Source organism: Musca vetustissima, unplaced genomic scaffold, assembly GCF_032173495.1.
Source record: "Musca vetustissima isolate MV318-11 ecotype Yass unplaced genomic scaffold, APGP_CSIRO_Mvet_v1 utg8404, whole genome shotgun sequence".
Lineage (NCBI taxonomy): Eukaryota > Metazoa > Arthropoda > Insecta > Diptera > Muscidae > Musca > Musca vetustissima.
The window spans coordinates 85,075-229,253 of NW_026878018.1; the positions used below are offsets into that span (position 1 = coordinate 85,075).

General features: G+C 33.6%; 2 protein-coding genes across 2 annotated transcripts; both read left to right on the forward strand.

The window, feature by feature from the left end:
• Positions 1-26,164: 26,164 nt before the first annotated feature.
• Positions 26,165-104,698, forward strand: LOC133322805 (P protein-like). Its single transcript, XM_061531761.1, has 11 exons — positions 26,165-26,320; positions 96,606-96,709; positions 99,539-99,795; positions 99,859-99,997; positions 100,061-100,713; positions 100,780-101,034; positions 101,098-101,427; positions 101,511-101,858; positions 101,935-102,082; positions 104,428-104,521; positions 104,592-104,698. Exons 1-11 carry the CDS (start codon positions 26,244-26,246, stop codon positions 104,674-104,676), a joined length of 2,490 nt encoding a protein of 829 aa, XP_061387745.1. The 5' UTR covers positions 26,165-26,243; the 3' UTR covers positions 104,677-104,698.
• Positions 104,699-126,654: 21,956 nt separating this feature from the next.
• Positions 126,655-136,914, forward strand: LOC133322807 (uncharacterized). The gene is made up of 3 exons (XM_061531763.1): positions 126,655-126,847; positions 136,122-136,208; positions 136,286-136,914. The coding sequence occupies exons 1-3, from the start codon at positions 126,655-126,657 to the stop codon at positions 136,912-136,914; spliced, it is 909 nt and encodes a 302-aa protein (XP_061387747.1).
• The last annotated feature ends 7,265 nt before the right edge of the window (positions 136,915-144,179 follow it).

Genomic DNA, 144,179 nt, shown 5'->3' on the forward strand with positions numbered 1-144,179 from the left:
ACTTTACCGTGATTATTATAATATATTCATATTCTTATTTTACGGAGGAAGATATATATCAACGTTTTTGGTCAATATAATAAACGGCGTAATTTTAAGATTTTTTTCTTATGCCCAAATTTAAAACCTCGATAACTTTTGCGCGCATCAACCAAAAATTTGATCGCGAACGGTTTCGGAGTCAGAACATTTTTCTCTATATATGTACCAAAAATCATTGATGTGCCACAAAAACACAAAAGCTGATTTTTTGAAAATGGAATATTAAAAAATTGGCAATATTGCCCATATACGATATTGTGTCCTAAGCCCTAGTTAGCGTTGTCCGCATTACCCCTAATATATTTTGGCAGCTGGTTCATTGGACTTATAGATCCAGTGTATTATCTTTGGTTTGAAATACCAGCATCGATACAGAAATACCAGCATCGGTGTTTTCATTAAGATGTTTAACATTTTTAGGAGTGAACTGATAGATTGGATTTGTCGAAATCGTGCGCCCAAGCCAGACATACATTTCTGATGCGAACTTAAAAATGGATATAATCCAAAGACGCTTGGGGTTTTAAAATCGAAAATTGATGAGATTAATTTTGGTGGGTTCCAACCCTTTGACAGGTGCACGACTTTGCTGCAATAAAAGAAAGCTGAATCGCTAGAGCATTGTTGAACTAAAATTTAAGAGTTGTCCCGATTCGACAAAAAATTTCGGCTTTGTTTGTTTATCCAAATCTCCACTTTGGTCGCTTTTTTATTTCTGAAAATGCCTATAATTATAAGAATGCGTCTTTCGCCGTTTAAAGCTCACAATACAACCCGTTTATTCACAGTAATTAATTGTCTTAGTAAGATGAGGTAATTATCTTCAACTTTGCACTTCATTTTAAACACAATAAATTGCAACAAGAACAAATAAGAAATCCATATTCTTTTGTCGTCGCAACCCTGACAGGGGACAATAGTTGATGCATTCGTATATTCTTTCATTCCTGTCGTTGTTTGTTGCTCACAACCAGCGCATATTGTATTTCCTTGACTATGTCGTATGTCAAAGGACATAGCACAAACTAACTGCATGCCACACTCACACATACATTGAGTAATTGCCACACGCGCCAGCAGTTGCCAGGCAATTAAGGTCGAGGAATATTTATTTGCCATCTAAAAAGATAAGAATAAGAATGGAATAAAATTAAACACTTGTTGCGTCAGCTTGATCATGTGTTAGATTTAATGATAGTGTGTTAGTTAGTAGGAGTCCTTGAGAAGGGATGTTCTGTATGTTTTCTTTGTGTATTTAAAATTAAGTCAACTTTGAGGAGGAGGGGGAGAAGATACTTTACTTTTGTTGCTGATAATGTCTAGAGGAAATGGAACATACATAAACATAAATAGAAACATTTTTTTAAGAGAAAACTTTGTAATATCAAAACATTTTTTGTAGGAAATGGGGATTTCTGCAACTGAGAAATAATTCCTTTTGGAAGTTTTATGTTTATATTATACTAAATTACTGCTAAATATATTGTTAAGGTGTATACAAACTTAAAGACAATTTTAAATAAGTTTGGGGTCATGCATATCTATATTCACCATATGTTTAAAAATATGTTCAAATTGTATAAAAAATTAATTTTATTCTGTGCTTAAATTTAAATAAACTACACAACCAACACATTAAGAGCCGTGGAGCTTTAATTATTTTATTTTCCGATAATCAACCAAACTTTAATATATTTAGTATGATATTAAATTGTATAATATGTATATAACAATATCTTAAGCCCAAAATATCCAAAGATGTCATATGGAGTATTTAAATATATTTCTAATTGAAATAAAACAGTTGTTCTACCATATGACACAAATTTATTTTTGGTTTACATTCATGTTATTTTTAACCTCTAAAGTAATGTACAATTAATTATTTATTTGAACGTGTGTGCTTGATTAGTTGGTAAAAAAGTTTTTTTTTGAAAAAGTTTGGAAAGCAAATGGATGGGATAAAAGAAGGTCGACCAAACATGAACTTGAATATTTTAGTTAGTGTAGGAAAAAACAGAAACATTTTTAATTACAAACAAATTCTAACAAACTTTGGTTGAATAATTTGATGAAAACCCCCATCCTCAGTTTCAAAAAATGTAAAGGGTCAAGAATGACCCTTTAAAATTTGAAGTAAAAACCTCGACAAATCTTGAAAATATAGCCGATTTATTGAGTCAGCTTGAAGCGACTGCAGAAGTGCTTTTCAAACTTTAAACGTTTTCTTCTCCAAATGGCGGAGAGGATAACTCAAAAACAAATAATCCACTCCGTTGCAAATTTTAACGCGTTTTTCTGCACATATAACATGTATGAACTAGAATAAATGCAATCGGTCAAGATCTTCCTTATGTTCTTACTTAGTACAAGGATGTCAATTCGATTGAAAAAAAAACGTGTTCAAAATCCCCAAAATACAGAATATGTGGAGGTACCGTTATATGAGGGCTACTCTGCAACTTGTTTAGTAGAAATGTATCATATAATGTGAACCCAAATACCAAATTATAGCCAATTCGGATGAAAAATGTATCCAAAATCTCCTAAATACCGAATATTGGGGGTACCATTGTGTGGGGACTACCCTGAAACTTGGGTCAATATTTTTGGCACGGACATGTGCTATACAATGAGAACCCAAAATACTAAATTACATCCATTCGGTTGAAATACGTGTCTGAAATCCTCAAAATACCGAATATTGGTACTGTTATACGGGGGCTACACCAAAACTTGGATCGTTATATCCCATTTGCAACACCAAACATCCTAAGAGCACTAGCAATGTTTGTGCTGAAATTTTAGAGCTCTATTTTAAATATTTTGCTATCTTTACCTTGATTTCAACAGACGGACACTTATAAATCGACACTGAATTTTATTCTGATCGAGAATATATGGGAAAATACACAAAAAAAATAAAATTTTTCTTGCGAGCACATTCATGATTTTTGGTACATAGGTTAAGGAAAATATGCTGATTCAAAATCTGTTCGCGTTCACAAATTCGGATGCTGCGCACAAAAGTTATAGCGGTTTTTAATCTTGTATTTCAAATATAAATTAATTCCTATTTTTTTGTAATTCGCGAATTTCTTCACAAATGGTTAAACACATTTGTTTTCTTCGCAGTACTTGTCAAATCACATTGAATTACGGTTTAATAGTCGCAAAAAACAAATAAAATCTTGAAAATATCTGGAAATAAAAATAATTAATGTTTTAATTGCCACAAAATGTTTTTTTTTTTCAATTTTGGATTTTTTTGGTATGGTTAAGATAATACGGTTTAGTCTAGATCTTCTACAACAAGTGATGATTTCTTCTACAAACTCTTTTAGAAGATTGTTAAATATCGGTAGATTCCTCAGTTAAGAGTTTTGAAATTGAAAATGACCAAATATATTGCATTTACAGTATATGAAAATAATCAACATTAAAAAGCATACAGTTCGCGTATTAGTTTAAATCAGTTGATGCGCATGCGGTTTTCGTATAAACCGAATCAATATCTTCCAATAATTATGCATTTTTCGAGGTTTTGTTAAGCGGCCAAAGTGTGTCGCTCGATGCATTTTACTATGCAAAAACCCTAAAAATTACTAAAATGGTGCAACCTGCATACGATTTTTATGCGCATTCGATCTCCTATAAAAATACACAAAAGGACACCAATTTTAAAAGGATTGGTTAAGAACCGCGAATGTGCCTCCACAATCGATTTTGGATAAAATACGCATATTATTAGCGTATCGATATATTTTTGGCCTATTTTCATACAGATTCGCGAATATGATAACACAAAAATGAATGCTTAATCCGTATAGAAATCAATTATCCGTGGAAAGAAGGAAACCGCGATTATATACGCGAATTTGTTTTCTTTTTTCTTTCTTTTTTCTTGAGATATTAATAAGTTTTTGCGATGTATTTTTTCCTTTTAAAACATTCAAGGTACCTATATCCGCCGTTCTATTGGGCGGAATTGATCCGGCAAAAAATATTTTTTTATAAAAGTTTACGCACATTCATGAAATATACGCAATTTCATAGAAGCTACGGTGAGCACATTCATGAGATATACACTAAACGAAGCAAAATCACTAGTTCTACAATCCTATAATTAGTTCAGTCCATTATCTGGATGCGCATCCTAATTATAAGAAAAATAAAAAAAACACCGAAAATTCGACTTCAAAATGTCAGCATCCATTTTGGGTGGATGCAGTGATTATATCGAAAAATCATACATTAGAACCATATTGTCCATGGGGTATTCTGCAAATTAGTCACTGATCATATGTGCGTGCTTTGTGTAGTTAAGCCACAAATCAGGAAGGAACACAAAAAAACTCGTTAGCTTCAACACATTTTCATCCATTTTTTTTACATTACCACCATCACAGCTTCCACACAACTTATTATTTATTACCAATATTTTACTATTTTGACAAGAACACTTCATTTTATAGAAATGAATTGAAATTATATGCAATATGTTTATATTTCGCGAGTTATAACCTTGCAAATCTCAGTTTCAAGGATTTAAAAGATTTTTGTAATTTCCCATATACTTTATGGAATTTCTGGTGAATTTTTTAATGCATTGCAAACGGAATGACAAATTTAATATACATTCCACTTTATGATGGAGGGTGTAATTATGCCAATTCATTTTCTTATCCATTAAGTATTGAAGGGCTTATTTACAATGTTACAAGTCTTCAATGTAATGCAGGTCCATTTGCGGGCCGGTTGAAAATCATAAAAATTTTAAAGCCCTTTACAACGGGCAGGAAAATTTGTTAAATTCAGTTCGTTGATATGGTGGGCCTAGAGGTAATATTTCGTATTGCTCTCGTCTCGATTCCTATCAAAATTAATTGTGTAGGTCATACAAAATAATTTTTCTGAAATGTTTAATATATAAACTACTTTGTTTTTATGAATGAAATATTAATCACTTTTTAGCTAATCCCAGAATTTGTGGTTTGTGTTATAATCTCCGTAACATAAGCATTATGTGAAAATTACATTTCCTTTGTCAAGATGTTGTTGTGGTTTTGATTGTGACTGATTGATACCGAACACCCGTCTACACGGTGGTTTATTGTAATTATGTACCATCGAATGTGTGTGTGTGTACCACGGTTGCTATATGACTTATCTTTTTACATTAATCTTTCTTAGATTTTATTAATTAATTCAAACTCGTGTACTGTTTATTTAGAAGCGCACAAAAGAAAATTGTGGTTTCTTTGAAACAGGCAACAATTAATGTAAGTCGCTTTCCTGTTTTGTCGGAAGACGCCTGGAAAATGGTCTGGAGTCGGAAAATGATAAATGTCGGGTATTTACATATTTACTATAAGAATAAAGTTAGTGATGTCAATAAAAAATTTTTAAGGTTCAATTTTAAATTGTACAGAAATTTTAATCGTTTTCCAGTATATTGAATCCCTCATGTTCTGCTCACAAAAGATTAATCCTCTTTAACCACTACACTTAACACATTGTGAAGGACATGTGTATTTCTACAGATTTACTATTGACATTAAATGCAATTCATCGCCTTCAACTTGCAAACAACAACAAACTCTATTACATATTTTATAAATCAATTTATCAAAAATTTCGAAGATAAACTTTTGACATTTAACACTTAATTATGGCTCTTTATTTATTAAATCACAACATTCCAAGCCACCGCCTTGTCTTGTGTGTCCGAAATTCTCAAACACACTAAAAACCCGACAACAACAAAAAACACTTAACGTTAACGAATTCCATTAAAAATTTACAACGTCATCAAACAATTCAATTGAAATGTTGTGAACAAAACTCGATAATATACGAAAATTAACTGCAACCCCGGCAACCAGCCGACCATAAACCATAACCGGCAACTGTTTAGCAAATAAACAACTTTAAGTTTTGCTGTTTATTTATTTATGTGAAACCAACGCTGCAGCAACAACTATAAAAACTTAGTCTGCAAATGTTTTAGTTTATTTTTTTCTTTTACAAAAATAAACAGTTCTTTGTGTACAATTTTATTGATGAAAAATACAAAAATGGATAACTAACAAAATCAATTAATATAATTTATCTATATATAGAAATATCTTGTTGTCGAGAACTAATTATTTTACATAGTATATTACTTACTTCCTGTGGCTATTTTACTGAGTACAGTCGATTCTGCGTAAATGTAAACAAATATTTTTTCCGGATATAAGTTTAATTTTAGTCTATTATTGTTGGCATTGTGGTTCAAGTTCTATTACTAGTTTCAATGTTAGTGTAATCCATTTCCACACTGGTAGTCCAGCTGTGTGGTTACTAAATTTGTATCTAATTCTAGCATTCTGCCTTTATTTAAATTTTGTAAAATATGATTCTCATTAAAAATTCGGCAATTCCGGCAGACACTTAATAACACATATTAAAGACATTCTGATCGCTGGGATCATTTTAGTTCATAAAACTGAAATTGCCTACGTGTCGAAACACACGTGTTTTATTTGTTTATAAAATCATTTTTTTTATAAAAAGCAGTTGTCGCTCCCCCCAATATGGGTTTTTTTTCTTCACATGCACATTTAGCCAAGCCAAATATTAACTGATATCGAATTCCTTCGAACACTTCAAGCAAATATTTTATTCCACAAAAAAACTTTCGATTGATTTGGCTCGCCTTCGAAGAACTACAAGGACGATTGCAATTTCATATCTGCTAATAAGTATAGATCTATTATTCATCACCAGTGGAGATCTTAACAAGATAAAACGATGTTAAATTTTCGATACCCTGCACAATGTGGATGACATTCAAAATATGTAAAATTAAAGGGGTCTTCTAGGAGAAAACTCATGTTAGGATAGAACCCATAATATATCGAAAAATACGTGAGAAAAAGATGATTACCTAATAGGGGGCTAGGGTTATATGGGGCTATACAAAAACGGTGATAAATCTTAATCATTAATTTGGGTAGTGAAATAATTGTTAGTACAGAGATGTGGAGCTACACTCAAACATAATTCAATATTAATGTATTAATAATATTAATTACAAGGATGTATAGCACATAGCAATGAGAATCCAAAATACAAAATTACAGCCAATTTGATAAAAGGGAGTCCTACATCGCAAAAATACTGAATATATTGGGGATACTTTTATATGGAGCTACCCTGATTTTTCGAGGTGCTGCAAAGGTAATGACAAATTTAATATACTCTCTTTTAAATTCCTTAAAACTGAAGTTTGCAAGGTTATAACTCGCGAAATATGAACATATTGCATAAAATTTAAATTCATCACTATAAAATGAAGTGTTCTTGTCAAAATCTTAAAATATTGGTAATAAATAATAAGTTGCGTGGAAGCTGTGATGAAAATGTGTTGAAGCCAACGAGTTTTTATGTGTTCCTTCCCGATTTGTGGCTAAACTACACAACGCACGCACATGTGATCAGCATGGACAATATGGTTCTAATGTATGATTTTTCGATGCAATCACTGCATCCACCCAAAATGGATGCTGGCATTTTGAAGCCGAATTTTCGGTGTTTTTTGAATTTTTCTTATAATTAGGACGTGCATCCAGATAATGGACTAAACTAATTATAGGATTGTAGAACTCGTATATCTCATGAATGTGCTCACCGTAGCTTCTTTGCAATTGGGTTCCAAAGACGAAAATTTGGTGCGTAAATTTTTATAAGAAAGTCCATTCAAATTCCGTGAAACCCAGCGTGATTTTAGTTTTTTACGTGCCGGATCTAATGAGCCCATCCATGTTCAATTCCGCCCAATAGAACGGCGGATATAGGTACTTTGAATGTGGGAAAAACTGCAAAAAACCAATTTTGTCTAATTCGCGTATATAATCGCGTTTTTCTTCGAATTGATTTCACATACATTCATTATTATGTTATCATATTCGCGAATCTGTGTAAAAATAGGTCTAAAATATATCGATACGCGATTAATATGAGTATTTTATCCAAAATCGATTGTGGAGGCACATCCGCGGTTCTTAACCGATCCTTTTAAAATAGATGTCCTTTTGTGTATTTTCATAGGAGATTACTGAAATCGGATGCGCATAAAAATCGTATGCACGTTGCGCCATTTTTAGTCATTTTTAGTGTCGCTCGATGCATTTTACTATGCATTTTACTTTGGCCGCTTAACAAAACCTCGAAAAATGCATAATTATTGGAAGATATTGATTCGGTTTATACGAAAACCGCATGCGCAACAAATGATTTCCACGAATGCGCGAATTGCATGCTTTTTAATATTGATCATTTTTATGTATTGTAATTGCAATATATTTAGTCATTTTTAACGTCGAAACTCTTATTAGATGAATCTACCGATATTTAAAAATCACCTAAAAGAATTTGCAAAAGAAATCGTCGTATATTTTATAAGATTAAGGCAAAGCCGCATTATCTTATCCATACTAAAAAAAATCGAAAACTCAAAAAAATTTTGTTTTAATTCAAAAATTAATTTATTTTATTTTCCGATATCTTCAGGCTTCTATTTGCTTTTCGCGACTATTATACCATATTTCAATGTGATTTGACTAGTATGCAAAGAAAACAATGGTGTTTAACCATTTGTGAATTACAACGAATTTAATTTATATTTGAAATTCAAGATTTAGAAAATCTATAGCTTTTGTGCGCAGCATCCGAAATTGTGAACGCGAACAGATTTTTCTTAACCTATGTACCAAAAATCATAAATGTGCTCGCAAAATTTTTTTTTCAAATTTACTTTAATGGAATTTTGAAAGAATGTTGCAATTTCCCATATATTTCAGATATCCTTAGCTTGTTGTGTTAATACCTATTTTTAGCTGTGGTAAGTCCTCTACCAATGGAGAATCCTACTGCCCGATTTATCTTCTCAATTTTGTTCATTACTGATAAAGCGTTATTTTTTTTAAGAAATCCCATATGTCACATTTTAGAATCTGAGAAATTATTACTTATAAATAGATGTCTCTTCAACCTTCAATTATTTTCAAATTGGTAAATTTTGACTCAAAAAAAGTCTGATCGAATGTATAGGTTTTGGTTTTCTACATACATTATACGTTTAAGTACATCAAATCGAAATACGCAATTTTTTGTTTCCAGCTGTCTAAATCCATCGTACGTTTTAATGCCCTTGCAGATTTCAAATAGATATTTTAAGGGGAATAGAATTTCCGTTTCACCAGAATTATTATTTGTTAAAAATTCTGTTTTATGTGTTTTTGTTGAATATCAACTATCCATGAAAGCATTGCTCTTATTATGTCCGATGAAATTCGTTTGACGAAAAAGAATAAGCTTATTATTTTTTTTTGTAATCCATTTGGCTAATTAAGGGTATTATGTGACTGTTTGTGTAACTCTGTTATTCACAAAAAAGCAACCATTTTTATGAATAAACTTTTATTTTAATAGGAATATGAATATCCTACATTTATAATAGGTTTAAATATTACACATTCACATGTGTAGCAGTTGTTGAAACTATTACAACTATCTCCAGATTTTACTTTAACTAAACTTCGTCTTCATGAAGACCAGATTCTTTAAGGCGTATTTTCTCATTATTGATTGGGGACCTTCAACCAAAGTTCAGTATGCTTATTTACTGTTTGGATTTCATTAAATATTACACTTAAGCAGAACCGCCTGTTATACACTTTGCTGACTTTTTTTATCTAAAACGTAACATATATTAATTAAAAAATACTTTTGGATTCAACATAATTTGTTTGTTATCGCTTCGGTATGTTTATGTACTTAATTATAAATGGGGAGATTTATTAGAACAGAAAATTAATAAAAAAATAACACAATCGTTCAACAGTCATGGCAATCTTGTTTTATGCAGACGTTATGCAAATATAAATAAACATACGTACGTTTAACATTTTAATGATTTGCATGGAAATTAATTATATTGAAAATAAAGTCAATTTTATTAATATGCATACACACATCCGTACATGTGTGTATTTAAATTTTAATAAGTCATTGAGCTCGAAATTTAACATGCTACAACGCAATGAAATTATTTTTTGATATTTGATGCATTTTCCCTATGAATTAAATAAAACACCTTAAATTGAATTATATTTCTTGCGCAAATTTTTTATATTAGGAAATATCAAATTCAAAATTTCTGGGGTATATTTGTTCTGCTATCTACATTACATCAATTAATTGTACAATTGCAGCGTAACAAATTATTACAGTATTACTGTTACCAATGTAATGTCAAACCGAATATATTCGCAATTTTGGTGGGTATATAAAACAAAAAAACACATACATTCATTATTACCTAGCAACAATTTAAATGAGAGAACAAAAATAATAAACAAAAAATTACATCCGCCAATAATTAACCACAAAGAACGAGTGGTTTTCCATGTAACTTAGAATTTTCCACACAACACACACACACACACGTTCACTCTTATTTGTGTCTACCAACCAATATATCCGCATTAGCGTAGCTATAACATCGGTTCGTATACACTTACATACATTCCGAGGAAGCTACATAGGACGCTTGCTAAGCCATCAAAGAAAGCCTGAACATAACGAAGGCAAACCACCACGTTGCCATCCGGATTAACTGTGCGTGTGTTTGTATTAGCGTACACTAATTCCGGTTTATAAAACGTACAAAATGCGCTGTTCAGGTGTAGATTTTTTTTCAAGAGTTTTTAATTTACCAGCAGTATCCTATGATATTGTTATTGTTGTATGTATATCGTAAAATGAGTTATGATTATTTTCATATTCACTTTAATGCCAATGTATATGCATTTGGGAAAATGCAGTGACACACGGAATATATACGAGCATACCATAATTGTTTAGATTCTCAATTGTTCAAAAGTATATTTTTTTTAATATATGTTTTATAATTCACTCCTATGTTACAGAAAAGAAGCACGCCTTGTGATAGCCTCTGAATTTTTTTTAAATCCTCGCCTTTTGATAGTCTCCAATAAAATATTTTTTAAAAAAAACCACGTCTTATGATAGTTTCCCAAAAATATATATATATATATATACACGCCTTGTGATAGCCTGCATAAAATATTTTTTAAACTTGTGACAAAAAATATTTTTTGTAGGCTATCACATTGCCTCCGAAAAATATTTTTTAAAAATCCACGCCTTGTGAAATTGTGAAAATTTTAAGCTACAAAAAATATTTTTAAAAAACCCATGCCTTGTGAAAATTTCAAAAAATATTTTTAAAAAATCCATGCCTGGTGCAAATTTCAAAATATATTTAAAAAAAACATGCCTTGTTCAAATTTCAAAATATATTTTTAAAAAATCCATACCTCGTGAAGATTTCAAGAAATATGTTTTAAAAATTCACGTTTGATAGCGTCAAAAAAGTATTTTTAAAAGATCCACTCCTATTTTAGGCTACAAAAAATATTTTTAAAAAATCCATGCCTTGTGAAAATTTTAAAAAATATTTTTTTAAACCCACTCCTTGTTCAAATTAAAAAAAAATATTTTTTAAAAATCCACACCTATGTTAGGCTACAAAAAATATTTTTTCTAAATCAACGTCTTGTGAAAATATCAAAAAATATTTTTTAAAAATCCACACCTATGCTAAGCTACAAAAAATACTTTTTTTTTTAAAAAAATCCACGCCTTGTGATAGTCTCCGAAAATCCATACCTATGTTAAATCCATACCTTTGTTAGGCTACAAAAATATTTTTAACCAGTATAGTCGGACGAGGCCGACCATATGATACCCTACACAACTTTAACGAAAAACTAACATTCTGTGGTTTTATATTCTGAGCTTGGGCAATATTTCGTGATATTTGAACCATATGGGACAATTATTACTCATGTTCAGTACAGCCCTTCTAATTATTTGTCCAGATTCCCTTTCCTTGTGTTGTGATGTTCTTATTCCCATTGAAGCCTATAGATCGACTCGAAAAACACTAAAAATTAAGTTTTCCGTCACTTTATCACAATATTATTATCTGTTTATCACAGAAAATTGTAGGCGTTATCCTTGACCATAACTGGAACCTCATTGAAAATTTTAAAGCTATCAGCGCGATATTTCATCACAGAAAATTGTAGGAGTTATCCTTGACCATAACTGGAACCTCATTTAAAGGACAACCACTCCTCTTGGATATAATATAAACTTTTCGGGTCCAGGTCCCTCAGGGGTAAATATATACGCTGCAGAATACAAATTTTGTAATTTTTCACACAAAAGTCAGGGCCCATTTGAACCGCTAAATATTGACCGATCTTTATCAAAACATGCATGCTTATTCTCTGGCCCGATCATCTTCTCCATGCAAAAATTCGCGACCAGAAAAACCGACAAAAATAAAGTTTTTGGTCCATTTCATCCCCTAAATATTAACCGATTTTTTCCAAAAACAATAGGGGTCTTCATTGGCCAAAACCCATCCTACATTTCGTGAAGATTGGTCCATAACTGTGGCCTGTATCGTGTTTACAAATTATAATGGGCAGACGGACGGACACACATGTCTAGATCGACTCAGCTTGTCGAGATATGACGATCGGTATACTTAAAAGTGGGTCTAGGACCAATATTTCGCGGCGTTACAAACTTTCGGGGCTGCACAAAGCTATAATACCCTGACAACATAGTTGTGTAGGATATAAAAATCCTCGCCTTGCTTATCCTTTGAAAATATTAAAATAATATTAAGAAATCCACTTGAATATTTTTTTTTAAAGTGGAGCGACCATATATACTATGCCTAGCAGTAATGTAGTATGTGCCAAAATTCAAAACCCTTACATAAATATTTACAGCTCTATCGCGAGGCCCTGCCAAAGAACTTTCGTTTAACAAATGATTTAAGAATGTTCGTCATTTTAGAGTCTGTCATTTACATTCAAATTAATAGTTTTCAATTATTTTTTCCGTTCCATAAGCTTATTGAAAACCACTGTTCATTGTCATTAACCATGGTGAACATCACAAACCTCTCAAGAACAAAGTGCAAATTTAAATTTTAACTTTCTTATGAACTTGAAATCGTGTTCTACCGCTTTTTATGTACCATTTCGCGGAAAATGCTAAAACTTTATTCCCTGCCGATAATGGTACACAAAAAATCCCCAACTAATTGCAAAGCATTACGTATTTATGAATTGGCCTGAAATTCATCGCCAGAGAAAAAACGCGACGTCGAACAATGAATAAATGAAGAATTTCATTGTAAAAGGAAGAAAAAAAATAACAAACAAGGATATGAAAATACAAGTGCTGCTGTCGCTATGGAAAAACAAAAACAACAGCGAAAGAATTTTAAAATTAAATTGTTGTTATTTTTGGCCTAAAACAACAACGACAGAAGAAAACAATGAAAATCATTGACGACGGGGCGTCCTTTCATTTTTCTCCCTGTGCCTTAGGCCAAATTTCAAATTACTTTATTGCTTTGAGACAATACGGTATGGAAATGTTTACGATATTGTTTGCGGTAGTTGGTGGAGGTTGTGGTGCTGGTAAATTGTGTTGCCATTTTATTTATTTGCCTTCGCTGGTCATTTTCCTATTCCACACACCTGTGGAGCATCACCCCTCTTATGCTCTACAAATTAGATTTTGACCCATATTATTTTTGGCTTTACTTCCGCAAAGGATGTGGAAAGTATAAAAGTGGCATGTCGCCATTTATAGTAGAATTTATATCTGCAGATGACACGGATCTTTGTTTATATCAATAAAAATAGCAAGCAGTTTTTAGGTAGGAACATATGTATATATATCACCAAGGCAAAAAAAAAATGTCAATGGTCTTTTATGTTCTACTCTTTATTATTAAATATAGGAAATGCTTAAAAACCTCGTTTTGTCCGGAAATTGGGTACACACAATAAATTTCCTTGCATGTTTTTTAGAGAAAAACGAAGGCAAATGTGACATTGTGCTAAACTTCAAGTTCAATGTTTTACCGGCAAAAGTATGTTGGTCATTAAGTCTAGTGGACTGTCCAGCAACTTAAATAAATACGTTGCATTATACGAGTTATACTATATATTATAGTTATACTATATATATATATATATATATATTTATATATGTATATATATTAGCTCGGGCCAATTTTTTTTGTCGATTAAATCCAACATCTATGATGATTTTATGAACAATTCTAAGCAACTTTAGTGAAGGAACCATAGGTCTATCTCGATTTTCGAGTCTCCCACTTGTCAAAAAATGATTTTTACCTATAACATGATTTTGATTAAAAATTTGATTTCGGCAAGGGCAACGCCTATCTGGCCAACTAACAAAATGTCTGTTTTGATAATGACCAGTCAGTATTCTGTGGATCATATAAACCAAAACTACAATAACAAAATGTGCATTTTACCGTGTAAATATTCACCCCGGGATTGCAAGATTCGGAAAATATGCCTGGGTAAGAAAGATTATCTGTTGACCTCCAATTCAAATTTGCCCAGCATTGGAATATAAATCCGCAGAAAATTGGAATTCCGTGGTATGGTCCGACAAAACTGCTCCCCTCATTGGGTTTTATATTAAAATAGTTCACATGACTATTTGGTCCACTTTTTTTGTGTTGTTCCCACAATGTTATGGGGATATATAAAGTTTTTTTTTATACCGTGTCCGAAATAGTCACATTAGTTTCTACAAAGTATATTTATTCTTGAACACGAAATGTTTCTTCCAATGAATTAGCTGTAATTTGCCTTTGTGTGTCCACTTTGTTTGCAAATATTCCCAACATATTTGGAAATTTAAAAAAAATTGCTATTAAAAGGGGTGCAATTTAGTATTCCTTGTGTCCAGGGATAGCCTCGAAAAACATTGCTTGCATATGTTGCTTTATTTTTTACATCCCCTAATAAATCCCGAACACGTTGAAGGTGCTAATATTTTGCCTTTTGTAATTTATTCCATAGAAAAATACCTCTCTCGCTTATTTTTACAACACATACTCCAACATAACCTGTTTATTTTTCGCAGATATCATATAAAATAAAACTAATGTATTGATGCCCAAACGAAATTGTGTTTCCATTTTATAAAAATTAAATTAACATTTGCTCATCAGGGCATACATGTTTATTTAATTTTCATACAATATTTCAACGAACACAATTTAAATTGACTGACATTCAGGTATGTAGTACCTGTAAAAAAGGAACATGACAAGCATTTCCCTTTTACATATAACATATTTATAAGAAATTCCACACAATTATATGTGTGTTGTGCGTGAATATTGGTTGTTAGTAGCCTTCCGGCAGGGTATAACAAAATTGTTATAAAATATATTTATAACATGTTCAGCGTTCTCATTTCCGTATCCTGTGAACTTGTTTTACATATACACACAATGTGTGTTTGTGTGGCTTTCCACTTCCTCCTCATCACGTTACAATGTTTTGGAAAATGAAGTTATTTTTGGCAAAAAAAAAAAAAAAACAATATATATATATATTGATGGCATCGATAACTCCTCGAGCCGAGAACCAAAAACAACGACAACACCAATAAATTCAATTAAACTAAATAAATAATGAAAAATATACTAAGAATCATGAACGAAATACAATTTGATGGAATGGAACACACACACAAACGCTACATTGGAGACATCGGCAAACGAGTTGACTTCAATGGAAAAGTGAATAAGGTCACCCGAATCAAAAGAAAAACATTTTGAGGAGTGTGGGTAATAAATGTCATTTGAAGTTTTGGAGATGATTACTCAAACTTTAGCTTCAATTATTGAAGCATTTGTTATTGTTGTTGTTTTTGTCTTCGTTTTGCCTTGTGGCATCAATTCATCAGTAAAACAAACAAAATGACTGACTGACATTTAGATGTAGGATTAGCAGTGGCGGTGAAAATATTTCTCAACTAGGAAATGTTTACTATTATTGCAGGCACTTTACTACATAGTAGGGCATTTACAGTTTTGTCCGCCACTGTATTGTAAATATCAAACCCCTTTATCGAAATTAAACCCATGTTATCGAACAAATGCTGATGTTTGAATAATTTATGAACACAAAATAATTAATGAAGACTGCGTCACAGTTATTGAATGTAATTGTTAATTTTTGAAGGGAAATAAAATATTGAGCACAATAAGAACATTATGTTTGTTTAATTTCGGATATAACAAATAAATACTTGAATTAAATGAAAGAACAATATAAAATAAACAAGTTATTAATACCATACTCCATTCCAATACAACTGTTTTGTAAGACATAAGCCAATTTTTTCAACCTGATGAGTCAAAGCCACCTTAAAGTAAAAAGGTCGCTAAATTGGGCTGGACTGACAAATTTCGGACCGGAAAAATGAAATGACAGGTGGAAAAACTGTGCCTTGTAAAAACATAAAAATTTAGGGAGAAAGTTTATTATTCCCTTGTAAACCGGAATGCCAAATTACAGTCACATACCTGATGTGACTGTAATTTGGCATTCCTGGTCCTTTATATGGGAGCTATATCAAAAATGTTCAGTGACAAATATGAATAAGAACTTCAAAACACAGCTGATGTGGCGGAACAGCCGCTTTAGTGGGAAAAAAATATATGTGTTTATATATTTATATTTTTGGGTAGGAAGAGCTAATAACCCTCTTGCTTTCCAATAAAATCTTAAATCCGAATTGAAGCCAATTCGGTTAAGGGAGGTGTTTCCTAATGAGAAGCGCAAACAGAAATTACATCTGTTGAAAAAAGTGATCAAAATTCTCGAAAAGGTCTATGCCTATACGTGGAATTTGACCTGCATGCATACAACAGAAAAATCTATGCAATGTTTTGGACATTTATCTCAATTCGCTAGAGACCAGCGTGATTACAACAGACCGACATGTATATATCAACATTGAACGTTACGCTTTATAGGGTCGGAAATTATTATTTCGATGAGTTATAAACGGAACAATAAAGCTTGTATAACCTTCATACTATGGTGGAGGGAATAAAATGTTCTAAAAATTTAAATTGGCATAAAATAGGTCGACACTTATATAGAGGTTATGTCAAAACATGAATCTGCATAGAAGAAATTGTCCTCTGAGAAACCGAAATAACAAATTGCAGACACTTGTTTGAAGTGAGAAGTGTTTTATATTAATTTCCTTTATAATAATTTCGGTTTGTACTGTTATTTTCATTTGAAAACAATGTGTGTACAAACAATTTATTCGCCATTTCCTAACACCTAAAGATTGTGATAGATAATTACCAATAGTGAGACATAAATATTATTATATAGGGCTTGACATGGTCGTCCTTGTCGATTATATTAGTTATCTTCTTTGTTTTTCCCACTAATCGTTTTCTCTTATATAACTCTTCGAACACAGAATAAAACGATGTCGCACTCAACCCCAATACCAAATTGTCATTAGAATATCGCATGGGAAAAATTTCGTACAAGATACACAAAGATAAATATTATTTCAATATTAACAACAACAGTTCTCAAACTACCACAACTCTATGTTACATACACACTTACGATTTAGCAAAAGGATACAAATTCATTTGAATTACTTTTGGCGAAAAGGGAATAGAAAATGTGTCCGCTAGTCAATTAGTGTTATTTTTTCTCATGTTGTTGTTGTTGTTTTTCTTAATATTGCTTTTTTTTGCATTGATGACATCAAAAAAATGTTCGGCAGTATAACGATAGTTGGTCGGGGAAGTTGTTTACTCTCTTATGTCATACAACTTTCTATACAAATTTGTTGAAATAGGATTTCGATGGGGGTTTTTTTGGGAAATGCCAAATAATGAAGGAAAATTTCAAAAGAAAATAATTTCGGTTTAATCTGTGTAAACTTTCCAAGGCATTATAGTTGTTTGGAATGGAATTAGTAGTATGTGTGGTACAAAATCCATGATTGGATTTTCCACAATTCTGAACTTGACTTGTTTTTTCGATCATCTTCTTATTAATAATTTTAATAGACTCATAAAAATTTGTGTCAGAGTTTATTTTTATGGCTATAGCATCAATCGACGCCCTAATATGTTTTCTGTCCAGAATTTTGCGACCGTTCATAAACGTAAGAGCAATTAACATTAGCATAAGTTTCGTTCAAAAACGTAGCACACATCATTCAAGACTTAGTTCAGTACGCTATGCCAAATTACATTAAATCGGACGAAAAAAAAATGTGGGAGCTATATCGAAATCTGAACCGATTTTTCCCAATTTCAATAGGGTTCGTCCTTGGACCAAAAAATGAGCTGTGGCAAATTTCATCCAATTTTTTACAATTTAACATGGACAGACAGACGGGCATGCATAAATCGACTCAGAAAGTGATTCTATGCATATTCTCAAAACGAACCATGTCGATCTCGTTTTCTTTGACTATTATAAACGTATCCACACGGACATAATACCCTGTACCACAGTGTGGTGAAAATTGACCGCCATTTTCGATGCGCCCTATTGATTATTCAAATTTTTCTTGAAGAATCGTAGTTAGCGTCACCGAAACCTTTATATGTGATATTTATTTATTTAATAAACTCACTTTTTCTCCTAATATGGAGGTGTATAGTGAAGAAAACGCATCGAAATCGTGAAAAGGTGTATAAATCATGCTGTAGACATTTTTGAAAACCCAATTTTTAACGATAAATATTCACAGTTGCACTTTCAGGTCAGAAATATACAGGCATATCGTTTGAAAAATGTGGCTAGGACCTCATCAATCTTATACGATGAATTCAAGCTCACTTTCATATAATCATAATTTTGTTGAACCCTGTTTAGGCCTATAAAAATGTAATTACGTCAACCACTGCAACATTGGGCAACAATGACCTAGGGTATATAAACTTAGTTACATGCTTATAACCAATTCACACGATCAGCCTAAAAGTATGTAATAGTAACTGATTTTACAAGTTGATCTATTTTTTTCAAATATGTGCATGTATTGTAATTTTTCCCATTCAAATTTGGCTATGCCATGTTTTCACATACAACATAACGATATTCATGAAACATCCAATTGCAATGATAATGACATTTCTCTTGATATTGAACTCAAATTACCCACCAACTAACGGAAAAATAAATGTAAATGACGGATAAAAAACGAAAAATAAATAAAAAGACAAATCTGTCAAATTTCCATGATACAATGGAAATATAAGAAAAAGAAAAAAAAAACGCCGCAGCCGGCCCAGAATGGAAATAAAGCCTCAAAGTCAATAACGACGTAATCACTGAGAATCAAACCACGAAAGCTTTCAAATGAAATTGAACGTTAACGTCACCGTCACAACCGAATAAAATCAAATAAAAATAAATGGACGACGCACGCAGTCATATTCCATTCCGCTGGCAGTCAGACCATCACCATAACACAGTAAAGAAACAAAAACAAACGGACGGACATACAGACAGGAATGGAGGAAGAATGGGCGCAAAACTATGAAATGTCTTTAATGGAATTGTCAAGACATTCACATTGTAACACTCGCTCGATTAAGACCACCAACTAAACGGTTTCACAATGTCGGACAATATTTACAAAAGGAAATAATCGAAAAAAAAAACACTTTATAAATTCAAATTAATTTTTTCGCTTTCCGTTTTTCCGGACATCATAACAAAAAATACAATAACAACAAGTGAACAAATTTGAGATTTACTTTTATTTTGCTTTAAAGAAAATTGAACATTTTCTAGCATGAAATTTAATCGTTTGCAAAGAAGTCATCGTCTACCACAACAAACCCTTAGTAAAATTCACAAACATGAATTTTTAATGAATTGACTTTTCCTCCAGTATACATATTTACATATGTACGTGCATGTGTTTGTCTTCAAATTGATCAATCAATTGTAAGGTTTATGAAGTGTTAAGTAATCGACATGAATAAAAAAAGTGCTCATGGAAAACAAAGAGAAGGCAAATAAAAATGTTTGGAATATTATGTTTTTATTGGTTTCTATCCCGGTTGTAATTGAGCAATGAATTTGACATTATAGTAAATCAGCGAGAATGAATATAAACATTTCGGGGTATATTCTTTAGCGGGATACTTAATGAAGCGGATAATAGTGAAATAAAATTGAGTACACCTTTTATTTGTTTGATTTTTTGATTTTATTCGAAACGAAGGCAATTGTTTACGTCAATAGTAAAATCAAGCGATGACATATAATTACATCAAAAGGAAATTAATAAAATAAAAATTTTTAGCTGACAATGGGAAAATTCGAAAATGTTTGTGCTCCAAATATTTAAAATTATGTCAGGGTTGGAAAAGATTTTCAAATATAAAAATTAAAACTGATATATATTTGTATTCTTGTTTATGTGGAATTAAGTTAATTGCGTATTTTAGTTAATAAATATTCGGTGTAATATAGCAATTTTTAAAATAATATATACCAATACCGATTCTATTTGTTGTGTTCCTGCAATTGCACATAATCCGAAATGTCAAGTTACGCAAATTTCGTATTCAAAATGTATGTTAACCATTTAAGCAACAGCTATTATCCAAGTCAACAATCAATTTCTTCTATCTCAGTGATCGTTTTAGTAGTTCTGTATAAAGAAAATAGTTGTATGGCGAATTTTCGGCATGGAGTCCCACTGAAAATCGTTAAACGAATTCATGTGAAAATGCTTTCAAAATTTGGAGGTTTTCAACTAGCGGAAAAGCCCAATACCATATTAAAGACTCTGTATATGATATGTAACAGAAAGATTTTTTGTGAAAAGAATCTTCATATTAATGATTCGTCTTTGATAGGGTCCGTATGTGTGTGTGTGTAAATTTTCTTTTATAAAATTATGTAATATACCGGTTTTGAAATATTTTCTAATAAGTACCTTTTTATTTGACCTATTGATAATATATACCCTAAAAAACATTCTTCAAATATTGAAATCATTGGGTTTTTGAAAAATAGTTAATTTTTTATAAAATATTCTTTAGAAAATTCGCGAATGTTCAGGATTATTGATTTGATAAGTTTCCTCTAAAAAATCCATGTTTATTGATCTGAATATTATTTAAAAATCCATGTTAACTGATTTGAATGTCCTTCAAGAATATTCTTGAAAAATCAATTTATATTAATGTCAGTGTTCTTCAGAAAATATTTTAAAAAAGTTCAAATTTATTGATTAAGAATATATACACCTTTTTCCCGAATTGTTTACACTGTGAGACAAAATCGAGGTGATGGTCTGGGGGTAAAGATTTCCTATTGGCAATGAAAGACCTGTGTGAGTGTATGAAAACCCGAAAAAATCGCCATAGGTTCGGGGATATAGCGTAATAATTTTTTGGGTCCTTGGGTCTAATTTTATTTTATTAACCGGATTCCAATTATGAGATGAGATTTTTCATCCTCGCAATATTCTACAAAAATCTTGCTCAAAGATTTTAACAGAAATTTTCTGAAAACAATCTGCACATTTATGATCGATAATTTAACGTTTTAATGTTTTTTTTTTCTCAAATTTACTTAGTTACTAAAACCCTATATATATGGACACTTCCACAGTCACTTACACTACTTTCAGAGGCAAAATCAAACATTAAATGTTATATAAATAAAAAACAAATTACGCTTTTTAAAATTTTTCCTAAATACTTTTTGAGGTCAAATATTTCTGCAGTGTCTGCATTTATAGTCATTAAATTAGTATTTATGTTAAGAACAAGAAGAAACCAGTAAAGTCGGACTGGGCCGACTATATGATACCCTTCACCACTTTGGGTGTATTGAACATAAGTATGTATTCTCACAATTGCATGTTAATGTTCCCTCGAAGAAACATACTCATGTCCTTCTCCAACCTATGATAAATTTAATTTCATTCAGGCAGATTTAGAGTCGTCTGCGTACCATGGTACTAATTTATGAAAAACGAGTTATAGTAAAATTGATACACGCTATTAAAAATTTAATTTCAATCAGAATGCATCTGTACCAATTTCAACAAAACACAGTAATGTCATTCAAGTCTCAATTATATACTTTGGGCAAAATTTCGTGTTAATCGGACAAACATTAGGAGTTTGGTGTGCCATTTAGGTAAAATCGGACGAATATATGTATATGTATCTGTGGGAGCTATATCGAAATCCGAACCGATTTTCACAAAACTTAACGCAGATCAGTTTAGACTCAATTTAGTACGCCATGTTAAATTTCGTGCAAATCCAAGGATATATAGGGACTTTGGTGCACTATTTACGTAAAATCGGACGAAAATATATATGGGAGCTATGTCTAAATCTGAAATGATTTTCCCAAAACTTACTACTCATAATTCTAGATTCAATTCATTGGACTATACCAAATTTCGTGCAAATCGAATGATATATAGGGACTATTATATCACTATTTACATAAAATCGGACAAAAATATATGTGGGAGATATAGGTAAATCTGAACCGATTTTCACGAAACTTAGCACACATCGTTCTAGACTTAATTTGTTACGTTATGCCAAATTTCGTGCAAATCGAAGGATATATAGGGACTTTGGTGCACCATTTACATAAAATCGGACGAAAATATATATGGAAACTATATCTAAATCTGAACCAATTTTCCCAATTTCAATAGGGTTCGTCCTTGGGCCAAATAAATGAGCTGTGCCAAATTTCATCAAATTCGAATCAAATATGCGACCTGTACTTTGTTTACAATTTAACATAGATAGACGGACGGACATACATAAATCAACTTAAAAAGTGATTCTATGCATATTCTCAAAAGGGGCCATGTGTCTATCTGGTTTCCTTTTTGTCTGTTACAAACATATGTACAAAGACATAATACCCTGTACCACAGTGTATTGAAGGGTATAAAAATAAAAAGTGGTCTTTCTTTCTTTTTATTTTTTGCCGTTACTTCACTTTTTTAAGCACAATTAAAGAAACAAATTCTTCGATTATCATTTTCCGGAAATGCCCATATATGTATTTCAATAAATTCAGTATTAATTCTTTTCAAAATTTTTGGACCGTATATTCAAAATTTCAAAAATTTTGAACCAATAATAAAATGTTATCACAAAAAAAAAACATTTAATTTCAAAACAAAAAATGTTCACGCTACATCTCCAAGCTTTGGCCAATGGCGAATTTGCCCTTTAGGGGTTTTCATTCACTCATCAAGGTCTTTCATCTCCAATAGAATTTCGTCATATGAATTTCGTATATGAAATTGAAAGAACCCATGGAAGTTATATTTTAACATTTTAGTATTTTTAACATCAAAAATTCCTGAACGGAATCTACGAAACCAAAATTGCACAAAATTGTTACAGTATCGGAACCATAAACACCATTCACAATTTTAGACGCTTGGCCTGCATTTTCGATTTTGCCAAAAAAAAAAAAAAAAGAAAAAAACTATAAAATGTACCAAATTTTCTCTTTGTTCACTTCCATTTTAACACCCTGTAACTCACAACTGAATGCACCAAACAAAAAACAGCTAAATATTTTTTTGCTGCGAAATTTCATCCTTCCAACGACCATAAATTTGAAATTGTGTAGCCATATGTCGAAAAAATAATGGATTATTCCACAACCTAATATTTGTGGAAATTAAAATAAATATTTTTACACAATAATCTATATTTAATGAATTTTTCTTTTCTATTTAAACAACTTTCCATGCAAAATATTTTCTAATCGATTTTCCCTATTTTTAGGAAAGTATCTATCCGGTACATCGAGTGATATGTGTAACTCAAAATCCACAATTAACGATCTGAGAATTAATCAAACAATATTTATTGATCTGAAAGTCCTTAGAATATAATTATTAAAAATCCTGGTTAATATTAACAATAAAACACGCTTATTGATCCGAGTTAGCGTCCTTTAAATCCACCGTTATTTATATAATGTTCTTCAATAAGGCCTTTTAAAAGTCCAAGTTTTTATCTTAATGTCCTTCAAAATTCAAATGTATCTTAATGTTTTTGAAAAATCCAAATTTATAAATGTTCTCAATTTTTTTGAGAAATATAGGATTATTGATCTTAATTTTCTTTAAATAAAATCCCCATCCACCAATCTCATTCGTATTTTTTTCTTTAAAAATCCACGTCTATTATCACCTAAAAATGTCCTTCACGTCCATTGAACTACATTGATATTTATTTACGTATTAATTAAATTTTCACATTTATTGTATATTTTATTTATTTTTTTTTACAAATCCATTTGAGAATCCCTAAATATTAACGTTTATTGATCTGATAAAAACCTTGAAAATCCGTGTTTATTATCATTAAAGTTCAATCTTTATTCATCTGACATTTCGGAACATAATTAGGGAAGTGATCGTTGGCTAGTTCTTCTTAAATCTTTCTGATTTAGAACATATAGAAAAATTAGTCTACGCAATTTTACAACACACAAATTTTTTCTCTGTAGTTTTTACTAGTACAAAACACAGTTTTGTAATAAAGAGAGGCTAACAATTTCCATTAAATTACAATGTAAATCCTTTGAGCGCCAATTTGTTTATATGAAATTTCGAAATGGTATATGTTTTGAAACTAGGCAACTTTAAAAGTTTATACATTTTAATTTTTGTTTTGCTACTCTTTCGAATAAAATACCTTCCACAAATTCTTATATAACTTCTAGATATTTTGCTATAAGAATTAATAATAATAACTATTAATGTTAATAATGATCATACTCTGTGAATATTTAAAAAAAAGTAGACCAATTTCACAATATCCTAATATTTTTGCAATTTATACCACAAAAATATGCTGATATTGTACAATTTGGTCTAATAATGAAAAAAAAAATATTTTTTTTTCTAATAGTAATATTCAACAGCAAATCCTAAGGAGAATAGACAATAACCCAAATAAAATACAAATATAAAAAAACGAGGACGTCTAACCACCACCAAGGGTGCTACATACTACGACATATTTTTAACAATAAGAAAAGTGGAAGTGAGAAAAAAACGAAAATGTACAAAAGAAAGGCTTTAATGGAAATAAATTAACAATTAAATAAAATAAAGTAAAAAGTGAACGAGTAAAAATATGCCACTAAAAAGCCATTTAGGTGATTCATACAAAAAGGAAGAATAACGACAACAACAAAAACTAAAAAACGGCGTAATAACAATAAAATTAATAAAGTTAACTAAACACCGCACAAAATGCCATAACATTTTTGTTAAATGTGGTAGAAAAATAATAATAATTTTAACAACAAGAACAACAAAATATACATTTTACAAAACACCCACACCAAATCAACAACAACAACAGTTATAACTTGGGAAAACACAGCTCATTACAACAGATGTTGTTGCAGTTCAATGGAAATTTAAGTACCTGTCTGGCATTACTATTTCTAACTTGTGAAATCAGCAATTCAAAATTGAATTTGAAACAAATTCACTCCAAAACGACAACAAAACGACCAGTAAATCCAACAACTGAAATTAACAAACAGCAGCGTTTGCATAGCTAATGGAAAAAATAGAGTGAATTTTCCCCCGAAACCATAGGTCTGGGAACAAAGCAACAAAGCAAAACCAAACATTCAACACAATTGAATTTAAATTTCAAATCAAATTGAAAAAATAAACCGCGAGAGTAACGACCAGTTGTTGCAACACCGAAACAAACAGTTTTTCGCAGAAGTATTGCAACAACAACAAAAATACACATATATTCTAAAAATTTGCAACGAAGCATATCTTAAAAAAATTGTTAATAAGAAAAGAAGAAAAAAAAAATCACATACACAACAAAACAGTATTTAGTGAAATTGTTTTTTACATTTTTTACATTCCATTAGTTTAAACAAAAACGACAACAACAACAACAAAACTACATTTCTCAGTCAGTGAATGTCGCATTGAATGTATTTTCATTTTTCAATCTGTGATCCGGTTTCAATAGAGTATTGAAACCATTATTTGCCGTTAATCCGACAACTACTCCCAGTACCTTGCAGTACGCTTATTCGTAGGCGTGTGCACATCCACAACAGTTTTTTTGCATTTGCCAGTTTTCCTTTCAAACGGTAAAAATTGCTCCCATCACCATTAACCACATCACCGATAATATCCCTTTCAAAATGCGCGTTAAAGTTGGCAAACGGTTATGGCTGCGCAAAAGGCGTTCAAAAAGGCCGGATAATTATCCACTACCAAGGTAAGTTGGATGGTTTTGTTTTTGTCATATAAAACCATAGATTTTTCAAAAAAAATATCTAATCTTTTATTTTTGATCTTATTTAATTTATAAATAATTTCAATTTGGTGAATGATATTTTGTTTTATCAGAACCTCAAGAAAGTTAGAAGAAAACACAACATAGACCATAAAGAATAGAACGAGGACAAGTCTATTTGATGATACCCTACATGTCATTTAGTATAAACCAAAAGTGTGGCGTATTATTGTAATATTTAATAAAATACACGAGAGGGCTACTATATATATTTCTGGCCTATATAACACATAGTTTTGTCTGACATTTCCATTGGAAAATTTTACATTTTTTAACACAAACTTACTCACTTCGGTTTTATGTACGACCATCTATGACTTGAAAAATCATAGTCTCTTGGCCGCAAAAAAAGGTTTGTTCTCGTTGGATCCTGTACGATTTGCCAATTGCTCAAAAAATGATCGTGCCAATTGTTGCAACGAAATCTTGAAAATGAGAATCGCGGTGTGACAAAAACTGTTTATACGATGCTCGTATGATACGAATCAGGATTTCATCAGGAATCTTTGGAGACAAGTCAAATCCAAGGAAATTTGATCACTGTAATCATAACGCCGTAATTTTCTTAACCATTGGAGAGCCAATTGGCAGGAGTTCAGAGATCGCCGTTTCAGAGAGCTCTAAAGCAGAAAGGAATATCCTCGCAATTGCAACCGCTTCATATATACCTGCGGATCAAATGCCGGAATTAAGGCCAAACATCCCAGCAGAGACATCGGGTTTATGTTTCTTTTTATTTTAATCCGAAAATCATAGAACATGTTGCGAACGTAGAGAAGAGTATTGGGTCATATATGATTTCTTCAGGCCGAGAAAATCCCTAGAAAATAACCAGGGCGATCCCGTTACTGCCGCCGGGTAATGATGCCTGCAAAGTTGTATTATACATGCTGATTTAATTTGGTCGCCAGTAGCTAAGACTCCCGAAGCATTGACAACAAACATTCGTAAATGCTACACTGTTGCTAATCATTAATACGGATTCCGGATGCACCTAATTAGGATAGCCTTTTGGAAGACGTTGAAGGAACTACCCTCCAGCTATATTTGAAACGTCAACTATGTTGAACTGTAGAGTGGAATAGAAATTGTCTCAGGATCTTTTCTTGTCTGCCACGCTCTCCGGATTAATACGTATGATATCGATTGTGTGATCGTCTGACCTAAAAATTGATAGCATCTGTAATATGTTGAACACATCTCGTGGACATATCAGAGTTTTTCATACGAGGAATATGAAAACATCCTCCACACTGTTTACCACATGGATAGCAGAAACGTGTGTGAATTTGCAGGTCGATTGGCCATAATATCGACCACAAATTGCTCCATGGCTTTAGGGGTCACATTTGATAGACTCTATAAGTTGTCCGCGCACGCCACATCTGTACTTTGGATGCTAATGAAAATACATACAGTGCGAAACTATTCGGTTTTAGTGATCTCCGCTTACATAAGTGCAACAAATGGAGAAACATTGAATCCTGCAAGAATACAGTCCTAAGGATTGTAACAGGGTGTCTCCTCATGACTCCGATGGAGACGAAGATTCTTCAACACCACAAAATGCTGTCGAAAGTATATGATTGGATGATGATAGAAGAAGCCATCTAATGGGTAGATTTCCACCGCCAAGGGATGTTAGGAAGAATCATTATGGTATAGCAGCAGCTACGGAGACAAACCAGATTGGTCTTGGCTCTACTTACATCAATTTGTGTTGGGAGCGAATTGGTGGCATGGAGCAGAATATCTGTCCCCATTTATAATTTATTTTTATATTAATCTATAGCCAGTGCATTCTAAACAATTTCCCCAAAAATATGATTAAATATTTAAAGAAATTCCATTTGTAATCAATGGTCCTTTAAATTTAAGAAGAAACACCAAATTACACACCACCCAAAAGAAAAACGGTCTAGATACTTGATAATAATACTAATGGAAATTTAATACATATGGTCTGGCAAAGGCCAATTTTGATTTATTGACTATATTTACTACCATTCGCTGTGATTATCAGGACCACAATGACATTTTAGGACATTGGAGGTCACTACATTGGAAGCCAAATAAAAAAAGAAGAAATCTCTCAATCTTTAGGACAAATACACACAAGTAATAATAACAAAGTAAATGCAAGGAGGATAAAATGAAAATAAGAACACCGTGTAGGTGGGCACGAACAATCCACAGAAGAAGAAGAAAATCCTATTAATATGATATTTATTAACCAAATACCAACACAGCAAATTGAGTTCTTATCAAGGCTGAACCAATAAAAATTATAGGTGCGACCCTTTATACATATGTATGTAGGTATATTTGCAAAACACATGTGAACGTGTTTGTGTTAATAGATTTGAGATACTATTTGTTAAGGCAGAACAAGCAGATTGTCCAAGTCCACTAATTACTTGTGTAGTTAAAGTCGTATTTATTAAATATATATTTGGAATTTATTGTTCAAATTAACATTTTTGAAGAAGGAGAAGGATTAATAATTGCAATCAGTAATAATAGTAAAACATTTAAACATCTTAACCCATAATAAACATAGGCTCCCAATACTAATATTTTTTGAGGTGAACTGTAAAAATTTCTTTACCGAACTTGTTCTGAAATTCGCTTCCGGCATATCGACCAGCTTAGTTTGGCGATGTTACAAATGTGATGGTAATATATATATATATAGTATCATTTGACTTCAAACAGTTTTTTTATTACTCTGTGATAGGCATTTATGATATCATAACATCACAATATTTATTTTAGCTTACGCCGCCATAACCTTATTAACCTCAAACTATAACAAACGAAAAGAGAATATCGATCATAGCCATCACAAAAGAATTTTTGTACCTTTGACCTATTTCATAGTCACTATTAATAATAGTTAAATATTAGTGACAAAAAAGTTGCGTGCAACGATTTGAATTTATCATATTTTCGCATGTCACACATTTGTCTTCCTCGTGAATACACAAACTGCCAACCAACCCGCTCGCTCACACTATATCAAAATGCAGAATTTTTGACAGATAACAAATTATTTGCACTGTCACTTGAAATTTAAACTATAATAATGATAACATAAAAGTAGATGGGTTATGACGTTAAGGTTTCCCTGTGGCAACATACATTTATGGTAGAATATGTCACTTACTGGATTTAAAATAAAATTATTTTTGGTTTTTCAATCGCTCATAAATTTAATGCGGGAAAGGGGATCTGGCCAACTAATTAGAATTGTTGTCTGTTAACAGAGACATTTTTGTGAAAAATAAGAACATTTTTAATTAACAGTAGATTTACGGCTGGATGGTATAGTTCCTAGTTTTACGGAAGTGAGCTAATTTGGCTCATGTAAGAAAATTTAATTTTTTTTTTGCGAAGAAAACTGTTCCAAATTAATTTATATGAAATATTTATTATCAAAGTACTCATAGAAAACATATTTTACATATAAACTCTATGTTTATATGTAAAATAAAGGCTGATGGTATAGCCTTAAGGCTATAATGTCTGTCCGACACGATAACTCTCGAAAGGAGTTACAGATTTAATCCAAATTTTGAACATCGTAATATTTCTTCCGAACCTAAATCATGTTCGATGATAAAGAATATCAGACTACTCCTTCCAGTAAAATTGATGCTGAATTTGTGCGGTTTATCCGACATGTACTGCGCAAATCGCATCTAGCTTTAGTAGGGAATAATTCTTCATCGATAGTTATGTTTACGCCAGGTTTGTAACATGCCTGACTTCACTTCAAAATTATCAGTCTTTTGTCTTTGAGTGCGTTCGTTTTTTTTATCAAAACGTATGAACCGAAGTATTTCTAAAAAATTTTGTCCCTAGGCATTGTCTGGGCGAAAAAGGGCGGAACCCACTTTGCAGACCATAAATATGAACACTTCAAATTTTTAGCCTCATATGTTCCTCTAGCAAATAAAATTGCTATAAATGCAACAATTGTGATTTTGCAACCATCCACTCTTAGTTATTCAATACCTTACGAGCTTCGAGCTCGGTACATGATTTTATATACGCCATCATACCTTCGTCAAATATCAACATGAATGCGCTATTTGCTCAACCATGCATAATATGCCTTTTTGCATAGGATGTTGGACCTTGAACGTCTTTGAATATGGTATAACTCGGTGATCTACCTACGTTTTTGCCTTCGTTGGATGTGTTCCATCAGCTGATATTTCGTTATCAAGAGATGTATCAATTACTTCAAAGTCATCTTCGATTTCAGAAGATATAATCTCCTCCTTCACTGCTTGCAGATTCCACTTCATTTTCAAGTTGGTCGATATCAATTATATCCGACTCATTATTTGATTGGTCTTTCTTTATTTGTATTAGTTTATTCCACAAAAGATAATTTTTCTGATTTCGTTTCATGATAAAAAATCGATTTAATCCGAAATTGCAAACTATATATTACTTCAATGCAATGCAAACACCAAATAACTGGTAAAACATTGCATGAGCCAATTTGGCTCTCTACCGTAAAAGTAGGAATACCACATTCGAATCTTCAAAATGAAGGGCTCTGCGGGTAAGATGATGGAACGTTTTATATATTCTATCAATTAACTAAAAACCAAAACAATTTTTTAAAAATAATTATTTACGTGAAAAGATATACAGTGGTCAAATTTGAAATAAGCCAAATTGGCTCACTCCGTAAATCTAGTGTTAACTCGAAAATATAATTCGGAATAGATGCCAGGGTAGACAGAGGAGCTGTTGACCTCTAATCGGTTAACAGGTTGTAAATATGACAGGTTCGGAATATAAGTTCACAGAAAGTTAAAGTTCAGTGGTAGTTGTGTATGGTCGACCCCGTTTGACTATACTGCCCCGCTCAGTGTTTTTTTGATAACTACCTGGAAATGTCATTTCTCGAAGTCCTTGCACTGGTATATGGTGTCTTTGGCAATATCGCTGACATAAATATGAGGAACATTTTTGTCTAATACGTTGACACGCAGTCGACTCTGTAGGCGTCTTTTCGGTACCCTTTTCCAGAAATAATTGAAAATTTGTTTAAAATTGGTTTATAACAGGTCAGATTATTCTGTAAAATGTTCGTCATAAAGTTTTACTATAAGTCTCAGAATAGACCAACCCTCGAAAATCAGCCTAAACTTAAGAAACCGATCTTATTCCGAATTTGTGTCAATTTTTCCCACTGGATGTCGTTTTAGGAGAATGGTATAAAGGACAAACAAATCTTTATCAAATTATTATAAGTCACTGAAACAGAGCGATCGGTATATACAATATATACCGAATATATAGACGTTAATTTAGGACAAAAATATTAACAATTTTTTCATAGAAATTTCCCATTATATTTAAATTCAATAGTTTTTTTAGAAATTTACAGTATGAATATAACAATATTAGTGACAAATTTGTTGTTAATTTCAGTAAGTGTTAACACCTTGCAGAAATGTGTTAACATCTTCAATAAGACTGCATCTTAGCCAAAGACAAAATCATAAAAGTATTAAAATAAATGTAATAAGTCTAACATAAATTAAAATGTTCAGTTTTTTTCGCTGTCCATCTTTACGCTTTAAAAATAAACCAGTAAGGAAAGAAGTAAAGTCGGACTGGGCCGACAATATGATACCCTTCACCACTTTGGGTATATTCTATCCAAAAAGACGTCGCCTTTCTGAAGGAATTTTGACATTAAATTGAACGAACTGAAATATGTGCTTTTTATGTCTTTCTGGCTAGATTAGAGTCGTTTGCGCACTGTGTAAATCGTTTTAAAGCAAACTTGACACACGCTATTCGGTATGCTGCATTGTTTGAAATTAATCTCAATCAACATAAGTAAGTCGAAATTATACATGGAAGCTACGATATATCTATATCTGAACCGATTTGAAGCAAACTTGCCAGAGATTAATTTATATTAATTTCAGTGCGTTGTGTCAATCGGCCTAGCTGTGGATCTTTAGTGCACAATTTACTTAAAATCGGACGAAAATATATAGGAGGTGTACACATCATTCTAGACTTAATGTAGTACGCTATGCCAAAATTCATGCCAATCAAAAGAAAGCAGGGACTGTGGTGCACCATTTACCTAAAATCGGGCGAAACTATATATGGAAGCTATATCCAAATCAAAACCAAAATCAATCACGAAACTTAGCACACATCATTCTAGACCTAATTCAGTAGGCTGTACCAAATTTCGTGCAAATCAAATCGGGCGAAACTATATGGGAGCTATATCTAAATCTTAACCGATTTTCACGAAACTTAACACACATCATTCTAGACTTAATTCAATACGATATGCCAAAATTCGTGTAAATCAAATGATTTGCAGGGACTTTTGTGCACCATTTACCTAAAATCGGGCGAAGCTATATATGGGAGATATATCTAAATCGGAACCGATTTTCACGAAACTTAGCACACATCGTTCTAGACCTAATTCAATAGGCTGTACCAAATTTCATGCTAATCGAGAGGTATATAGGGTCTTTGGTACCCCATTTACATTAAATCGGACGAAACAATATATGGGAGCTATATCTAAATCTGAACCGATTTTCTCCAATTTTAATAGGGTTCGTCCTTGGGCCAAATAAGTGACATGTGCCAAATTTCATCCAAATCGGATCATAAATGCGACCTGTACTTTGTTAACAAAAATACAAGGACGGACAGACGTACGGACAGATGGACATGCATAAATCGACTCAGAAAGTGATTTTATGCATATTCTCAAATCTCGATTATTTTTGCCTGTTACAAACATATGCACAAAGACATAATACCCTGTACCACAGTGTGGTAAAGGTTATAATAAGAAATTAAGTTTTGTAGATCCGTTTGACGTCTGTGGCCTAGAAGTTTCACATGTTTGACGTTTGTGCCCGCTTGACCTTCGAAAGGACTAAATGATTTCATTATCAACTCTCTAGTAGAATGTCTATATCTTTCAATATTAGCATAAAAGATCAATTTCTTTTGTTGTTTGGATTAACATTTATGAGTTATGTTGTACAGAACAGATCTTCTGAGTTGGAAAAATAAAAATGCCATTGAGCGGTACCATTTTCGTTCAAAATCTATATTTAGTATAAATATTTATAGTGAAGAAATTACTTTATATTTTTCTTTAAGGAGACGCTCCCCCATTCACAGTTTAATTTGTTTTCTTCTTTTTCGATACCGTGCATCATTGTCTATCATCCGAATCTCCAAATTCCAACGCAATTATAAAAGAGTCTGTTTATGCTTCTGCAAAATGAATCAAAGAGAACACCATACGTTTGCAAATACATGGTATATGGTATATGTACTTGAATACACCTTCCCTATTGTCAAGCTTATTTAATCATGTCCTACTTTTATCATTTTTACATGTATGTATATTGAAGTGAATAGAGAAAAACAATACTAATGTACATTAAACCAAAATAACTTTCTTCAGACATTATATACAATTTATTAATTTATTAATTACAAATAAAGATGGGGATTCCAAAGTTTGTCTTTATCTTATTGTGAAATTTAATATCTTTCCGTAATAAGTCCTCGTTATTTTGTAAATCCCCACATGTGTTTATCAAATGGGATGGGATGAGTCTTTAAATAAATATTATCACATTAATTGTCATTTATGAATAAATATGAATAACAACAACAGAAACAGTGAATATGTGTGTGTATACATGTAAACACCAAACAGAATGTGTGTGCGTTTAAGTAACAATTAGACGCTGTTGCAGAGACCCATCACAATACTGACCTAAAATGCTAAAAAGGCCCACCAAGGTCACTCGAATGTCTGTAGCAATTTTGTATATCACAATATACACATACATATATTTGTAGATGTATATGGTAGGTAGACATTGCTTGCCAGTTGGATTGGCTATCGTATTCGTAACTTATAATACACTGGTGTGCATAATAAAATTAACTACTTAAGGAATTATGTGAAATTATAGCTTCTACACATGGAATTGCAACTATATATAAAACAAAACAGTCATATACTATCCTCAAATGTCAATTATTGGTCATATCTTGCACCCGTGACTCCATTATGTGCATCGGTAGTGGTAAAATATTCTCTAAGCAGATCTAAATCAAGAGAGATTATGTGTATGGTTTGTTATAATGAAAGCGTAAACGTCTGAGCACTCCTGATCTAATGGTTCTGTCTTCTAAAAAGACAATTGTCCGGCATTTATTACTATCCTTAGCTTTCAGGCGCCTGAAAGTATGCACATAACATACTCAGCTCAATACGCGCACGTAAATGCCAACTGTACACTTAAAATACAAATTAAGCGCCAAAAGCGTTTTTATATCATTAACGAATTTTGAATATCTAGGGGATACATTTGTATTTTAATGCAATTTTTTTTTAATTATAAACTCTTCCGTAAATTGATCAGCAAATGTTATCTAGTATGTTCTATTCTCATTCTATGTCTCAATAATAAGAGCTAAATGTTATTTTGGGTCAACCTATTAATGCCGTCCCAACTATGTGCCTTCAATTGATATGCTTTTCACTTGACATCTACTTGACTATTAACTTTAAAACTTAATTTCTAGCAAAACTTTTTTGACATTTGATGAGAAGGAAAACAATTTCAATGTCAATGTTTATGTTTTTGTATGCATTTGCATGTGAGAACATCTTGTGCTGGCGCACGTGTTTTTAATTTATGTCCATATTAATTTTTATACCCTCCACCATAGTATGGAGGGTATATTAATTTTGTCATTCCGTTTGTAACTCATCGAAATATTCATTTCCGACCCTATAAAGTATATATATTCTTGATCAGGGTAAAATTCTAAGACGATCTAGCCATGTCCGTCCGTCCGTCTGTCCGTCCGTCCGTCCGTCTGTTGTAATCACGCTATCTTCTGAAGGAATTGAGATAGGATGCTGAAATTTTGCATAGGGTTGTCTTTTGTCTGCAGGCAGGTCAAGAAGATAGGATATATCGGTCCACGTTTAGACATAGCTCCCATATAACAGTACCCCCCAATTTTCGGTATTTTGAGGTTCTTGGGCGCGTTTTTCAACCGAATACGCTGAAATTTGGTACATTGGGTTCTTATTGGGTACTTAATGTCCCCACAAAAAATTATAAATATAGGTCCACTTTTTCTGGTAGCCCCCATATAACGGTACCTCCTAATTTTCAGTATTTTGGGGGTTTTGATTGTATTTTTCCACCGAATTGGCTATAATTTAGTATTTCGAGTTCTTAATATGTACCAAATCTCTCCACAAAAAATTATAAACATATGTGAATTTTTTCGGATATCCCCCATATAAGGGTACCCCCCAATTTTCGGAATTTTGGGGTTCTTGAGCGCGTTTTTCAACCGAATACGCTGAAATTTGGTACATTGGGTTCCTAATAGGTTCCAAATCTCTCCACCAAAAATTATGAATATTGGTCCATTTTTTCGGATAGCCCCCATATAAGGGTACCCCCAATTTTCGGTATTTGGGGGTTCTTGAGCGCATTTTTCAACCGAATTTGCTGCAATTTGGTAATTTGTAGTCGTATATGGTAACAAATCTCTCTACCAAAAATTTTTAATATTCACCCCCTTTTTGGGGTAGTCCCCATATAACCCCCTTTTTATACCCTTCACCACACTGTGGTACAGGGTATTATGTCTTTGTGCATATGTTTGTAACAGGCAAAAGGAAACGAGATAGACACATGGTTCCTTTTGAGAATATGCATAGAATCACTTTCTAAGTCGATTTATGCATGTCCGTCCGTCCGTCCGTCTGTCCGTCTGTCTGTCTGTCTGTCTGTCCATGTTAAATTGTAAACAAAGTACAGGTCGCATTTATGATCCGAATTGAATGAAATTTGGTATAGGTCACTTATTCGGCCCAAGGACGAACCCTATTGAAATTGGGAAAAATCGGTTCAGATTTAGATATAGCTCCCATATATATATTTAACCGATTTAATGTAAACGGCCCCTATATATCTTTCGATTTGCACGAAATTTGGTACAGCTTAATCATTTAGGTCTAGAATGATGTCTGCCAAGTTTCGTGAAAATCGGTCCAGATTTAGATATAGCCCCCATATATAGTTTCGTCCGATTTCATGTATATGGTGCCCCAAAGTTCCTATATATCTTTTGATTTGCACGAAATTTGGTATAACGTACTGAATTAAGCCTAGAGTGATGTCTGCCAAGTTTGGAGAAAATCGGTCCAGATTTAGATATAACTCCCATATATAGTTTCGTCCGATTTCATGTAAAAGGTGCCCCAAAGTCCCTATATACCTTTCGATTTGCGCGAAATTTGGCATAACGTACTGAATTGAGCTTAGAATGATGTCTAACAAGTTTGGGGAAAATCGGTCCAGATTTAGATTTAGCTCCCATATATAGTTTCGTACGATTTCATGTAAATGGTGCCCCAAAGTCCCTATATAACTTTCGATTTGCACGAAATTTGTCATAACGTACTGAATTGAGCCTAAAATGATGCTAAGTTTCGTGAAAATCGGTCCAGATTTAGATATAGCTCCCTTTTATTATAGATTGATTTTAAGTAATTGACGTACTAAGGAACCAATAGAAACAAAACGTTCTGAAATTAGTATAACCTAACCTGTGACAAGTTTGTTTGAAATCGCTTAATATTTGGATAGAGCTTCCATATATATTTTCGACCGATTTCAAGTAAATTGGGCATCAGACTCCTCATGTTAGTCAGATTGACATCAAATTGTGCACAACGCACAAAATTGAGCATACAATTACGTAGTTGCGTTTTCTAGAAGTACAGGCATAGCCCAACGGACTTATTTATATTTGTTTGAAGTCGATTAACATACTTTATGGATAGATCTAGGTAGATTCACATTTAGATAAATATTACTTTTTTTCATCCAATTACATGTTAATAGTCCTGTTTAATATACCCATAGTGGTGAAGGGTATCATATAGTCGGTCCCGTCCGACTTTACTACTTTCCTTACTGGTTTATATTAAAATAGTTATCTGATTTGTTCCGCGTTTTGAGTTTGGTTCTAAGTCTCTTTTGTAATCATTTCACCTGCGGAGGATAGAGAGATAAACAATTAGAACGTAAGGTTCGATAATTAACTATAGCCGCATTTAGACCTAGCCCCTGATTGGAAGTTCGAGAATTTGAACTAAGCTTGGAAGAAATAATAAGAGGGGCAAAGTTTGGATGAAATCTAAATTTTCTGAAACGGATTTGGTCCAAAGAAACATGGGGTCTAGAACCAATATTTCGATGAGACACATTTTCACCGTGTTAAAGTCTATACACCCTCATTAGCCATAAGGCTGAGAGTATAATTATCCTTTAAAATTTTCTAAAATTTTTAATTATGGTTTACATAATCCGTTTTTAGAAATGTCGGTATAGGTCCACTTTTTGGTATGTTCCCTATATTTTCATTTCTAGTACCTGTCAATATATCTATGGTGGAGGGTATCCAAAGTTCGGCCCGGCCAAACTTACCGCTTTTTCACTTGTTTCTACTTATTTCAATATCAAATATTTGCATATTATGCAAATATAAACACGCTCAATTATTTTCGACATGCATTGCACATCCTAACTTAATAAACATAAATGGAAGAAGAGTTTTGAAAATGTTTGCCATTTCAATAATATTAAGTTGGTACATTTCATGTGTGGCAGCTATGTGTTGTATTTGCATTGAATCTGAAACATGTTCCTTTTTTTATAACCAACGTTACTGTACGTAATGACATGAACAATATTATTTAAACAGTTTAATTAATGTTGCTGATTATATGAATAATTTTATTAGTAATAGCTGATAATGTATATTTACATGTATGTAAGAATATGTAATAAACTCAATCATATAATTTATAAATGTTTAATAATATTCATCTAATATTTTATCCGTAACAACATAAATACCTTGAATATGTCACACATCAATAAAATTGAATACTAATTGAATTTAGTATACAATTTTGTATAAAAAAGTACTTATTTCAAATATGTTTAGCTCAATTTCGAAACTAACATTTTTGCATCACAATAACCAAAAATATAGGCGCTAGACCTAGGGGGCCGATACATTTCATTCTAGAACCTCACGTTCTAGTTATACCCTTTACCACACTGTGGTACAGGGTATTATGTCTTTGTACATATGTTTGTAACAGGCAAAATGAAACGAGATAGATACATGGTTCCTTTTAAGAATATGCATAGAATCACTTTTTAAGTCGATTTATGCATGTCCGTCCGTCTGTCTGTCCGTCCGTCTGTCCGTCCGTCTGTCCATGTTAAATTGTAAACAAAGTACAGGTCGCATTTTAGATTCGAATTGGATGTCAAAGTCCCTATATATCATTCGATTTGCACGAATTTTGGCATAGCGTATTAAATTAAGTCTAGAGTGATGTGTGTAAAGTTTCAGGAAAATCGGTTCAGTTTTTGATATAGCTCCCATATATATTTTCGTCCGATTTTATGTAAAAGGAGCATCAAAGTCCCTATATATCCTTGGATTTGTACGAAATTTGGCATAGAGTACTGTATGAAGTTTAGAGTGATGAAATTTGGTATAGCGTACTGAATTGAGTTTAGAATGATGTGTGGTAAGTTTCGGAAAAATCGGTTCAGATTTCGATGTAGTTCCCATATATATATATATATATATATATATTCGTTAAGATCGGCCGGGTCGAACTATGGATTCTTAGTTGAAAACTTTAACCACCTCCACCAAAGATATACTGACAGGTACTTGAAATAAAAATACAGGGGACACCCTAAAAAGTGTACCTATACCGACATTTCTATAAACCGATTATGGTTCTAAATATTGGTCCTAGAACCTATGTTTCTTTGGACCAAATTTGTTTCAAATGCGGTCAAAACCCCGAAAACTGAAAATCGGGTGTTCCCTTGTATGGGGGCTATCAGAAATAGTGGACCTTTATTTATAATTTTTAGTGGAGAAATTTTGTACCCGATAGAACCGAATGTACCAAATCTCAACGAATTCGGTAGAAAAACGCGCTCATGAAACCCAAAATGCCGAAAAATTGGGGTATCCTTATATGGGATTTTTCTTTGGAACAATTGTCAAAAAAAAAAAAAAATAATAATAAATAAATAACTAAAATGATTTGGAGCCGAAATTGGTGAATGGATTTACTCCTGGTATTTCAATATCAGATTTATTGAACCAAACTCATCGAACTTCGACCATTATGTGGGGACTATATCTGAGTATGGACCGATATGGAAAACTTTTATTAAAAAATATGTATCTCTCCCCATTAGAACCAAAACGTAGGCATAAAATTAAGGTTATCGTTATAACCGGGCTATTTCCAAACTCGCCAAAATACGGCGAGACAATCATGACCAAATTCCAAAATAAATTTATAGACCTTTATATGGGGTTACCCCGAAATAAATCATCATTATTGACAGTTTCTAGTATAACGATTTACTTCCTAATGGGAATTCAAATAAATTTATAATTTCGTTTCATACGAAATTACAAATTTATGGTAGATACTGTATAGTAATTGGATACTGTACAAATACATGTTGTATCAATTATTTTATTCAAACTAAATTATAATTTTTATATTTTCAGGTATGTAAACATTAAGTATTCATCCTATGATTTATAAACGTAAGTCTTAAATTTTATTATTAATTCCAAGCAAATCAGCACTAAATACAGTCTGTAAAATATATAAACATTCAAATAAATCATTACAACAAATACCAATGTTTGTTAAGGTTTGTAAGTTTGCACATATGTATTTGAAGATTTAAAAAGGAAGAAAATAATTTACCAAAATTTGTTGTTGTTGTTTTTTGTGTTCAAAGAAAAGTCCTTATTTTCGATGGCGGGCATGATAACTCCTCCCTGGAACATCGGAATCCGAAAATTCCAACGGTGTTAGAAGGAGGACATGTCCGGCTCTCGTATGAACTAGGATTATTGACTGCGCTCTAAAATTAACAAAATTGCGGACCTTTGAAAAAATATTTTTGAAAAATCGCCGAATTTTGACCAAAAACCAAGTTAAAAATAAGGAAGATCTTCACCGATTGGCTTTATCCTAGTTCATACGATAGCTATACACTCACAGAGAAACGTGTAAAAATTTGAAATCGATTGGGTTATTAGTTTTTGAGTTATCGTGCCCGCCATTCGCAAAAGAGAAAAACGCGATTGAAGTTTGAGAAGCCCTTTAGCCGTCACTCGTGTTGACACAATAAATCGGCTATATCATCAAGAGTTCTTGAGATTTTCACTTGAAATTTTGTAAGGACATTCTTGAATGTAGTTTCAAATTATATCAAAAAAGTTTTTGGCACCGAGAATGGGGGTGTCCCCTTAAGTCTAGGAGCTATTTTAAAAACTAATTAACTTTTTATAATTATGCCCTGATAATTCCAAATAAATCTATTTTAATCACAACAATAATTCATTATTTTTGAGTGCTACTGTTGAAAAAGTTTATTTTTATCAAAAATAAGCTTTTGCCAAAAATTAGTCTTTAGCTCCACTCATTGTAACCTAAAAAAGACAATACATTAATAAAATTGCCACAAAAATTCCAAACAAAAAACACAAGTCTGCTGAACCCAAAATTAATTACGATATTAATGTTTAATTCGAAAGCTTTGCCATTGTAATGTTCAAAGAACAAGAAGAAGAATACACCTTTGTCGAAAAACTTTGTTCGTTTTGGGACTCTAATATAAATTTATCTCAAATTATAAAAGTTCAGTGAACATATAACGCCTTTTTTATTAATGAAATGATTCCATGGAAATTCCACATCGAAAGGAGAGAATTATTTAAATTTCCAATTCCCAGGAATGTTGAATAGAATTTGTGTGGGCTTCTCGTGTTTCGTTCGCCCACATTGTCATATCAGAAATTCATCGAATTCATCACATTACAAATATAACAAACAAAAAGTATCCTTTTGTACAATTGTCATTGTAAAAAATTTCACAAACATGATAAAATATTAATATTTGGCGAAGCGACACGAAAATTGCAAATAAAGTTCACCCACACAGTTAGTAACTTTATCAACGAATTTAAAACAATTTGTGAGAAATCGAAGCAATATTAATTTAATTTTAAGAGATGTTTGTCCAGTGAATTGTATCAAATAATTTTGCTAAGATTGCGTAAGGTGTGAAATTTTTAAAATAAGGTTTCTAAGATTTTTAATACTTTTAGGGATATTTAACGATATTAAAAAAATATATTTCCAAGATGAGGATTTGTAAAAAAATTAATATTTTTCAGGGCGTGAACACCCTTATATATATACTAATAAAAGAGTAAAGTGATTGACTGACTGATTTAACGATTCATCAACGCCCAGACGAAACGGCTGAAGCTAGAAGGGTACGAAAAGTACTAAAAAGTACTAAATATGATATCATTTGTATTTGGCGAACCAGTAGAGCTAGAACTCTGAAATTTGGATTGAGGGTCACTGATGGAGTGTAGGATAGATGTACCAAAGGGTTTTTGGAAATTCGAACTACAACTATCTGAAATGTACGAAAATGTACTAAATTTGGTACAATTTTGTAGCACGGATAGAGCTAAAAACTTGAAATTTGGAATGCGAATTAGGGTTGGGAAGTAGGGTCGATATAAGGAGATGGTTTTGAAACCGTGTACTCATGTGTACGAAAAGTACTATATGGTACTATATTTGGTACAAATTTGATTTGGAGGTACAAATGGAGCTAGAATCCTGAAAATAGAAAGAAACATTACCGTCGGAGTATAGGATTGTGATATGTACGTAGTTTTGGAAATTTGTTACTTATGTGTACGAAAAGTACTATAATTGGTACAATTTGGATTTGGGTGAACCGATAGAGCTGAAACAATGAAATTTGGAGTTAGGATCATTTTAGGGGTGTAGGATTGAGGTCAGGACTCAGTTTAAGACATTATTACTTATGGGTACTAAATGGTACTAAATTTGGTGCAATTTGAATTTTAGTTGAACCAATTGAGCTAGAATCATAAAATTTGGAGTCAGGATCACTGTCGAGGTGTAAGATTGAGATATGCAGGAAGTTTTAAAATTTTGTACTTATGTGTACTAAATTTGGTACAATTTGAATTGTGGTTGAACCGATACAGTTGGAATCCTGAAATTTAGATTTTGGAGCACTGGGGGGGTGTTGGTTTGGGTTCAGTTGGAAGTTTTTGAAATTCGTACTAAATGGTACTAAATTTGGTACAATTTGAATTTTGGGTGAACCAATAGAGCTAGAATCATGAAATTTGGAGTCAGGATCATTGTTGAGGTGTAAGATTGAGATATGTAGGGAGTTTTAAATTTGGTACAATTTAAATTGTGGGTGAACCGATAGAGTTGGAATCCTGAAACTTGGATTTAGGATCAGTGTTGGGGGTAGGATTGGGGTATGCAAGAAGTTTGGGAATTAGTACTACTTTGTACTGAATTTTGTACAGTTTGAATTGTGAGTGAACTGATAGAGTTTGAATCCTAAAACATGGATTTAACATCACTGTGGGGGTGTAGGATCGGGGTATGTAGGAAGTGTTGAAATTTTGTACTACTGTGTACTAAATTTTGTACAGTTTGAATTGTGGGCGAACCGATAGAATTGGTATCTTGAAACTTGGATTTAGGATCATTGTGGGGGTGTAGGATTGGGGTATGTAGGAAGTTTTTAAAATTCGTACAAATGTGTACTAAATTTTGTACAATTTAAATTTTTGGTGAACCAATACAGCTGGAATCCTCAAATTTGGAGTTAGGGTTACGGTTTGGTTTACAGTTTCAAAATAGTACCAAATGTGGATTTGAGTAAACCGATAGAGCTAGAATCTTGAAATTAGAAGTTAGGATCACTGTCGGGGAGTAGGATTTTGCTATGTAGAAAGTTTTGGACATTCGTAATAATGTTTACTAAATGGTACCAAATGGTGGTTAGGATCACTGTTGTGGGGTTCGAATGGGGTGTGTAGGAAGTTTTGGAAATGTCTACTAATGTTTACTAAATGACACTAGATTTGGCACAGTTTGGATTAAAAGCTAACCGATAGAGCTGAAATCTTGACATTGAGTAATAATATTTTCTTTGGATTGCATGATGTAGGTAGTAATGGAAATTTGTACCTATGTGTATTAAATGTCACTAAATTTGAAACAAATTGGATTTAGGTGAACCGATAGAATCTTGAAATTTTAAATTAAGATTGGGGTATGTGGGAAGTGTTGGAAATTCGTATGTTAATGTAGGAAGTTATGGCAATTTATATATTTATGTTTACTAACTGGTACTTAATTTGGATTTGGGTGAAGCTATATATATTTTGTATAGAGCTTGATTTCTTTTGCGGTCAGAATTTGTGTGTAACATAATATTTTTGTGGGGGCGTAAATATTTATCAAAATATTTTTTCAGAAGCTGTTTTTAAAAAGTAATTTTTCAGAGACTGAATATTTAATAAAAATTTCAGGGACTGTTATAGGCGTTGTTTTTTTAAAAAAAAATATTTTTTCAGGAACTGTTTTAACCGTGAATATATATTATAGGAGAGAATTTTTCAAAATTATTTTTTCAGGCGCTGTTATAGCCCTGAATATTTATAAAAAATATTTTTTGGGGACTGCTATAGCCGAAAATATTAAAAAATAGGGACTGTTACTGGCGTTATTTTTTTCAATTTTTAAAAAATATTTTTTTTAGGAATTGTTTTAGCCCTGAATATTACAAAAGATTTTTCAGGGACTGTTATAGAAGTAGATTTTTAAACAATATATTTCCAGGAGCTGTTATAGTCGTCAATATGTAAAAAAATATTTTTTGGGACTGTCAGAGGCTTGGGTTTTTACAAAATATGTTTTCATTTTTCGGGGACTGATAATATTAAAAATATGTTTTCAGTTGTGCATTTTTAAAAAATATTTTGCAGAAACAGTTATTAAATATATTTTTTTAGTTATAGGCATAGATTTTGTTTTGTGACGAAGTTCTATTCATTAAAACAGATTTTCTCATTGTTGTAGAATGGTACTTTATCGCCAGACAAAGATTTATGTTCATCGCTGCACTCTTTTCTGGATAATTCATGTCGAAAGTTATATATTTTTTGTCACTAAGATTTATGATGACACTGAAAACGAAAAAAACACATGCTAATACATTAAACCGTATTGAGTACGTTTATGCAAGAAATAAAAACAAACTTTCCAATGCATGCTTAATATGGTGTTTGTCTATTGTTTCAAAACCCCACGGAAAATCCATTATCCGCTGAAAATGTCAAGAATTCCTTTAAATCAGCCTTTAATCGAAATTTTACATTTCAAATTGTCTATTCTATGTAATGTTATGTATAATGACAACATTTTTACAAAAGAACCCAAAACTCCATATTAAAATCAAATTGAACTGAAAACTTAATGAATTAAATTTTATACTCAATTAATGTTTTTTCGCCAAATACTTTTTTCGCCTACCCAAATATTTTCTTTTTGCAAATAGATAAATGAAAATAGTAAGACACACAACACAAAGCGAAAGCTTAGTCTAGCACATCACTTTTATTTAAGAGCTAAGAAGTAAATTCCAACAGCTGTACTAATTAACTAAACACAATTACACAGCGAAATGTTAACATGTGTGTGTATATGTATATGTGTATATTCAACGCCCAAGCATAATGAAAAGGATTTTGTTTAGAGGCTGACCCTTTAAATGGCCGGAGCACATTATAGTTTACTCATCACAATGGAACAAAATGTTAACATGAAAGCCATGTGCATGAGAGCATGTTCGCTTGTAATAAAAAAAAAACCGCAACAACTCCTTAGGGCCTTGTATTAAAATAAAAATACAACCCAAAATGTGTATCCCTTTAACGTTAGGTATAACACCCCAATAAAACACAAAACATTATATTTGCGAAACTTGGAACAAGTTAATTTAAGTATTGGTTCGAATGAATACTATGCATAATCATAGCTTTATTTATGCCGCAACCGCAAAGGGGGCCTTTTTCAAAGAGACAAATATTTTCCCTTTCATCACATAATCGCTGTGTTGTGTCTCATGATCCAACTGCCTATGTAAAACTTTTCAAATTCAGTGCAAACACATTGCCATCCTCCAAGACCGACGGACGACGTTTCTCACTAACACATTTACTGACACGAAAAAAAAAACACAAACCCAAATACAATTGCGTAAATATGGAGGAACAGCATTCGGTGCGATGAAAGAATGTGGAAGTGAAAGTAAAATACAAAAACAAAATTCTGAAAATGAAAGTAGGTCAATTACTTTGACATCCGTGCAAGAACAAGTAATTGCGCTCGGTACTGAACGACGAGGAGGCATCACTTTTCTTGTATCACAACATAACATACAAACTTAGTTATCTTTAAATGTTTAGTTCTAACATCATCTTCATTTATGCTTTGTATGTAGTAGGTATGTAGTAGGTACAAGTAAATACATAAATAACACAAACGTTTTGTACACAAATACCCTGTCTAGAGCAGCGACGTATTAAAGGTTGCGTTTTTTGCCGCAATAGAATGCCCAAATTATAGCGAATCAAACGTTAATGAGAAACACGAGCAAACATAAGGTCATGTTTGAGACATACATATCTATGTATATACTATGCAGCATGTTGTACAAATTCAATTTTTCTCGACTTTTGTGAATATTTTCATTAATGATTGGTATGTGGGAGAGCTTTAAAATCGGAACTCCCCAAAAGTTATTGCACAATAATGTCTTCGTTTAACACTTTTTTGATGGAAGAATCCGTAGGTGGCATATAACATCCAAAAATGATTCTGTTTAATCGACACGGTTTTAAGCATGATTGATTTATTTAGAAGAGGTGATAACGATCTACTTATATTTCATTGGACGTTCTCATATGACGTTAAGGATTGTCTCTCTAAAATCAAAGATGAGTATTCCATAAGGTCAATCGGGAGAACTAATTTAATATTTGTTGACTCAGTGAGGATGGTGAAACAGTCAAACAGGTTTGGCTTAACCCCGGTTTCAAAAAATTAAATTGTGGTTTTCTTTTTAATTGGATACTACACAAATTCAAGAAGGCACCTTTAAAATTAAATAAGTGAAAATCTTAACAACAAATGGCGCGCACGATAACTCAAAAACTAAAAATCTAATCGGTTTCAAATTTCAGGACGTTATTTTGTACGTACATAGATTTTATACGTACAAGTATAAAAGAAATTGTTTAAGATCTTCCTTAGTTTTTAACTCGTTTTTAGTCGAAAATAGGGAATTTTTCAAAAATTAAATTTCATATGTCCGCCATTTGGTTCATTTTTGTGTGATGTTAATAACCCTAGTTCCTACCAGAGCCTAGTTCATACCAGGAATCGTACGTACCGTTGATCAAAATGAAGCCCGTCACAGAAAAGAATGACTTTTCGTTAATTACAAAAATAAACAAGTGTAAAAGCGTTAAGTTCGGCCGGGCCGAACTTTGGATACCCTCCACCATATATATACTGACAGGTACTTGAAATAAAAATATTGGGAACATACCAAAAAGTGTACCTATACCAACATTTGTACAAACCGATTATAATCCTAATTATTTGTCCTAGGCCCATGTGTCTTTGGAACAAATTTGTTTCAAAAATTTTTGATTTCATCTAAACTTTGCCCATCTTATTATTTCATCCAATATTAGTTCAAGTTTGAACATGGGGAATATCGTTCCACTCCTTCTGCTACTCCCTCGCAGGGGCTGGGCCTAAATGCGGGTTACAGTTCATATATATGAATATAACTAAGGTTAATTATCGAACCTTATGTTCTAGTTTTTTCGTATCTACCGCAGATGGAATGATTACAACAGAGTCTTAGAACCAAACCCAAACACGGAACAAATCATATAACTACTTTAATATAAAAATGGGGTTATAAGGGGGCGAATATTAAAAATTTTTGGTAGGGAGTTTTGTTACCATATACGACTACAAAATACCAAATTCCAACGCATTCGGTAGAACAATGCGCACAAGAACCCCAAAATACCGAAAATTAGGGCTACTCTTATATGGGGGCTATCCAAAAAAATGGACCTATATTTATAATTTTTTGTGGAGAGATTTGGTACCTAATAAGAAAACAAAATACTAAATTACAGCCAATTCGGTGGAAAAGTACGATCAAAACCCCCAAAAGACTGAAAATTATGAGGTACCGTTATATGGGGGCTATTAGAAAAAGAGGATCTATATTTATAATTTTTTGTGGAGACATTTAGTACCCAATAAGAACTTAATGTACTAAATTTCAGCGTATTCGGTTGATAAACGCGCTCAAGAACCCAAAAATACCGAAAATTGGGGGGTACTGTTATATGGGAGCCGATATCTCCCATTGATATATCCCATCTTCGAACTTGACCTGCCTGCAGACAAAAGACAAACCTATGCAAAATTTCAGCTCCCTATCTCCCTACAAGAGGCGGACGGACGGACGGACATGGCTAGATTTTCTTAGAATTTTACACTGATCAAGAATATATATACTTTATAGGATCGGAAATGAATATTTCGATGAGTTACAAACGGAATGACAAAATTAATATACCCTCCATACTATGGTGGAGGGTATAAAAAACCAACTACAAAACAACAACATCAAAATAATGTAATTTCATTTTCTTATCCTCTAAATCTTTAAGAACTTATATACAGAGTTACAAGTCTTCATTGATCGCAAAAATTTTAAATCGAGAAATTTTACATCACTTGATTTCCTTATAAGTAGCGGCCTCAGCCGTCCTATTTCATTTTCTAAGATTTAAATCGCTATGGATTTCGCTTAGTCGAAAAGGTGGCTCGATAGTAGCATTATTTCATGCAAGGCATTTTCATAGCCGATCTGTACCCTAGCATTTAGAGCATTAGTGCACTACTTCGCAATCTGAAATGACTTTCTAACAACCATTTGAAAATGCCACCAGAAAAGTTTTGAGACATAAATTTCGCCCTATATGAGACATAATTTAAAAACCCCCATCCCCCATATAAAGATGCCACTCTGAGAAAAAATACAAAATTACAGTCAAGGGCGGTCAAAACATTGACCTGTATTGAAAATCTTCTGCAGTTTTATTTATCGCTACCCGGAATGCCAAATTACATCCATCGAAAGGAGGTGGGACCTTTTCAATACAAGTTTTTATCAAATTATCCCGAAATGCCAAATTGCAATCTCTACGATTAAAAATGCGTCTAAACCTTAAACTACAATAATGATGACGGTACCTTTATTTGAGTGCAAAATCTCCAATGAAATGTTAACTTCTGAAGCTATGTCATAACTAAAACCCTGATTATGCACAAACCATATCCTTAGCTACCACGTGACAATTTCAATAGCTATCTGAACAGGTTTCACAAAATACAAGAAGCTATGTGAGAAAATAGCAGGTCTGTGAATAGAAGTGAGATGGACTGAATGAAAAGTTTGAAGACATTGTACGAATTCCAACCATTTGCTAAATCAAGCATCAGCTTCGATTGTCACTTCTAATATAAAAGGTTTGGGGCGAAGAATGCATAACGAGCTCAGAAAATGGCAACACTTCCAGACCCTCCACATCAACGTTTCGTCCTTCCATTAGACCTGAAATATTTACTCCTATCATGATTCGATCCAGTTATATTCGTCATATATTTTCGCTGCAAAACCCTTTTTTTTTGCTCAAGATGGTGCCATTCTTCAAGAAACTGAGGCAGAAGTATGGAATTTGTGAGAAGGTTATCGTTGGATATAACCTCAAGAACAGAGCGTGAACGAGCTGGTAGCAAGCCTGCATGCCCGGAATCTATCAAGAAAGTTCTTTGATTTCTGCAATGAATCGGAAAGCCAGATTGCCGCTCATATTAATTGGAATTAGACTCAGTGGAGATGTATTAAAGATAAATATTAAAGACTCAGACATGAAAAATTACCGTGAGAGATTGGTTGCGGGAGTCAAAAATCAGGGTTTTATAATGGCCAACACAATCATCAGATCTTTACCCTATAGAAATCTTTGGAGTATCATAGATAGCAAAATCGAAAGGGTTTCACAAACAGACATTTCGTCTTCCCAAAGGTTCAGGATGTTATGAATAGTATACCCAAGGATCAAATTAAGTCGATTACGTGAAATGTGTTTATTTATAAAAAAAATTAAAAAGCTGATTTAGTTTTGACCAAGCGAAAATTGCGTCAATTCAGTTTTCCATAGAATATTTTTTAGTTCAAAATATTTTTGTTTTATTTCTGTAAAAACGTCCACTATAATTTAATTTTTAAAAATATTACATGTCATTTATTCAGTTTGCTATTTCGTCCCGTCCGACTTTTGAACTTTCCTTACTAGTTTGTTATACCCTACACAACTATGTTGTCAGGGTATTATAGCTGTATGCAGCCCCAAGAGTTTGTAATGCCGCGAAATATTGGTCCTAGACCCATTTTAAGTATACCGATCGTCATATCTCGACTAGCTGAGTCGATCTAGACATGTGTGTCCGTCTGTCCGTCGTCTGTCCATTATAATTTGTAAACACGATACAGGCCACAGTTTTGGACCAATCTTCACAAAATTTTGCATGTAGGGTTCTGGCCAATAAAGACCCCTACATTTTTTGGTAAAGATGAGTTAATATTTAGGACATAAAAGGGACCAAAAACTTTATTTTTGTCTGATTTTCTGGTTACTCCAAAGGCCGAAGGAGATCGGGCCAAAGAATAAGCATGTCTGTTTTGATAAAGATCGGTCAATATTTAGCGGGTCAAATAGATCCTGACTTTTGTGTGAAAAATTACAATTTTTTTTTTTTTATTTTATAGGGTATGTATTCACCTCTGAAGAACATAGACCCGAGAAGTTGATAATATATCCAAGAGGAGTGATTGACCTTTGAATTGATATCAATCATATTATCTTATGTACTCGGATGTGGGAGTTACACTTAAAAATTTACAAGTGGTTACGTGCTGAGATATAATTTAGTAACCCGTTACCACACTGGAGGGCGAAAATATAGTGCTGATCGCTTTGCAATTTTCCATGAGGGTCCATATCCATAAATATGACTTTTCACCGAAACATGTTTCATTACACACATTGTATTATTGCAAATGGTTATTTATTCAATATCATATTTGGATATATATGATTTTCAATTGTTTATTATCAAATACATACAAACATGTGTATGTATGCAACTCACAAATATAAGCACCCATTTAGAGCATCGGCGAAAACAGATTTGACTCTATTCAATAAATTGGTTCATTAATTTCAGTAATTTAATGAATTGAAAGAAAGATGAATAGACAAAGAATGAATGGAGCGAAAATAATGAATGGGATGCTCGTTTTCCAAAACAAATAAACTTTCGGCCTGCCTGTCTGTCTATCCGTCCGTCCGTCCATCCAATGAATAGATATGTATAACTTTTTAATGTTTTTGGGGATTTTTGTTTACTTGTTATTTTCATATTAACATTTCCATTTGTATAAATACAAATATAACATTTAAATAATTGCTTTTATACACTCCTCTAACGTGCGATGGCGAAGGAAGTAATAAAAGGAAGAGCTAAGTTGAAAATAACCATTCATTGCTTGCTGTGATTTTTAAGGAGCTTTCATAAATCTCCAAAAAACGAAAACATGTTCTATTTTTCTATTGAATATTTCATTTGACATCTTCTGTTGAAAACATTTCACTTAATATTCAATTTGCCATCATCTTTAAAAGGGAATTATAAATTATTCTTTGGATCCTTTGACTATTTTCAGTTCTTTGCAACTGTAATTGTCCTTGCATATCCTTAAAATATATGTATTTACAGTTGTTTGGCATAGAGCAGACATTCCATGGCATGGCATTACGTACATGGCAGCAAGGCCAATGCCAGTGTCTGTAAGTTTTTCTCGCTTGAATGGCTCCAGCGGGTTGTTACCATGACAGCGGGTTGTCAACCAGGACCACATTTGTTGACAACTGTAACAGCACTCATAAATAACACATCTCCCCTTGTTTCGCATCACATTCAACAAGAGCTGTCTTTGGCTAAACTTGGAGGACAAGACACGTCCAATAGTTGTGATTTAAGCGTAACGGGAATATGAACTTCAAAAATCAAATGTGACAATATGAAGCTTCTTGAGCTTGGCAAGGATTTCCTTGTCATGGAGAGATGTCGTTAATGTTAAATGGAAGTGTTGTTATGAAATAAAGAACTCAGAATAAGTTGTAAAACAATTTCCCCTTAAACTATCAATCCTTATTTATTTTGGAATTTATTTCGTTTTAAATTGAAATATCGTCATGGTGAGAGAATCATTTGATTTTTGAAGGGGAATTGTTTTAATATTTGAACATATTTTCCATAAATTGACCACCAGGCATTTTTGTGAAATATTATGCCCTGTTTACCCTAAGGCTCCTATATAAATTTGACAAATTGAACGTATTGCGTATCACGCATATCATTCTGCTGGTGCACGAAATTTAAACCAAGGCACCGATTTTAGAGGCATAACATATTTCCCGACAAACTAGTTTGGGGTGTTGAATTTAGAAAAACTGATTTGTGAACAAATAATGGGCAGGCCACGACCCCTGCATTTTTGATATTTTTATACCCTTCACCACACTGTAGTACAGGGTATTATGTCTTTGTGCATATGTTTGTAACAGGGAGAAGGAAACGAGATAGACCCATGGTTCCTTTTGACAATATGTATAGAATCACTTTCTGAGTCGATTAATGCGCCAAAGTCCCTAAATGTCTTTCGATTTGCACGAAATTCGGCATAGCGTACTAAATTTAGTTTAAAATAATTTGCGCTAGGTTTCGTAGAAATCGTATTGTGCACCAAACTCCTAATGTTTGTCCGATTGATCGGAAATTTTGCACAATGTATCCAATTGAGACTAGAATGATTGCATTTTGTTGTGAAATGGGTACACATAGCTTCCATATATATTTCGAACTGGTGTCTGATTGATCCTTACTGGTTGGGATATTGGGTTCGATTTTCAACCAAATTGGTTATAATTCGGTATTTTGGGTTCTAATTGTATAGAAAATCTCCCTACTAAAAACGATCAATATAGGACTAGTTTTGGGGTATACCCCATTATTTGAAATTTTGTGCACTTTTTGTTAAACCAATCCTTATGTATTATAACGCTACCTCAGATATTTCGGTATTAAGAGAAGTTTGGGTACGTTTTTCAACCAAGTCGGCTGTAATTATATATTTTGGATTCCTATTTATTGGAATGACCGATGTCACAAGTATTTTTCCAAAATGTTTTTTTTAACTACACTGTGCCCGGTTGAACCATCAGACCCGTAGCTCAAAACTATGATAAATTCTTCAACATCCATTGTACACAATACTTCACACAAAAACATCAACATACATATGTAAGAAATAGAAACATTTAGCAAAATATATTTATACCCTTCACCACACTGTGGTACAGGGTATTATGTCTTTGTGCATATGTTTGTAACAGGCAAAAATAATCGAGATAGACCCATGGTTCCTTTTGAGAATATGCATAGAATCGCTTTCTGAGTCGATCTATGCATGTCCGTCTGTCCGTACGTCCATGTATTTTTGTGAGCAACATACAGGTCGCATTTATGATCCGAATTGGATGAAATTTGGCACAGCCCATTAGTTTGGCCCAAGGACGAACCCTATTGAAATTGCAGAAAATCGGTTCAGATTTTGATATAGCTCCCATATATATTTTCGTCCGATTTTAGGTAAATGGTGCATCAAAGTCCCTGAAAATCATTAGATTTGCACGAATTTTGGCATAGCGTACTGAATTAAGTCGACAATGATGTGTGCTAGATTTCGCGAAAATCGGTTCAGATTTAGATATAGCTCCCATATATAGTTTCGCCCGATTTTAGGTAAATGGTGTACCAAAGTCCCTATATATCTCTATACGGTATACGGTACTGAACTAAGTCTAGAATGATGTGTACACCTCCTATATATATCTTCGTCCGATTTTAAGTTAATGTTGCACTAAAAATCCATAGCTAGGGCGATTGAAACAACGTACTGAAGTTAATATAAATTAATCTCTGGCATGTTTCCTTGATATCTGTTTAGATATAGGATAGCTTCCATATATAATTTCGACTTATTCATGTTAATTGTACACCAAATAATCAATGGGTGTCTGATTGCGATTAAATTTTAAACAGTGCAGCTTACCGAATAGCGTGTGCCAAGTTTGCTTAAAATCGATTTACCATAGGTTGAAGAATGACATGTGTAGTGATTGGTGCTAGGCGGTTTAGATATAGATAAAAATCAAAGTGGTGAAGGGTATCATATAGTCGGCCCAGTCCGACTTTACTACTTTCCTTACTGGTTTTATATAGTAAAAGTACACAACTTGAGTAATGGAATTCATATTTACCAATTTTTTTTCCAAGAATATATTATTAAAAAACTGGTTTTAATTTTACGAAAATATTGCTAATCAATTGTAATAACGCGTTCTGAAAGTAAGGCAAACTTTAACAGCTGTTTGTATATACAAAGGGTTGCCATCTGTAAAAACATTTTTTTTTTTTTGATTTTTTCTTTTCAATATGTTGTGTATATGTTAATTTAAAAATTTAAAGTTGAAAAATTGACTTTTTGCCACAAATAAAATTGATTTCAGCCAAAGTGCAAGGATGGAATATTAAAGAAACCTACTATTTCCTATTTTGTATAAAACTTTCATATTATAAAATGTCGACAGCAATGATGTGATGTGTTTCCAACTTTGTTGCTTATTCAAATTTATTATAATCTTTCAGATAAGTTTAAATTCTATAGAATATTCTTACGAAGTTAAGTTGGTTTTTAATATACATACTCTCCTTCTCGTTTACTAATTAATATTGGGTACCAAATATTGTATAACAATGTTTGGTACCAAATATTGTATAACAATTTTTGGTATTGTAATCAATTTACAAAAATAGTGGATTATTGCCATGATTTTAGCGGATTATTGTCGTGATGACAGAAGTATAGAAATTGTGTTCACTTGTTACCTGTATATTCATTGTATTCTTCGATTGCCATCTTGAGCAATATTTCTGGCCGACATAAGCTGGGTTCGTCGATTCTTTAAGTATGACCCTGACATGCTCGTAATATTTTACAATTGTGAACACGTTTACAACCCCATAAAGAATATAATTTTGATCAGAATAGAATTCTATATCAATTTAGTCATGTCCATCTGTTTGCCAGACTGAGGAAAACCACAATAGAGCTCATAGTAAAAAATTTTGCACATTGCTACTACTTCTGAAATATTTGGTAATGAAAGTGGGATATATAAAGGTCCCTAACAAATTTTGATGCTTCAGAAAGTTTGAATACGTTTTCAAACTAATGATGTCGGCCCTACATAACAATTATACATTCGAATCGCTTATACGACACTCAAGGGACCTACAAAATAGCTTGCTATAAGTGATATGTCGTTATAAAAGATATCAAATAAAGGACAAAACATTTCTCAGGACTTTTGAATAAGTTGTATAACCGATATGCCATTATTAACTATTTCGATTGTATCTAATGCCATCTTGAGTGTCAAATTTTCCTACCAAAATTTATAGATATCGGTCTACGTTTTGATAAATCTCTCATATGAGATATCGCGGTATTTCGGAATATTTAATATTTTAGACTCGTTTTCCCATAAATTGACTTAATTTGACATTTCGAGTTCATGGAGAAAAATTTGCAGTCCAACTTCTTTATAGGTTCATGTTTTAAGATAGCGATATTTCTTAACTGTTATATATATATATATATATATTCCACCCGAAGTGACTGTAATTTGATATTCCGGGGTTTTGAACGGTGATGAATATATAGTGTCCATACAAAAGGTTCCACCCATTGCACCGTGATCGAAATCACCGATATAGCGACGCTAAATTAATAACTTGTAAACCAATCGTGATATGTTGTTGAAATTTTGCACAAATTCAGCCTATACCTGTGGGAATTAGTGGATCGATCTATTGCTCCCATATAACGATACCCCAAATTTTCGGTATTTTGAAGATTTTCGACACGTTTTTAAACCGAATTACATGATATTTTGGATTCACACTGGCTACCAAATCTCCCTACCAAAAGAATTATAAATGTTGGTAATGTTTTTAGGTTTTTATCTTGAGGATTTTGAACACGTTTTCGATCGAAATGGCTGTGATTGGATATGTTTGATTCTAATTGGATACCAAATCTCCCGGCTAATGATTATAAATATTGGTTGAATATTTTGGGTAGCCCTCCATATTACGGTGCCCCCAAATTGTTTTAACCACTTTTGACACTTTTTAACACCAGAAAGACTGGAATTTTGTATATACCAATACAAAATGACCTCATTCTGAAAGAGTTTTTATTGTGTAAAGAAAATTTTTTAAACTTGTTTTTTAATATTTTTTACATTATTTACAATCATACAAAACGTTGTTATTATTTGTTTTCGGTGGGAGGGCTCTCGAGTTTCCCTTTTTGAAAAATAAGAGCGCGGACAAAATGTTCGGAAAAGAGTAAGAGTTTACTTTAAAAAAGAAATCGACTGGAAATATAAAATTTATATTTCCCGATTTGTGTGTTCGTTTGTGTTTCTAGAGTAGCAAACGGTTTTCGATGTTGTTGTACTGATATGGTCATATAAGAAATGTACTTTATCTTAATATATAAAAGAGCTTAGTGTTAAATGAGTGAGTGACTGACAGATCATCGCCCAGACGAAACGGCTAAAGCTAGATGCTTGAAATGTTGAGTGTAGGTTGTTGTTGGTGTGTAGGCGTGAGATAAGGCTGGGTTTTTGGAAATTCGAACTAGAAGGGTACGAAAAGTACTAAAATTTACCAAATACGGTACCCTTTGTATTAGGCGAAAGGGAAGAGCTAGAATTCTGAAATTTGGAATGTGGGTCACTAATGGAAAGTTAGAAAGATGTACAAAACGGTTTTGGAAAATTCGACACAAAGTACTAAACTTTGCTAAATTTAGTTCAAATTGTATATATATTGAACTTATATAGCCAGAATCTTGAAATTTTATACGGAATATCGGTTTGGAAGTGGTGTTGATGTATGAAAATAGTTTAAAAAATTCGTACATATGTGTACAAAAAGTACAAAATGGTACTAAATTTGGTACTATTTGCATTTAGTTGAGTGTATAGAGATGGAATCCTGAAAATATGAACTAGGACTACTACTGGAGTACAAGATTGAGGCAGCTTTAACAAATGGTACTAAATATGGTGCAATTCGTTTTGTGTGAGCGGTAATCCTAAAATTTGGAATTAAAATTAAAGTTGGAGTGTAGGATTGAGACATAGATGTAGTTTTGAAAATACGTAATTACGTGTACTAAATGGTACTAAGTTTAGTACAATTTAAGTTGAAGGATAGAGATGGAAAACTTATATTTGAAAATAAAATTACTGTTAAAGTACCGGATTGAGACATTGTTGGAAATTCAAACTCATAAGTACGAAAAGTACTAAATCGTACTAAATATGGTATAATTTGGATCTATGTGAACGGATAGGTCTGGGATCCTGAAATTCATGATTAAAACTATTGTTGGATTGTGGAATTGAGGAAGTCTTAGAAACTCGTGCTTACATCTACGAAAAGTAATAAATGGTACTAATTTGGATTGGATTACTGTTGAAGTGTTGTATTGATCTATGGAGATAACTTTGGAAACTCGAATTTATGTGTACGAATAGTAAATAGAATAGCAAATGAAGTAAATTTGGATTTGGGTAACGGAGAGAGCTGGAAATTTGGAATGTGGGTCACTGACGGAGAGTTAGGAAGAAGTATCAAAGGGTTTTTGGTACTAACTGGTACTAAATTTAGTGGTGGTATTCGAAAAGTGCTAAATGGAACTTAATGTGGAATCTGTACATATTTGATAAAATATATTACCTTTCCGCATACGAAGTAGCGGGCATTTTGCTAGTACAATAATAAAAGTAGTGTGATTATTTAATATTTCACAAAAGGTCAAAATGGCCGATTTTAGGCTGTTAAATACCATAATCAGCCAGAGACGCAGGTATTGGCAACGATTTTTTTTAAGAATTCATATTAAATAGCCAAAAAGAATTGGAGTTTACAATGCGTCCCATAGGTTGTGCAAATTTTGGTTCAAATCGAATAGTCAGTACGCAAGATATTATAAAATTAATTTTCAGCAAAATTTTGACCATTTTGTGGGTGAGATACCAGAAGGAGTGGAACGAACTTGAATTAAGTTTGGTTGAAGTATTACTATGTGCAATATTGGGATGAAATCGTACATTTGTAAACGGACTCCAAATTGTCTGAAACGGAATTGGTCCAAAGAAACATATTTCGATGAGGCACATTTTTGCCGTATCGAAGTGTATAAAGTTCGTCCCTGATTAACGATTTTTTTTCTCATTCTATCTAACCTAACGTATTGATTACTCAATCCTGCAGCTTTGTAAATATACACACAAACTATCTACATACAAAATATATATCTCGTAATAGACTGACAACACATTGTTTACAAACATAGCGACATAACGATATCGTCAAACGAAATGCAATTAAAACAACGTGTGAATAATCATTAATTGACCATTGGGAGCCACCACAGCCAATATGGACAACAGTGCGATGTCAGTGCTGCTGCTGATGATGACGACGATGATGTCAATGATGAAGACGTTCACCATTCAATCCAATTTTAATTTTTTAACAGCCACCACCACCATCATCACCGCCACCAGCCGAGAGATAGGTCATAAATAATAGAATAAAAATTCGGACATAACAACAAATATAACCGACAAACAAGAACAACAACAACGACGCTGAATTGGCAAAACACTAATTGTAAATCGAACAAGAACAACGGGACATCGACAAAATGTTTTTGTTGTTGTTGTATTTTGTTTAATGTAAATTGTTCTTAACAAAATGAATGTTGATATATCAATTTATTACAAAGAAAACAATAAACATCATCAACGTTTAATAGCGAGAGATAGACAGGCAGACAGACAGAAAGTCAAACGAAATTTTTGAACGATATTGAATGAAATTGTTGCTTGTTACCGTTGTCAATAACGAACAGAATCAACAACAACACAAAGAACGTTTGTTATTCAATCTATTGATTATACATCAATTTTCGGAGGAATGAAAGTGTCATGTTGAGTTAAACAGAGTGAATTGTAATTGTAACAGTAGTTTTGAGAGATGTTAGCGGTTCGGCTGAAAATTGTGTTGAAAGAACAAATAGAAAATTTAACTTCAAAAGGTCAGTTGAAGAACTAAAATACATACAAATACATACTAACTAAAATATCAAAAGATCAACTTGAAGAGGACTTGGTACCACCAGAAGATATTTTTACTTCTTCAGCTTTACGACTAATGATGGTATGTCAAAATGTGTCTCATCAAAATATAGGTTTTAGACCCCATGTTTTATTGAACCAAATACAAATATCTACCTGTATATCCTAATATTTGTACCAAACATAGTTCAAGTTCGAAGATGAAGAATGTAGCTGCACTCCTTCTGGTACCTCCCGCCCAAAATTGAAGCTCTAGCTTTGCTTCTAGAATATAACTTTTCAAAAGGGCGGTATAATGTAAACAAGTGGTTTAAGTTGAAATAGGATAGAAGATATATCTAATCAGATACGATTTGAATCTTTCTGAGTTTCGTTATGATCAGGTGTATATTGTGATTTTGGCGTATTTTAAACGTGAAATCGGATGGATCATATATATGGATGTTATATCTAAATCTGACCCGATCTGAACCAAATGTTTCTGAGTTGTTTTTAGCCTATAAAAAATAAGCAAACTAAATTTTACGATGATCGGATGTATTTTGTGAGTTTGGAGTTACTTAGACGTGAAATCGGATAGAACATACATATTGGAGCTATATCTAAATCTGAACCGCTTTGAACCAAATTCGACACACTTATTTTCAGACTCAATAAAATCGTACAAACCAAATTTCATCGTCATCCGTTGTATATTACCGATTTGGTGCATCTTAAACCTGAAATCGGATGAGATATATATGGGAGCTATATCCAAATCTGAACCGATTTCTTCCAAATTTGACCCAAATATTTGCAGAGTCAAAAAAATCATACAAACCAAATTTCATCGCAATCCGTTGTATATTACCGATTTTGTGCATCAGAAAAAGTGGTCATTTGACCTATAGTGCATAAGCTGAGGGTATATATCTGTCGGAATGGAATGTCCTATTTCAACCAAACTTTACACATGCTCTTATCTTTATCAACCCTATATCAAGACCGAAGATGGAACTCATTGGGCCACTCCTTCTGGTATCTCCCCCGACAAATGCCAAAAAAATTTTCAATATTTATAAATCCAATATCAGACAAATGGATTGCCTGATTTGAACTAAACTTCGAAAAACATATTATCTTCACCAAGCCTAGATGAAGTGCGATGGTAGGATCCGTCGTAGGTACCAACCTCCCCCACAAAGGGCTAATAGTTTATATACTTGTAAATTTAATTTGAAGAGAATTGAATAAATCCGAAACCTCTTAGATTGAAACATAGATTGATTATTTAAACTGTGTGTAACTCGGAAAACCTCCACAAATCATAGGCTGAGGGTATACATCTGTCGGCAACACCGACTGACATTTTTTTACTTGTTCTATCGAAGAACAATAGAGGGCGAGAAGTATATGAGAGGCAGACTAGATCAGTTGTGTTGACGGGTTATTTGGGAAGAAAATCCCCAACCAAAAACTAAGGGAACTCATGAAGATCAGTGGCGAGATCCGAAACTATAGTCTTCCCTGCCTCACACCTTGGTGAACAATGCAATACTTTTCCCACTAATAAATACATGTTTTTATAAAAACAACAAACTGGGATTAAGCTTGACTATTTTGCAAAAAATTGAAAACTAAATGATTCTTTCTATAAAAGCCAATGCCTTTTTATTTTTTCATATAGAAGATAATAAGTTATTCTCCCTCACGTGACCGGAAGTTATTTTTCTACTTCTAAAGAAGGTAGCTTTTCATAGAATATCATCGAATACCATTTTCTATAGATTACTACTTTTATAGAAGTTTGACCCAGGTTTTCTTCTGTAGATTATCAATGGAATGCAATATTCGTAGATTATTCTTCTAAAGGTCACAAATGAGGAATGATTGTATAAGGTACCAGAAGTTGTAGAGGGTATATTAACTCCGTTTGTAACTCATCGAAGTAATCAGAGTAAAATACGATGTCAATTTACCATGTCCATCTCTTTGTCTGTCGTAATTCATCTAGGCTCTTAAGGTAGGCTATATAGGTATTTGTCTTCGTTTCTGTGTTTGTCATCTTGATTACAACACATTGAAATATTGGTAATATGAGTTTGAACATGCAATGCCACTACTTCTAAGACGTTTGGTATTGAAAATGATATATGGGTTCAAGTTTTGGTATAGATCCCTTATATAAAACGATATATAATTTTGTTGACCAAGTTTTTCAACAGAATTGGATGTAATGTGATATTTCCTAATAATGTGATGTTCATGCGGTTGCAAATCTCCCTATAAAAATTATAAATATTGGCCCTAGATTAGGTGTACCCTCAATACTCGATACCTTCTTTCAAAATCTTCTCATATGTGTGTATGTATAGATATAATAAATATATAGAGGTGTATAGTTCTAGATGCACTTTCACCCCGAAGTAACCACATATTAGCATTACGAAGGAACTGTCATTTTGCATTCCAGAAGCTTGTTGGGTAAATAATTCTTAACAGAACATTTTCAATGTAAGCCAATTTTTCTATATAGTCCCCCAGACGACAGTTATGGTGCTTTTAAGGGCCAAGAATAATAGTCCCACTTAAGTGTCTGTAGTTCGGTATCTCGTTTTCTACTGGTAGGAAATTTCCATGGCATAGCCTTCATAAAAAAAGTTATAATCCTTATATAAGGATCCCGCCAGTTTTTCGTTACATTGCATGTTTTAGCCGCACTTTCCAATATTATTCATGCCAAGTGTAACTACCACAAAACTGAATTTAATACCATTGTAGATTAATTACGATTGTAGATTATACGATTGTGCTCATGTATATATGCGCACAACACATGTAATGTTCACAATAATTGATAATTGTAACTACTGTGCAACATGTGTCTTAACATCTTCTTCAATTATCATTCATTTTATTTCCCTGTCATCTTTCTAAACAAAAGCAAACTAAGCGAGACGAAGAAGCACAGAACAACTACAACGTCAACAATTGTGAAGAATCGATGATGATTGATATTATACGAAAAGGTCGGACAAACAAACATGAATACGAGTATGTATATGAGCGCCAGCCATGGACAGTCAATGTCATTAACATGCCACCGGCATCACCACATGAACAAACAAGAGAAAAAAACGAACGCAGGGGGAGGCTTCATTCTATGTCACTGAAACTCGGTCATGTTAATGTGAGGATGGTGGTAAGCTTTTTTTTGTGGGGGTTCAGTGGTGTAATATATGGAACCAACATCACTCATACATGTACATACATATTCATTGTGACATTTCCAATTGTCAGTGGTTTAGTTTTGGATCCGACTGGAAGGGAGAACAAATAGGTTTGTGAGAATCGTGTTAACATGAATATTATTTCCTTTTCATTTATATTTCCAGTCTGAACTAGACTAGAAATTGGCACAAAACGAAAAAGAAATTCAATAACTGCTGGTCAACGCAACAAGTAATTGTTTTTAGTTGTTCAGCTTGACATTTGCAACAAATTGTTAATGATTCATTTCACTCAATCAATTAGTGAACAATTCCCCAATGGACAAGAGGTATTTTTTATGATTGTATTATTGGGAAAGCTGGTTCGATATTGAGAAAAATTTGGCATAACACGACTTAGGGGTTCAATCTTGCCATTAATGGCTACTATGTCAAAATAACGGGAAAAATTAAATCTTGACATTTTATATTCGACCAATTTCTTTAATTCATATATAGTCTGTAGTGACATAATTATGTTGGGGGTGCTCTTTATAGTAGTCCCAATGTAGTGAAGAACATTAAATCTTGTCTGAAATCTTATAAACGGAATTTTTGTAGAATATGTATTAGGATGCCAAAAAATGTCAACGACATGTTTTATAACATGTCGTTTATTTAATTTGTCTGAATATATGTCATCTCAAAAAATACCTACAAACACGCATGCGTATCGTGAAGAGGCAATTAGTCCACTTTTGGCAGAAATTGCGATTTTGGATACAGACAAGTTTTCCAGTTGGGGAAAAAAATCCATTATTTTTTTCGGCAGATGGATGTACTGATAGATTTCTCGTACAGTATCGATCAAACAGATTTGTGGAAGGGTGACATTTTGTAGTAAAAAATATGGAAGTGATAAAAATGGAAGTGAACAAAGCGAAAATTCGGTACATTTTTCAGTTTTTTTTTTTTTTTTTTTTTTTTTTTGACAAAAGCGAAAATGCAAGACAAGCGGCTAAAATTGTGAATGGTGTTTATGGTTCCGATACTGTAACAGCCGATTATGTGCAATTTTGGTTTTGTAGATTCTGTTCAGGAATTTTTGATGTTAAAGATACACCTCGCAAAGATAAACCGGTCGTCGAAAATGTCGATAAAATCGGAGACTGCTAACATGCCGGTCAACCTCGACCGGCATGTTAGCAGTCTTAACATCGCCCAGGAGCTAAAATCAACCATAAAACTGTCTTAAACCCTTTACAATTGACCAGAAACGGTCAGAACTGACCAACAGGAAACGTGTCGTGTTCCACCAGGACAACGCTAGGTCATACACATATAAAGTGACTGCCAGAAACTACCAAGCGATTATCATATTTTTTTTTTTTTGCTTTGCAAAATTTCTTTAATGATAAAAAATTGGTATCTAGGGAGTTTTTTTGCAAATAGAGAGAAGCATTATGCAGTTACCTTTAAAATGGCAACTAATCATACAACAAAACGGTGCATATTTGGCCCAAATCGGACATTCCGAAGCACGTTAAATAAAGTCCTATAGTTCATATAAAAACAGGGATTTCTTTTCCCTTAACTTAATTTAGATACCCTTTAGATATAACAGACATAGCATATGGACACTTCCGCAGACACAAGACTTTCACAGGCAAAATCAAACTTTAAATGTTAAATAAATCGAAAACAATTTACTCTTGCATTTCATTTACATGTCTCTCTTAATATTTTTTGTAGAACTTTAGGAGTACTAGCAGTGGTAAATGAGAGAGCCTCTGATTTTTTAACTTTTGAGATAAAAGAGCGGTCAATCACAAATTGAATGAACTAGGCCGATTTCAACAAATTTCGATTAAAATCCAACACTCTCAATGTAAAGCGATGAAACATAGGCTCCTCTGTGCAGCATTTGCATGAAATTGGATGAAAATAGATATGGGAGCTATACCTAAATCTTAACCAAATTAGGCCAACCTTAACACACGTCATTTTAGTCCCGATTCAATAAGCTAAAAATAATAACGTGCAAATGGAACAGGATCTATGGTGCACCAGCAAAATAAAATGGTACTAAAGTATATATGGAAGCTATGTCTATCTCAATCGTTTATCTGGATCTAACATAGTACGCTGTGCAATATTTAGTCTCAATCGGACAAATCTTGGATATTTGGTCCATCAATTACCTAAAATCTAAAGACTAAGTCTAAACCAACCTAATTCAGTACACTGTGCAAAATTTAGTTTCAATTGCACAAGTATTGGGATTTTGGTGCACCATTTAGGTAAACTCGGACGAAAATATATATGGGAGCTATATCTAGATCTGAACCGATTTTCCGATTCGGCCAAATACGTGACTTGTGTCAAATTTCATCCTAATCGGATCATAAATGCGACCTGTACTTTCTTCACAAGAATACGTGGGCAGACGGACATGTATAAATCAACTCAGAAAGTGATTCTATGCCTATTCTCAAAAGGAACCATGTGTCCAACTCGTTTCCTTTTGCCTGTTACAAACATATGCACATCGACATAATACCCTAAATTCCAACGCAAGTAGAAAGACTACTCTGTCTGACTCCGGTATGAACTAGGAAAATTATTTTTTGGACAGTTGCCTATTTTGCGGCCAAAAACCAAGCTGGATAATAAGTAAGATCTTCACCGATTGGATTTATCCTAGTTCATTCACTAGCAAAGTAGGTCCAGAATAACATGTTGAAATTTGGAACCAATTGGATTAATAGTTCTTGAGTTTTCGCTTCCGTCAATCGTAACACTGTTTCGAGAAAAACGTGTTTGAAAATTACTCTTGCCTTCCCTTGATGCTAACACAATTGTTGTGTCTATTGAGATTTTCACTTAACATTTTAATGACACATTCATGAGAGGTTTCATTAAAAAACGATTTTTTAAAACCAATTTTTTGTATTTATATGATTTTCACCGTGCAAATTTTGTTTTGGTAATTCGGGCTATATTAGAATATATTCCATACAGTTCTACAATATTTCTTCCAATTTGCTTACGTAGCACTATGTCGCGAGTTCATATAAACAGCGGCCAAAAATATAAGGAGTTATCATAAGTTAATGAAATTTGGTACATGTGCTTATTATTGGCCTAAAGAGCAACTGACAAAAAATTGGATGGATCGGACCAAGATTTGATATACCTCCCATACAAAGGGTCTTGAAAAATCCGATTTTTTTACCTATAGAATTGTTTTTATTAATATAAATCCCACGAAAATTTTCAAAATTTGAAAGTAATTTGGACGAATAGGTGTTGCAATTTAGTTGTTGGTCCATGTTACAGGCACCTATCATACCAAAAGTTCCTAAAAAGTAACTTCTGTACTATAAAATCGTTATATGCAGCTAAATTAAGTATAGTAGTGTTATTTTTGTTATTTTTATTATAATAAAATATTTGATATACTTTAGTTAATAATAAATTATTTTTTTATCATTCAAAACACACATCAGAGATATACTAAGTTGCCCATATTCGACGGACCCACGTTTTTTTTTTTTAATCAAAGCAAAAAAAAAATAAAAATTTGGCGGTTGGCAATATTAATCATTTAATTTGTTCCAAGTAGATTTGTTTACATCAATTTTTGAATATGATATCTCTCAAATGGCCGCCTCTGGCGTTGATGACGTATTGTGCCCTTTTTGCAGTATTTTCCATCGTTTTTGCCAACATTTCGGCCAGAATAGCGGTCCTTGGCCTTTTAACATAAACCTTTGACTTCAAATATCCCCACAAGAAGAAGTCAGGCGGCGTCAAATCGGGCGAAAGCGGTGGCCAGTCCAAATCACTACTTTTCGACATCAAACGGCCCGGAAACAAATTCTTCAGAAAATCAATTGTTATGCGACGTGTGTGTGATAAGCGCCGTCTTGTTGAAACCAGAACGCTTCCCAAATTGCTCGTCATCTTCGGCCATTTCGATGACTCTTTGGGCACATTCCAATCGACGAGGCTTGTCCGCAGCCAACACTCTTTGCGTCAATTGAATTTTGTACGGGAACAAATGCAAATCAATGCGAATAATCCGTTGTAAAGTGGACCGAGCCATGTCCAACTGCTGAGAACGGCGTTTTTGGGATGTTCTTGGGGACCTCTCAATACTGGCTCGTACGGCAGCGATATTCTCGGCCGATCGCCTTGGTCGACTTTTATATGGCCTCTTCGGATTAGAAAGAGCCTTACCAGTCGAAAATTTTTCGTATAAACGCTTAATGGTGTTCTTAGAAGGCGCACTTCTCACATTTTTTAATGTTTTAAAAGCACGTTGAGTTTTCACAATTGACTTCTTCTGTTAAATGTAAATTTCAACTATTTCAGAGCGCTCGCGTGGCTTGTATTAGTTCATGGTAAAAATCTGGACTGACGCATCAAACGCGGTATGTCATTAAGCGATGTGACATCTCTGTCAAATGTTATGGCGTTGACAGATGGGTTCGTCGAATATGGGCAACCCGTATATACAATATTGTCTTCCCAAATGTACGATTTAGTATCATCAATGTGATAATTTCGGGCCTTAACTTTATGGCTGTTTAAGGATATTACAAGGTCGGATTGTAATATAAAATATTAAATAAAATCCTTATTTGACTCGGCTTTAACAAAAGTTCGGGCTGCTACTAATTATTTTTTGGCATGACTTGTTTGCATCTTGTAAAAGTCGCTCAAAAGGTATTGTGCTGCACGTTGCATATCCCATGCCAAAAAATTATATTTTTCTGTTTGAGCTTTCCACAAAGGTAATTCATGTGTGACCTCTAAATTTAGATTATAAGATTATGTCTCAAATAATCTGATAAATGAGTATAATATTCAAATTGACTGAAAATTTGTTTAAAAGCTTTATTTTAAAACCAATTATCCCATATCTCCGCATCGAATAACGTTTTTACCACGTAATTGCAAATTGTATGCAAAATATTGTATTATTACTATGTTTTGAATCCATCGTGTCCTTCCTGTTTGGCCTTCAATAACTTATTTAATTTTATACATAACATATTGGACCATTCGCTTCTAACCATTTCATGAATATGCCATATTTTTTATAAGGTGTGCCATATTTTTTATTTCATATTTATTGGAGTGTTTTCTATCAATCCTCATCAAAAAATTTGTCCTCCGAGGTACTTGGTTTTACCTATTTTTGGCCGCGGTCGTGACACTGTGCGTAGTCCAAACATACCACATACCAATTCAATACAATTTATAATTTAATGGCACTAATGAAGAACTCATCCAATCAAGCGGTGTACCTTATTATCATGTTTAATTTGTGCAAACCATTATCATCGATTAACGATTTCACAACTACACACTAAATTGTTTATCTTATTGAACACCGAGTGTCTTGTTGCGAAAAAAAACAACATCATTGGTTTCCTGTTGCCGCAAATTTCATCGTTGATTATCAACCGGATATCACATTACCTGTAGACGATGCATAGTTTCCGTTTCTGTTTTTTCTTTTTTCTCGACTTTTTTGTTTTGTTTGTTCAAGGATAAACATGACCAGCCGATCATCAAACACACTCATTCTCATCGTTGTGTTCGTCGTCAGCGTTGTTGTCGTCGTCGCATTGCACCAATAAAACAACAACTAATAATAATAAATCTAATCAAAGAAAATTGCCCATTGTGAAAATTGATTCGCGACTGATGCAATCAACACACAATACGGCAACAACAACAACAACAACGCCAGCAGCAACAATACAAAATCGATGTATATCCATATCAAATTGTAATGTAAACAATTTTAAATTTCAATTCATTTAATGACATCACAAGAACACAAACTGCTGTATCGTTTAACCAATCCGTTTAAATGACCAGCTGATTGGCAGTGCAATCACTTTGCTGATCGAATAAGAAATTATATTACGGTTGTTGTTGGCCATAAATTCAAGTTCATGGACCCAGTTGCACAGTGTGGGCGGCAAAATTTAATTAAAAGTTAGAAACTGTAAGCTGGGGGCTGTGGGATTAATTGACGACAAAACAAATTCTATATAGACTCGTTCACGAATAACATATCGGCGAAAATTTACATAATTTAACAAAGTCGAAGAGTTTTGAATGTGTGTGCCTTGTTCAAAGAGTTTCGCAAGTTTTGCATGAAAATGTGTTTATTTTGTAATCATAATTTGTAGGACATATCGTTCGGCTCATGACATGTAATTCGCGAGGATGTTTTAGACATGAAACTCATGTTATGATAGGACCTTGAATATACCGAAAAAGACGTTAGGACCGAAACATTATTGAGGCTAGCGTTTTATGGGGTTATACCAAAACGGGGATAAATACTGATAAATTTCATAGTCGATGAGAATGCAAAATACAGCCAATTCGGCTGAAAACGCGCCGGAAATTCTCAAAATATCGACTATTAATAATTACACTGTGTAACACTAAAATCTTGAACTAATCGGTATTGCCAAAGTCTGAAAGCTTAAGTTGGTAGAAGAAAACCCCTATCTGGGTTTTGAATTATTAGCTAAGGTTTTTGTTTAAACCCGGTTTTCGACATTGATTTTTCAATCAAAAACCGTACTTATTATCACGTGAACTACAGGAAATATTGGTTATCACATAAAGTAAAAAAAACAGTGATAGTGAAGATGACTCATCTGTTAAAAAAACAATATACATTTTCGATTTTTTTTTTTTTTTTTTTTTTTGATTGTTCGCTCTTTGTTTAGAACTTGCCATTAACACGGCCAGCAATATATGACAGGAAGATATTCAAAGGAAAACAAACAACTGTTCTCAAAACCCCGTTTGTATTGGATACCTTTTCCACATGGTTATAGTCTCAAAAAGTCTATGTCACAAAAATGAACCAGATGTTTCACTTTTTAAAGATATTCCATTTTCACTGAGATGTTGTTATTGTTGTTGTTATTGTTATTATTGCAAAACATCGCTGAAGAGTGAAAATCAATCAATCGAAATCAAATCAATAATTTTTAGTAAAATGATGTACTAAATAATGAGATTTTCATTGGAAAACGTGTCCAAAATCACAAAAATACTATATAATGAGAACCAAAATACTAAATTACAGCTAGTTCGGTTGAAAAACGTGTCCAATATACTGAGCTACGCCAAAACGTGGGCCGATATATCCAATATATGTATAAAATTTCAGAACTCCGGAAGGAAGGACAGACATGCATAAATCGACCTACAATTTTATTATGGTCAAAAATACATATACTTTGTGGGGTCTCCGGTGCATATTTTGAGGTGTTGTAAACGGAATGACAAATTCAATATACACTCCAACTTATAACAGAAATTAAGGTGGTAAATTAAGCAAGAAACTTTAAAATACCAAACGAAAAGGGATTTTTGTATGTATTTACAAATTTTACCTATATTAAATATTTTCTAGGGAGAAATATTTTCTTTACCAAAAACCCGGAATATCAATTTACAGTCCTTTCGGCTAAACCCATTTAAAATATTGGAAATTGGGCAGGCGATTATGTGGGGATGAAGAATATGACACTTTATGGGTCTACGACAAATCTTACGATGTGTTGCAAACGGAATGACACATTTAATGCACACTTCTCCTCATGGTGGAGGGTATAAACATCGAAACAGGAAGGTCGTTGGATTCCACCTTCGTCCTAGATCTCAGTTTGATAAATCTATAACGATGTGAAAACTTTTGGATCAACATTTTTTAGTTGAAGAAGACTGACTTACAGATCCCATATGGCCACTTCCGCAGTCACTTACACGACTTTCAGAGGCAAAATGTTAAATAAATCAAAAACAATTACATTTTTTACAATTCTCCCTTAATACTTTTCTGTAAAACTTTAAGAGTACTATCAGTGGTAAAAAATTTGCCTCCGGTTTTTATCTTTCGAGATAAAAGCCACAAATCATTGCTAATAATGGGAAAAGTCTGTGTGAATTGTGTGAATATTTTGAACTTTTAATACTCTACATTAATAAAAGATATCAAGCATTATTATTGCACTTTTAAAATTTGACATATCCTTTATTTGCGAAGAATTTTTATCGGTTACTCACGCGACGTAACTCACGCAACATTTTTGATTTTTCTTATTTTTATTTCCGCTAAGAATAAGATGAATAAATGACAAATGTGATCTTTCTTTGTATTTTTATCTTTTTCCGAAAATGCCCATATTTGTATTTATACCTAGTATAAATGTGGGAATTTTAAATTCTGGCCGTTAGTGGAGGAGGTGTCACAAAAATGAACCTATATTCCCTATTAATGAACATGATTTATATTTAATATAAATAAGTGAATCAAATCAATTAATGTCTTTGCGAATTATCGTGAGCAGCTGTCAGCCTCAATCTTCTCAAAACTGTGTGGAACGGAATTTAAACAAGCACTCTATAGGTCTAAATATATATATATATGAATCACTCACCTCACTACCCATGCACAGTAGGGTATAAAAAATGCCGATCTTAAGAGCACTTACTCTACAACAAATTGCCACTACTAAAAAAGTATTACTGTATTCAAAAAATGTGCACCTACGTGATCGTTCTCATGCTACATGAACAATCGAAATATGCATAGAAAATTTAAAAATAAATATGATGATGATTGCATAAACGAAGTTACAGGTAAATCCATATAACAATAAAAACATAAATTAATCATGTAAAAACGTCTCATACATCCTTAAAACTTTCCATTTTCTCTCAATCCATGATGATGTTGAACATATTAGAAAATATGGTTAAACTCTTTAAAAACTCTATAATTATGCCCTTCAGGGTATTATGTCTTTGTGCCTATGTTTGTACAAGGCAAAAGAAAACGAGATAGACACATTGTTTCTTTTGAGAATATGCATAGAATCACTGTCGGAGTCAATTTATGCATGTCCGTCCGTCTGTCCATGTTAAATACTAAACAAGTACAGATCGCATTTATGATCCGAATTGGATGAAATTTGACACAGCTAATTTAATTGGCCCAAGGCTATTGAAATTGTGAAAAATCGGTTCAGATTTAGATGTAGCTTCCATATATATATTTTCGTCCGATTTAATTTTAATGGTGTACCAAAGTCCCTATATATCTCTCGATTTGCACGAAATTTGGCATAGCAGATGCTGAAATACCGAAACCGATATCTATATGTATAATCCTTTTATTTTTGATAACTGTAACGATTCGACTGTAATCGGAAAGGCCAATACAACAATGCGATATACGTACATACACGATTTCAAACAACAACAATTTCACCCCACTCCTCCATTCATTTCCCTTTTTACATTAAATTCATGGCTTCTGCAAATTTGTAGATTAAACGAAAAATTATCGTTCATGAGTAGATCAGACGCCAAGACGTAGCTTGAGTTGAGCTCATATAACAAATGACCGCTAAAACTGACTCAGCATGAAGACAGCGTTAACGCCACATGATGATGCCGAGACCGACAGACCAACTATTCAAAATTGTCCCACTCACGGACTGTCGGAAATAACAGGCAGACTGACTGACGTTTATCACGGCATTGTCAAATTATAATTTGACACTTGTTGACGTTTCTGCGGTAGCTGCTACAAAAGACTGATGTCGTTTTGTCATTTGTCCAAAAACCAAAGATGATCTTCACACTGTCGATGGTCGTGTCCATAAGTGTAGAGCTTAATAAAAGCCAGAGAGTAAATATCCAAACACACAACAACAACATATAGAGATCAATTGAAATTAAGTTAATGAGAACTGTACATAAAACAAATGAAGAAATAACGAGAATAATGTCAACACTGGCGTCTACGCTGTCGTCTCCGCCATCGCCGCCGTTGTCATCTTCATCGCAATGAGACAATGGTGATAATACGGCATGGGGGTACACAAACTAAGCAAGAATAAAGCCGTGAAAAATAATACCAGGAAATTTGTTCATCGTCGTTTTAATTTTCAATTACTGTGATTTTCACATTGAATTGACACCAAAGTGACCAATCTTGGGCGCCATCATAAATTATATCGTTAGAGAAATTTTTGCACGTGTTGCAAAAAATTATTGTCGCTATTAGTGGTAATTGAGTGTTATTATAAATATGTTGGTATGCACGGCAATGACGTATATGATGTGTATAATTCTATTTATCATTTCCGTATACGAAATTTAGATTCTCAGTGCTTCGAGGGCCAATAAAGGGCATTATTATAAGAAAAATTTTCTTATTGGTTAAAATATATCGAAATATTTAATTTCTTTGAAAACATTGAAAGTTACTCACAAGTATTTTAAGCCACCACAAAACGTCGTTAGATCCGAAATTTAATTTGGTACTTGTAGGATGATTTGACACCAATGAGAACGAAATTTCCGAATAATGACCGGTTATGTAATATGGGGACAAACCTACAAAGTACGACAAAATTGATAATCCCAATGATGATTCAAAATAACAACCTACAGTGAACTCGATTAAAAAAGTGCAAAAAATAGCGAACATTTGGAGATTCCTAAACAGTGTACCAATATGAATCATTTTTATACCCTCCACCATAAGGTGGCTATGTTGGACATGTTTTTCAACCATATTGGTTGTAGTTTGGTAATTTGGGTTCCTAATCTTTAACAAAACTCCCAATAAACATTATTTATATTAACTCATGTTTCATATAACTGTACTCCCCAACATTCCGTATTTTTGGGTTGTTAAGCACATTTTTTAGTCGAATTGGCTGTAATTTGGTATTTTGGGTTTTTAATGTATAGTGAACCTTAGGATTATTAATGTCGTTAGCTAAAATGCAAAAAGGCGTAACTAACAAAAAGTCGAAAATTGACTTTTTGAATGAATATTGTGAATGTCAATAAACTACATGTGTTGGCAAAGTTTTACACGTCTGCGGTCAAAAAAGGAGCTTCCATTAACAAAAAACAAAAAGACGTAACTACAAGTGGGTTTATTTGATAAATGCAAAAAGGCGTAAGTAACAAAAAATTCACGTTTTTACTTAATTGTTATGACTGCCATTAAACTAAATAACTAAATTTGTTAAAAAAATATAGTCTATTATTCGTCATATGCAAAATCACCCTGCCGGACATATTTTTTTTTTTTTTTTTGACATGTTTATAGTTTTCATTCAAACAGTTTTTTGCTTCTCTTACACAATTATGCTTTTGTTAGTTACGCCTTTTTGCATTTTAGCTGACGATATTGACTAATGTTTCGAGGTAGCCCTCATAAAATGGTACCCCCAATATTCGGGATTTTGGAGATGTTAGGCTCATTTTTCAACCAAATTGGCTATAAATATATATTTCGAATTCTTATTGGCTACCAAATCTGACAAACAAAAATTATCAATATCGATCCCCGCTTTGGTATAACCCCTATATGACAGCAACCCCACTGTTCGGAATTTTGATCATTGCTGACATCTTTTTCAACCGTAAAGGGTCAGTTTTGGTATGTTCAATGTGTTAGGACATTCTGAATTTATGTAGTTTGGTGTTTCGTTTTCTTTTTTGGTGTTACGTATTTTGAATTACCATATCCAAAGTTGCATAAGATTCTGTGTGGGTTCCTGGTTCGTTAATTTCCACAGATGTTGGAATCTTGTTAGAAAAAAAGATAGAATCAACCGCACAAACTTCGAGTTGTTGTCAGATTCTTCTCTTCCTTGAAAGCAGACTTCATTAATTAATTCCTTCAGTACAATTGCAAACAGTAAGATTGACAGAGGGCATCATTGATTTACTCCCACATTTGGTGAGTAACGGATGGCTTATGTTCCCGTTGTGAACAACTGAAAGTTCTGCATGCTCGTACATTGCACCTATTATTGAGATTATTTTCTGGGGTGCTTCCTTTTTTCCAAAACGCTATATACATACTATTCATATTATGTGGATCATATATATTTTTATATTATTTATCCTCTTACCTTTTATATTAATGTGTTTTTTCCCCTTTTTTATAGGTATGTACATTTTAAGAATGGAACCATTATTTGTTCATGTAAGTCTTATCAGTTTTAAATTAACTAGAAAACTAACTGTAAAATATTATTTCGAAAAATATAAACACCTGAACTAATTTATTTTGTGCGAGTAACTTATTTTCGCGTTTAATATTCTCTTCATCTATGGGTTAATTGCTATTCGGAATGTTTTCGACTTCCAGACGTTCATATCCACATTAACGTACAGAGTATATACGAATAATTTCTCCCTATTAGCGTTATTTTTTATTGAAATTCTCTCCCTTGATCTATATCCAAAACATACGTGATAAATTGTTAAAAGTTGATCGATTTTCAAAAATGCCTCAAAATCACGTTCACTTACAAACAGGACAGGCCTCATTAAAACTAAAGCTACGTCATATTTCAACTAATTAAATAAAATTATAAAAATTTTCGTTATAAAATTCAATAACAAATTTGTATTTTTTTATAATTAAATGGCCCTCATGTTCCGAAACACATTGCCCATACCTGCTTCAATGCAACAAAAAAAAAAAAACAAATCAGAACGATTGCTGTCATTGTTTTACAAATAATAACGTTACAAATTTGGTTGGTTTATTTTGTGGTTGTTGTTATTGTTGTTACTGTTTGATCGCCAAATCCAAAATAACCGCTGTCAGGGCTGAGAGTAATAATCGCCAATGTGAGGGCGTCTAATGTACATTGTCGTGTGAGTACACGCTCATCATCATGGAGAAATAAAATGTCCAAATATGAACAGTGGCTCCAAATGAGTAATTTGTAATTTAAAAATCGTATGTAAGTAATCAATGTTATATGATATAGGAATACTTTGTTTTTAAGATGTCCAAAAACATTTTTTTCTTTCAAAATTTTACGAATTTCGAACAAAATACAACATTTGTTGAAGATAGTCTCGATTTGGGTATTTTTACTTTTTTGTTCTCAATGTCAACTCTTAAGATCAAGCTGTAGTTTTGTATCTATGATGAGGTTTGGTCTTGACACATGGTAAGACTGGATTTTTGGAAATTTAAACTAAGAGCGATTAAATTTTGCACTTGAGTGCAACCCTTTAAACGAGAATTCTGAAATTTATCATATATAATACTACTTTCTCAAACTTCTTACCTGATCGAAAAATATTTCTGTTTCATTTTTATTTTTAATTCGAGAGTTCGATTTGTAATTCAAAACTTTATGGGTGATTGCTTCATTGTAGTAAGTAAGTAGTCAAACCATATAGCAATCTTACTACAACGAAAACCACTGTGTGTCATCCCCTTTTTGAAGCCACATTTCGTCTAGATCCATATCATTCAATCCAGGCTAAAAATAATCAATGAATGGAAACCATCATTAAGGGAACCCCACCCATTGTCGATTTCAAATTCCGACAATTTTCAACCGGTTGGCAAATGAGCATACATTATGTTAAAGACTTGTAACTTTGCATACATGTATTTGAGACTTGAATAAGAACATAAATAGATAACATGTTGTTTTTTTTTTTATAATTAGAGAAAGATCCTTCTTTTCGACGGCGGACATGACTGCCGATCACAGGAACATCTGAATATCCAATTCCAACGCAATCAGAAAGAGTGCATATCAGACTCTTGTATGACTAAGGATTATCAACTTCGCTCGAAAATTCCAAAAATTGCGAACATAGGAAAATCGCATATCTTCGGCCAAAAGCCAAGCTGGAAAATAAGGAACGAATTGGATTATTAATTTTTTAATAAAAACATTGTTTTAAGTAAAACACTTTTAAAGATTGGGAAACACTCATGCCGTCTCTTGGCGCTGACACAATAAATCGGCTGTATCTTCAAGAGTAGTTAAGATTTTCACTTGACATTTTAAGAAGACATTCTTGAGATATCATAGTTCAAATTAAATCAAAAAAAATCAATTTTTTCTGAAACCGAGAATGGCAGGGCCCCTTATCTGTTAAGCAGACAATTTATTTCATGTAATTAGCAATGTTTTTAACTTTCAACCGGTACAAAACCGGATTTATTGTCTGAAAATCCTGTACATTAATTTACAGATCCGAATCTTTCTACGACGAATACATGTTACAATCGTGTTGGGAATAATGAATGGCAAACACGATATAGTGCAGAAGCAAAAATCGGGCAAAAGCAGAAAAGGACGATAAACATAGAAATATCGAATACTTGTCTTTGAGGACCCTATCTAAAATGTTATGAGCAGCAACATACATCGCTACATCCTTACATTTGGGAGATACAGTACATACTTTCGGAAAAAATAAAGTCCAATATAGAGAAAAACAAATGCAAAATCGACCCAAAAATAATTCTGATGGCAGAATTTGTACAATGTGAATACGAAGCGATTTTAATAATTTGGACTGTATACACAAATTAGTACTGTACACAAATTTAACCTCTTCTCTATAATAAGAAGCTCATAACTTTACCAAAATTTTGAATTTTTCTGATTTTTTTTACATGTGTCGTCCATAATCTGGTCTTGGAATTTGGTCTATGAAATCCAAGTAATATATATCTACAAGCTGCATATTAAATATAAGCTCTAAAACATTTTGTTGTTTGTGGGCAACATTGGACCACAAAGTGTTAAAGGCAAATCGTCTGTGGTGTTTAAAATATGGCGTACAAGCACTCGAAATACTGTTCATACAAAATATTCCTTACACGATTTGAATGAAAACATGTCACCTAAGAAATATCCGCAAACAAAGGTATATAACATTTTTTCGTGAAGTTTATTGTTGCCAACAAAAAATCATCACGCTATACCTCAAATACTTGATTCTGGGTACTTAATAAACTCGCCAAGGCCATTCATTCCCATGAGGAATTTTCTACCCTCTAAAATCTTGCTACAAAGTGTTATTGAGCAAACAAATAAGGTTGGTTTTAACGCTCTTAAAATAGCAAGTATTTGTTCGTGTATGTTTTCGTGTATTTGATGTTAGGATTTGATAGGTGACAATAGTAGCAATTTCGACATTTTATCGAAAATGTATTCAAAAATATCGTAAAAGAAACATTTCTATTGTGAACTAAACTTCCCACAAAGAAATATTTTAAGCAATCCAGGAGCTAATCAGTCCACTACTTCTAGTACCTCTGTCGAATGGGGTTAAAATTTCGAAAATATATAAGTGTCATATTACGCGAAGGTTTAATCCAATTTTTTCCAATGGCAGCATTTTTACCAAACCTAGATCAAAACCGAAGCTGGAACCCATCAATCTACTTCTTTTCCCACACAAAGCGTTGTAAATTGGATATGAAATCAATTGAAAATAGCATACCTAAATCATGTTATATTGTAGTGTTGACAAGTTTTTTTTTTTTTTGCTCTTAAACTGCACTGAGCCACTGTTAATTTAGGGGACACCATGTCATAGAGCGTATATGCATACATGTTTTGAGCGATTTTATTATTATTTTTTTTTCAATACAGAAATTCTAGTAGCATTTTTTCAGCTCAATTTCCATTGAAAATATTTTATAAAAGATTATGCCAAACGACGGACGTCTTTATGCAGTTCACTTTTCGGTTGAGAGGCAACAGTCGACCGCTGCCGCGGGCAGAAGGTATTAGTAGGGTCAAAGCGGGAGAGAAGGGATACATACACCATCTACATCCATACCTATGTACATATGTATGTACTTGATGTGTACTATCACTCTGCTTCTTCTTCTTATTATTATTGTCAATAAACAGTTGTCGGTGGCGTTTTGTTTTTGTACCGTGTATTATTATTATTCTTTCAAACGTTGTCCGTTCTGGACGTAATCGTCGTAGTTACGACGCCGCTGCCGTTATAAAAACGCCAACGTTCCCCAAAATAAGACAAGACAATTTTCGTGAATAGAAAAAATCAACTGTCCCAGCTTCAGTCGAATTTACAATCATTGTCGAGAAAGTGTTGAAAATAAATACATTTTTGTGGGGGAATTTGTCAATGGTTGTTACTTTTTTTGTTTTTGTAAAATTGTGTGTAATGTAAAATATCCTTTGTGGAAATTGTAATTTAGAAAATAGTAATAAATAAAATAAACGGACGTGGTGAAAGAATAAAGAAAATAATACGAACTCATATCTCGACAACATCGACACTTTAATGCGTAAAAAAAAATTAATTAATAAAAGAATAATTAAAGTGACAAATTAAACGACACTTAATGGTATTTTAAGCCGAATTAGACTACAACAACACGAACAGCTATGAGCCATCGTTTCAGTATCAGCAGTCCCGTCAGTGCCCAACTGGATTTGGATGATGAGTATGTATTCAGCAAAGTAATGATTTAAAAAATTGTGACTAAATAAAAGCAATGGAATTTGAAAATATATTGAATTTTAATAAATATTTAAGTTAATCTTATTTTAAATTTTGCATTAAAACTAGTTTAGTTAAATGGCATTTGTTTCATTCGTAAAAATTCCATACATGATTTTATTAGAAAACACACCAAGTGCACAATAGTCACGTCCTCTCCATATTAAAATTGTGAAAACACAACAGTAGTAAATGCAAAAAATATGAAAGTGAAGGCTCACATTTTGCTGACATTTAAAAGGAATGAGAGTTTCAAACACGTGATGTGAGTAATAGTAAAAAAAGCAATCGAATGTCTCAGAAGTCACAAGAGACAAAAATATATATATATATACGCAACTGGATAATGGTTACAACAACAGATGTGGTTCAATGAATATTAAGACATGTATTTTGAAAAATACATATTAGAATGAAACAGAACATATTTGCTACAATAAAACTAGTCTTAATCATAAAAAATAATAAAAATAGTTGTGAAAAAAATCTTCATTAAGATAAGAACGTTTACTGTAATAAAAATATTCTAATAAACAATAAATCACAATCTTGGGAATTGGAAATATGAGGGATTACTAAAACGATATTGGATTTCAGGAAAATGTAAAAGGTTAGAAATGAATTTTATGGAAAGTAAATTTTCCCACAATTTTCTCATCACAATTTGAATTAGGGCGAATGGACAAGACATATGGAAAAATATATCAGGCGACATAATTACCATATAATTCCTAAAGAATCAGTGTTTTATCTAAAAATAAATAAATACTATATTTATATCCTCCTTTAGTAGGGACTTCAAATCAAAAATTATGACGGCTGAGCCCTTTAAATTTCTTAAAATATATGAAGTCTATGTCCAATTGTGAATCAATATTCTGCGGGGAGTATTTTGCCTTTTGAGAACGACATGCTGGAGGCCTTCTTATAGAAGAGCTGGAGGTCTTCTTATAGAAGAGCTGGAGGTTTTCTTATAGAAGAGGGTCTTTAAAGAGGGTGTTTAAAACGGGAATACATTTTCAACATTATTAATTAGGGAAGAGGTTTTTACCCTCTGTACAATATAGTGAAGCTATAAGATTTGCATAACCACAAAATATTGGTCATATATCGACTAACTGAACCGATCAATCGATTTTTTGCATGAAGATTTTGTTCTGGCCAGTTTACGTTTATGACCGGTTAAATTTTTTTCTTTTGTAATTCTCGAAATGCCTTCCTTTCCGATCACAGGAACGTCCAAGAGAGAGTACATATCTGGCTCTGGTATGAACTAGGATTATTAAAATCCCACAAAAATTAACAAAATGACGGATATATGAAATTTAATTTTTGAAAAATTCCCTATTTTCCACCACAAATTTATTTAGAAAATAATGAAGATTTTGATCCTAGTTCATACTAGCTACTGTCGCCGCTTGATGCTAACACGATAAATCGGCTATATATCCTAAAGTTATTAAGATTTTTACTTGAATTTTTAAAGAGGCATCCTTGAGTTAGTGTAGGTTCTAATTATTTTTTTCAAAGGTCCGCCATTTTGTTAATTTTTGAGCGAAGTCAATAATCCTAGTTCATATGATATGATATGTAGTCTTTCTAACACCCTTGGAATTTCCGGATTCCGATGTTCTAGTGAGGACTACTTTTATTTAATCACCAAAAACAACAACAACCAAAGATCCCCTTAAGAGTTTGCATTGGTTCTACGATTTTTTCTTTAGACTTCAGGCAAACACATTGTCAATCACACAGAATTGACCTCTTGCGCTGCCCAAGCGGAGTAGCCTCCACCTGACAGTTTTTGCCGAAGGATTAGGCGACCATTTGCTTCAAAGTGCTTCTTCCACGGCAAATTTCGTTGAATCGACTTTGAAGACCCGGTAGTATGCTATGGGGGCTATCCTGAAACTTGGGATAATATTAATAAGTTTTGGTACAGGCATGCGCTATACAATTAGAACTTGAAATACTTAATTGCAGGCAATTCGGTTAAAGAACATGTGCAAACTTCCCAAAATACAGAATATTTGGGGGTACCGTTATATGCACCAGAACGTGGACCATGCAATACCAAACTTCTGTGCAAAATTTCCGAGCTCAATATTGCGATCTCTTTCGTAATTTCAACAGACGGACAGGCATAAATCGAAATAGAATTTTGTTCGGATCAAAATTAATAATAATTAATGGGGTCTCCGGTGAATATTTCGAGGTGGCAAACGGAATGACGAATTTAATATACACTCCTCAGGAATATGGAATAACATTTTTAGATTCTAGAAATATTAACATAAAAAATTATTTAATATATATTTATATATTATATATACTTTAAATATTTAATTATCTATATATATAAAATAGTTTGTTGTATGTTACCGATAGACGTAAAAACCGCTGAACAGATGTTAATGAGATTTACACAGTATGTCATGTCATGCCCTGAAAGTAACATAGGCTAGATACACTTCAAAAATTCCGCATGGATGCATCAATAGTAAACATACCTCAAAATTTCGGAACATATAATATGCGTATATCTTAAGAACGGCTAGAGATACCGTCTTCAAAATTTGTCTGAATAACGTAGGTGTAAATACACATCATCTATATGAAAATGAGCATGGTACGATCAAAGGAAAATGCACTTTCCATTGCATTTTAAATATCTGAATATTGAAAATAGAAAACATTTTGATTGTAGACTTAAAAATCGCTGAACAAATTTTACAGAGGCTTTCACAGAACGTCATGGCAAGCCCTGGGAAAAACATAGGTTATATAAACTTCTAAGACTCCGCGTGGATCCGGAGTTATAACATCAAATGTAATCATACCTCAAAGATTATGAACATGTAATTTGCGTATATCTTAAGAACGGTTACATATACCGACTTCAAAATATGTCTGGGTAATGTGGGAGTAAATACACATCATCGGTACCACATAAGGGTGGCACGATCAAGGGAAAATGCCCTCCTCATTGCATTTAAATCTATACGTAGAAAATAGAAAACATATTGTTTGTGGAATCGAGAACCATTGAACAGATTTTACTAAAATATTCGCAGGTCATCAAGCGATCACATGGAAGTAACATAGGTTAGTTAAACTTTTAAAATCCGACTGGATCTGGAGTTATAGAAATAAATGATTGACATTATAATTTTCTTTTTTTGTCAGTCAGAAAATATACATATTTATGTATGTATAAAAAAAATGTTACTTGGATTACAAAAAATATATGGATTATAATAAATACCATTTTGGGGGGAAGTAACAGATGTATGTGATCGATAATAAGATGTGCAAAGTAGTACTTTTAATTATTAAGTGTCATTATCTGTACTAACAATAACAACTAGTTCAGTAATTCCGCTAACCTCCCTTTCTTCCTTTTGATGGACATACATATTTATGGTGGAGGGTATAAAAACTCAAAGTCGTGTATGTGGTTCACTATAAAAAAGCGGGACCTTTTCATGAGGACTAGTTCAAAACATGGATCAATATTCTGTCAGGTGGACTCAATATGCGAATTGAAAACTGGATATGAGAAATTACAGCTTCTTCGGTTGGCCGGCAACCTTAAATCGGGTCTGACCCATATTTTTTTGCATTAAAATAAATAGAAAAATTTCCAAGTATAGTGAATTAATCTCTTTTATTTTTTAATTTTTCTTGTGATAAACAGGGTTTGAACTTATCGAGAAAAACTTTTCTGTATGTCTATCGATACAATAAAAACCAGTGAGCGGAGCAGTATAGTCGGACGGGGCCGACCATACGATACCCTACACAACTACCACGTAACTCGAACATTCTGCGGAGTTTTATTCCGAGCCTGGGCAATATTTCGTGATAGTTGCACTCTCTTGCCGGATTAGAGGTCAACAGCATCTCTTCCTTACACTGACATATTTTCCGAATATTTCCAATATTTAGTACAGCCATTCTAATTACTTATCCAGGTTCCCTTCACAGTGGGTTGTGTTGTGATGTTCGGCTTTGGGCAATTGATCGACTCGAAAAACACACAAAAAATTAAATTTTCGGTCCACTTCATCCCAAAATTATTATTTGATCATCGCCGAAAATTATAGGCGTTGGCCTTGACCATAAGTGGAACCTCAGCGCTATATTTGCGCCCTCCAGTGTGGTAATGGGTTACTAAATAATATCTGAATAAGTAAGCACCTGTAAATATTTACGTGTAACTCCCACATCTTAGTACATACGGCAATATAATTGGTATCAATTTAAAGGCCAACCACTCCTCTTGGATATACTATCAACTCCTCGCGCCTATGTCCTTCAGGAGTAAATATATACGCTATAGAATACAAATTTAGTCATTTTTCACACAAAAGTTAGGGTTCATTTGACCCGCTAAATATTGACCGATCCTTATCAAAACAGGCATGCTTATTCTTTGGCCCGATCCCCTTCTCCACGCAAAAATTCGCGGTGTTTGGGCCATAATTGCGGCCTCTGGAGCGACCAGAAAAACCGACAAAAATAAAGATTTTGGTCCATTTCATCCCCTAAATATTAACCAATCTTTTCCAAAAACAATAGGGGTCTTCATTGGCCAGAACCCATCCTACATGCAAAATTTCGTGAAGATTGGTCCATAACTGTGGCCTGTAGCGTGTTTACAAATTATAATGGACAGACGGACGGACGGACGGACACACATGTCTAGATCGACTCAGCTAGTCGAGATATGACGATCGGTATACTTAAAGGTGGGTCTAGGACCAATATTTCGCGGCGTTACAAACTTTCGGGGCTGCACAAACCTATAATACCCTGACAACATAGTTGTGTAGGGTATAAATAGGCCAAGGACCAATAATCAAAGCTCTAGCATATTTTCTGGCAAAACTATTTTTATAGCAAATTGTCAAACCAATTCAAGAATTCTCTTACATTCTCATACATATGTATGTATGTACATAAATGTATGTAGGTATGTATTACAAATTTTCCAAGTACATCAATTTCACACCCATTTGCCATCAACGTTTTGTCACGCTCAACATAACACTGACATTGTGACCTACAACAGGCCGAAACCGAGCAAATAAATTTTATATGTTGAGGTTTATTTTGTGGTGTGTGTGTACACAATTTAAATGTACACACATACATTAGTGTACATATACTATGTATTTACATTGCATATGAATATTTGTTGGAGATACATACATTGGGAGCCGTTGAAGGATACGGTTAACATTGAATAAGTCAAGTCAAATTCTATTAAAACATAAAATGAGTATGATTTTGTATATCTTACACTCTAATGTACGAGTATATATAAAAAACGTATGGTCCCATAATAATCAGAGAATTATCATCATCATGACTATACGTCCAGTTAACGAAACAATCGCCTTTGTTGTTTTATGAGGAATGTTGAATATTTGATATTGACTGTTTTATGATGATTTTTGATTCTAATGTACAATTTAATTAATTAAATCATAGACTAATAGAATTGTCCCTTATATATATATATATATATATCATTTAACTGATCGTAACATAAATTTAAATTAAAAGCTGGTTTAGTATTTAAATAGTTTCGAAAAACTTTTATTGGGTAAGACTAAAAATGTGATCTTTATTGTATTGTATTTTTTGATGTATGTTTTGTGTATATGATTTAATAATAAATCTAGTTTTCAAAATTGCAAAAGAATTTACATTATATTTGCGAAAAATGCTGATTATTTGGCTACAACTGTGTAGTTTCATTTAAGGTTGATCCATAGTGGAAAGTAGTTACATCCTTTTTTAAATTAATGTTACGATAATATCAATTTAAAAATTATGACTAACTATCCCGCCTAAATACTTAGTTAATTTGGCAACACATTGTTTTCTTAATTAAAGAGACATTTAATGTTTTATTTTTCTTTTAATTTATTACAGTACTATTAAGTGTTGAAATTAAATATAATAATGGGTCATAAATTAGCAAAAAGTCTTCATAGTCACACATGACATATATGGTCATATATATTTAATATCCACCACCTCATATGTATGTATCTCAACGGTGTTATTAAAACAATAATAATTAAAGTAATAATGTAATAAAATGACAGACTATTTGGGGTACCCTACATCACTACATTTATAATTGTATAATAATATTAACATAATTATGAAGTCATAAACATATGCACTAAAAATAAAATATTACGATGTGCGAATTTCGTACTAAATAGTTTAACCTATTTGATCCCAGACATGTCGAAATAGAAAATTAAATTTTATTAATCGTGGTCGTTGGGTCACAAACGAAACCATGTGTAACATATCGGAACCATTACTAAAACTATTCAAAATTTTTCTCCAGAGTCTAAATGTTTTAAATCTAAATAAATTACCTAACACTGTGTAGTCGTTGGTCACAAATGGAAGCATGTGCAAACTTTCGGAATCATAACTTAATATTCAAATATTCAACATTTTTCTCCAGAATCTAAATAAAATAGTATTAAATCTATATAGCAGATATGATTGACCTATATTTTCGATAGTTGCAATAAATCTATTATTAATATAATTTTTAGGGTCTGTCAAGTTTAAATCACACAGGAGGGAGTCATCATTGGATATGTTTGTAACAGGCAAAAGCAAACGATATAGACACATGGTTCCTTTTGAGAATATGCATAGAATCCTTTTTTAAGTCGGTTTATGCATGTCCGTCCGTCTGTCCATGTTAAATTGTAAACGAAGTACAGGTCACATTTTTGATTCGAATTGAATGGAATTTGGCACAGCTCAATTATTTGGCCCACGAATGAACCCTCTTTAAATTGGGGAAAATCGGTTCTGATTTAGATATAGCTCCCATATTTCGTCCGATTTTATGTAAATGGTGCATTAAAGTCCCTATATATCCTTCGATTTGCACGGCGTACTGAAATAAGTCTACAAAGATGTGTGTTAAATTTTGTAAAAATCGGTTCAGGTTTAGATATAGCTCCCATATATATTTGCGACCGATTTTAAACAAACGGTGCACGGAATTAAGTCTAGAACGATGTGTGTTAAATTTCGTGTAAATCGGTTCAGATTTAGATATAGCTCCCATATATATATTCGTCCGATTTTAGGTTAATGGTGCACAAAGTCCCTATATATTCTTCAATTTGCACGAAATTTAGCATAGCGTACTGAATTAAGTCTTTAAAGATGTGTGTTAAATTTCGTAAAAATCGGTTTAGATTTCAATATTTTGCTTTAAATTTATTTACATAATTGTGTCCCATTGTAAGAAGCAACTCTATATCTGACCAAAATTGTATATATATATACTAGCATACACACCGATATTGACCATAATTAAAATGTTAGTACCGTTTAGTTCCTTTGTTATCGTATCGCAACACAAATATAGCTCTATACTAATAATAATTTTGGTACAACTTATTACCATTCGTCTTGTTGTAAATATTTCCAAATCTAATTCCAAATTTTATGATTCCAGCTCTATAGGTTTACCTTAATCTTAATTTTACTAAATTTATAACGATTTAGAACACATTAATACAAATGCAATACAAACCATTTTTCCTAATTTTAAGATTCCAGCCCGATCCATCACTAAATTTTATACCAATTAGAACACATTACTATGAATTTCCCAAACTTCTTAGATCGGTTCAAATCCACATTTGGTACCATTTCCAAAACTTCTTGCAACTTTCCATGATTTTTTCAAAATCACCTATATCATACAACCAATAAAAATGTTGTTTCTCAATTTCAAGGTTTCCAATTCTATCGCTTCACTCACAATTTAAGTTGTACCAAATTTAGTACTTCCTACATAGCCCAATCCTACTTCCCAACAATGATCCTAACTCTACATTTCAGGATCTCAGCACTATAGGTTCATCCAAAATTAAATTGTGCCATTGTTAGTACCATTTAGTACCCCAATCGGTAAAAATGCGCCAATCCTACATTCCAGCAAAAACCGTACTTCCAAATTACAGTGTTCTAGCTCTATCGGTTTACCCAAATACACATTTTCTACTATTTAGTACAAATTTCCAAAACTTTAGCCTAATCATACACCTTAGCAGTGACCCCAACTTAAAATTCCAATTTGTCATGGCATGGCACATAAAAACTCCGATCGATTTTAGACCTTTTAATTCCCACTTCATTGTGAAGGCCCATAGGATTTCCGTATAAAAAGATCGGACCTATCGACCTTAACGTTTTAACTTGACATAATATCAAAATTAGTCAAAATTGTTTTGTATCAATGTTTTCATATACCGAAACAATTTTGTAAGTAACCTAAAACCGAATAGACCGAATAAATCACCATGTGCTATCATCATAGGGTATAAGCAATGTTCGTTCGTGAAAATACTAAGATAAATTAAGAAACGGCCCTGGACACTAAAATATAATTATAAATGAAAAAACTTTGTTGAACAATTCTTGCAACATTTTATTTAATGTCAAGTGTTTTCAATTTTAGTTTTGAGTTCATTTCTAAGAACACAAAACAGCAACAACTACAACAGAAAAATAAATAAAAAAACTTTGCTGTCAGCGACAAACGTATCTATTTGTTTCGTCTTCTTCGGGTGATTATCTTATTTTTTGTGTGCAGTTTTGTATAATAAATACATAGATAACTTACAGCGACGAAAGCGAGGGAGACGAAGAAAAAATAATAATCATAGTTCCGGCAATCATGAGGGCCACTTACGCTTTACTTAGTATTGGAGAAATGCAAAATATTCTGAATGTGATTATAATTTTGAATCTTGAAGTACACAACAAAAACAACAACAAGTACAAATATTCACGGGTTGTGTTTACACGCTTGAATAACAACAAACGAGCGAGTGAGCGGGCTGGAGAATGGCACAAAACCACATGTATTGCTACTGCAACAAGATCCATTTACAATCCGGTGATAAACGACACCGATTCATTTCAAGTCTTTACTGTGTCGTGTGCTTTAGTTAAGTTACGTTTATTGTGATTTATGTGATGCATATCTTACAGACAAAAAAATAGACAATTTTCTTGGTAATTTGATCTCTGACCCTGATACCGCTGTAAAGAGTGAATTTTTTGGGTTTAAGGTATTGCTATGGAAACAAAAATAATCACAGATTTTTAACTAATATAATATAAAAGTTCCAATCTTTCAAAAATTATTATTTTTATGGACAATATAGGATTTATATAAGAAAAGGGAGAATTTTTAGCCATTATATTTTTGGCGCACAGGTTTAAATAACGTAAGCAACAGTTATTCAACAAAGTGGACAATTTTGTGGAAGTATTAGGTGTAAAGCCTTTCAAATATCAGCAAGCCGAATAGCCTCTTGTAAAATGCAATGAAATAATCTTCAAACGCTAAATTATATTTCATGTATTTTTTCTGAACTTTAGATGATGTTTGTAACAGGCAAAAGGAATCGAGATAGACCCATGGTTTCTTTTGAGAATATGCATAGAATCACTTCCAGAGTCGATTTATACAAGTCCGTCTGTCCGTCCGTCCATGTATTTTTGTTAAGAAAGTACAGGTCCGATTTGGATGGAATTTGGCACTTATTTGGCCCAAGGACGAACCCTATTGAAATTGGAAAAAAATCGGTTTAAATTTAGATATATCCCCCATATATAGTTTCGTCCGATTTTATGTGAATGAAGCACCAAACTCCCAATATTTATCCGATTGGCACAAAATTTTGCACAGAGTTCTGAATTAGGCCAAAATTGATGTTTGCGAAGTTTTGTTGAAATCGGTTCTGATTTAGATATATCTCCTATATATAGTTTCGTCCGATTTTTGGTGAATGATACACCAAACTCCCAATATTTGTCCGATTGGAACAACATATTGCACAGAGTACTGATTTAGGTCCAGACTGATGTCTGCGAAGTTTCATTAAAATTAGTCAGATTTAGATATATCTCCCATATATAGTTTCGTCCGATTTTATGTGAATGATGCACCAAACTCCCAATATTTGTCCGATTTGCACAAAATTTTACACAGAGTACTGAATTAGGTCCAGAATAATGTATGCGAAGTTTTGTTGAAATCGGTTCTGATTTAGATATACCTCCTATATATAGTTTCATCAGATTTTTTTTAATGATACACAAAACTCCCAATATTTGTCCGATTGGGGCAAATAGGTGCAATAGGTGAATTAGGTGCAGACTGTTGTATGCGAAGTTTGGTTAAAATCGGTTCAGATTTAGACACAGCTCTCATATATAGTTTCTTCCGATTTTTTGTGAATGATACATCATACTCCCAATATTTGTATGATTGAGTAAAATTTTGCATAGCGAATGCTATTGATAAGGTTTGTTGAAATCGGTTGAGATTTTGATATATGTCTTATATATATTTTCGTTCGATTTTATGTAAATGGTGCACGATAAATAGTGTTCGATTTACACGAAATTTGGCGGTGTTGGTGTATGCAACGGTTACTCAATTAGGCCCATGTTTATATATAGCTCCCATACATAATTTGAGTCGATTTCATACAAATGGTACACCAAATAATCCAAGTTTGACCGTTTGACATGCAATTTTTCATTGATTTCAGAATGGTATGTGTATGGGGTTTTTCAATTTCTTCAAATAACTATCTAGATAGCACATTTAATTTCGCCCGATTCCATCTCAATGGTCCTCTAAAGATTCTATGACCGTTCTATCTACAGGATATTGTAGATATTAACATGTCTTGCATGTACCCAAAGTGGTGAAGGGTCCGACTTTTGAACTTACCTTACTGGATTAAATTGTTGTAGCTCTTAAAATGTCACCCTTTACTTTTTGAGAACAATAAACATGTTATAATGTATTGGCGGACCCGGCGAACTTCGTATCGCCCCAATTAAACACAATCACTCCGAATTTTCTACAAAAAATTTAAAAATTTCCCATTCCAAAAGTCATTACAGATGAATCCTCTTTCTTTCATAAACTTCTGAAGGTCTGGGAAAGAAAGGAAAGAAAGTTATATATTTCTAGGAATTCTGAGATTTTAGTGAAGTCCTTAAATCCTACAGTACAATATATAGGAATTAGGTTCGAATGCTTGCAAAAACTGGGAAGTTGCATGGGAAATGTATCAACGTTTCGCAGTTTTCCCCACACCCTCTACTGCTGCTGCTTCCCGCGCAACAAATCTTGTGTGAATGAGATTGCATACTAAGATGGCCTGTGAGAATACCTGTCAGTCAGCTGAGTTCCTTTATGTTAAATGCTATTAATCTCATATTAATTTTTATGTCTCCATAAAATTTGTGTTTGTTTTCATTGTGTAACGAGGTGACTGTCCATGACTTCATTAAAGGACTTTTTGTGATAATTTTTTTTGGCGCTGTGCCCATCTATAGTTTTTAGGTCGGTATGATTCTTGATTGACTCGGTACCCATATGATTCGTGGAAGTCTGTCTATATGTATTCTGGTACAGTTTTAGATTTAACTGGTTTGGAGGTTATTACTTTAATAGCTTGTTTTCTATATATCATGATGTTTGTTGTAGCTTGTCCCTAGTTTGAACTTAAGCAGTTTAGACACTCCATTATTATTTGAAACTACACCTGTAGAATCGTATTGTGATCTGGAAAGCGAAAAGAAATATCTGTTCCTGGTTCTTTAATGAAAAGTCCCAATCTTCTTACATTTTTACAATTCACCCTTAATACTGAATGACAATTACTATTTTCATAATTTCATAGTATGGAGGGTATATTAATTTTGTCATTCCGTTTGTAACTCACCGAAATATTCATTTCCGACCCTATAAAGTATATATATATTCTTGATCAGGGTAAAATTCTAAGACGATCTAGGGTGCTGAAATTTTGCACAGGGTTGTCTTTTGTCTGCAGGCAGGTCAAGTTCGAAGATGGGATATATCGGTCCACGTTTAGGCATAGCTCCCATATAAGGGTACCCCCAAATTTTCGGTTCTTGAGCGCGTTTTTCAACCGAATTCGCTGAAATTTGGTATATTGGGTTCTTATTGGGTACTAAATGTCGCCACAAAAAGTTATAAATATAGGCCCACTTTTTCCAGTAGTCCCCATATAACGGTACCTCCTAATTTTCAGTATTTTGGGGGTTTTGGTCGGATTTTTCCACCGAATTGGCTGTAATTTAGTACTTTGAGTTCTAAATAAGTTCCAAATCACTCCACAAAAAATTATGAATATAGGTCCTTTTTTTCTGGTAGCCCCCCATATAAGGGTACCCCCAATTTTCGGTATTTTGGGGTTCTTGAGTGCGTTTTTCAACCGAATTCGCTGAAATTTGGTACAATGGGTTCTTATTGGGTACAAATATCTCCACTAAAAATTAGAAATATAAGTCAATTTTTTCTGGTAGCTCCCATCTTATTGGGTACCAAATATCTCCACTAAAAACTATAAATATAAGTCAATTTTTTTCTGGTAGCCCCCATATAAAGGTACCCCCAAATTTCGGCATTTGGATGTTCTTGAACGCGTTTTTCAACCGAAATCACGGGAAACAAATCCGTATATGGAAACAAATCTCCCTACCAAAAATTATTAATAGTCAACCCTTTTTAGGCGTAGTCCTCATATAACCCCATTTTTTATATTAATATAATTATCTGATTTTTCCGCGTTTTGGGTTTGGTTCTAACACTCTGTTGTAATCATTTCACATGCGAAGGATATCGAGATAAAAAACTAGAACGTACGGTTCGATAATGAACTATATGTGAACTATAGCCTGCATTTAGGCTTAGCCGTAGCCCCTGTGTGGGAGGTACCAGAAGGCATGGACCGATATTCCCCAAATTCGGACTTAAACTATGTTTGGAAGACATAATAAGATGGGATGAAATCAAATTTTTTTGAAAGGGATTTGGTCCCAAGAAACATGGGGTCTAGAACCAATATTTCGATGAGGCACATTTTCACCGTGTGAAAGTGTATACACACTAATTAGCCATAAGGCTGAGGTTATAATTTTCTATTAAAATTATTGTTTACATAATCGGATTGTAGAAATGTCCGTATAGGTCCATTTTTTGGTATGTTCCCTATATTTTCATTTCAAGTACCTGTCAGTATATCTATGGTGGAGGGTATCCAAAGTTCGGCCCGGTCGAACTTAGCGCTTTTTCACTTGTTCATTTTGTACATGCACCTCGCTGTGCACTATTTTTCCGAAAAATGTAAAAATTTCATTTATATTATAATTGCGCTTATTTGTACTCTATTTTTTGACAAAAACAAATATATTCCTTCCAAAAATACCACCACAACCACCATTCATTGTACGGTTGCATCGTTCTTCGTCTATCCCCTTACCTGATATTTGTTATGTTTGCAAATACTTATTTTACTACTGTTTCTGTTGCTAACAACCGCCGGTTTTCCACTCATCGATTGTGACTAGTTATGCATTCTGTTGTTTTATACATCAGACACTCTTACAGACCTCTACATTGGTGTTACAAAATTCGCATATGTATTTTCAAAAGTATTTCGATATAAAAAATTGTGAAAAAATACAGTCGCGGCGATTTAAATGACGGGCGAATATTAAAAAACGATAAGGCCATTTTTGATAATTCATAATATGCATTTTCATTATTAGGCCAGAAATATATACATTAGGATGGGGTTATTTAACATGTTTCGGATTTTGGTAGAAAATCACTCAAACTGTAAATTTTTTTGTTTACGTTTTCACACGATTGAGTAAAATTTTGACAGGGTGAAATCATTTCGTCTCTTACATGACCTGTTAATTGGACCATTATCAATTATGAGTGATACACCACCACTTGTTTGCTACGGAGTCTACGGAGAAATTAGCAAAATGAAGAACAGAAAATGACGTATTTTTATTCCCGCACATCAAGATGCCTTCAAAACCATAACAATTAGGTTGAGCACATGAAAAAGTATACATCATGCTAAAGAAAAAACATTTTTTATAAAAAATAATAAATTTGGGTGTTGAAATTCTTTAGACCATGACAATAATATTTAATCTCTGCTGTTTTTGTCCTTCTTGGCTATTTATAAACATCTAACAGACCTTCACACTCAAGAAGAATCTCGCACCCCTCAAAATTCTGTTGCTCATTATTTTTTAATATGTGTCAAAATTATTTTGATTCGAGAAGATTTGAGTGCTTATCTTACTTTGTTTAGTTGTATTACTAATTGTTTTTGTATACATCAAATAATTGACAAAGATACATACGTCAAAAGCCTTTATACCGAAATACACATTTTCTCAAAAAGTTCATTGTCTGATAGCTTAAAAATTAGCATCTATCAATAATAATAAATTGTTTTCATATTCATTATAAAATTTTTGATAATTTTCCATTTTACTTTTTTCCACATAATTCCCGTCTATGCTAATATTTTATATTTCACCAATTATGTATAAGTTATTTCTAATAGTTGATATACCCCCATATATACGTCATTGTCCCACATTCATACATACCTAATTCCAGGTGTCTGCCACTGTATGTCTGTCTTCTTCAAAACAGCATGATAGTGTTATTGTTGCAGTGTTAGCACTTTTAAGTGCAAATTTTTGATAGCCCCAAAATTCTTGTCATTTGCCTAAGTAATTATCACAGAGACAGAAACGCCACAAAAATTGTTGTTATATAAAAGTGACAGATAAAAGCGACAACAACAAAAGTAAATAATGTCAGTCATTTCATCAGCGTCACAGCGACAAACATAATCGACAAATACTAACTAACAGTAGGTTTTCGCTTCAATTGAATTCGTTTCAAGCGGAAAAAAGGAAAATTCCACAGATAACAATACGCGAAAGAAGGCACGGCACTGCAGAGCACAGCGAGTAATGATCATCGACCAAGCAATGGACCATCATCCGTCCATCCAGAAAACTTAACCGCCACCAATCAAATGACCATCATAGAGGCAAAGAAGGGGCAGATTGAAAAACATATTATGAATGAAATATAATGAAAATTACACTAACTTTTATCAACGCTTGCCAATAAATGATAAACGATGCCGGTGGGACAGTGGGGAAATATTTTTTTATTTTGATATTATTATTTTTCATAGCACAATTGTTAATTTGCGGATTTAAAGCAGACTGTGAAATTATTCAAATCGCTAAAATTTTGGGCTTATTTTCTTCGCCATACGATTGAGCTTTTATAATTTTTTTGCACTCATAGGCTGACAATTTTTATAATATAAGCATGTGTTGCAGACAGGTTTGTTGTTCGCCATTTTAGAACTAATGAGGTTGTATACACTTTGCTATGTAAAATGTGTCACATCGAAATATTAGCTTTAGACCCTAAAACTGTCTTGTATTAAATCCGTTTCAGACATTTTGGAGTCGATATAAAAATGTTTGAGCACGAAAGGAGTAATGGTTACATTGAACTTTGCACATCGTAATATTTTTTTCAATCTACAATTACGTTTGAAGAATATAGGCCTCCCTGCCGGTACCTCCTCCACAAAATGATCCAAATGGATTTTGTAATATCATATGAACGGGTTTAATTTTTTAATCAAGACTTTATAACATTTGAAAACGTTATCGACCAACTCCTTCTAGAAAGCTAATGGTGAATTCAGTGTGGTCTAAACTTGGCAGGCCTTAATATTTAGGCTGGGAATAGATTTATTGCAACTATCGGCTTATTGTAACTATTGGCTATAAACTGTCACAATTTTTATAAATTACAAATTTAGTCGGGCCGTAGATCCTTCGGAAAATTGTTCTCTCAAACACTCCAAGAGCTGCTTCATCTGCTTGCGGAAGTACCCATGCACCAGCACGGGTAGTATCAGCGTCTTGTAGAGGGTGTGTTTAGTCTGGCGTTCTTGAATCGCTTACTCAGACCATAGTATCATCTGTTGGCAATACTATTCTTCTCGGAATTGCAAAACTGATATCATTAGTTTTATTTATGGCGGTACCGAGGTATATAAAATAGTTGCTGTAGTTTCACAGTTGGTCCTAGTCTACTGGACGTCTTGCACATTGATACCATCAGAAATTTACTCGTCATTTACTTCCAGTCCCACTTTGACTCCTTCTCATTTCGTTCAAAGGTGGCTTTTACCGCTGGTAATGTTCGACCCATTATGTCGATGTCATGGGCGAGTAACATGTGCTGTTTGGTGTACTGAACTTTTACGGCAGGATGTCACACGACCAACTGTCACCTTGTCTGAATCATTGTTCTGAGTGGATTGGGTTGTCGAATGCGTCTTTATAGTCGACGAATAGGTGGAATGTGTCGATGTGTATTTCGTGGGCCTTTTCCAGGCGCAGTGTGAACATCTGGTTTATAGTAGAATTGCAGGTCTGAAGCCGCTTTCCAATAATATCATTGACAATTGGCTTCAGTGGTTCACACAGCACGCTGGATAGCACTTTACATGCAATGGAAGATGACGTCGTGTCTCTTTTTTTTGCACGGGACGTGGGATTCTGAGGTTCCAACATCATTCCTCTAGCCAAGTTGTTCCAGTTGGTGCATGCTCCTGATTACCATCTGACCACCGGTCCTCCCGATTATTCTCTCTCGCTGTGTTGATTACCTCAGCAGCATTACGACACTCCTAATCGTACCATGGGTTTCTAAATGGTTGTCTGTGGTACCAAAGTGTTGCTTTTGTTGCAATTTGTAGGACGTGGGCAATTCATTGCCACAGTGCTTCTATGTTATTATCGGGACAAGGAGTGCTTTCGACTAGCAAGTGGGTAAGTTGAGCGAAGTATTATTCTGCTACCTGTTGTTTTTGCAGTTTTTCGACGTCACCACATGAGAACATTTGCTTCGAACTTCGAAGACCGACTGTCGTTAGCTATTTTGTTTGTGGCTCATACGCCACTCTAACCAACACAAAATATGGTCGTAGATCGACCCGTACTGAGTACGTTAATCTTAAAAAATGTAAATCATTTTCGTGGAAATGTCGGCAACAATTATATCCGCCTTTATATCCACTATGGAGATATGTACTCCTTGATTTTTTCGGATTTGTTGCTTTTGGTTTACTCAATAAATTTGAACGTCGTACCTAACTCTCTGACTATGTTCAATTTTAAATTTGACAAGAAATCCCATCGGCATGTACAGACCAGTATGGAAATGAAAAGAAACGTATGAAGGCTTCCTTCGAAACTATTTTTCCGAAAACAAATTTAATTTTGCAACAGAAAACATATCCTATCAGTCTCTAAGCCTATCCGATACTAACGCGACAGACTTATGTACTTTGTTAAACCATTTACTTTAAATCAAAGAATGTTATATATATATGACAGTTGTATGTAAATCTGAGTTGACAAACGTCATTCGATGTGCAAAATTACATGAAATCGGCCGAGAATATAAATGGGCGTTATATTTTAATCTGAACCGGTACCCAAATTGGGTTCTTCCCTGGGTCAAATAAATAAGTCGTGCCAAATTTCATCTCATTGTGATCCATACACTGTATATTGTCAAAAGTAACGATGGGTCTATGTCGTTTCCCTATGTATGTCAAAAATATATGCTCGAATACCCAACAAAACATTGTGATGTAGGGTTTATTTCATAGTAAAAAAAATATAACGTCTTACTTTCAACACATTTAATCTAACCTAAAAAACCGCCTAGACATTATGAATGAATTAATAACACAAATTCATATTCACATAATACAAAAATAATAAAAAACGCAACGTGATAACATTCACCAGTAGTCATAACATAACCAACCAGCTGACAGCTTCACATTTTTTCTTTTTGATAATTTCTGTTTAAAGGCAACGACTTTTTTCTTGGTGTAGGTCGGTCATGTTGATAAAAAAAAAAGAAACAGAAACAAGAAAGTGTTTTATATTTATTACGAATTTTTCATATATATTTTTTTATTCCACCGAAAGTGTGTCAGTAACCTCAATCGGTGTTTTTTTTATCATCATATCCCTGTTTAGTGCTGTTTATTGATTTTCTTTTTGGATTTGTGTTTCTTTTTCTCTATTTACAGCGAAGTTACAGAAGGTGCCTTACAAGTCTGGCGTGCACTGCCAGAACGTATCAGACAGGATCCAAGTTTAGCATCATTTCGCCAGGAGCATGAACGATTACATGGTAAGACAAGTGAATGAAATACTTCGATATATTATAAAAATTAAGAACAAAACAAAAGCAACTGTTTTGATATATATGGATAATAACTTCCAAGGTATTGATATGTGTATTAACGCTTACACTGGTGGCCAAAACTAAAACAACTAAAACTACTTGTAATTTTTTATAAATAAACTTATTGTGAATGTTTATTTCAGAAATAAATAGTTAATTTAATCACTTATAAAAAACAAAAATTAAAAACGCAAATCTGCGAAGCATCCTTCGATAAACTATTCCCTGCAACCTAAACCTTTGGGAAGAGGTTATGTTTTGATGTTTGACTACCGCAAAAATATTTGGCATGTTTTGTTGTTTGTTTGACACGTTTATTTTTAAAAAAAACTATACGACATTTATTATCTTTACAATTTCAGTTTGGCCACCAGTGCCTGTATGATCGTAAAATGTGAATGTAAGAAAGTTAAATCTTGATTACTGTATGTATAGCCTAGGCAAAATTTTAGTCCGATTCCCACTTCGGAGTAGATGATGGAATTAAATTTTTCGAATTAGAATTTTTCCTACTTTCCAGGCATCAAAGGGGGGAGTGGTGCAATAAGAACGCAGTCCCCATTTTTTGTTATATGTATATATATATATATATATATATGGCCAAAACTAAAGCAACTGAATAAATGACTGTGAATGTTTTTTCTTTCAGAAATAAATAGGAAATTTATACATTTAAAAAATATATAAACTACTACAGCACACATACGAGGTATTGCATCAATAAAATTCTCGAATTGATCCAATGAATGTTTGCCACAGAAGTGAATTGTGATTTAATAGTAGTCTACACTCCATTATAATTGACTGACATGTTAGACGCGCCGTCATATCCTTGACCTCTCAAAATATTGTATCCAAACCTAAACTGATTACTGTGTTTATTATGACGGTCGAAAATTATTTTCCTGTCAATCCTTCTTATCCCATCTTTGACATTTTTCGATACCTTGTCCAAAAATCTTGTACATATTGATAGCTGCTCCTGTATCCGCAGTTTCGTCCGCTAAAACAGAAAAGAATGCAACATTTGACCAAATTTTAACTAAAACTATATCATGTTTGAATGTGGGAATTATTGGTCTTCTACTTCTGGTACATCCCCCACAAAGAGTCCATGTTTTGAAAATGTCTTATAATGCGAACGGGGTATTCGATTTGTTAAAAACTCTGCACATCGTAATATATTTTTCAAACTTTGTTGGAATATAAAAATGGGATTTATACATCCACTCTCTGTAGTACCTCCCCTATAAAGGGTCAACAATTTTGAACATATGTACATCCAATAAGAAGTTTTTTAATTTTACCCCAACTTCTCACAAATAAATATTTTTTACCATTTCATTCCGAAAATGAGTTCTATTCCCATTTCCCCAAATATCTCTTTCACAAATTGTCAACGACTCGACTTTTTTTCAATTTTTACTTCTTAGTTTCATAACCCATATGCTACTTCATTGTTGCCTAGGCCTGATAGGACCAATAAATTTCAAGAATTTTGAAAAATTAAATGAGTAACTTTAAACAATTATATGAGCCAAACATTTATAACATTCAATACTTCGAAATGTGTATGTACCTTTACAACTAAAAACAAATGTTTGATTTTTTAAATTTATATTAAAGTTTTAAATATATTAGGTTGGAGAAAAAGAAATCCATTATTTTTATATGAATTATAGGACTTTATTTAAGATGCTTCGGATTGTCCGGTTTAAGCCAAATATGCAACGTTTTGTTGTATAATTTTTTGCAATTTTAAAGGTAACTTCATAATACCTCTCTCATAGAAGTCCTGCTCTCTATTTGCAAAAAACTCTAGTAGTCGATTTACTCAATCCTCCCTAGATACCAATAAATTCCCAACCAAGCTCCCGAAGTTTCTGGCGAGTACCTGTAGATGTGTGTGACCTAGCGTTGTTCTGGTGGAACATGACACCTCTCCTGTTGGGTAATTCTGACCGTTTCAGGTCAATTGTGAATGATTTAAAACAGTCGATTTTTAGTTATGAAATTTGAATTAGTCACTCCGTAAATCTAGTGTCAAACGGCCGAAATGTCGTGTATTCCAACGCAGCTAAAATGACAGCTCATCCTTGTTGTATGCAAGACTTCTGTATGTGCATCAATCCGTAACTATATCAATAATGTAATTATGGCCAATATTCGATGGTGGTGGCAGTCCCACCCTAAACAGCAACCACTTTGAAAAGCCATAATTATTTTCTGAAGGAAATCTATTTTTCTATTTTAATTTATAGTTGATATTTTATATATTTATAAAAATTGAACTTTAATTTTCACTTTAAAGCAGAATAACTCAAATATAATATGAATAATCCACCACCACTATTTCGAGCTGTATTTGCTAACGAATTTAATTTTGTCTTCTTTAAATGTTTGTCCATCCGTTGCCATATAACCGGCTTGTTATGCAAACTTCCGGCCAAAGAAGAAATTCAATATCCGCTAAAAATAAACGGCAGATAATTTTTCATGAAAAAAATAGCTTCCAGTATGGTGTGAGTGAATCATAACTCAGCAAATAAAATCTATTCATAAATTTAAAGGAGAATTTAAAGCTAAGTAAAGGGATGTGAAGAAGAGACTAAATCAATAAGTCGTTAGAGTAAATATAAAAATGTTAATGTAAAAATCCAAAGAACCACTAACAATCCAAATTTCGATTATCATGAACCCATTTAACGATCTATCAAAAAAGTACCCACAAAATTTTATATTTAATTAATAGATTTTCATTTTTATTTCTCCTAGGCTATGAACCTGCCGATGTTGATCCATTGCCCAACGATGATGCCGATGATCATGACCACAACAATGGCAAAATTGGAGACGGTGGCGTACACTTCGTACGTGGCGGCAGCGGTCAAAATAAAAATTCAAATGCATTTTCACAAATCGGCATTAATGTCACAAACGAAATGGGACAAGTTCGTATTTTAGACGGACGTGATGTGGAAAACAACAACGAAGATCAACAGGATGAGACGGAGCATCATGGCCATTCGAAGGTATGGAGAGAGAATTTCAAAGTTTGAATTAAAAACGTCTACATTAATGGTTATTTCTTATAGATTAAAAAATATTTGGTATGGTTCAAAATAGCTATTCTGCTGGTTGTGTGGGGTGTATTTACGGCATTTTTAATGTCCAACAATGAACATGTGGAAGAACTGAAACTGATAAGTGTGCCGAAAAATGGCACCGAGAGAGGTAAGCGATTTTTTCTATTCTATTCTTTTACTGTAAATACTGATAATTGTTCTTCATTTCCAGTATTCCCCATCACAACCGCCGAACTTAGCCGAATAGGTCTTAGCTTAACAGGAGCCTTCCGCCTGCAGGAAGCCGAAACGGTACAAGACCCACACCAACGACCACCGCCTCTGCTGGAAATCTATGTGGAACGCATCTATTACAATGAGTCTGGTGAGAGGGCTTATGATGAAATTGTTTCGAAAATCTGGAAACTTGACCTGGTATATCCGGAATTCTTGGATACAACACGTGAAACACACAAAGCCCATCAATTCCAATTGAAACCACTCGAAGGTGACTATGCCAATAATACAAATTTGACGGAACTGTCACTGCACTTTGTGTCGAATATCGATGCCGAGTTGCCGCTACAGCTGAGCATTGACGAATCACCGATTTATAAAAAAGAAGGTGTAATATATGCAGCCGTGGTTCTGTGTGGTCTCTATGTTATGATCATTTGGGAAATTGTAAATCGCACCTTTGCTGCCATCATTGCCTCCACCCTGTCGGTGGGTATTTTGGCTGCATTGAACTCACGCCCCTCTATGGTCACCATCATGGGCTGGATCGATGTGGAAACGTTACTGCTCTTATTTGGTATGATGATTTTGGTGGCCATTCTTTCGGAGACAGGAGTTTTTGATTACTTGGCTGTGTATGCTTATAAGGTAAGGAGCGGAATTTTCAAATACTAAGTATTTTCTTCAAATTATCCTCAATTTGTGTGTTTTCAGATTACCAATGGACATGTTTGGCCCCTGATTAATTGTTTGTGTCTGTTCACCGCCATCTTATCTTCTTTTCTGGATAATGTAACCACGGTCCTGCTGATGACTCCCGTTACCATACGTCTTTGTGAGGTTATGTCCCTAAATCCCGTACCCATACTAATGTGTATGGTTATCTACTCGAATATTGGTGGTGCCTTGACCCCAGTTGGTGATCCACCAAATGTTATTATTGCCTCCAATAGTTTCATTTCGAAAAATGTAAGTGCTACTTGGGCATTCCCTATGAAATATGTGATCTGATCGATTTTATCTCATTTTTAGGGCGTCAACTTTGCCATCTTCACCCTTCACATGCTGCCTGGTGTGGCATTGGTCATGTTCACATCCTATATACAATTGCGCTACAAATTCCGCAATATCAGTGATTTGCAATTCAAAGAATCACCCGAAGTAGAAGAACTCAGGCATGAGATCCATGTATGGAAGAGAGCTGCTGCCAGTTTGTCTTCATATTCCAAAGATGAAGAATTGGTGCGTCAGACTCTGATGAAGAAAGTGAATCGTTTGAAACGATCACTGAAAAAGAAAATGGCCACAGCTGTGGAACCAGCCATTAATTATCAACAAACTTTAGAGAGTTTGCAAGCAAAGGTAGGTCCCCATTTTACTCTTTATTGAATTCTTGTATTATTACATTTTCTTCTCTCCCTCTCTCTCTCACACACTCTCTTTAGTATCCCATACGCAACAAACCTTTGCTCATCAAATGCTCTTGTGCCTTGGTGTTTGTGATAAGTCTGTTCTTCTTACATTCGGTTCCTGAGTTGCAACGTCTCTCCCTGGGGTGGACTGCCCTGTTGGGTGCCATATTCCTTATAATATTGGCCGACATTGAGGATATGGAAGCCATATTGGCTCGTGTCGAATGGTCAACACTTTTATTCTTTGCCGCTCTATTTATTTTGATGGAGGCCCTTTCTGAATTGGGTCTTATCGAATGGATTGGCAATATGACAGAGAATATTATTTTAGGTGTTGGCGAGGAGTCGCGTTTAATGGTGGCTGTGTTAATTATTTTATGGGTAAGTTCTGCTGGTGGAACACTATTTCTAAGTGTTAATATTTTTTTCCGGTATTCTTTAATTTTTCTTTTTTCAGGTTTCCGCTATAGCCTCGGCCTTCGTAGACAATATACCATTGACCACAATGATGGTCAAAATTACCATATCATTAGCTCAAAATAATACCTTAAATTTGCCACTACAGCCATTGGTTTGGGCTCTGGCATTTGGAGCATGTCTGGGAGGTAAGTGGAAATGAAATTTTCAAATTAAATTCAAATGAGTGTACGAAATAATGTTTAATGGAAAAGCATATTGAAATCTGTATAAACAGTCGAAGTCAACTTTTCAAAATAACGTAGTCGTACCAATTATAGATACTTTAAATGTATAGCCATGTTTTTAATGTATAGCCACGAAGTGACTAAAATTGTCATTTAGGGTTGGCAGTGGATGAAAAATAGTTTGATATAATTCCCGCATTGTTTGCATTTATTTATTCAGTAGAGAGAGTGGGGCTTTACAGGTTCCGAATGTAGGTTTCTCTTGCGATCTACAACCAGCCTTAGTTTAAATGTGGTTTACCTAATTAACTGGCGGTTTACACCAATTTGGTATCTCCATTAAAGGTGTGAGGCTAAACACGTTTCTATATGATTGGGTCTCATTGGTCACCTGATCGAACAAATGGCCACAGTTAAATATGGAAATGCCGAGGTAAAGTTGCTTAACGTGTATATACCACGGATTAATATCTGTGAATCGCGTTATTCGCCTAACGTCTGATACTGGGGGATTTCAATGCTCATCATGATTTGTGCCATTCGATTCTAGGTAATGTCCAGAGGGGAACAGTGCTGGCAGAGCATATTGATAGCTCCACGTTTTGCACGGTAAATGAGGATGCACCCACCTGAATAAAGGGAGAGTGTCACACACATAACCATTGCGTCACAAGGTCTGATAAATGAAGTCGACTGGCAACCCGGAATTTATCTTGGCTCTGACCATCTACCCACAATTAAATCGATTTCAAACTCTGGTAAAAAGGAAGATAAGACCTCAGTCACATTTAACGGCGCCAGTTATTTAACCGACAATTTGTCGAACATCCCGAGAGCGACAGGGCGTATCGGAGTGTACTACATCGCATAACATATTATCCCGTCGAGGAGGTACCACCACAGTTTACAATATATGATGTTATATGTGAAATCCGTAACGCTAAGTCATCTAAAGCGATGGGCCCTGACAGAATAACCATGGTTCTGCTGAAACAGCTAGACGAGCCCGGAGTTGAGTACCTGACCAAAGTCCCCAATTTGTCGATAGCCACTCACGTCGTTCCGAAGCCTGGACAATGGGCAGGGTAGTTCCGCTACTGAAGCCAGGCAATGACACTAGCGAAGGTGACTCTTGCAGGTCACTTATGTCACCAGTAGCGAGGCATTCCTACACCCCAGCATTAGGGAAAGCTATCCAGTTGTTAGTCATCTACGATAAGCAACACAGAACGAAAACAGCGTTGCACGACTTCTCCACACATATAAGTCGAGGACTTAACCAGCCGTTCACACCGCAAAGTGTTCTCGATGTCCTCAAAAAGTGTGACAGCTGTTTAAGGACATCCTCCGTCCAAGTTTGAATCGTTGAATAATAAATTGTATGTGTGGACGCCAGTCGAACGTGGTTTCCAGAATAAGAAGTCTAAACCCCGTAGAATGATGCAGGGAGTTCCGAAGGGTGGAGTGATATCTCCAGAACAGTATTGGGATCATTACGTATGCAGATGATTGTAAGATCATGGCGTCGGGTGCTATAGTTAGGGACATAGTATAAGATTGAACGCCTATCTCGGCGAGTTAGCAGCCTTCTTTCACTCGAGGAATATGAAAATATCCGCCACGAAATATTGACATCATTGAAGAGAATATCATTGAATGTGCAGGTCGATGGGCACACAATTCCGACCACTTACTACTCAAAAAAATGTTCAAATCCGCACAAACCACAGCTATCTGCGATAAGTTGAAAAGTAGGAACGAGATTCTCAAGTCGCTTGTCGGCAGCACTTGGAATGCAGATAAGGATACCTTGTTGTTAAAAATTACAAATCTCTTCTCTATATATATATAAAAAATTACGTGAACTCAAAAACTACTGCACCGATTTTGACCAAACTTTATGGCGTGTGAGAAGTGATTCTGTGTAGTTTGAAGTTCATTCGACAGATGGCGCAATATTTAGTTTTTTTTTTGCACCGTAACTCAATTACTACTGCAACGATTTTGACCAAACTTTATACATGCTCTATGAAGCGTGGGGAGTGTTTCTTATAATTTGAAGCTTGTCCGAAATATAGTGCAATATTCGATTTAGTGTACCTTTCATTATTCTCCTAAATATAAATCTGCCATGACTTTGCAGACTTGCAGTGAAAATAAAATTTGAAGGCAAATCAAAGTTTGCCCGGGTCAGTTTCGCTCTTCCAATATAATTAATAATTTTTGTCCTAGTCATAATTTGCATATTTATTTTATTTTTCAAAACTACAATCAAAAATCTTGTTTTCTTCTCTCCTCCCATCTAGGCAATGGTACTCTCATTGGTGCTTCAGCAAATGTTGTTTGTGCCGGTGTTGCTGAGCAACACGGTTACAAATTTACTTTCTTACAATTCTTTAAGTAAGTATTTGAAAAAAGAAAATTAAAAGCATAGCTCTAATTTATCACCGCACATTTTATTCCATTGCAGAGTTGGTTTTCCCGTAATGATCGGTAGCATTATCGTATCCACAGGATATCTGTTAGTTAGTCATGTTCTATTCGCATGGCATTGATGAATGGCCTAAACGGAGAAGAATTGCTTCTTCGACAAAAAACCAACAACCAACCATCAATAAATTATAAAAGAATAACTGTAGTTGCAAATTTACCTCGTATAAATGTTAAACATTTTTTTAACAAAACAAAAAAATATAATTTAAACAAAATTATGATTATTAAGTGCAAATTACCTGAAAACCCCTCCACCCCCTCCCGTAAATTATAAATAGGAAACAAAGTAAGCAAAAATACACCACAGAGTTACTAACAACGAGCTTCGAATAGAGCTTTGATGGCTGCCTAAATGCCTAAATCGGTGGGAATGGTAATAAACAATAATAAAAACGGAAAATGAAGAAGGACTAAGTCATCAAAATTGGTTTCACAAATGACAAAAAAAGAGAAAATGTCCCCCCTTCCCAAAACTCGAAATAAATGCCATGATTATGTGAACAATTTTTTTTTTAGATTTTAGTTCAAAAAGCTAATGTGAAAAATATAAATTAAATTGAAAAACACACACTAAACGAAATACCAAGAATTTCATAAGTAGGGAATATAATAAAAAAAATTAAAAAATTGTTATCTGTACTATATTTTTTAAGTAAAATAATAAAATGTCTAGAATCCTTGCAGATTAAATACAAAAAAATAGTAACAAAAGAAATGATGATGATAAATGTGAATGTGAGCAAAATAAGAAAATACTATTTTTACACTTGTTGTTATTGTAATTTTTCCCTTAGATATTAAGTCCCAAAGTGTATAGCCTTTCTACTACACCTAAATACAAATACTATGTTTTCTTTTCATTTTTTGTTCTGTTGTAATATTAAGAATTGTAAAAAAATACAAAAAAAAAAAAATTCAAAATTGTAATATCAAGATTGTCAGTACTAAGAGGAAAATCAATATTTTTTGTTTTTGCTTTTATGTTTCTTTCTTTCTGTTTTGTCACCTGATTGTAAAAAAACAAAAAGAGAACAAAATAATAAAAAAATACGTAGACAAAAATATATATTTCGTGATAATGGAAATATTTATTGATATGATGCTGAGATATTTATTACAAAGTACAAACAAATATATATACATACACAGATGCATATATGTATATTGGCAACTTTGAGTAGGTATTAAAACTATTTGGTATATTTATGTATATATAAATAAAAAAGACAATTCTAAAAAAATAATTTTAGAAGAAATTTATTAAAAACTAAAAGGAATATCTATTTTCATATTGAACAGAGAAAAGTCATATCACAATTGGCATGGGTGATATTTTTGTATACGAAAGTATAAGGATTTGGATTACATTGGAATTTATAAAAACAAGTGGAAAACGTTGAAATTTGTTAAATAGAATATTTTTTCAAATTAATTTGCACTGAAGCATATATTGGTTTTGATTATAATCGATTATAATTTGTTACAAATGAGAAAGAAAGTAACATAGGGTCTTATGAGTTTTACAAATGATAAATACAGGAGAACATTCTTGAAAATACATTACATGAATAGACAATGAACTATAATCCAACTAAAAACGAACAAAAAGTTTTCAATAATTCCCAATTGTACAATTTGTTGTACACCAGTATTGCGTAGTCAAGCTCGAGTACAATTTTTGTAATCGACTGCAAAAAAAGAAATCGTATATACCATTGTAATCTAGAGAACGACCAGTCATGTTTGAAGATGGGGCCCAGATCATGTTTGAAGATTTGGCCCATTGGTCCACTCCTTGTGGACCAATGGGCAAAATTGTGCACAAAATTAATTTTATAATAACAAGCATACGGACAATCCGATTTTAACGAATCTTTGTAAAACCTATTATCTTTACCAAGCCTAGATCAAGTAAAAAGATGAAACCTATTGGTCCACTCCCTTTGGTAACTCCCACAGAGGGTCAAAATTTTCAATATTTATAAATACCATATCAGGCGTATGGAATGTCCGATTTGAATCCAATTTTACAAAACCCATTATCTTTACTAAGTCTATATTAAGCCCGAAGATGGGAACCATTGGTCTACTCCTTCTTGTACCTCCCCCAAAAATGTTCATATTTTTCAATATTTATAAATGAAAAATCAGGCAAATAGAATATCAGATTTTAACCAAAACTTGCACAACTTATTATCGTTACCAAACCCTAGATCAAGTCCGAAGATGGGAACCATTGGTCTACTCCTTCTGGTATCTCCCCCAAAAATAGTCAAAATTTTCAATATTTGTAACTCCAATATCAGGCGAATAGAATGTCCGATTTGAACCCAATGTTGCACAACCCATTATCTTCGTACTAAGTCTAGATTAAGTCCGAAGATGGAACCTAGTAGTCCACTCCTTCCGGTACCTCCCTCACAAATGGTCAATATTTTATAAAACTTGATCAACATTAAATCCGAAAACTCTTTGATAAAAACATATTTCTTATATAAAGCTAATAATAAAATCTGTGTGTTATTCCGAAGACCACCACAAACCATAGGCTGGGGAAATATATCTGTCGGCAACACCGACTGATATTTTTTTACTTGTTTTATTTATATAAAATACCAATAAAAATAAATATTTAAAAACGAATTAAAATATAAATTTTTTCTGCTGTTTTCTCTAAGAAGAAATGCCACTTGGTATAACGATATTTTCGATATAACTATGAGGGCTGACGAGATATATATCGAGATTCTACTGGTATATCGTGATTCTACTGTATAAACATTTTTTTGAATGTTCTGCAAAATAGAAATGATTTAAAATCAAGTTTTGTTCATTTTTGCACAATTTTCAATTTATTCATCCATTAGGAAATCCACACGGAACTGAGTATGTGAGAAAAAAAAGCGCTGAAAGAGAGAGTTTCAAAGGAACTATCTAGGAGTCGGAACTATATTTCATTAAAAAAAAGGAACGAGAATCGATCATTTACGTGACCTATATTGCCCAATTCTAACAACTATGTAAACACGTTAAATAAATTAGTTAAGTTTTTTATACATAATGTGGTAGATATTCAAAATGCACTAAATCGGCCCATACCTTTTTATGGGAAAATGAAAATTACAGTCAATGGTTACGAAAATACGGCGCAAACATTCATAATACAGTAAATTGCGGTTATAGCGAACTAGTAGGGACCAAGCAAATTAGTTTCTTATGTCCTTGGTAAGGCCAAACCTAGTAAAGCAGGAAATGTGTTCGCTATAAAGAAAGTTCGTTATAAGCCCTGTTCGTTATAACCGTACTCGACTGTATGTCAAAACATGGACCTATATTGAACAATTTCTGTGAACAAATTTTTATTCATCCGGAATGCATAGGTATTTCGATGGGAAGTTACGGCTACTTCATATTTGCTGGACCTACATATGGGGCTCTTGAAATTTTTCTGGGAAGATGTTTTTATTTACCAACAACTTGTAATGCCAAATTCCTTTTGGTTACCAAATTTGCAAAGTTCAAAATACCTAAAATTTGGCGGGGCATTAATAAAGAATACAGAAGAAGATAATAATTGATAATATTTTTTTAGGATGGCCACCCTATGACACAGTAGTCGACATTTGTTTGGGCCCAACTATAAACCAAAAACATTTTTCATACACATTTTGAAAAAACTAAGAGTAATGCAAAATATGGAATGAAAATCATTTGAGTGTAACTCACATTAAAATAAAAAAATATTTTAAAAATAAACTTCATAATATTTTTATAAATAAATTAATATTTAGCATTTCCACCGTTATTTTAGTAACAGACAGAATGCGGTTTAACATAGTGTTTACCAAATTTTGAACAGAATTTATGCAGAAATCTGACCAACATTTCTTAACAGCATACTTACGTGTATGCCGAGTCATATACTTTTACCAAAGGAATAATTTTTCAATACAATTACATTCTGAAGTTCAAGCCGTCCGTGGTAAATATTTATATTTTTGTTTTTGCAAAATAGTCAGGCTTAATCCCAGTTTGTTGTTTTTATAAAAATACAACTATTTATTAGTGGGGAATGTATGGCATTGTCCGCCGAGGGGTAAGGCAGGGAAGACTATAGTTTCGAAGCTATAGCTTCTGGGGAGAATATCCCAACAAAAAACTAAGGGAACTGATGAGGATCAGTGGCGAGATCCGAAACTATAGTCTTCCCTGCCTTATCCATCGGCGGACAATGCCATACATTCCCCACTAATAAATAGTTGTATTTTTATAAAAACAACAAACTGGGATTAAGCCTGACTATTTTGCAAAAACAAAATACAAATGGTATCCCAAATAACCCGCCAAACACTACTGAAATTTATATTTTTGTTAAAAGACAAAGACTTTATTTGCTTCGAAGTATGAATGGACACCTACGAGGCATCGAATCTTTAAGAAGCTCAATTTGATTCTCGGATATGCTATTCCTCGCATCCTGAACTTTTGGGAAGAGTTTGTGTTTGTTTGTGGATCTCTTTCGATTAAATCATGATTTTTGACTCCTTTAGTGGTTATTGTCAAGCTGAAACACCCAGAAGCCGAAGGAAACTATTGCGTTTTCTAACAAATTTGTATAAACAATCCGATCCATTACTACCCAGAAAAACAGTCCAATACCGCTAATGACCCACCTCCACGCCTCACAGTACCCTTACAATACTGACGCCTGAGTTTTTCACTTATGGGTCCTCTCACCCCAAATATGTTCGGGTCTGAGACTTAAATATTAATGTTTAATTCATCCGAGAATATAATATTTGTTCATTGCGCCGGATTTCAATTAATATGAGCTTTTGTGAAAACTAATTTTGCTTTCTGATTCCTTTCAGGAAATTATTGGCTTTATTGACGTTTTCCGGTAACCCTCTCACCAATTCCGTGGAACTCCTAAATGGGTGTTTTTCACTTCTCTGACAATTTGTTGATTGGTACGAACTGATGTTCTGTGAAAAATCACTGATCTATTGACGGAATATTTCACCGAACTAATTATCTGTGATAAATTATTTTCAAAATCACTGATAATTTGCTATTTTATAGGCGTTGTTTCCAGTTTTAGATATGGCACCACTCATCACATATTATCCAACCTATATAAATTGGTCTAGCCGGGAACAAGATTGGATTTTGGGACGTTTAAGACTGGACTTTGGGACGATTTTCGACATTCCAAAAAGTTGGTCGAAAATATGCAAAAAAAAAATTTCGAGCAATTTAAATTGTACTAGTTCATACCACATCCAGATATGTAATATTTCCAATTGCTTTGGATTTTTGAGATTATGATGTTCCAGTGATCGTCAATCATACCCGCCGTCGAATTGAAGGACTTTTCTTTAATAGATGTGTGCAAACTTACATGTCTTATAATGTACGCTCTCTTGCCAGCTAGTTGAATCCCCTTAATCTAACTCCTCTGTTTTTTTCTTTTTTTTTTGAAAAATTGAAAATTTTGACCCTTTGTGGGGGAGGTACCGGAGGAGTGAACTAATGAGTCCCATCTTCTAACTTGATTTATTCTTGGTAAAGATAGTAGATTGCGCAAAGTTTTGTTCAAATCGGACATTTCATTCGCCTGACATTGGATTCATAAATATAAAAAATGTAGACTTCTGTAGAGAGAAGGAGCGGACCAATGAATTCCATCTTCAGACTTTGTCTAGGCTTGGTAAAGGTATTAGGTTGTGCAAAGTCTGGTTCAAAGTACCAGAAGGAGTGGACCAATGGGTCCATCTTCAAATTTCATCTAGGCTTGGTAAAGGTATCAGGTTGTGCAAAGTTTGGTTCAAATTGGACATTCCATTCGCCCGATATTGGTTTCATAAATATTTAAAATTTTGACCCTCTTTGGGGGTGATACAAGAAGGAGTGGACCAATGGGACCCATCTTCAAACTTGATCTAGACTAGGTAATGGTATTAGCTTGTGGAAAGTTTGGTTCAAATCGGACATTCCATTAGCCTGGTATTGGATTTATAAATATTGAAAATGTTGTCCCTTTGTGGGGGAGGTACCAGAAGGAGGGCCAATTGGTCCCATCTTCCTACCTGACCTAGGCTCTGTAAAGACAATGGGTTATACAAAGTTTCATTAAAATCAGATAGTCCATTTGCGTGTAATTATAAACTAAATTTTTAGCACAATTTCGACCATTTTGTGGGGGAGGTACCTGAAAGAGTGGATCGATGGGTCCCATCTTCAAACTTGATCTAGGCTTGGTAAAGGTATTAGGTTGTGGAAAGTTTGGTTGCATTTAAAAATATTGAACATTTTTTCCCTCTGTGGGGGAGGTACCAGAAAGAGTGGACCAATTGGTCCCATCTTCCTACATAATATAGGCTTCGTAAAGATAATATGATAAACAAAGTTTCGTTAAAATCAGATAATCCGTTTGCCTATTATTATGAAATTAATTTTTAGCATTATTTTTACCATTTTGTGGGGGTACAAAAACATATAAATTTTTTATATTATTAAAAACTAATCATTGATAGTTTGATTTTTGACGTAAATATGATATTATGAATATGCGATTTTTTTTAATATTTTATGTTTTTCCACTTGACACATACCTAAATTAAACAATTCTCTTCTCAGTACTGATTTTCTATTGACTTTATTTGGAATTAAATAAAAAATAAGTATTTTTATAATATGTTCGTCTTTAATAAAAACTCTTTATTCTTTCAATGTCTACATTTATTATATGTTCCAGAAACTGCAAGAATATACATTTTTTGCTACGATAACAAATTTTCCTTTATGATATCGAAAAACTAGTTAAAAATTGTAGGTTCATGCAGTACAGGAACAAATCAAATATTTAAATAAAGCATTTTTTAGATATTACAATAAAATTGTGAACTTTATTTCATTAAATTGTTAGCGAGTTGAAGATGTTGTATTATATTGTTTAGTTCATTTTTTTAGTATGTAATAATATTTATATGAATTCAATAACTATCAAATAAAAATATAACATGGAAAATAAACCAAAAAAAAAAAATATTGTTTTAATGCAAATGCCTTTCTCGTGAATAAATGTCATCTTTTCAAGCATTTAATTTTGTAGTTTTTTTTTCTCATATAAATAAATACCTTCCTAAGTAATTTTATTACACCCAAAAGTATACTTTATTATTTTTGCAACAGGCGAACCACATCAACGTAATATGAATTTTTATGGCAGCCTAAAAATAGATTTTAAAAACTTTATTAATGTCTGACCGGTACCGACTAAAGTTAAATACTATAACAAACAACAACGTCAACTTCCTTCCTTCCGCTGTCAACTAATGACTCCTCTTTTACACAATTTTTGCACCATCAGCTAAGGTGGTCCGAAAATGTCAATTGCTTGGGCAGCAAAATTGTGGTCGATAACATTGGCACAACACCTAGGCAGACAGGCGGTCATTACCATAAAAAGGAAATTTGTTAATGTTTACTTTTTTGGGCGTAAATGAAAAGCAGAAAAGAAAAACAAATTATTGACAATTTCTGTTATGTCAACAATGTACACAGACCGCCTGTCCAATGCCTCAGGTGGGGTGTTTTCTGCCAGCCATTGCTATGCCATCTACGAATATCTATTTATACATTTTTGGGTGTATCTGAAGTAGACGAAGTGAAAATATTTTTTGCGTGAAGTTGATAATGAAAATGAGAAATACATATTTCGTAGTTGCCTCCATGGTGATGCTAGAGCTAAGTGTGTTGCTGTTTTTTTGTACGGTTATGGTTCAGTAATTGAAATCTGTTTGCATTTTTTCGTCATATATTTATTATTATATTATGAAATACTGGTGTTTTTATTACGTCTTCATATTATGGTTGGTGTACTTTAAAGAAGTGCTCAAGATAAACGAAAAGATTGTAAAGAATATTGTTGTTTAATGTTTAAAAGAAAATTAAGGAACAATAATAAAACCAGTAAGGAAAGTAGTAAAGGGGCCGACTATATGATACCCTTCACCACTTTGGGTATATTCAACAGATGGGATCCTAACATACGTCGCATTTTTGAAGGATCATTAACATGAACTTAAACATGTCATTCTGCAACATATATTAAATTTTGGTCAGATATAGAGTTGCTTCTTACAATGGGACAAAATTATGTAAATAAATTTAAAGCAAAACATCGAAATCTAAACCGATTTCATCGAAACTTGTCACATGTTCGGCCACATTTTAAGTTCTTCATTTACTTATAAATCCACATTTGCATAGTGTATTGAATTTCGTGCAATGGAAGGATATATAGGGACTTTGGTGCACCATTTACCAAAAATCGGGTGAAACTATATATGGGAGCTATATCTAAATCTGAACCGATTTTCACAAAACTTAGCACATATCATTCTAGACTTAATTCAGTACGCTATGCAAAAATTCGTGCAAATCGAAAGATTTTTAGGGACTTTGGTGCACCATTTACCTAAAATCGGGCGAAACTATATATGGGAGCTATATCTAAATCTGAACCGATTTTCACGAAACTTGGCACACACCATTCTAGACTTAATTCCGTACGCTATACCAAAATTCGTGCAAATCCAAAGATTTTCTGGGACTTCGGTGCACTATTTACCAAAAATCGGGCGAAACTATATTTGGGAGCTATATCTAAATCTAAACCGATTTTCACGAAACTTGGCACACACCATTCTAGACTTAATTCCGTACGCTATGCAAAAATTCGTGTAAATCGAAAGATTTTTAGGGACTTTAGTGCATCATTTACCTAAAATCGGGCGAAACTATATATGGGAGCTATATCTAAATCTGAACCGATTTTCACGAAACTTGGCACACACCATTCTAGACTTAATTCCGTACGCTATACCAAAATTCGTGCAAATCCAAAGATTTTCTGGGACTTCGGTGGTTCATTTACCAAAAATCGGGCGAAACTATATTTGGGAGCTATATCTAAATCTGAACCGATTTTCACGAAGCTTGGCACACATCATTATAGACTTAATTCAGTACGCTATGCAAAAATTCGTGCAAATCGAATGATTTGCAGGGTCTAAAGTCCGTATATCGGACAAAAATATATATGGGAGCTATATCTAAATCTGAACCGATTTTTCCCAATTTCAATAGGGTTCGTCCTTGGGCCAAATAAATGAGCTGTACCAAATTTCAGCCAAATCGGATTATAAATGCGACCTGTACTTTGTTTACAATTTAACATCAACAGACGGACGGACAGACGAACGGACGGACGGACATGCATAAATCGACTCAGAAAGTGATTCTATGCATATTCTCAAAAGGAACCATGGGTCTATCTCGATTCCTTTTACCTGTTACAAACATATGCACCAAGACATAATACCCTGTACCACAGTGTGGTGAAGGGTATAAAAAGCAGTAAGAAAAGTAGTAAAGTCGGACGGGGCCGACTATATGATACCTTTCACACATTGGATATATTTGGTGCACCATTTTACATAACATTGGACGAAAATATATATAAAAGGTATATCGAAATCGATTTTATCGAAACTTGTCACCGGTTAGGTTATACTAATTTCAGTATGTTTTGTGCATATCGGCCACATTTTAAGTTTTTGGTGCATCATTTACTTAAAATCAGGAGAAAATATATATGGTAGCCCTATAAAAATTTGAACCGATTTCAAAAAAAAAAAATAACTTCTTACATGCTGTGTCAATCGGCCTTACTTTGGGTCTTTTGTGCACCTTTTACGTAAAATCTAAGGAAACTATATATAGGAGCTATTTCTAAATCTGAACCAATTTCAACAAAGCTTACCACACGTTGTGCAAAAATTTGGGCCAATCGGACCCATCTGGGGAGTTTGGTGCAGAATTTATATCTAACTTTTAGGTTATACTAATTTCAGTATGTTGTGCAAAATTTTGTGTAAAATCGGATATATGTATATATGAATCGATTTCAATGAGACTTGCAGAGATTTATTTCTATTAACTACATTTTATTGTACACAATTGTGTGACAATCGGACAAACTTTGGATCTTTGGTGCACAATTTAAAATCGGAATAAAATATATATAGGAGCAATATCTAAATCTTTACCGATTTTCAAGAAACTTATCACACATAATTCTAGACTTTATTAAAAATTTTGTGCAAATCGAAAGATATATAGAGACTTTGATACACCATTTACATTAAATCGGACGAACATATATATGGGAGATATATCTATATCTGAACCGGTTTTCACGTAACTTAAAATACATCATTCTAGACTTTTTTCACTACGCTATCCCACATTTCGTGCAAATCGAAAGATATATAGGTACTATAGGGACTTACACACCATTTACATTAAATCGGACGAAGTTATATATAGGAGCTATATCTAAATCGGAACTCAACACACATCATTCCAAACTTAATGCAGTACGCTGTGCCAAATTTCGTGCAAATCGAAAGATATATAGGGACTTTGGTACACCATTTACCTTAAACGGGACGCAAATATATATGACAGCTATATCTAAATCTGACCCGATTTTCACGAAACTTAACACACATCATTCTAGGCTTAATTCAGTACACTGTGCCAAATTTCACACAAATCGAAAGATATTTAGGGACTTTGCTATACCATTTACCTTAAATCGGACGAAATTATATATAGAAGCTATATCTAAATCGGAACCGATTTTCACGAAACTTAACACACATTATTCTAGGATTAATTCAGTACACTGTGCCAAATTTCGTACAAATCGAAAAATATTTAGAGACTTTGGTGCACCATTTACCTTAAATCGGACGAATATATATATGGGATTTTTCCCAATTTCAATAGGGTTCGTCCTTGGGCCAAATGAATGAGCTAAATTTCATCCAATTCGAATAATAAATGCGACCTGTACTTTGTTTACAATTTAACATGGACAGACAGACAGGCACACGGACGTACATGCATAAATCGACTTAGAAAGTAATTCTATGCATATTGTCAAAAGGAACTTTGTGTCTATCTCGTTTCCTTTTGCCTGTCACAAACATTTGCACAAATACTTAATATCCTGTACCACAGTGTGGTGAAGGGTATAAAAAACACGTTATGTTCGGCCGGGCCTAACTTTGGTACCCTCCACCATAGGGTGCTACCCTCCACCATAGGTATACTAATAGTTACTTGAAACAAAATATAGGGAATATACCTAAAAGTATATCTATACCATTGTACCAATAGATTGTAACCATAATGTAAACCAAATACAAACATAATGTACTCCAAAATGTTTTTATTTCGGCGGGTGAGATGAGAGTTTGCAGGTTCAATATGCAAATTTTCATTCCAGAAAAAATTATATGCAAACGTCCCTGGAGGCTATACTTACAGCGGGATTAATATTGATTACATTAGTAATTACTATACCTAATTGAGGACCGATATAGCTCAATTTCGAATAAAAAATACCATCCATCACGCTAAATATACCAAATGTTTATTCTAGGCACTAGTCGATTTAGTTCATTCTCGAACCTGACAACAGTTTTTTATGTACATATCCTCCGAAGGTAGTATGATTACAACAGATAGTTAAGTCGGCAAAATCGTCTTAGAATTGCATACTTTCGAGTACAGAATAAAACGATGTTAAGTTCGACCCGGCCTAACTTGTTATATCCTCCACCATGAGGATGACATTCAAGATATGTACAATTAATGCGGTCTCCTAGGAGAAAACCCATGATATGATACGACCTTAAAATACCGAAAAAGACGTGATAAAAAATTATTACCAAATAAGAAGCCTAAAGTCTATTGGACTACACCAAACCGAGGATCAACATTGATCATTTTGGGTAGTGAAATCACTTTTAGTACAGAGATGTGGAGGTATGGGGTACCACTCAAACTTTGTGCAATAATAATAATTTGTAGTACAAGGATGTGCTATACAATAAGAACGCAAATAACTAAATTACATCCAGTTTTGTTGGAAAAACGTTTCCAAAATCCCCTAAATACCGAATATTGAGGGGTACCATTATATGAGGGCTACATTAAAACGTAGTGTAGCCCCCATTTATCAAATATCCTAGCAATGTCTGTACACAATTTCAGAGCTCTATCTTAAATATTGCGATCTCTATCGTGATTTCAACAGACAGATGGACATGCGTAAATCGACATAGAATTTTATTCTGGTCAAGGATATATATACTTTGTTGGGTCTCCGGTGAATATTTGGAGGTGGTGGAGTGTATATAAAAAGAGTGATTTATGGGGACTACCCCTAAAAGGGGGCAAATATTTTTGGGAGGGAGATTTGTTACCATATAGGGCTACAAAATACCAATTACGAATTCGGTGGAAAAACGCGCACAAGAACCCCAAAATACCGAAAATTGAGGGGTATACTTATGTGGGACTTTCCGAAAAAATTTACCTATATTTACAATTTTTAGTGAAGAGAGAGCGAATTCGGTCGAAAAATGTGCTTAAAATCCGCGAAAAATAAAATAGCGCCACCCTTACAATCAATACTTAAAAAGGTTTATCAACCGTTTTTTAAGTTCTGCATTCGGTGGTCGTCTAACATATTCTCCCATACAGCCCTTTCATCTCTCCATAAAACGTTCCTCCATTTTATAGGTATTTTTTTTAGCAAAATTGAATAGGTTACTTACTGTTGCTATTTTATTTTTCGCAACTGTATATCATAGTCTGTGAGAAGGCAATTCAAACCAGTAAGGAAAGTACTAAAGTCGGACTGAGCCGACTATATTATACCCTTCACCACTTTGGGATTGTTCTACACATGTATCTTAAAAGACGTCGCATTTTTGAAGGAACATTGACATGCAATTGAACGATCTTAAATATGTGATCCTAATCTATCAACCTACGTACTGTTTAAAATTTAATCTCAATCAGACACCCATTGCTTATTTGGTGTACAATTAACATGAATAAGTCAAAATTATATATGAAAGCTATGCTATATCTATATCGGAACCAATTTCAAGGAAACTTGCCAGCGATTAATTTTTATTAATTTTAGTACGTTGTGTCAATCGGCCTAGCTATGTATCTTAAGTGCACCATTTACCTAAAATTGGGCGAAACTATATATGGGAGCTATATCTAAATCTGAACCGATTTTCACGAAACTTAGCACACATCATTCTAAACTTAATTCAGTACGCTATACCAAAATTCGTGCAAATGGAATGATTTTCAGGGACTTTGGTGCACCATTTACAAAAATTGGGCGAAACTATATATGGGAGCTATATCTAAATCTGAACCGAATTTCAGAAAACTTAGCACTCGTCATTCTAGACTTAATTTAGTACGCTATGCCAAAATTCGTGCAAATCGAATGACTTTCAGGGACCTTGGTGCACCATTTTCCTAAAATCGGGCGAAACTATATATGGGAGCTAAATCTGAGCCGATTTTCACGAAACATCATTGACTTAAATCAGTACGCTGTGCCAAAATTCGTGCAAATTGAATGATTTTCAGGGACGTTCCTGCCCATTTACCAAAAATCGGACGGAAATATATATTGGAGCTATATCTAAATCTGATCCGAACTTCACGAAACTTAGCACACGTCATTCTAGACTTAATTTAGTACGCTATGCCAAAATTCGTGCAAATCGAATGATTTTTAGGGACTTTGGTGTACCATTTTCCTAAAATCGGGCGAAACTATATATGGGAGCTATATCTAAATCTGAACTGATTTTCACGAAACTTAGCACACACCATTCTAAACTTAATTCAGTACGCTATGCCAAAATTCGTGCAAATGGAATGATTTTCAGGGACTTTCGTGCACCATTTACAAAAAATTGGGCGAAAATATATATGGGAGCTATATCTAAATCTGAACCGGTTTTTTCCAATTTCAATAGGGTTCGTCCCTGGCCAAATAAGTGACTCGTGCCAAATTTCATTCAAATCGGATTATAAATGCGACCTGTACTTTGTTTACAATTTAACATCAAAAGAGGGACGGACATGCATAAATCGACTTAGAAAGTGATTCTATGCATATTCTCGAAAGAAACCATGTGTCTATCTCGATTCCATTTGCCTGTTACAAACATATGCACAAAGGCATAATACCCTGTACCACAGTGTGGTGAAGGGTATAAAATCATTAAATCGCCTGAGAGCTTTATATGAGGCCTATGTCTTTATAAATGGTTTGCAAGTGAATTATTTGTACTCTGAGAAAACAGACATTGAGGTTGGAAAATTTGGCTCGGACCTTCGATATACCGAAAATGAACATGAATTCAATATGAACTATCCCAAAACGTGGAAATGGGGTTTTTCTATAATATGCCAATATATTGGCAAATATTACAATTATTCTGCGAAGAATTTATGTAGTCACCAAGAACTCTGCGTTTAGGAGCATCAAAATATATTCATATAATTTATAGGGGGGTCAGCGACGTAGACAGAGGCGCACCCGGGAGCATGGGTGCGCCTCTGTCTGTCCGAATTGTTTTTTTTCATTTTGTACTTGCGGGCATAAGACGCAGAAGAACTCGAGGTTATGTTTTACAAAAATATACCTCATTCGATTTGACTGACGACATCGCATGTCAAAAATGCATCGCGGCATAACTCACTTACTTGATCTGTGGCGAATTAGTCTTTCTAGGTTCGTAATATACTCGTCCATGAAGATATTTAACCTTATGCCTACAGTTTTCTCAAAGCGTTTTCGCATTTTCATTTGGAGTTTGCCTCAATAATCTCCAAGAATATGTAATATGTATATATGTAATTTTTGTAATAGATATCACGCTTGGGTTCCTGATTTCGGCATTGACTTCATACAAAAGCGTTTTTATACGATTTAAATAGTATCCGTACTAAAACATTGAAGAATGTATGACGTCAATTGCAGATCTGACAAAGAAAAAATTAAAACCAATTATTTTGCCAGCCAGTTAAACAACATATCATTGAACTTTAGGTAACTTAAATTATTTGACATCATTAAAAAGCAAAAATAGAAACATTGAACTTTACAACATAGCTTAGCAACCGAAGCTGTTAACAGAACAATAACACTTAACAGCTACCGAGTGACAATAAAACTTTTTTAAACAGTAGCTCCAAGTCGGAACCTTTACGCCAGAGGAGGAAGAAGACTAAAACATAATTAACAAGAAAACATAAACAATATTCGTAGCACTTGAGTGAATACCACAAATTAATTTGAAAGGAAAACCCTGAAATATTTACCGCACGCATCGCAAGAGATGATTTTCTTATAAACAAATTAAATAATTTGTTAATGTATTTCAACGAATTTCAAACAGAGAACGAAAGGGAGAAGAAAAATGACATGAGAGCGAATAGCGAGAGCTTAACAAGGTTATGTTATAACAACAAACGTCTTCTGCTTTTTGACTGCTCCACTCTGGCCAACGCATAGAGCGAAGCATTTATTGCGCATGCTCAACGTCAAACATTACGTGATATTTTTTTGTTGTTGTCTGTTGTGTTTGATTTTTGGTAGCATGCATGTTGTTGCTATTATTGAAATGCTTACCGTTCGCCGTGGCTGATCTCAAAAGTGAGTTAAGGCCATCATACATTGCAGACATGAAATGAAAAACGAAGAGAGTGAAGTTTTTTTTCGTTAATCATGGTCGAATTATGTGTATGCTATATTTGAATAGGAATCTAGTGCTAAATCATATAAATCAAAAATTACATAAAATCTGAGGACAAGACAAATTGCTAATATAATATCAATGATCAAGTCTATTTAATTTTGCATGAAGAACTACAGATGAAAAAGCTTTCTGCAAGATGGGTGCCGTATTTGTTAACAGTCGATCAAAAACGCATAAGAATGAATTTTTCTCAAGCTTGTTTGGATCGTTTTAAGCGCAATAAAATTGATTTTATGTGTCGTTTTATACTTGTTGATGACACATGGATCCACCACTATACTCCAGAGACAAAAGAACAATCCAAACAATGGACTGAAGCAGGAGGAAGTGCCCCAAAGTAGGCAAAACCAATTCAATCGGCTGGTAAGGTTATGGAAACGGTTTATTGGGACTTCAAAGGTATTTTATTGTATGACTATCTGCAAAAAGGTAAAACAACAAATTCGTGGTACTACAGCAACCTTTTGAATCAATTAAATGTACAAATTCGAGAAAAACGTCCTGGCTTATAAAAAAACATCAGGACAAAGAATATTTTCACAATGGCTAAAATCAACGAATTAAAGTACTTGTTGCTTGACCACCCACCTTTTTACCTCAAATGAAGATTCAATTATGAATTGTAACCAATATTTTGAAGGCCATGAGGAAAACTATTTTAATCAAGGGATCGAATTGCTAGAAAAGCATTGGAATAAGTGTATTGAAAAAACTAAAAAACTAACTATTCTCTTTCAGTGATGGGCTAAGAAGTTTCCGAACCAAACACACTTTGTTTCCGTATGTTACCAACAAATGCTAAATACCAATTCCCTGTTCCACAGGATATAAATATTATAATAGACAGTTTCGAAAATAAGTTCAATAAAACTAATTGAAAAACGCTCCACATAAATATTCCCTTAGTCCCAATTTAGATTAGGCGATCTAAATGTGTTCGCCTAATCTAAATGTGTTCTGGTGAGACCATATTAAAACAAAGTGACAAAAGAGTGGTAAGGCCGAAAAAGTATCAAAATTGGTACTTTAGTGGCACAACGGTCATGCTGACTTCGATAGTTATCGTGCGCATCATCCAACCAGACGGATATTTGCAAATTGACAGTCGGTAAAATATAAACAGCCGAAACAAATCGGATCTGTGGAATTAATCGATTTGTCCTCTTAAGGTAATTTTTTATGAATCGCAAGGTCATAACCTTAGTATTCGTCAGACTTAGTAGGATCCAAAATTTTAATATGTTGTAAACAAAGTTAAGTGCAAATTAAGATATTATAATATCCTCTGAATCACCCGACAGTGGGAGGTAAATATACTACTTATATTTAAGTTGCCAGATCGAAACAAAATTTAATATATGTTGGAAGTTTCCAAAACACTTAATTTTTTCTGTGTATACCGCACCTTTTGTGCTAGGCTAAGATGTTTCCGAACTGCCCCCTACACACTTTACATATTGTGATATGTCTCCAAATCTTAAATCAAACTTTGTACACCCTAATATTTTAGCCAAACCTGTATAATGTAGGAAAATGGGATTCATCGATCTACTTCTTCTATAGAGCGAATGGAATATTCGATTTGATCTATACTCTGCACATCATAATATTTTTAGCAAGCCTAGATCAAGACCGAAGATTGAATCCATCAGTCCACTCCTTCTGGTATCTCCCAATATTTTGCAAATTTTTAAATCTCATATGAAGCGAACCGAATACCTGATTTTATCCGAACTCTGCACATCGTAGTATTTTTACCAACTCAAAATTAAATCTGATAATGGGGCCCATCGGTTCACAATTTCTGGTACCTCCCCAACAAATTGTCAACATTTTGAAAAATTGTTAATCCAATATCAATCAAATGCAATGTCCCATTTAATACAAACCGTGGACATCGTAATGTTTCTTTCAAATATAAATTAAATTCGAAGATTGGGAATGGTCCACTCCTTTTGGTATTTCCCAAAAAAATTTTTCAAAATTGTGATGAGAATTATTGGTTTAACATCATGCGAAAGAGCATCAGATTTAGGGTCAACATTTTCAAAATTTGTAAATCTCATTTGAAGCGAAAATAATATACAAACTTTGCACCTCATAATACTTTTTGGTAGCCTATATCAAGCCCAAAGATGGGACCCATCGCTTCACTCCTTCTGATACCTAAAATTTGGAAAATAGTTAAATACAATATCAAGCGAATGAAGGGTCCGATTTGATTTCAACTTTGCACATCGTAACATTTTTATCATGTATACGTGGGACCCATCCGATTAGACATCATAATTTGTTTTTATAAAACCTACATTAAATCTGAACACGGTGTCTATAGGACAACTTATTCTGGTATCACCCCACTGATAAAGAAAAACATATCCGTTATATAAAGCAGCAGACCTATCGGCTATGTTGGCCCAACATTTCGGGCAACACATATGTTTTCTTTGAGTATTTACGAACAGAGGCTGTCTTGAATTTTTGATTATAGATGCTAAAGGCATCTCATTAATTTAAAAATAAATCCAGCCTCTTTTCAAAAATAATAATAATATCGAAATTTTATATATTTCAACAATTTATTTTAATAAAAATGATCTACTTATATTAAAATTCCTTCTTCGTCGATTTAATATCACTCCCTTGTCACAAACATCTCGACGAACCATGTTTACCGTCATTGCACACATTGCAACTGAGCATAACTTTGAACACAAGACATAAGATTGTAAAACGCTTAACTAAAATTGTACAAAATGTTGGCATTCAGTTAACGATTAACCGCGCAAGAGTAAAGTTCCAAATTTTCAGAGGGCGAACAAAACGAAAATCGATAACAAAAAACGTGAGTGTCATTCGCGACGAAGTGGAGGGAAAAATATAAAGAAAACTCAAATTAATTATACCAAAAAATAAAAATTAAAAAAAAAATAATAAACACATTGTTATTGTTGTTTTATTTTTAACAACAACAAAAAAGAGACAATACAATTATGTGTGCGTGAATCGTTGATATCTGGCCAATTAACATAAATATGTATAAATTTGGATAAATTTTGTATAAGCAGCCTTTGTGAAATGTTATGGAATTTACAAAAATAAAACTCTTTTCATTTTTTACATCATTTTTCGGCTTGCTAAAAATAAAATGAAAACAAAACCCAAAATAAAAGTTTATAAAAAACCCCTAAAAATAATAACGAAATTTTAAGAATTTGTAATAAAAGAAAATCAATGAAAACAACAAATCAATCTCAAGGCCGTTTAACTACATTATTTGTTATAAATTGCCCAAAACAATTACAATGAAGAAAAAAACACAAACGAAAAAAAGTACAACCACAATAATTGTTACCAAATTTGTTACGCTTCGTTCTGCAATTATAAACAATAAATTATTAATATTTTTTTATTAAAAAAAAGAAATAGCGAAAAAGATATATTGGTCATACGTGAATATGAATATCTATGTATGTGTGTGTGTGTGCGTGTAATATATTTTCTGTTAATAAAAATTACCAATATTTACCAAAAAGTACAATAACAACAAAAAAATTAAATAAAAACCAAAATACCTTTATATATTCACAACCAACCACCGATCGACCGACCGTCCAACCCGCCTAGCATACATAGTGCATATTTACTCTGATTGTACCTGTAACTGTGGCCGTATGGGCCAAAAGTGAGAGTGTTTGGCAATTGTCTAACCGGCCACATTTGGAATATCAGACGCGTTATATTGTATGAAGAACAATAACAACAACAAAGCCATCATAACCAACCCACAGACAACAAAACAAATGAAACCGAAAAAAGCAACAACAACTTGATTCATAAACTGACCAACCTCACAGTGTGTGAAATACGTGAATACTCAACTACAGCACAATAAGGCACATTGTTAACACTCTGAGAGCCGTATAGGATCCAAAAGTTTTCAATATAAAACGGCATTTACATTAGAACTTTTTGCAGGGTTAAACTACTTTATTAGGGATTCTTTACAGACGAGCTGAAGCAGGGAGTCTTTATAGACGAGCTGAAGCAGGAAGTCTTTATAGACGAGCTGAAGCAGGGAGTCTTTATAGACGAGCTGAAGCAGGGAGTCTTTATAGACGAGCTGAAGCAGGGAGTCTTTATAGACGAGCTGATGCAGGGAGTCTTTATAGACAAGCTGATGCAGGGAGTCTTTATAGACAAGCTGATGCAGGGAGTCTTTATAGACGATCTGAAGCAGGGAGTCTTTATAGACGAGCTGAAGCAGGGAGTCTTTATAGACGAGCTGAAGCAGGGAGTCTTTATAGACGAGCTGAAGCAGGGAGTCTTTATAGACGAGCTGAAGCAGGGAGTCTTTATAGACGAGCTGAAGCAGGGAGTCTTTATAGACGAGCTGAAGCAGGGAGTCTTTATAGACGAGCTGAAGCAGGGAGTCTTTATAGACGAGCTGAAGCAGGGAGTCTTTATAGACGAGCTGAAGCAGGGAGTCTTTATAGACGAGCTGAAGCAGGGAGTCTTTATAGACGAGCTGAAGCAGGGAGTCTTTATAGACGAGCTGAAGCAGGGAGTCTTTATAGACGAGCTGAAGCAGGGAGTCTTTATAGACGAGCTGAAGCAGGGAGTCTTTATAGACGAGCTGAAGCAGGGAGTCTTTATAGACGAGCTGAAGCAGGGAGTCTTTATAGACGAGCTGAAGCAGGGAGTCTTTATAGATGAGCTGATTCAGGGAGTCTTTATAGACGATCTGATGCAGGGAGTCTTTATAGACGAGCTGATGCAGGGAGTCTTTATAGACGAGCTGATGCAGGGAGTCTTTATAGACGAGCTGATGCAGGGAGTCTTTATAGACGAGCTGATGCAGGGAGTCTTTATAGACGAGCTGATGCAGGGAGTCTTTATAGACGAGCTGATGCAGGGAGTCTTTATAGACGAGCTGATGCAGGGAGTCTTTATAGACGAGCTGATGCAGGGAGTCTTTATAGACGAGCTGATGCAGGGAGTCTTTATAGACGAGCTGATGCAGGGAGTCTTTATAGACGAGCTGATGCAGGGAGTCTTTATAGACGAGCTGATGCAGGGAGTCTTTATAGACGAGCTGATGCAGGGAGTCTTTATAGACGAGCTGATGCAGGGAGTCTTTATAGACGAGCTGATGCAGGGAGTCTTTATAGACGAGCTGATGCAGGGAGTCTTTATAGAAGAGCTGATGCAGGGAGTCTTTATAGACGAGCTGATGCAGGGAGTCTTTATAGACGAGCTGATGCAGGGAGTCTTTATAGACGAGCTGTTTATAGACGAAATTGAACCAGGAGTATTTATAGACGAGCCGATGCAGGATTATAGGTGAAAAGAAGCAGGGTGTCTATTTATAGACTTACCTGTGAGTCTGTTATGGACAAAATGAAGGAAGTTTTTATAGAAGGACATCGAGGAATCTTTGTAGAACAGTGAAGGCGAGTGGAACTGAAGTGTGGATTTCTATGGGAGTTGAAGCATAGACTCTTTATTGAAGTGTTGACGGTATTTTTCATAGACGAGTTTTAATTAGTTTTTATAAATGCCGAATCGTGTTCCGAAAATTGTACATAGTATATTTCCCAGACTAAGGTCGCAGTGACCTGCATTCCTTCTTAAACTATAGAAATCCATAAAAACACCACAAAAAAACCGTTCACAACAAATAAAAATATTCTCTATACTATTTGAACAATCTTCGTATTTCATATATGAAAAATTAGACACTGTTTGCCATTCCAACATCAGTATATATTTCCTTGGTAAACGGTGCATATAGTGTTAAACAGTGAATAAAAACCACGACGATAATAATAACGTCGGATATAAAAATACCTATAACTCACAAAAAACGAGTTTTATACAGTCATGGCAAGTTGGTGGAATGGTTACAAAATGGCAACAAAAAACATTTAATTGTATTACTTGGCCAATATTTCAGCATGCCACATGTTGCACACATGAGGTATATGCTATATACACAATTACCCACACACACACACTGAGATACACATATGCTTGCGCTAACCCACTTTTGAGTTGGCCAATCCCCCCTCGGCTGTTTCCTTTGCAAATGTGAACAACCTTTAAACGAGTTTACCACTAAATACTTTTTTGCCAAACTGCCGTTCATTGCCTTGACAACATACATTACTTTCCATTTCAGTTCAGCTTATAAGGAATACTTCATAAGAAACGAAAGATAAACAATTCCGGTTCTTCATGTGATGTAATCTAAGCAAACAAAGTGCACCCCTCTCTTTTTTTCTATAAAACAACAACGCCCCCTATAAATGTTTAATAATGCCACAAAATTCACTCGACAAACAATCACATCACCATCATCAGCAGCAACAGCAGCAGTTTCATCATCAATCATCTGTTCCACAAGATATCAACAAGTTCGAGCGTCCTCATAGTCGACGCCATCAAGTTCGTCATTATGGCTTAAGCTTGTTAGCGTTACCAGTGCTAGCCATTATCTTGTTAGCCCAATGTAAGTATTTAATTTATTTATTTGATGAAATAGCCAATTATAATCTAACCACCTTTAAAATAAGGTCGAAACATCTTAGTAGGTCTTCCACTATCAAACATTATGGGTCGTATTTAACCAAACAATGGGTCGATGGGTCAAGTCGAATCTTTGTATTCCCTACATCAGAAGAAAACTTACATTTGTTGTGTTTATATAGACTAGTTGGAGGGAGTTCTTATAGACGATCTGAAGGGAGTCTTTATAGACGAGCTGACGGGAGTCTTTCTAGACGAGTTGGAGAGATTCTTTCTAGACAAGTTGGAGGAATTTTTTATAGGCGAGCTGAAGGGAGTGTTTATAGACGAACTAAAGGGAGTCTTTATAGACGAGCTGAAGGGAGTCTTTATAGACGAGCTGACGGGAGGCTTTATAGACGAGCTGACGGGAGTCTTTATAGACGAGCTGATGCAGGGAGTCTTTATAGACGAGCTGATGCAGGGAGTCTTTATAGACGAGCTGACGGGAGTCGTTATAGACGATCTGACGGGAGTCTTTATAGACGATCTGACGGGAGTCTTTACAGACGATCTGACGGGAGTCTTTATAGACGAGCTGAAGGGAGTCTTTATAGACGAGCTGAAGGGAGTCTTTATAGACGAGCTGACGGGAGGCTTTATAGACGAGCTGACGGGAGTCTTTATAGACGAGCTGACGGGAGTCTTTATAGACGAGCTGACGGGAGTCTTTATAGACGAGCTGACGGGAGTCTTTATAGACGATCTGACGGGAGTCTTTATAGACGATCTGACGGGAGTCTTTACAGACGATCTGACGGGAGTCTTTATAGACGAGCTGAAGGGAGTCTTTATAGACGAGCTGAAGGGAGTCTTTATAGACGAGCTGAAGGGAGTCTTTATAGACGAGCTGAAGGGAGTCTTTATAGACGAGCTGAAGGGAGTCTTTATAGACGAGCTGACGGGAGTCTGTATAGACGAGCTGAAGGGAGTCTTTATAGACGAGCTGAAGGGAGTCTTTATAGACGAGCTGAAGGGAGTCTTTATAGACGAGCTGACGGGAGTCTTTATAGACGAGCTGACGGGAGTCTTTATAGACGAGCTGACGGGAGTCTTTATAGACGAGCTGACGGGAGTCTTTATAGACGAGCTGACGGGAGTCTTTATAGACGAGCTGAAGGGAGTCTTTATAGACGAGCTGAAGGGAGTCTTTATAGACGAGCTGAAGGGAGTCTTTATAGACGAGCTGAAGGAAGTCTTTATAGACGAGCTGAAGGGAGTCTTTATAGACGAGCTGAAGGGAGTCTTTATAGACGAGCTGAAGGAAGTCTTTATAGACGAGCTGAAGGGAGTCTTTATAGACGAGCTGAAGGGAGTCTTTATAGACGAGCTGACGGGAGTCTTTATAGACGAGCTGACGGGAGTCTTTATAGACGAGCTGACGTGAGTCTTTATAGACGAGCTGAAGGGAGTCTTTATAGACGAGCTGACGGGAGTCTGTATAGACGAGCTGAAGGGAGTCTTTATAGACGAGCTGAAGGGAGTCTTTATAGACGAGCTGAAGGGAGTCTTTATAGACGAGCTGAAGGGAGTCTTTATAGACGAGCTGAAGGGAGTCTTTATAGACGAGCTGAAGGGAGTCTTTATAGACGAGCTGAAGGGAGTCTTTATAGACGAGCTGAAGGGAGTCTTTATAGACGAGCTGAAGGGAGTCTTTATAGACGAGCTGAAGGGAGTCTTAATAGACAAGCTGAAGGGAGTCTTTATAGACGAGCTGAAGGGAGTCTTAATAGACAAGCTGAAGATAGTTTTTATATGCAATATCAAATCAATTCTGAGTGTTATATCAGAGTATGTTTAGAGGATATTTTTATTAAACAACCTCCTTCTATTTCGAGTCCATGTGCGTCTTCTTCATCCTTCTATTTTTTGGATCCGTATATTGAATACAATATAAAGAGGCTCTTTAACCTCCAAAAATTCCACAAAAATTTCGCTCATAAGATTTCTGGCAGGGGCCCAAAGACGAGAAATTCATATTTGTATGTTTTTTCCATCCCTTTGCCACTTCTATTCGATTTTTGTGGCACAATTAAAATTTATAATTTTTATATTTAAACTCAAAATGTAAGTACACGACATTTTTTACCGGTGAAACTTGACGACTACTTAAAATAGTTTATTTCCGCTATTTCAAACAAAATTAAATTTGTATTTGTCGAAATAAAATAAAAAATTCTTTGAACGAAAAGCATTTTTTACACATTTTTAATTAAATTTCCAACAAATTTGAGGTCTTTATTTTATATGTTTGCTGCTTCGGCTTGAAACTGGTTTTTGGTTGGACTTTTGAAATTTGAGGCATCCATAATGCGTGAACATCTGTCGGATATACAACAACTATATCGAGCGCTGTTCGTAGCCAAAGTGTCAAGGTCATTGGAAATAACCGAGAAAAAACAATAAGCATAGTTATTATCATTGGACTTTGTTGGGGTTTTAATGTTTTTTCAACAACAACAACATTTAGAATAGATCTGTCTCCTTGTAGTGATTTCTGAATAGAAGATTATAAAGTAATTCAAATTATGCGGTATTTTTTCTATTTTCATTGGGGCCTTACGTTCGAATTCTTTGAGGCATAAATTAGCCATTTCAAATGTTAGTGATCTAAGGTCGCTGTGATTAACTTTATGATAATCAACGGTTTTTAACAATGAATCTAAATTAACAGAATTCAGGGTTAAAATAGAAGATAACATAGACATACGCTTTGATTGTTAACTATGAGAAGTTAACACCCTATAATTCTTGAAACTATAATTAAATGTATTGACAAGGATATTTATTTGTTCATTAGGCAATTACAAAGTTTTTTTTATTCAAGGTTTTACGAATTTTTCAATTTTTCACTAAAAACTAATATTGACAATTGTTTCAAAAGAATTGGAATGCCTAATGAGAACATGGTATGTTAAATTACGCCATCAAATTGACCCGTCATGATGAATGATGCCTATTCTATTCACTATGGTGACAAAAATCCAGAGTTATATAAATAGTTGTATATCGATCGGTCAAATTATAAGAAATCTATTACCTCGAAAAACAAATTACATTAAATGGTTTATTAGTTCTTTGACATAGGCAATACAGGGGGAATAGCCCCTAAATTGACTGGGTTATTTCGTTCCTTATAAACAAATTGCGCCATTAGGCCAAAAAGTACGCCATTAGGCCAAAATGACCTATCTACGAAATCGGTGAATAAAGTCGACGGGACAAAAATTATAAAATCCAATATCTCTCCTCCTTTAACTTCAAAATTTTATAATCGGTGTTAACAACAATAGATTTTTTAGAGTGTATGATCATGATCATTTCCGACACTACAATCTATACTGATAAAAGAGTAAAGTGAATGTCACTCTTGGTCCAAATGTGACACTCTTGGTCCAAATGTGACAGATAAGGCTGGGTTTTTGGAAATTCGTACTAGAACGGTACTAAATATGGTATCATTTGTATTTGGCGAACCAGAAATTCGAACTATAAGTATCCGAAAAGTACTGAAATGTACTAAATTTGGTAAAATTTCGTAGCGTGTGAATGGATTGAGCTAAAAACTTGATATTTGGAATGCAAATTAAGGTTGAGAAGTAGTAGAATATGAGGAGAGTTTGGAAAGCGTGTACTCATGTGTACGAAAAGTACTATATGGTACAATATTTGGTACACATTTGATTTGGAGGTACAAATCGAGCTGGAATCCTGAAAATTGAAAGTAACATTACCGTCGGAGTCTAGGATTGGAATATGTATGTAGTTTTGAAAAATGTTTACTTATGTGTACGAAAAGTACTAAATCATACTATAATTGGTGCAATTTTGATTTGGGTGAACCGATAGAGCTGGAACAATGACGTTTGGATCATTGTAGGGATGTAGGGTTAGGGTCAGGATTCAGTTTAACAAATTAATACTTATGGGTACTAGATATGGTACAATTTTTTTATGGTGAACCAATAGAGCTAGAATCATGAAATTTGGAGTCAGGATCACTGTTAATGTGTAAGATTGAAATATGTTGGAGGTTTTGTAAATTCGTACTACTGTGTACAATAGAATTGGAATCCTGAAACTTGGATTTAGAATCACTGTGGGGTGTAGGATTGGGGCATGTAGGAAGTTTTGGAAATTGGTACTACTGTGTACTAAATTTGGTACAATTTTAATTGTGGGTGAACCAATAGAGTTTGAATCCTGAAATTTGAATTTAGAATCATTGTGGGGGTGTAGGATCGGAGTATGCAGGAAGTTTTGTCAGTTGGTTGAGGAGGGTACTTATGGAAGTAATGTGTGCTAAATTGTAAAATTTGCATTTGGGTAAACCTTTAGAGCTCCAATCATGAAATTTGGTACTAAATGGTACTCAAATTTAATTTGTAGTCGATATTAATGTGTAGATTGTTTTTTTTTTTTTGACATATGCAGTTTTCTGTGAAAATAAAATAATATGTTAATACATGTTGAAATATTTCCTACATTCGCTAACGAATTTGCGGGCATATGCTAGTGTATATGTATTCTGTTGTAATTACTCTAGCTTCTAAACGAATTGAGATAGATCGCCAAAATTTTGCATAGAGTTGTTTTTTTTTTTTTTTTTTGTCTGCTGGCAAGTCAAGTTCGAAGATGAGCTATATTGGTCCATGATTTAGGCATAGCCCCCATATAAGAGCGCGATATTCAAGCGAAATGGCTGAAATGTGGTACAATGGGTACCAAAAGTCTCCACCAAATGATAAATACCGGTCCACTTTTTCTGACATTTCCAATTTTCGGTATTTTTGGGGTTCTTTTCAACCGCTGCATTAATTGACAAACATGTCCCTTGTAACCTATGCCAAATTTCATTTCATTAGCGCAGATTTAGAGTGGTTTTTGTTTAATCTAACTATTCATTATGCTACAATACAGTGCTCTGTTGAAAATTTAGCGTAATAAATTTAAGCTATGTTATGCAAAATTTTGTGTCAATCGGCCTAAATATAACTCTTTGCTGCACCATTTCCTAAAAGTCGGACGAATATATATACAGCAGTTATATCTAAATCTGAACCGATTTCATTAATTTCAACAGGGTTCGTCCTTGGGGTAAATAAATGATCTGTGCCAAATTTCATCTCATTCGGATAACAAATACAGCCCCATACCATTACACAGCCTCCTCTGTGCTTTACGATTGGAATTGTGTGTTTAGGTCCATGGTATTATTCGCTCTGCGCCATAACTTACTTGGTACATCCGAACCAAACAAGTTCTATTTGTTTTCATCAGCAGAAATGATAGATTTCCTTTTTTGGTGTTCCTGAACGAACTACAATCGGGTTTCCCGGTTTTTGAATGACTTTTATAGTACAACTCTACCATGAAGACCATGCTTACGCAAAATTTTTCGAATTGTTTCTGGCATACATTTCTTTTCCAGATATTTCTTTGCCGATGATCCAAAACTAAGCGCACTTAAACTTGCTGAATTTAAGTGCACTTAGTTTTGGATTATCGGCCACTTGTCGAAGCAACCACTTTCAGTTTCTTACATTGAATAGTTTTTTTCTCGCTGGTTTTCGGTTTGTTGCAAATTCGATTCTCGGTTTTCTGTCTCAATATAAATTTTTTTTTTTGGACAGCAGATCGAATAATATTGAGTATTCCCGCTATTTTCCGTTGATATTATCCTAGTTCAGCATGTTGAAGAACTAATTTTCTCTCGGAAATCGTTGTGTGGCGTCCCATGGTCTCAAATTCTCACGATGCCTATTCAAATAAGCATAAAGTGTAAAACAAATTCTGGTGCAATATTTAACATGATTTTCCAGGGGAAGATTTATTTTATAATTCATTATTTACATTACTATAAGGTTTTAAGAGCAGCTCTTGTATATATCAAAAGTGGTGTAGAGTATCATATAGTCGGCCCCTCCGACTTTTGTTTTTTTACTGGTTTTAAAGTTCAAATCTTTGTCGTAAATTTATAGACGAAGATGTTATAAATAAGGAGCTGGCCATGACATAAACATATGACCCGTCTATATTATTTCCATCAACTCGAAACTTGGTGTATTTGAGAACAGAAAATATAATTTTGTAAGGCTGCGACAAAACTAAAAATAAAAATTCGTCTACAACATGTTAAAGCCCACGCAAAACAATTCCCAACAATGTTGTCAATATCTGCCAAAATCGAAGAGTAGTAACACTCCCCTCCCATTACCTCTTTTCACTCTCGTACAATTATTGCGACATTTGAAGTGTTAAAATCAAAAATGTTTGGTATGTAAACAATTTAGGTGAGGTCGCAAACAGAGATCATCGACAGCATATCTCAATACTTTATTTTGTTTACTTTTTTAAGATAAATATGAAATAACAGTTAGGATTCCATGACATTTATCCGTGATTATGCATTAACAATAAACTAAGCCCCTTATTTATTCGATCGTTGAAGCATTTACTCGAAATGATCCGTTTAGGGTAATTTTGATGCGCAGATGCGTGCCGTCGTCAAGTAGCTGCCTATAAGACAAATTAAAGTATGTATTATGTAATTTTATACACTTTGAGATGAGTCCGATTTTTTTATGTTGAATTAATACACAATTTCGAAGAATGCCATCTTAGTTGGTGTATTACTCATATAACCATTAACCAAATGTTGTTTAGCTGTGGAATGTGGATGAGTGTTAATTGAATTTGAGTTCAAGTTTTTTCATACACTTTTTTAGTCGACAAATTAATGAGGGTTGTCCTCATTTTGAGTTGACTTATTGACAAAATACGTATATTGAAAACATTGGGTTAACTGATCTCAGAAACACGTTTACCAAACCTAGATCAAATACGATAAGGGACATTTTAATGGTTAAAATTTGTATTATTGAAAATAAAAAAAACACATATGAAATGGATATAAATTCCTGATTAGATAGTTATTTGAAAAGAGAGACGTGAGTTTTGAATATGTCCTCGTAGGCATAAACTGTTCGCTCTGAACTTAGTTTATATATGTTAGAGAGATCCTCTCTTTCATTTTGTATACATTTTGATCATATTTTATATTATTGGCCTACTCTTAATATTTTTGGGTACTTCTCCTGCTTCTCTAACTCAAATTCATGTGTTTTTCGCCCAAGCCAAGAGCTGTCGCATTTAGAAAATAAAGGTCGAAATCTTCAAAAAGCGTTGCCAATGTCCATAGCACAGAAAATTTCTATAAATTTGATATTCTTATTTTGATTTTACCTTTTAATAGGTGCTACATCTTTTCTCGTTGTCTTATTGCCATCCATGGTCGCATGTCAAGTCACAATTAGAAAAACCATCACATATAACAATGTTAAACACTCTGTAGGTCACGTTGATCGTATCTAATATATATATCGAAATAATTTGGAAAATACATATGCGAATTTTTTAATAACAATGCAGTGTCTCAAATAAGCAAACAATGAAATGCTAAACTAGCCACAATGGAGTTAGTGGAGAGACGGAGTTTGTTAGCAAGAGAAACAATAGCCAGACACATAACCACCATGAGAGGGGAGAAGCGGATTGCCCATGCCGAAACAAAACACAGCCGAACAGAGTAAAGTAAGACGAAGAAAGAAAATAGTTTTTATATTAATGAAACGTTTACATATGTTTGAAAAATAGTGTTTTTCTCATGATTTTAAGAAAATTTACTTGTAATCCAAGTGGGATATGTGGACAATATGAAAAAAGTATGAATCGAATTATAAAAATATTCCCTAACATTTTTTCTGTGAGGTGTGTAATTTGAAACTGGTTTAAGTCCATTTCTTCTTATATTGAGATATTTAATGGTTTGGGTTTTATTTGTGGCTTTGTGCCCATAAACATGGTAGAATATATAACGAAATATGTTCCGTAAACTTTTCTAGAAAACCAAGATTTATATCAGAACCTAAATTAGTTTTAAACCATTTTCAAAATAAACGACTCATATGTAGACTATGTAAATGAAAATCGGCTGATGTTCATGCTCTGAGAATATTAAAGGCACTCTGGTTGAAAAATATTAGGAATTTCAACTTATCGAAAATGAAGCGAGATCATTACATTGGTGCTATTGAAAACTAAGGACATATATTGAAAATTGTCTGGGAATGTTTTTTATTTACCAGCAATTTTAAATGCTAAATTACAATCACGTTGGTGAAAAAATACGCAAAATTAGGCGGGTCCTTGTTTATATGGGATATTGGTTCATGTTTTGAATCTATATCCAAATTTGTCTACCATTTTCATGGAGAAAATTCGGCTGAAACTTTAAAAATATTGCAAAAGATGAGGATGCCTTTATGTGGTATCTATATTGAAATATGAAACTTTTTTGAAATATTATTTCTCAATCTCCATGAACCCGGAATACAAAATGTAATGTAAAATGTTGGAATGTAAAATGTTGGAAAATGAGGCTATACCTCAATATGGACCTATTGACTTGGATATCTTCTGCATTGATATATCTCAGCCTTCAAAAACCCGATATGCCGAATTACGAACCTGATAGGTTCTTTATGCTCTAAGATACAATTTGGAAAACAAAGATACAATTTGGAAAAAGTTTTCAACAGGAATTTGAAATGTCAATTACAGCCACTTCGGTGGAAAAAGCGGCTAAAACATTCAAAGTTCGGAAAATGAGGCGGGCCGTCTTTATATGGCTTTATGTTAAAAGTTGGATTGAAAGTTTTGTGTACAAATGCTTCCCAAGAACGGTTTTAGAACTCAAACAAATCAAATTTACTATAGAAGAAACATATTTTTTCGAGTTCATCGCATTAAAGTTGCAATGTTGTAGATGCACAATTTAGTTATTAGTTGAGGTCATTATTGTGGATGAAAGCCGTGCAGAATATTTTCAAAGTATTTCTGGTTTTTGATTAAGTCTTCCCTATGTCTACTCCACTCGATTTTAGTATTTTGAAGGTTTAAGCAAAATGTTTCCAATCTCATTTGTTTATAAATTGCCTTTCTTGAATTCTTAGTTATCGATCAACATATTTACAAAAAATATAATTTAGGTAAAGTTTATAGTAAATCCCCATTTTGCTATTAATTTAATAATTGAGTTCATGATGAATAGAATATATTGGCAAAAATACAAAATTTTGGAATTTAAAATGTTTCCTATTATTTTACAAATTTTACTTTTTAACTAATACTTATACGTCTTCTTTTTCTCATTTCAGGTTCCCCATCTTCGGCCTTAGTTGTTCCCAATGAATTACCCTCTATCTTGTCGCTAGTTTATTCAAATATACCGCCCATCAAAAAAGGTTATCTTTCAAAACAAATTTTAAACGTCAACCCATAAGCCAAACTAGTCTAAATTTTATATTCTCCTCTTTTACAGGCACAGATTCACGTCTCGGATTTGGTTTTAGACTTGGCAATCATGCTGATTTCCAAGTTATGGTTGAATTGGGTCCACAAAAAGAAACACGCCCCATTGGTGATCAGGATAGTGGATCATCTTTCAATAAACGACAGGTGAACAGGCAGCAACAACGTGCTGTACAAAGAGATGCCATAAGGGCAGAACAACAATCACAAGTGACTAAAACCACTGAAACTCAAACAACAAATTCCTGGCTAGAAAAATGGGCCAGTCAAGTAAATGATGCCAAAACGGCTAAAAAGCAAGCTGCACCCAAAGCGAAGCCATACAAAAAACCCATTGCAACCAAACCTGCCCAAGCTGTACCCTCAATGCCTCAACAAATGAAAACACAAGCCCAGGCCATTCAACAGTTACAAATGCTGTATAAAATGGCCACCTCAACAACAGACGAAGACTTGACGCCAACCACTAGCAGTACAACTGTGGCCCCCAATGCCCCTATACAAAATCTCCAGGAACGTTTAAAACTTTACAAACCTCCGGCAAATTTAGAAGAATTACAAATTTTAATGCAAAAATCCCAGGCTCAAACAAAAGCGGAAGTCACCAAAGAACTGATGGATGTCAATTTGGATGAGTGATTATGACCGCAACTGGGAATTTAGTTTTACTGGTGACATTGTACCTATATTTCATACATATCTTTTGTATTATATCATACACACTTTCTTTTGTAAATAAATTGTTTGGTAGATGTAAGATCTATATTTTGACAGTGAAAATAAATGTTTGTATTTCTTCATATTCATAGAAACCTTGAACTAATGTTCAGACTTTTGAATATAGGAATCAACAAAATTCTGAAACAAAGAAAAAGGACGTAGTTGAAGCTGTTCTAGAGTTTGAAAAGAACAATTTCAGACGCTTATTGATTACTCGAACCTCCACTTGAATGAACATATACCTATTGTTAGTCGAGACCCATATTTCAACATTTTCTCTGAGTATGAGTTTTTGAAGTCTAGTCAAATCCAATGATTCTTGTCCATGGAAGCCCTCGAACTAGATTTCAGAAACGTATGTCAAGGTTGTTTCCAACCATTTTAAAATAACATGTATTCTCTCGGAGAGTTCATCATTTTTTGAAAGATTTTAGGAGGGTATTCAGGCAGCTAGAATATTCATATAACTATGAATACCAGTGCGAATTTCAGCCAATTTGTTTTCTTCTGTTTAGAAAGTGCTTCGGGTTCGGTGGTGGTCGTAAGGTTTTCAACAAGGTTTAACTTAGAATAAATATTTCGTTCCCGACACTGTCAAAGAGTGAAGCGCCATTCCCCTGCTGAACAACAGTGCGATATTGGCAACCCTCTTAGATTTGAAATTTCGAAGTTTTTATTTGTGCATACAAAAATTTGTAAACTTAAGTTCATATATTTTTATACCTATTAAAAATACCATATGTAAAAATTCATCACTATGCATGCCAAAAGTCTATACCATTTCCTGAACGGGTTTTATATAAATTTAAAGTCATTTTCTTATTGATATGTGGTCAAAATCCAATATAGGTCAGTGCGATATAGCAGTGGCAAGGTCAGTTAAAAGCAGTCCATGAAAATAGTTCATGTCATCTTTCCTGAATTCAAGTTCATTACTTTGCAAAAACAAAAAAAAAAAGATTCAATCACATTAGTAACGGACTTCCGTAATCCAACGATTCGGATATATCTTTCAAAAGTCATAATACTCGTAATATGGAATAAATATAGGAACTGGATGTTGAAAAACAAGTATCAATTATCGGATACTTATAATAATAGCGAGTATGTCTTGAGTTTACACCTATACTATTTTAGCTCCATTCAAACTTCGATTCACTCTCAGGCTACAAGTACATCCATTTCATTTGAAATGTTAATATTGAAAATTGAAAATATCTTGTAATAATGGTCACATATATAGATCATATCGCTTATTTAACTCAAAAAACACGATTTTGCAGAAAATGCGTTTGAAGTTTTAAATTTACTCACACTTTATATGGGACAGAGGAACTTCTACAGCGACTCAATTAGAGTGTGTAAGAGATGTTCATATGAATTTTTTACACCACATGAGGTCTATTATAGCGAACAATCGTGCATCAATAACTCGAAAATCACGTTTTTTGAGTTATGCCTCTATTGCAGAAAATGAGCGATATATAGATCATATAAATAAACCCGCGAAGTTTTATCATACATACATACTAATTTTTTTACGGCAATATTCTGGTGTGGGAAATGTGAACTAATTTCTGTATTAAATTGGTTTCGGACTGTGATATGCTATTGTGAATTATTGGTTACTCCAAGACACAATCCAATTGTTGTTATTACAAACAGAGCCATCTACATTTGAATATAACAATTAATAATATCCAATTTAAATATGAAATGGTTTTTTGCATAGAAGAGGTTAAAATAATTTCTTAAAGCATGAACTTTCTCTAAAATTGTCGGACAGAACTGCAGTTTGCAGACTCATTGTTATAAGCATAGGGGAGAGGGGCACCTTTCAACTATGAACCTTTGAATCTTGGTTTAACAGTTTTTTTCGACCCGCATTAAATTTCAAATGCGAAATTAACTGTAATTTTCATCATATAGTATGAACATAATTTTTTACGTTACTTTATGCTTTAATAAATTTTGATCTGATTCGATTTAATTTATTTGATATTGATATTTCCTCACATGCTGCAAAAATATACTGGTTTCCTTTCGAAGTCAAAGGTGTCCTTCAAGCGAATTTCTAACCTTTATAAATATTTATAGATCTCCAGTTATTCTAGCAATTTCTGGGTCATTTGCATCTTTATTTTTTATACAATGTCTGACTTTCCCAATTTTAGGTTTACAATACCAAATGTTGGCAATTTAAATAGATTTTACAGAATTTTTTTAAACTTAAAAAATAACCGAGATAGACAGATGGTTCCTTTTGAGAATATGAATTGAATCAATTTCTAAGTCGATTTAAGCATGTCCGTCCGTCCGTCTGTCGGTTGATGTTAAATTGTAAACAAAGTACAGGTCGCATTTTTAATCTGATTTGGCTGAAATTTGGTACAGCTCATTTATTTGGCCCAAGGACGAACCCTATTGAAATTGGGAAAAATCGGTTCAGATTTAGATATAGCTATATATATTTTTGTCCGATTTTTGGTAAATGGTGCACCAAAGACCCTAAATATGCTTCGATTTGCACGAAATTTGGCATGACGTATTGAATTGAGCCTATAGCGATGTCTGCAAGTTTCGTGAAAATCGGTTCAGATCTAGATATATATTTTTTCGTCCGATTTAATTTAAATAATGTGCCAAAGTTCTTATGTTGAATAACGTACTGAGATTAGTCCAGAATTTTGTGTGCCATGTTTCGTAAAAATCGGTTGAGATTTAGATATAGCTGATATGAAGTAATCGACGCACCAATAAACCAATATATGGCTGATAGAAACTAAACGTACCGAAATTAGTATAACTTAAACTGTGACAAGTTTCGTTGAAATCGTTTCATATTTGGGTATAGCTTCCATATATATTTTCGTCCGATTTTAAGTAAATTGTACATCAAACTCCTCATGTTTGTCAGATTGACATCAAATTTTGCACAACGTACAAACTTGAGCCAAGAATAACGTAGTTACGTTTTCTAGAAGTCGATTTGTTTGAAGCCGATTTTCATACTTTTGCCCCAAACGAATGACATGCTTATGGATAGATCTAGTCCGATTCACATTTAGATAAATAACATCCTAACTTAAATTTAATGTAATAAAGTTAAATAATGCATCAGAATTTTTCTTTACACTTTAGGCGAGAGTTTGATTATAGTCATCGTGAGAATATGAGACAATGGGCCGCCACAAACGATTGCTGAGAGAAAATTACTTCTTCGCCATGCTAAACTAGGAAAATAGCGGAAATGCTCAATACTACTCGATCATCTATCAAAAAAAAATTATATTGAAGCACAAAACTGAGAATTTGTAATGTAAGAGGCGAAAAGTGATTGCTTCGATGCCGAGCGATCCAAGCTTATTAAGTATTTTGGAGAAAAATATTAGAAGTATTTTGGCTTCTAATATTTTTCTCAAGCATACCAAGCCTGAAAAATGCTTTACAAATGGGCAATTATTAGATATTAACCATGGTATAATAATAGAAGATAACAGCAAGTGTTGTTGTACAACAAAGGATACAACAACCACATGGAAATTTGTTGTTGTGAGTTATACTAGTGTCAACGTCATTTGACAGAAAAATGTAAACAAAGAAACAAATTACAAATATGAAATAAGTAATAAAATAACAAATTAAAAATGCCAATTAAGTGGTCAAGAGAAAACTTGATTGTTTATGTGCAAAAACATCCATTTTTAATTCAAATTTATTTAATTTTTTCCCACAGAAAAAATGTAAAAAAACAAATATGTTTTAAACCGAATTACCTTGTATAGACATATGAAGCAAGCAAGTTCAAAAGAGAACGATAAGAATTGCCGCTAGTAATCGCGCCTAATCTAAATCAGGACTAAATTTTTACAACAATTTTCAATAAAGAAGAGTCAAATGAGAAATAATAACAAAATACGCAAATGCAATCACACATTTGAATATAAAAAAGTTAAATAAAAATGTTCAGTAGAGTAACTTCCGGTAATGTGGACAACCTTTTGAGGTCTTTTTTTGATATTGTGGGCGTACCGACGGTAAAAACTGAAAACAAATTGTTTTCACAACATAGTAGATTTGTTGGCTAAATATATACCAGATCAATAATTATATATTTGTCTATAAAAATGTTATTGCATTATATTTAAAAAAAAACTCTAAGCTGGAAATAAAAATAACTTGGCGTGTAATGTGGACCAGTATGTGTGGGTAATGAGTATCAGTAAGTTAAAGGTAGGTTGTGGTTTGGTTGTGATAAATTTCAATTTATTACACTCTTGGGTAACAATGAATGCAAAAATATATGGGTTCATGTTTTGGAATAGCCCCAATTTAAGGGTACCGCCCCATTTGCGGTATTTTGAAGGTCCTTGCTTCATTATCCAACCGAAGCACCTGTAATTTCGCATATCGAGTTTTCAGAGGATAGAATCGCATATTAAATTCACCCACGTTTCGAACTCGTCCTCATGAAAAGGTCCCACATTACCACTTTTTATAGTGGTCCACATTACCCGACATTGAATATTTTTATTTAGAAATAATTATCGGCTTCAAAAATGAATAAAAATTAAAAATCGCCGATTGTAATTACAGCTAAACGTATATTTTTGTTAAAGAAAACAAGAAAAACCACATAACTTATTTATATTCGAGAAAAACAAAGTGTTCGACTATTTTGCAAAAGCGTTCGACTATTGTGCTAAAAATATTCAAATCGCACTTTTACAGTCAGAGCTACATTTTCTACTACTACATTTTCAACATTGCAATTATTTACTAAAAACCAATTTTGATGTTTGTTTTCACTAATAAGGAAAATATTTATCAAGGCGGCACTGACATATTTCAAGCATTTTCTTAGATATGGGGGGGTGGTCCACATTTGACGCATGGTCCACATTACCCGAAGTTACTCTATATGTTAAAATTTTGTACAATTATATTTTCCAAAGACGTGAATGAAAAATCGAAAATATATCTATAAAACATATTTCAAAAACTTTTATTTCTTTCTCTTTGAGAATGTGTTGTGTGAAATTGCACGAAAATTTGGTACATAGTTCGAGATTTTGCAATTCATTCGAAAACTATAATGCAATGCGTGAATTTGACATACTCGTACATTTGATATTCTTATGTGTAGGGGAGAGGGGGGCACCTTTGAACACTTTTTGCTTTCAAGCCTTATAACATTTTTTATTTTATAATTTTTGGTGTCTTATAAATTTTAACTAATAGGTACATATGTAACCTTTAAAATGAGTATACATATGACATACTATAAGCTTGATAAATATATTTTATTACTGTTTTAATGGACGAACTCAAAGTGTTCAAAACTGCCCCCCCAGGGGGGCACCTTTGAACAGGGGTTGGCATTTTTGAACGACATGGTTTTTTACTGTGTTTATGTTCAAATATGTATGTATTTTATTCATACATATCAGAAATGCATTAATTCATTAAAAAATATATAAAAATGTTCAAAATTTAAAAAATTTAGATCAAAAGTTATTAAAACATAAAATGACTTAAAAACAAAAATTAATATGGTGAAAAATACAGTTAATTTCGTAATCATATTAGCCCATTTGAAATTTTGAGAAATCGAAGCCAAATGTTATAAACTCCTTTTTTTACTCGAGTTTAATGGGCATGTTCAAAGGTGCCCCACCCATGGCATTTTACGGAAATTTAAAATAACTTTTTTTGTAATAAATATATATGAAAGAAATTACATTAGTTATGTTTGAAATGATTGTTGGAATGCAAAAAATTTGTTTGACGAAAGAAAACTATCACAGAATTCTTCCTGCGCCCTTAAAACCAAATGAATAAAAGTTTACAATTACACTGTGAAAACATGGTCACCCATGCACAATTTTTCGACAACTGAAAAAGCAAGCCAAAGTGGTTTACGCATATAGAGAACAAGATTGCCATATACAAAAATGTGGTTGCGGGTCGGAAAAATATTAAACCAAGATTTTATGAGCGCTGTTCAAAGCTGCCCCACGTTCAAAGGTGCCCCCCTCTCCCCTACTATTTTCTGCTTTCACATTTTTTTTCTTTCTCAAGTCATTTGCCTAAATAGCAAACAGAGATAATGATCGGATTTAATTATAAATTTCATACTTGCCATCATAAACACGATATAGTGTCATGTCCCAAAACTAATTGTATCAAAGTGAAACACTATTCAGACGTGAATGTAAACATAGCTTTAACAACTCATACACAATCAAAAAAGCATTGCTGCTAAATGTTGTCATACATTATGCGTCACACTACCAGTCACCACTATCTACAGCCATTATTTCTATCTGGCAATGTCCAGGTATTTGTTACCCATTATTTATCTTTGAGTTGTGGTGTTGTTGTTTCGTTGGAGTGGAGAATTAAACAGTTTTATTTGTGTTGTGTTGCGGCGTTAAACGGTCGGTAAGCTCGCGTGCGGAAAATCTTACACAAATCCCCCAAGTCAAAAGTACCAACACAACATTAGCTTTGCAAATAACAGTGCGGTATGACCAGACAATTGTGTGAAAAAAGAACACAACAATAATACAGATAAATTCCAATTGGAAATTCTTAATCAAATAAGAGATGTGATGTTAACAAAACCAAGCAGTGTGAAACCGCTGTAAATAATTATGCGATTGCTGCCACAAAACTAGTGAAAGAATAACAACAAGAAAATGTTTGGTTTTTATTAAACAAAAGAAAAAAAGAAATTTTTTCGCAAGAGATAGATAAAAGAGAGCAAAGAATAAAGAAGGAACCTTTTTTTTCGGTTTATTCATTTTGCAAAGTGTGTTTTGTTTTCCCCCCAAAAGTGTTTGTCTCTTGCGTTGAGTGTTTATCAGAGAGACCGACGAAAAAGAGAGCGCCAATTATATACAACTTGTGAGTGAGTGGCTGTGTGTGTGTATGTTATGTTGCAAATGAAGTTTCCGTCGCCGCATTTGTGTTTGACTAAACTTGGCCGTCATTTCAGTGTTCTCGGTGGATGATGGACGGATGTTGTGTTAAGAAGTGAAAAAAATCTGAAAAAAATATCCTAAATTTTATTTAAAAATTAACAAAGAAATTCGTAAAAATTCAAATTGTAATATCCCCAACATAACTGGAATTTATTTAAAATAGTTTTTGTGTACTCTATCCCCACGTTATTGTGAACG

What these genes read in the sequence shown, in the direction of transcription:
- LOC133322807 (XM_061531763.1), top strand. Translation starts at nt 126,655, where the DNA reads ATGCCACAAAATTCACTCGACAAACAATCACATCACCATCATCAGCAG. An exon ending in CATTATCTTGTTAGCCCAAT is followed by an intron (nt 126,848 to 136,121) that starts GTAAGTATTTAA and finishes TTCTCATTTCAG; the next exon opens with GTTCCCCATCTTCGGCCTTA. An exon ending in TATACCGCCCATCAAAAAAG is followed by an intron (nt 136,209 to 136,285) that starts GTTATCTTTCAA and finishes CCTCTTTTACAG; the next exon opens with GCACAGATTCACGTCTCGGA.
- LOC133322805 (XM_061531761.1), top strand. Translation starts at nt 26,244, where the DNA reads ATGCGCGTTAAAGTTGGCAAACGGTTATGGCTGCGCAAAAGGCGTTCA. An exon ending in GAAAAATGGCACCGAGAGAG is followed by an intron (nt 99,998 to 100,060) that starts GTAAGCGATTTT and finishes CTTCATTTCCAG; the next exon opens with TATTCCCCATCACAACCGCC. An exon ending in TGGCTGTGTATGCTTATAAG is followed by an intron (nt 100,714 to 100,779) that starts GTAAGGAGCGGA and finishes GTGTGTTTTCAG; the next exon opens with ATTACCAATGGACATGTTTG.